This window comes from Euprymna scolopes, chromosome 4 (genome assembly GCF_053919585.1).
Source record: "Euprymna scolopes isolate OS-2025 chromosome 4, ASM5391958v1, whole genome shotgun sequence".
NCBI classification, from domain to species: Eukaryota; Metazoa; Mollusca; class Cephalopoda; order Sepiida; family Sepiolidae; genus Euprymna; species Euprymna scolopes.
This window is the reverse complement of record NC_136485.1, coordinates 50,058,784-50,202,962: the sequence shown is the minus strand read 5'-3', so window position 1 is coordinate 50,202,962 and position 144,179 is coordinate 50,058,784. Positions and strand designations below refer to the sequence as shown.

At 31.8% G+C, this 144,179-nt stretch overlaps 1 protein-coding gene and 1 pseudogene across 1 annotated transcript; one reads left to right on the top strand and one right to left on the bottom strand.

Moving 5' to 3' along the window:
* Positions 1-76,744: 76,744 nt before the first annotated feature.
* LOC145273646 (5S ribosomal RNA) lies at positions 76,745-76,863 on the top strand (annotated as a pseudogene).
* Positions 76,864-93,141: 16,278 nt separating this feature from the next.
* On the bottom strand, positions 93,142-138,906 carry LOC145270782 (uncharacterized). The gene is made up of 3 exons (XM_080126381.1): positions 138,424-138,906; positions 93,445-94,202; positions 93,142-93,293 (listed from the first exon to the last, which is right to left on the bottom strand). Exons 1-3 carry the CDS (start codon positions 138,904-138,906, stop codon positions 93,248-93,250), a joined length of 1,287 nt encoding a protein of 428 aa, XP_079982507.1. The 3' UTR covers positions 93,142-93,247.
* Positions 138,907-144,179: the final 5,273 nt, after the last annotated feature.

Genomic DNA, 144,179 nt, shown 5'->3' with positions numbered 1-144,179 from the left:
GGCTAGTGGTCCAGGTAGTTTGGTCAAGATAGATGGAATCATGAAGAAGGAGCAATATTTGGAGATACTCCAGAAAAACATTAGACAGGATGCGGAGAAGCTCCATTTAGGACCAAACTGGGTCTTTCAACAGGATAATGATCCAAAACATACTGCCAAAATAGTAAAGAAATGGTTTGAGGATAATCAAATTAATGTTTTAGAATGGCCTAGCCAGAGTCCCGACCTGAACCCTATCGAAAACCTCTGGCACATATTGAAAACTGAGGTTAAAAAGCGGAAACCTAGAAATTTGAGGGATTTGGAGAACTACTGCATTGAAGAATGGTCAAAAATCAGTGTTGATGCTTGTAAAAACCTTGTTGATAAATATCCAAAACGGTTACAGGCAGTTATTAAGAATAAAGGGCATGCTATTGACTATTAGTAAGAGAGGTATGAATAATTTTGAACTAGTGCCATTATTGTTTTTTCTTTGTATAATGTTTCAAACTTGCATAATTTATTTATTTGTTGAGTTTAAATTAAATGCTTATGCTTGATTTATTGTTTGAAATCCCTTTAATATTGTCTACCTTCTGGTTTGAGCAATAATCTTATAGACATCTCAAAGATCCGAGGGGTATGAATAATATCGGGCACAAGTGTATATATTCATCAACCTCCTCATTTTTTCTATCTATTTATTTACTATATGCATTTACGTACACATTTATTTTCCTTATTCCGGAGTTTGTAGATACCGGCCAGTCGCTCCCCTTAAATTGTATGTCAGGATGTAGGTATTTGTTCTTTAAGTGTTTATGATTTTGGATATGATTTTGCATATGTGTATAACTATGCACGCGTGTATGTGTGTGTTTGTAGATATATATATATATATATATATATATATATATTTATGTGGGTCATTGTATATGTATACATGAATATATTTGTATATGTGTGTATGTATTTACATGTATGTGTGCATTTGTGTGCCTGTATATATATATATATATATATATATATATATATATATATATATATATATGTTTTAATATATATATTTTTTAAATTTAACTTTTTGATTATTAACTTTCAATTTTTAATTTATTTACTTTCATATTTATATATATATATATATATATATATATATATATATATATATATATATATATATATGTATATATATAATAGACGCTCCATTTCATAAACTTAGCAATTTATTTGTTCTTCTGACTCGTGTTTTTTAATTCAATTCTTGGACTTTCACGTGGACATCTAAGTTGACCTAATTATTAACGCTAACTTTCGCGCTCTTTGTCTGGGTCAGTTTGACCTGCTTTTCAAATTTAAACTTTCGGCGCCTGCCCGTTTTTTTTTGTTTTTTTTAAACCTTAATTTACTTGATTCCTCCAACCGTGAAAGACGTGTGTTAAATATTCGAGTGCTGTTTCTTTTAATGAGTTGGAATTCATTCCATTTGCGATTTTTTCCAATGAACTCTGCCTTTTGGATCATTTTGGACCATTTGGAACTTACCCATTGGATTGGAATTTTTTTTTTAATTCGACCATTTTGGATTTTACCATTCTTGGTGTTTTTACCCTTCACCAGACTATCCATTCATGTGAAATATTTTTATAATTTTTCTTTTACCTCCTATTCCCTTTACCTCACCCTTTTTTTTATCAAGTAAATCTGGGAACTAAGCTACTTAAGCTTTTATGCGTTGTTTTATTATCATAGCATTTATATAGCTAAAATATCCCAAAATAAATCTTGTAATCCTAATCTTATTAATAGTTTCTCTTTTTCTATTTAATGATTTAATTCATCTATATTATTCACATATTATTAAAATAGTAAACGCATAAGTCTACATTTTTTGTATTGGGGAAGAGTATTATCCATTGAAGAGTCATGTATTAAACAGCTGTCCTGTTTTTAAATCTCCGAAACAGGTACACGCTAAGCAGCTGATGATCCCCGTTTTCTATTTACAACATTTTAGTTAAGGGTTTCTCTTTTAATACACATGTAGTTAAATTCTGTTTTAACATTAAATATTTTTTGCAAAATCGGCTAAGTCTATTTCTATTTAACTATTTTTGTAAAAGCATTTTTTTCTTCATCCTTATATAAATTAATTTTCTTTTGTCATTATACACATTTTAGACGTCGGATTATGAAGGTGCTAAGTCAGCGATAGGTTAAAGTTAATATATTTTCTTCCTTACGGGAATTTAAACTGCATTCTTTATTTTTGCAATTTTTATTCACACCTTCTTTAGACTATGCCTAAAGGTATTTTTTATGTTGTTTGGGTTTGCGATGAGTTTTAAACGAATTAAATTATTTAGACAAAAGTACATTTTACCTAAAGCCGTGTTGGGGGCAAGTTTCCATCCGACAGATGAGATCCACCAAAATCCGCTTAGATTCAGCCACTTTGATGAGTCGTAGACGACGAGATACGTATCAGTGGGTAATTGTATTTTAAAAACAATATACATATATATATATATATATATATATATATATATATATATATATGTATATGCATATATATGAATATGCACATACATATATATGTATTTATATATACATATATATATGTGTATGTATATATATATAGATATATATGTATATATATATATATATATATATATATATATATATATATATATACATAGAACGAGAGAGGGAGAGAGAGAGAGGGGAGAGAGAGGTTTAATAAAGTATGCCGAAAACAATTAAACGACAGTGTCTTTTCAGAAATCCTGATATAGATGAAAGTCCTTATTCCGCGAATATTAAAAGTATTCCCTTTTTCTCCTAAGAGAGGAGGATTCACAAAAATGCCTAAAGAAGTTTCCCTGTGAATTATTTAAAGAAACTTTACATGAACAAAATTCATCCAAGCATGAAAGTGAAATAGTAATGAAACAGATGGAGAAGTGTAAAAAGAAAAATCATTTCATGTTATACACAAATAAATAAAAAATATATATGTATGTATGTATATGTATATATGTATATGTATGTATATATGCAAATATATGTATGTATATATGTATATATATATATATGTACGTAAATATATATATGCATATACATATGTGTATATATAGGTATATATGTGTATATATGTACATATGTACACATGAATATATGTATATATGTATATGCGTATATATGTATATATGTGTGTGTATGTATATATATATGTGTGTATATGAATGTGAACGTGTACATATGTGTATATATAAGTTTATATATATATATGTATATGCATATATGTGTGTATATATATGTGCATATATCTGTCTGTATATATGTGTATATATATATGTGTATATGTGTACATATGTATGCATGTATATATATGCGTGTATATATATATATATATATATATATATATATGCTGAAATAGTTTGTTATTTAGTAATTTGCATTATAATGTCAATCTATTTTCGATTGTTATATTGTACTTTATATATATTAGCGCTTTTAAAAGTAAAATAATTGTGTTTCATCTACTATAATGTTAAAACAAAACATAGCGCTCTAGCATTATTCCTTAGCAGATAAACCAAATGTGTACACCCACAAGCACCGCTAAAAATGTTATCTAGCATAAAACTTTTTATTTGACTATTCGCTGAAAATATATGCGATTTTTTTAGTGATTCCAGATTATATTCAATAGAAGTATTTTCAATATTGACCCCTTCCCTTCTATATTGCAGCTTAAAATAAAATCGTATGTAAGTTTCCAATACACTAAGTATGATTCCAAATCGGTAGATCAAATATTCAGTTTGAAGTTTGAAAGATACCTTTTGCAAGCACTTAAAAGATCATTTACACACAAACACACAGAAACACACACATACATACACGCATATGTATATATATATACATATATAAATATATATATATATATATATATATATATACGCATTTTTGCTATACGCTCGTCACTGAAAATAACATTAGACATAACCATTCCCAAAACAACATATTAAGGTGCCTACCCCATATATATACATCAACTTAACCGAATTACAAGAACCCCTGTCTCATTAGAACTTAACGACCAGCTGTATAATCTTTAACCTTAAACCTTAACACCCCCTATGTCGGTCAAACCACATTTACATTCCTAGACATCATATTAATAATATAACTATAAATATAGCAAGTCCTAATTCTGAATATCCCAGCCTTACTAATACCTTTACTACTAACATGTATATCCCCGATACATATAAATTTAACCAATATAAAAACAACTTAAGGAAATTAAAATGATCCCTAAACATATTTACACCTTCACCGCATTAAATTTACAGTCTTCATTATGCCTCCCCTTTCCTCCTATTATCTGTATCATTTTTGCGTTATTTCTTACTTTTTAATTTATTCTATTTCTATTTTTTGTGTATCTTTATTTTTATTTAGATCTCTATTTTTTTACAAGCTAATATAGCGTAACCTCTGTCTACATAGCAGGGCAACTCCATACATACCCCTAAATATTAGGCTAACGGCATGTATTGGAACATATTTTAAGATTCGTCTACCTAACCTCCCTTTATTAACTACACCCATTTATTCATCCTAACTTTACTTTATTTCCTTAATATAAATACACACATGTATGTGTATATATGTATATATGACCGTACATGTATGTATATATTCATGGGTATGTATGTATATATATATATACATATGGGTGTGTGCGTGTGTATATATATGTGTGTGAGTGTATACATATATATATATGCGAGTGTGTATGTATATGTACATGTTTGTGTATGTATGTATATGTACATCATTATTTACTGGAGATCTGTATCTTTACATATGTGTATCCATGTATGTGTATGTGTGTATATATATGTATGTATATGTGTATGGGTGTGTATGCATATATACGCATGTATGTTTGCATGTATGTTAGCATCTACATTGTGTATATAGGTATGTGCGTATGTGGTTGCGTGTATGTACCTGGATATATACATATATATATATATATATATATGTGTATATATATATATATATATATATATATATATATATATATATATATATATATATATATATATATGCGCGTGTATTGGCACATGTATTCACTCTTTACTGACTAAAAACCGCTTATTGAAATATAATGAACGAATGGGCTTATTGTGACTGCTACGAACATTCGGAAATTAACCCTTTACTTTCCAAACGCTTATGACACGTACATAAATCCTTTCTCTCTCTCTCACTCTCCCTCGCTCTATCTATGTATCTCTCTTCCCTCTCTCTTTTATCTATTTCATATACTCCAGTGTCTAGTTAAACAACTAAAAACAGCCAAATCTTAAAACACAAAGTTGATATTCAACCCCATATTCTCTCCTTACCCTTCCCTTTTAAATCCCTCTGCCCTTATATCACTATACCTCCGCCCACGCTTAGTTGACTTACCTAAACCCCCACACACTACAAGCTAATGTATTTTAAACTTCAAAACTTAACTATTGTCGATCTCCTCCCTCCCCTTTTCTCTTTTCTTCTTTCTTTTATTCTTCTCGTATTTCCTCTAAAATCGTTCTAAATTAATTAATTATAATTTTATGACCGCTGAGTTTTGAATGCACCAATAAGTTAACCTTCACATAGTCGTTCGCATATCCATGGTTGTATATTTAAACATCGTTTTGATTTTTTTAGTAGAAAAAGTATAGTTTTATTATCCATGCAAGAGAGAGCAAAAGGAAACTTAATAATTATATATAAACATATCGTTCAGCTAGAACTTTTTCATCCTAAATTCTACGCATTCATATACGATCGAGGTACTATGCATACAAAACATTTAAGTGTAGTATTTAAATGAAATCAAGAATGTAACGAGAATGCCCCAAAAATCATAATTTTATAATAGATGTTCTTGTTTTTCAAGCAATATAGAAATTACTAAACATTCATTAAGTTGATTAGTATACATCACCGTAAAACAAGATGGTCGGTTTCATAAATTTACAATTTAAAAATTAAGATTTTAATATCAATTGAAGTCTAATAAAAACTTAACTTCAAAAACATATAGTTTTGTGTTCAGAAAATATATATGACGGAAGTAATTAAGAAAAAAAGAAGAGCCAAGCAAGGATGAGTTCCAATCTATGGCCCCCTCTTCCGAAACTTTCACAAGAAAAAATATCACTAATTTCCCCCACTATTTTGATGTGCTTTAACCTACACGTAGATTCCATGAGAAACGCTTCTTTCTTAGAACTGACCGCCTATGGAATTGCCTTCCGTTGTCCTGTTTTCCAGCTGAATACAATATGGTTGTCTTCAAGTCTAACGTAAACAATATTTTGACGAGCGGTTCCTTATAAGTTAGCAAATTCACCGAATTTCCATTACTAACGATTACTATATTGTCAAATTTCTACTGTATACTCTTAACCCCTTATCCACGAGTGCCCTCTTGGTCTTGATAAGTGGTGATGCGTATGGAAAAAAACGGATGGGAACGATAGGCAGTTTAGTCGTTTATGACACACGTATAGAGACTGACTTTGCAAGCTCAAATCCAGTTCATTCAACAAACATCAGTCTTGCACCCTTCACTATGTGTATTTAGATATGAGGATAGTGCTGATAATTATTATTAATAATTAGATGTACAATGATTAGTCAAAATTGCAAAATATAAAAGAAGAAAGATGCTATCTTAAATTATAGGTTACAAAGAAGTCGAGATGAGAAGAACCACAAATACGAAAAAAGAGCAAAAAAAAAAACTCTCAAAGAAATAGAGCTTCACTCAAGTGCAATGCTTTGAATTACGTTTAATCCCATGAAAAATAAAAAATAAAGTGGTGTGTGACGAGGAGCAGTCAGTGGCATTTTACGTAAACACGTCATAAAGGCAGTTACATTGATCTTACAAACAGTTGTTGTGCTTAACATATAAACAGTTCCAGCAAGAATGTTAGATGTTTTCAGTCTAAAAGTTAGAAACACCTTCAAAGCAGTCATGCATCTTGCCACAATGATAAGCTGCCAGGAATTATTTTCTTTCAATTCCTTCTTTGTTTGACCAGTGCGCAGATGCTTGAAGTTCCGAGCATTTGCATCTTTGTTCACGAGGATGGACTATCCCTCGTCCAGAGTGATTACACTTTGATTCAACCCTTTGAAATGACAGTCGAGATGTGTTTTGTGAAATACTTCATATGCCGCATTGAAGAATTGGGAAGACTTCTGTTTTCCTGTTTTGCAATCAAAGAAATGTAAATTTCCTCCAGCCGAATGATGTTTGCTATTGCAATACATGTGATTCGATTAAAAAAAATACGTTTTAACATTCTCCTGTTCAAAAAGGCTCTATCACTATGATATTAATGAAGAATATAATTCATACGAATACATTTTATTTTGTACAAATATATATAGTGTTTGTAGGTATTTAATTATTATAGTAACAAATAATTATGACAGCCCCTTTAAGAAATTCGTTTCTTGTTGTTGAGCACTTTCAGTTGAATTAATGTCGGCCAATTTAGCTCTTTTGTATAGATCATCGTATAACGATTAGATCACTGTCTGACAGACGTAAAATGAACATTTAAAAGATTAAGATGTTTAAATTCAACGTTATTTCACGCGGTTGATGGTAGCCGAATAGATTACGTCTCCGCTAATCTAGCTAGAGATGTCGCGTGTTGCGGGGGTTCAGATCGGTCGGCTGGTATTATTCGTGACACCCTGCACTGCAGATTCCCGAAAGGATGAAACACTAGTGGCTGTAGGTATTTAATTTTTATAGTAAAAAATAATTTATATATATATATATATATATATATATATATATATATATATATATATATATATATATATATAATTCCAAGTTAATACTTTCGAAACACGAGTAACAAATAAAGTTGTTACGATGTTAATACAAAACTGCTCAATACCGATGTATGGAAAGATATATATTTAATTTCTTTTTCATGAGAGTTGATACGTCACTATACTTTCATAAACATGTTCTGGCCAGTAACTTACAAGTAATTAGAGCCTTCTTTAATCGATATTTTTTTTTTATGCAAATGATAAAATATCCAAACGTAATGAATCTTGATCAGAGATCTAACAATCACAAAAATAATCAGGATGTCACATCACTAAAAATTAGGCTTCTCATATACCATACGCATGCATTACTAAATAAAACAAATCTTCAAATGTATTTTGCTTATATATATATATATATATATATATATAGCAGCATTTGTTAATTTATTTGCTTTTTACCTTACACTACTGTATAATACTTTATAAGTATTCTAAAATAAAGGAAAAACGATATAAAACGGAAGATAATAAAAAAATATGTTTTAAGCGCACAAACTTACTTTGTTTTTTCTCCTTGATATTTGGAATCGTTTTAAAACTATTTTTTTCTAATATGAAACCCCGAAACAAAATAGTCGCCTTGATCTCTTTACATATGATTCAAACGTATTTTTACTAAAGTTATGCGTGATCAAATACTCGAATGAATTGTTTAGTGACGATTATTTATTATCGTGTTTAATTAGAAGTTTGAATCGTTTTACAAGACACAAACAAAACATAAATTACAGTATATAGTTTTACATTATTATGTATATATTCTAAAATTGATAATTACGATCACATTATATGTGTAAAAATTCATATAAGTATTCCCAGTGGTTGAAACCGTGTTAATAAAAGGAAGTTACACTCTATAAATATATATTGAAATGTAACTTTTTATAAATGAACGATAACAAAAAACGTGCAATAAATAACGGTTACCAATAGTCATATCATATAATTTTCTACGTATTTGTTTTGGTTTTTATGAATTAAAACTATCTTTTATTGTGTTAGATTCGCTAACAGACAATTCAAAAACGTTAAAATCCTTCCAAATATTTATTAAAACTGTGCAGATTATGAAAACGAAAAACTATTAGCCTGTGGCAAGCAGTAAAACATTGATTATGACAGGAATTTTATAATTTACTGTCTTTCATTATTAGACATCCTTCTTTGATTACAAATATAATCGCATATTTTTGGCGCGTGTGTTTGCGTGTAAACTAACGGACATAACTTTTAACATGAAATATTATATTGCTATATATCCCTAAAATAACTAGTTTCCTTACATTTTAAATTTAATATATATATATATATTTTTAACATGGTCCTCATATAAAATGAAAATGTTAAAGTTGAAACGAAGTAAAATACCGATTTTTATGTAAATCTTCTTTATTTGAACGTGTTTAATAAAATGATAACATTTAGATTAAAAAATGTGTATTAGCGTTTTTTTTTTATCTACCATCAAATGTGCAGACATTTTTGTCATATTTACATAAAGCCACAACGCAACTGTTGTCTCTCTCTCTATATATATATATATATTAATTTGACTGAATAAATTCCTCTCTCGAACAAATGGTTGCAACAACAAATTATTTATGTCTACACAAGTAGACTCTCTTTTATGCAATAAATGAACGACATTTGAGACATATTTAGCAGTTATAACAACATACTGCATTGTATACTAGCAATCCCCAAATCTTTTAAAGAAGTAGTTATTATATTTTTTCTTTTAAATCTAAATTCTTCATACATCCGCCAGTCAACATCGGGAACAGATATGCAAATTATACATATACCGCCATGTCTACCATTCGTAAGTGTTTTATAAACTAATACTAACTCCATTAAGTTTCCTCTTCCCCTTACAAAAGTTATAATTCTTCCCTTATACAGTTCGGCAATTTTCATTGGCCCCGCGTTCACAAATCACTATTTCGGAAATACAGTTTTTCTTATATAAACAAACACGCTAGTCAAAGACAAGCACGGCCGCTCTCTGTCCACCTTGCAATCATTTTATCTAAAACAAACAAATTGTTTTATAGCTTTTTTTTTTTTTTTACTAAGAATCATACTTCGTTTAAAATACTCGTGTTTATTACAATATTTTTCTGCATAAACAAACAAGATTGTAAGCACGCACTTGAATATTTTACAGACAGCGGAAATAATTAGTTTTTCTTTTGAATACATCACAAAGTAACATAAAATTGTGTTTTGTTTTATGTACATATTTTGTAAATATTGGTTTGTTTATTAAAAACTATTACATACTGTTAAATATTTCGTTTATATTCTTGTACGCGAGTATGTTACGAACGTAAAACATTCTTGTGTCTAATTTTCTACAATTTAGTTTTCGTATGTGTATATATTTATTGAAATATGTCTGTTAATTTTTTTTGTAATCCTAAAAAGCTTTTGTTTCTGTTGTCTAAAATTAAATTCTTAAAAGGTTTACATGGTTGCAAATTAAGTGTATTATATATATTTTTTATAATACAAACATAATTCTGTATATATTGTTTAAAATAAATAGTATTTGTTTAGTATTAAAAGAAAACGTTGTTTTTAATACTGTTTACATATTTATATGGTAACGTGCAGGCTACAACACGGATTTAGTTTGTTTTTAGCGATAGAGTGTTTGAAAGTAGTTTGCCAACTAAACACCAGTCTAAGCCACATAAATATTATAACTCGGGGAAGATTGACACGGCAACAGCCAATTCATAGTATTTGTCGTTGTGAATCGTGACAACGATCAAAAAAGATATATTTAAAGAAGTTTTGGACAAGCACTCCCCTGGTGTCCATTGCAATAACCTTTGTTAACATTAGGAGAATTGTGTTTGGGATATAACAACAACCACAAAAACAGCCGTACTTTAATATTTTCTGCGAAAGGGCATGCTACCACAGGGCAACGCCGGTAAACATACGGTGCCAGTAAAAACTACAGTGTATTGTATTTTACAAACATATATTGATTGTTTTAAAGAAATTCATAAACTGTTTTATGTTTGATAAAAAAAACATGTACATTTTTAAAAAAGAGTTAATAAATATATTAAAATATGTGTTAATTAATATTTGATAATATATTTAGTTTATTTTTAATGTAAAGAAATGACAATATTTATGTCTGATTTAAATAATTGTTTTGTAACAAAAATATATATATTCCCTTGAACCATTCACATAATTGATTAAAATAGTTTCCGTCACCAGTGTAACGTTCATGAAAAATACTTTATACTCACTATTAAATAGCTATCAATAATACATATGCCACAACGGTAACGATTAATTTTGCACACACACACACACAGAAACACCCACATATATATCTATATATATATATATATATATATATTTATATATATATATATATATATATAATTTAAAGGCGTTTAGAGCAGTAGTCTAAAGAGCAGAGTGTATTTAGATGTAATAGTAAAATTATTAATTTAATTAAAATACAAGAAAAGAACAGTGCTCGTGGTAATTCATATATATAATAAACTCGATAGGCAAATATACTAGACCTACTTTATTATTTAGTAATGGGATTGACAATTTAAAATTTCAATTAGAATTAAAAATTAAAAAATCTGTTTCATAAGAAAGAAACAACAACAAAGGTAATAATTTCTACGATCGTTTCGGAAAACAATGATTTTCACATATAGTATTTTTAAACAAAGTCTCCTCATCGGCAAACATATTGGGTGTGTTTTTTTTATATATGTAAAAGACACAATAAACGAACCTAGCATTTTTAAGTAAGGCAGATGTATCTGGAAAAAATAAAATAAAAAGGAAAATATTTACTTGATAAGCAAATATGGGTTGAGGATAAAAAATAAAAATAAAATAAAATTATAAATCTGCATTAAGTTTAAATATAAGGTCATAATAATATATTTTTAATAAAATTTAATAAAATTAAGAATCATATATGTATATATATACATATGCATATATATATATACATATACATATATATATATATATAAATTTATTTATTTACCTTTTAATTCTTCGCATTTTGAAAACCGTAATTATCATCAAAGCATTCATTTGGATGTTGATTGTAGCTTATAAACGCAAGAAATCTCGAATTTCCAGAAAAGAAGGTCAATGGAAAATTTTATATCGGTTAGAATATGTTTGTAAACGCTTTATTTAAAATTAAGCAAATATTTAAAAAACAAAGGGGGAGATAATCTTATTCTCTAATTAAATAATCAACGGGAGATAATTGACGTTTACTCTATTCATATTATAATCTCTTTCGAACTTATTGAATTTAGTATTTAACAATTTATTCATTTATTGAAATTAATAAATAAGTATAGGTTAAGGTAAAATATATATTTAAATAATATACAATGATTGTACATATATCAGATAAACTAATATTAATAATAATAATAATATTAGTGATAAAAAATTTTATTAATAAGGGTACCAAGTTGAAGTTAAATTTCAAGATTGAATATTAATAAGTAACATTTTAATGACTTATTGTGGTTTATATTGTGTAAATTTACACCAGCATTTATGACTGCATGCGGAAATACGTCCCTCTCTTGAATTTAGGTTCTATTTTTGATATTGCCATATTTTACAATCTTTAGGGTCTCTTGTGTACAAAGTGCACACAATCTATCTCCTTGTGTATATGCTTTATATTATCCTTTTATTTGCCATTTCAAATTAAACTAAATAGTATTATAGTATTGAGTCGACAAATATGCTTGGATAGAGTGGTTTAGTTCAACAGGAGGTGTTTTTTAAAGGAATGTTTTTTGGTTAAAATTCTATGCTTTATAAGTTCAGGTGTTGAACTAATGTACATTGTGGCTTGTTTAATGTAATCATTTTCAGGTAGATTAGGGGTCGCATTGGTATGTGGTGGTTTGGTCTGTATTTGATTGGTTGGTTGGTTAAAGTTGGTGTAGTTATTTAATCGGGTGGTTGGGTTATGGTTGCTGTTAAATTCATTTAAATTTGGAGTTTTTGATACTGTGCAGCTATAGACTACATTTTTTATTTTGCATGAGCCTTGTAGAGGGCATCTATTTTTTTTCTAAAGTTACAGCCTGCTATATTTTGTATATTTGTATTGTGTATCTTATTAATGTTTTATTGTTAGAACTGATTATTTTTTTAATGACGGTTAGGTATAGTTGAGTAAGACCCTTTGATTGTGTTCTTATTAAAGAGTTTACTGTATTTATGAGGGGCTTTAAAGTTTTTATCTAATATTTTAAAGAATTCTCTGGCTATGTTTGTCTCAATATTTTTGGAATATATATATATATATGTATATATATATGTATATGTATATATATATATACATACATATATATATATATATATACATTTATATGCATGTTTCGATAACTTCTGAGTTTACAGCATAATGGGAATAGGTATTAGAGGAAGTATGTCACTCGCGTGTCGTGAATACTCTAGATTTTTCTCGGAAAGGACAAGTTTCGTCGTATTTGATTCGTTATATACACCTGATAGAATAATCCAATTTCGCCGAAAGAGAGTTTAGGTATATAAATACGCGTCACGTGGTCTCTCTTTTTAGTTAACGTTTGGTATTCAGAAAGAAAGCAAGTACGTCTTCGTTATCAGAAGAGATTGCTTTTAAGCATCGCCGCAAGTTGGTTTTAAGCCTTAGCGTCTAATTGATAAATAATTCATATATATATATATATATATATATATATATATATATATATATATATATATATATATATATATATTATATATATATATATAATTTAAAAAACGCTAGTGTTCGAATATATGCTAAATTGGAAATTTTAGTCATTTATAACTCCTTTAATGCTTCACAGCTCACTCAGTGTTCGACCAAATTTAAAACAATTACAAGTATAGATCTTCTCTGGTATATTGTGAATTGCTTTGGGTTTTTTTTTTTACAATTTTCGTTAAGTAAAACAACAGTTATGACTAAGTTTCTGGTGTTCAAAAAACATGAAAATATATGAGGTGAGCGAAGCTTTTTATGACTAGTTTCCATAGCAACAACGCCGCTTAAGCGACTACTTCAGCAATTTATTAGAAAAGAGAAGTGACAAATGAAACGGAGGGGATGTAACCATTGAAAGAGACAATTGTAGGGATTTAATTGAAAGCAGACAACTTCCGTACATTGTTATTACATATGTATTCATACGGGGGGGGAGGTAGAGTAAAATTTAACAATGAACAAGTAAGTAAATTTGAAGTCTGGGAGAATCAGGGATTACAATAGAAAACTGCGAACAGAAAAAAGTAATATGGTGAAGATTAAACATTAAAAGTAAACGACTAGTTGCTTAAACTGGAAGAAAAAATGGCAAGATATTCTAATCAAAATTATACCTAATGAAAAATTAGCTCCAAAATATTGCAGCATTCAGCATTGGGTAAAATTTATTTCATAACCTGATATCACATCTTAATGCTGCAATATTTTAAGCTATAAATGTATTATATTTTTTACTAGTATATCTTGTCTCTTTCTTTTCCTTTTGAGCAACTAGTAATTTACTTTTCCATGTTTAAGGTCCATCATATTACTTTTATTACTTGCATTTTACTATTGTACTATATATACATACAAGGGGTGTGCAATAAGTAATGCGCCTGACCCACTTCTATTTGTCTGATCTAGCTGAATTTTTGCATATGCAATGATTTATATGTCCACGGGTAATGTGGCAAATTCAGATCTGAACTAATTTTGGTTTCTGTTTTCCAGGTGTTTGAACTGCGTCAGGTGGGGAATTGAACCTATTGAATATCCAGCAGTGATCCAGTTTTTGTATTTGAAAAGACACACCCCACAGGAGACTGTTGATGAAAAAAATATTATGGGGATGATGCCCCATCGGATGACCTTGTAAAACGCTGACATCGTGAATTCAAAGATGACCGGAAATGTGTGGAAACAGCTCCCAGACCAGGTCGCCCCTCATTCTAGCATTGGTGAGGCATCTGCCCGTCAATTGAGGTTGCCATTTTGGAAGATCGGTGCATTACCCTCCGCCAAATAGCCCAAGATTCCTACATTAATACAGAGTCTGTGGAAACTATCATTCATAACCATTTGCATATGAATAAGGTCTCTGCCATATCGATTCCCAGATTTCTCACACTATTTCAAAAGCGAAAACCCGTTGAGTGCTGGAGGATGAATTTGGAGATGTGCTAAGAAGATGAGTCAAAGTTTTTCAAAAGACTGATTACACAGGATGAAACCTGGATCGATCACTATGATCCAGAGACCAAAGCCCAGAATGCATTGGAAGCACTTGGACTCACCACCTACAAAGAAGGCAAGGTTGCAGCCCTCCGCTGGCAAGATCATGGTCACAGTCTTCTTGGACCATGACGGAGTAGTGATGACAGATTCCCTGGCAAAGGGTACCACAATTAGATGGGCCTATTATGCTTCACTTTTCAAGAAATTAAGGGAAGCTATCAAAATCAAGAGGCGGGACAAGATCAGCAAAGAAAACCTCCTTCTACAGGACAACGTTCTGGTCCACAACTTGCATGTTGGCAGATCAGCGAAAACCTCCCCCTCCTCCCTACTCTCCTTATCTTGCACCTCAGACTTTCACCTCTTCCTAGCCCTGAAGTTGTTTTTGGAAGGAAAGCGTTTCCAGATGATGCAGCCTTGATTTTTGAAGTCACATCGTGGTTGGAGGACCAACCTGGGGTGTTCTACAAAAACGGCCTCAGGAGCTGCAGCAAACGACGGGATAAATGCATAAGTCCGGGTGCTACATATGTAGAGAAAGACTAATAACTCTGGCAAGTTCTGTTGGTCTACTGCTATGGGAAGTGGGTCAGAGGCTTTACTTATTGCACGGCCCTCGTATATCGGAAATATGTATTCATATGTTTTTTTCGTGTGTGTGTGGGGGGTGCGTTCCTGTGCATTAAGGTCATGGCAGGATTTCAGATATTTTGTTTACTACAGAGAGCTAATTTGTTAGAAATATACATTATCAATGCGATTTTTCTACGTAGGACTTTTTCAAATCTTTTACATTGTTTTGTATTTCGTATATTTTAATAAAAATTCTAAAAAAAAAAAAAAAATTCTTTAATCTTTTTGAAAACTATATAACAATTATACTTTATAAGATTTCGCAATATTAATAACATTATATTCTTTAAAAATAGCTTTATGTTTCAAATTCCATCAAACTCTCTTATGGCTTCCCTTTGAAATGTCCTCATAAGATTTGTCAAAGTATTTGAGAGACATTGTACGTAAAATATAATTTAAACACACAGACTAATAACAGATATATTAGTTATCAGATGTTTAAGTTGCCTTTAATCTTTTATTAATGTTTATTATATATATATATATACATATATGTATGTATATATATGTATATATGCATACATGTATATAATTATATGTATACATATATATATATAGAGAGAGAGAGGGGGAGAGATAGAGAGAGGATAACATAGAGAGAGAATTGTTTGTATGTGAGATTATATGTATTTATATTTCTTTACATATAAAATAGTTTCTCTATCACTATCGGCTGTGCAACTATATAAACGTCTTAATATATACAACTGGACAAAGGAAAGACATATGCAATTTCAATAATAATTACACCAACACATATCTGATAAAAAAAAAAAAAAATTCTGATCAAAATGCAAAGGAAATCCAAACATCTTTACTTTATAAGGGATACATCCATATTTAATTTTTTTTTTTTTGGAGTGGCTTAAATACTAAATGAATGCCTAAAATCCACAGAGACAGAAGATATACCGGAAAAAGAAATCAAAAGAAATTACAAGAAACCACCTCGGATAATGATATCAAATTATTAATTAGGGTTAAATAAAACACTATCAGATTAGATGTCGCAACTAAAAGCCACATAAAACTTACAATGATAGATTAGAAATATATTAAATTTTGTTTCCGACAACTGTTTTTAAAAGCACACAGAGACAATTTGATGACTATGTCGTCGTTGTCCACCTTAAACACTCGCTTGTGCAAATGTTAGTATACTAACTCGTCGGACATCAAATACACAATTCCGGTTTTGTTTAGAAAATCTCGATTAAGAAGGAATTGTTCTTGAAATAATCAATTATAATAATATATTATTAAAACGCAACGTTTGTGTGATTATTAGTGCAATGGATAGGTGGCAAGCAAGGCAACCGGAACAGCGAAACTTAAGCTGCGTGACAGAAAACTATATGCACAAATGGTTGAAAAATTGGGCATAGTCATTGTTTTTTTATTAACATGCACTTTTCTAATAATTGTCATAAATTACACCATAGAATACGGGTATAATTTTCCAAAAACCTGCTAATTTTCATGTAGTTCCGTCTCATAGAACGAAAGATATGAGCATTTCAATATGCAACTTGGATACGAGTTATATATATATATATATATATATATATATATATATATATATATATATATATATATATATGTATATATATAAATAATGGGATGGAGGGGGAAATACAAAAGAAAGACAGAGAGTGAGAAACATATATATATAGATATACATACATATATCTAACTATACTCCTACGAATTTGTTTTTCGTGTCTGTGTATTGATATACACATTAAACCCCCTCCTTTCTATTTACTTAAAAAGAAAATGTGGGCCTTTTGAATTGCATTCCCTATTAAAAGCTCTAGCTAATGTGCATATTCTTTTAAACATTCGTTTTAATTAATTCCCTATTACTCTGTTCGGTGTTCTTATAGGATGATCATCTGTAGTAAACTATTGCGTGTACTTATATTCATGCAGATGCTCTACATGATTTATACTTGCATAATATTTGCGTAAAAAGCTTACAGTAAACACAAAATGGTTTCCATATATATTCATGTATACGTATATATTTTTATTTAATCTATCTATCTACATATCTATAAAAGTCAAACATACTGTCTGTGTATCTGTGTGTGTCTGTCTGTGTGTATATTTCCCTAAGCAATACCTCTGTCAATTTAAAGTCTTCAGACTCGATATTTGATATAGAGATTACTGAGATTTGGGAAAATCTGTTTGATCCGTTTGAGGCCAGAAATCTGGTTGTTAAAGGATCAAAGTTTAACGATCTTGGCTTTGAGAACTCTACCAAACTCCTCCGACAGTTTTCGGTCTAAACACTTGGAATTTTAAATATAGGTTCCTTAGGCATGGATCTAACGTAATTCCTCGATTTGAGCCCAGAACGATAAATTTTAAGAGGTCGTAAAAGGGGTCAAAGTTTTAAAAAATTGACCTCTACGGTCTTCACCAAATTACTCAGACAATTTCTGCTCTGAACATTTGAAATTTTACATAACGGGTATTAAGAGATAGGGCAAGATTTTTCAACGGCTTGTGTCTGATTTTTCAGTTATCAATATATAAATGTATGTATGTATGTATGTATGTATGTGTGTATGTATGTTAACATGTCTGCCTAAAACTTTCTATAGTCGCGACGGATTTTACCAAGATCATTATCGTTTTAATGTTGGACCGACGAATATCGAAAAATTGGCTTAAAACATTAATATCTTCACCTTAAAGTAGTCAATTTTTTACAGGGGGTCGCTTATTTCGCCGATATTTTTGAACGATATCTAATCATTTCGATTGTCTAGCATTAATTTAAACATAAGACACTTCAGATTTGGTGGTAGTTGTAACAGCAAATACGTCAGGTTATTTTCCCGTTCTTTTCCTCCTTCGAGCCTGCTTTCCTACTACCACTTTTTTTTTGAGTTAACATACATCTGCAAAACCCCGGGAAACGCCGGCCACCTATGCTAGTATATCTATAAAAATGAAGGTATCTGTGTGCCTGCTTGTATACATTTTCCTACGTAATAACTTTGTCAATTTTAAGTCTACAGACGGGAAATTTGACATACAGGTTACTGAGATTTGGGAAATCTTTGTTGTCCGTGTTCGGCCAGAAATTTGGCTGTTAAAGGGTCAAACTTCAACGATTTGTCTTTGGATAACACTATCCAACTCCTCCGACAATTTTTGGTCTAAACAAGTGAAATGTTAAATATATGTTCCATGGGCATGGATCTAACTTAATAACTTTATGTGAGCCCAAAACAATAAATGTTAAGGGGTCATATTAGGTGTAAAATAATTTTAAAAAATATTGATCTCTGCGGTCTGTACAACATTACTCAGACAATTTCTGGTCCATACATTTAAATTTTGCATAAAGGGTATTCAGAGATAGGGCTAGCTTTTTTATCGGTTAGGGTCGGAATGTTTAGTTACCAATATATAAATGTATGTATGTATTTATGTTTGCATGTCTGCCTTAAACATTCGACAGACGCGACAAATTTTAGAAATATCAGTATCGTTTTAAAGTCCGACCATTTGTATGAAAAATAACGAAAACTTGGCTAAAAATATTGATATCTTCACCTTCAAATAGACACTTTTCTACAGGGGGAATCGCTTTTTTCGCCGATATTTTTGAAAGATATCGTCGCTTCCGATTGTCTAGCCTTAATTTAATCACAAGTCACTTTAGGTTTGGTAGTTGTCGTAAGCGTAAAGACGTCAGGTTTTCCTCTTTCTTTTCCTCCTTCTCTGTACCGGTCCGAGACTGCCTTCCTACTACTTTTTATTTATTTTTCTCAACATACACATCTAAACAGCCAGGAAACGCCTGGCTGAAATGTTAGTATACACACAAATATATGTATATATATATATATATATATATATATATATATATATATATATATATATATATATATATATATATATATATAAATATATATATATATATATAGAGAGAGAGAGAGAGAGAGAAATAGAAAGAACACCTTTCTGACAAAATTAGCAGTTCTAAATCTCAGTGTCTATTTTTCACAATTTAACAAAGCAAGCCCTGTTGATAAACTCATAGCCCTAAACGAACTACTGATTTGCGTAGTCGGATATGTAAGATTTGCCCTGAAGTTGAACATTAAAGATAGCATCCACTATCTAGAGCATTTTTAGCACTTTTTACAGGAATAACTTTTTTTCAAACATCGTCTTTCTTTTTTTTTCATAGTTTGCATATGAATTACAAAATATCATATATTTTCCGAAAACTTCCGACCTGTATACATGTGCGTCTACAATTGACTACTCTTATTGAAAATGATCTAACATAACATCAAGGGATTACGTGATTTTAAATAATTCTCATATGTTATATCTGTTTTGTAAGGTTTTCATACAGAAAGCTAATTTCACAGTGTATAATTATTATTTGATAGTGAAATAACGCCCTTAATTTCCCAGGGTTGTAAAACAGTTAGCCTCAACGACCAATTATCCAATAGCCAAGTATCCATTTAATAAAGAACTGCACAAAGCAATTATTTTTCTGACAGGCTTCTGTGGATGGCTGTTATATTACTTTCCATAGCAGAAGGAGGAACAATCCTGCTACTCCATCAAGACAAAAAAGATAGGAGGAATTTCAATAATCTCCTAACAGACCTCAGTTCAACAGTCACTGTTATGATTGTGTTAAATATATTTACATTTCGTTACTACCAGCATTTATGCTTTTAATCAGAAACCTACAGCAGGGGTTACGTCCTTTTTGAAACGTCAAGACGAATTTGCTTCAGTTTATTTTCTAACAGACAAAAAATAAAATGAAAATAAAATCATATATTTCATCTGGGAATACGCCTTTTCAGCAAACAGTCTAATTATTTTAATAGGTCGGATTAATGTGACTTTAACTCGGGCGCAATAATCACGCCGACCCACACAGTTGGGATCTCATTAATTACAGAGCCACCAACATAATATACCATCAACGAAGTATTTCATAATTGTAAATATTTTATTTAAAAGATTTGTTTGTGATTACTATATCCTTAATTTCTAAGCAGTAAACATATATGAGCGATCATGGGGGCTAATCTATCCAATTACTAAAGAAAAGGAAGAGAAAAATAAAGTGAAGGAGAAAAAGGTTTATTATAATCCCCGTTGTCAGTCCAGGAAGAATGTGGAGGTCAATAGTGTTTAGTTTATCAACTGAAATAAGTGGAATCAGATTATATATTTATTTAATAAAATAAGTGAAAGTCACTAATTGTAATTAGATTTTATTAATCGTTGTATTTATGAATAACATAATTTTAAATTTCTTTTCGAGGTGAATTCAAAAGGGCTCGAAGGGAAAAAAGGGACAGACACAGAGACATCAATCGATGTACGAAGTGAAGTAGACAGAAGAGTTTCACTATACCCTCTACTAGTAACTTATAAATACCATTACCCAAAGCCATTGAAAATGGGAGGACCAGAGTCATCTCACCTGACTCGCTTGAGATATCTTTCTTATTGTTTTACAAAATAATAGACATATTATGTACTATGCGGATTGTCGACTGAAACCTAGCTTTTAAAACATGTGCAGGTTGCGTGCGCTAACGTGAAATAAAAAATGTTAGAGCGTTTACTTTTTTAAGAGGTCTTTTTTTAATACAAGAATGTTATGTTATATATAATTTACTTGAATAAAATCGTCTAATTTCTTTTAAATTTTCCACTGTAGCTAACAAAATAAGTGTCTTTGAAAGGGGGGGCATATTTAGTTTCTATGAGGTTTACACATTTTGTCACTAAATATTTTCTACACTAAAAGCAACAATCAAAAATATTTTTTTACGTTTCTCTCAAACCTCCAAAAGCTGTCAAAACCATCTTAGAACCAATATTAATTTCTAATAAAAAATCGCAAGCAACATTTACGAAATAAAATTGCTCCGGAGAAAGATCCAGAAACGAAAAATGTAATTAATTTGTGAACCCTTTCTTTTATTTTTCTTACAATCTTCAATGTACGTAAACTAAAAAAATAGTCCGATTAAGTTCATGTATTTATCTTTTATCTTGACTTTTTTGAAACAAGATGTTACAGATCTACGACATAAAAAGGATTTTTGAAAATTGTTAAGTCGAATTTTCCAGCCTTAAATAAGATTAATAAACATATTAAGATGTATTACACCATAAATATTTTCTTTGAACATACACACAGTTTCCCATCACAGTTCGAAATAATATAAAGTACCTTGAACTTACTCATAAATGAATAAGTAAATATGCTCATTTCTTTTTATAAAGAATTTCTCTTTTGAAATATATTTTTGGATCAGAAACATTTAAAGCAGTTTCGTTTGAAATCATTTTCTTTAATCATTCCCTTTTCAATGAAGCAGACATAGTTTTCAAACCTACGGATATATTTTCATATTTATTACGACAACCTTTTGTTTCCATCTAATTCCATTTGTAAGAAAAAAATATTGTTTTCATTTTTTTTTTTTAAATTTAATCGAAAGTTATTTTCTTCTAATTGTTTTTCATGGGATGAAGATGTTTTTTCTCTGTGGCTTATTATTTAAAACTACCACTTGTCACATTTATTGGAAACAAATTTTTTGAATATCAGTTTTCCTATAGGTTTTAAATATTCCTGTTTAATCGAAGGAGTGTGTTAAATCATGGAAGATAAATTTAATGTAATACATAGTTGCAATATATTCGTATAGTTTTATATAACATTTAAAACTCGTTAATTTCCTATTTGTTTTCATTTTTAACAGATTCCAAAATGTATGAGGGATTTTTGTCCGTGAGTATAATATGATTTCGTGGTAAGTTGTCGGATTTTACCGATATGACAAAGTTTGTGATCCGTTGTTAATTAAGAACGATATTTTGTTTTGTGATAACCTATAGCGTATCATGGTAACGGAAACAATATGTAACGTCATCAGTGTCAGTAGTTTGATTGCCCAGTGGCCACACTTAACGTACGGTGAACGGTAAACAAATTATAACAGGTTGGCGTCATCTAACAGTATGTGTATAGTTACTTACCAGTCCTTTTCAAAAACATAAACACATACGAGGAATTAGTGTGTAATGTTTCAAGGTTACCTCCTCTAATTGTGTTCTAGGCTGAGAAGTGTGACATACCGCGTGCGGATGTTTAAAGCAGTATTAAATACACGCAACACAATTTGTTCATTTAAAATTTGCAAATGTAAATCGTTTATTTTACAATAATATATGAAAAATATATATAATTAAAAAAATTAAGTTAATTAATTTTTTTAAAATTTAAACCTTTAAACATTAAACTTTTTAACTAACTTAATTTGGCTGTTCTTATCTAGTAATGGGGAAGATGGGTGCTTCCACCTTTTTAGGAGATACAAAAATATACGCGCCTACTCGACGAGAAAGAGAATGAGTAATTACAAATTGCCTTGTTCTCGCCTTTCTTATGTAGCCATCCGCGAGTGACCAAACCCAATGCTGGCAATGTGGGAGGGAAAAAAAGGGGTATGCAAACAACAGTGCCACATTCGAGTAATCAATTCATAGAAAATTTTCCTTACAAGTAATAATTTACTTAATCACTATGTTTATGAAATAACTTTTTTTTTAATAAAATATAAGCATTTATGACATAAGTAATAACTGATGGCTGAAAAATGTGTAATGTAATATTATAGATAAGATTCTAAGGGAAATTAAAATACATATCAAACAATTGGTTTTAATCACTTTATAACATGCCATGCATAATATTTGACATGTATTTGACTATAATGTATTATTTATTTTCATTAGGCACATATTAAAATAATGCACAGAAACTTTACATATAACCAAATTAACGATCTATGAAATAGGTTCTCATAAATTGTACAATAATATACTGGTAGTATGAGCACTGAACATGTTTCAGCTCTACCCTTTCACACCTACAATTATACGCATTTTATTTCTACACTTAAATCTCCCAATATACGTACCACAACGATGAAGCCCGTAATGCTAAAAATATTACCAATTCAGATATGTTTAATACAATCCGAACTATGGATAAGGTAAAATGCCAATCGATTACAGATTTATTGTAACGCATAATCCTTTCACAAACTTATCGCCCATCAATATCTGGAAGTTTTTCATTGACACTAAACTTTAAATTTATGAAATTGTAAAAGTGGTATTATAATTGTAACCTGTACAATTGAAGAATAATTATTTAGAGATTTTGAACTAAATCTTTACACACAATGTTATTTTACTTTACACCTAAGTAATAATATCTGTATCATTACATTTAATTTTTATTAGTCATTTGTAAGTGAATAATTTATCTGACGAGATAGTAATAAATTTGAGATTTTGCAGGTAGATCTTCCAATATATATGTAATCCTGCAAGTAAAATATGACTATTTTGTAATTCGCATGATAACTATTATACGAGCTATGATTTTGATTTTGGAGATAATTTTCAAAACCTTTCATTGGGTATTTCAAAATGATTTAGCAGGTTTTTTTAACGATGGAAGACCCAGCACAAAAAAGGACACTATATAATTTGTTACGCACTTTAAACCACCCTTATTATATAATTTTAAAATATGGCTACTCTTACACAGCGCTTTATCGAGTGCTGACCAAATTTTATAACAAAAGTAAAGTTCAACGAAGTGAACACAATCATCGTAATGATAGAAAAGCAACTAAAATTTCCTTGTAAGATTAAGTCGAGAAGTCAAAATCAACTCAGTCAATATAAAAACCTTTTAGCAGAAACATATAAGCAGGAGTATCATAAGCCGAGTATTCAATGAAGTGCTAACAGTGTTAAATATCTCTAACGGTTGTCAATATAAAAAAAAAGGTCAGTTGCTTAGCAAACGCCTATCATGAATGAGGTTGCAAACCGGCATTATAGTCTGTTAGCTATCACATTCTTGCTCTTCGAGAAAAAGCAGAAATTCTCGGTCTGTGTTGTTTTTGTGAAGCTGTGGGAATTAGTGAAAACCGTATTCCTTGCTAATTACATTAAAACTGGACTCAAAGTCAACGCGGTTTATTTTTTTAAGATTCTCATAAATGTTTACCTCCCTGCCTTCGGAAAAAAGTACGATGTAATAAAATAGAGTTTGTTCACTGCGCACAAAGCAAAACATTGCAAGGCGTACTTGAAGGAGAATATTCCTTTCTTCTTTCAACAATTACATTTGGTCGAGGCGCTCTACAGATCTGAATCTTGGCAATTATTGTTTTTTTGCGTGATTGAAAGTGAATGGAACAGAAATCAACACCAAATCTTTGCTTTGGAAGATGCCATACAAAGACTATTCTAAAACCTAGATGCTGATAAAGTTTAGAAAAGCTGTTAAAGGTTTCATCAGTGAATCTTTAAGAATTCTTATTGCAAATTCGATCAATATTACATAATTTGAAGGACACGTTTACCGGCTTTGCTGCGGTGGTAGCATGCATCCCTTAGGTGTACACATTTAAAATACGGTTTTTGTTGTTTTTGTTGTTGACCAACCGGTAACCTCCTCATGTTAAAACTTTTTTTTCAGAATAGACACCTCATTTTGTGCTTTGTAGTGGGATTGTTTCAAAATTCGTTGTAGGGTTCAGGATAATTTTTAGGGTTTATTTAAGGGAAAAGTTCAGTGCAAGGTATTTTTGTCGCCAAGACTGGAGTTCTAGTGGCAGAAAAAACTGACAAACCCTGTGCCCCTTAAAGAGAACTCAATTAATGTAGTCATCTGTACGTTACAAAATATACATGTAAACGGTATTTATGAAAGTGAATATTTTAAGTACGCTGTAAAAGTAAACATTTTAAACAGAACGGGTTACTTAAATAACTAACCGTAGTGTAATAAGAAGAAACAGGATATTTTTGTTTTAGACCTATTTGCGTTTCCCAAAAACTAATGGAAAAAATAATCCACGATTTTTATGTGAAAAAAAAAAATGAAAAAAATATCCAGATGTTAGGATCAAACGTGCAGCTAAGGTTGTAAAAGGGGTTGCGAAGAAACGAAACTTAAACTTACTACCTTACAAGTAACGTACGACTTTACGGCCTTCGGAATTACTTATACTAATAAAATGTCTCGAAATATCTTATACTACTCAACTAGGCCGTTGGTTTAATTTTCCAGTAGATAAACTTAACGATTTATCGATGTACATTGAACGAGTCACAAAGATATTGTTTAAGGAAAGTCTCACTTAGTGACTCGTTCAGTGGACATCAATAAGTCGCTAAGTTTATCTACTGTAAAAATAAACCCACGGCGTAGTTTTGTCGGAAAATGTTTATAAAAAATTATGTTTGGATATACAAGTAATCATTATATAAATAGTTAAAGTTAACCACGCCTTGGCGACTACCGCCCCACATTTAAATCACCTATCCCTTTATAAAAATATAACATAAATTAATCACAGTATATAAAATACTCACTCATACATCAATTCCAACTCAACGAACAACAAAATAAACTCATCCATAGATCGCCTCCAAACAGAAATATATGTATTTTAAACAAAATTTAAACAAACATAATTAAACTAGATCGAACTACGACAACAAACGTATTTAATTGACTTATCTCAACTAACCAAGTTACCTTAAAATGTACACTGAAAATTAAAGGAATACAACCTTAAAATGACTTACTTAAGTAACCCTCCAAACATTTCATATTTTCACTCCATAACTCGTCTCTATCTCCACCTCATCAAGTAACCCATCCCCACAGCAAAAACAGACCACCTACACCTTATCACGCCCCCCATTGAAAATCACAATACTATCCATTTCCCACTTGAATTTAAAATCAAGAGGTCAACCCTACTAAAACACCCTTCGCCGAATAAATTCAATTAATAACCTGTATGCTTGTCCAACATCTACCCCCTCTCTCTTTACCCTCTCTACTTAACCCCACTCTCCTTTTTCCCCAATCTAAAAGGCATGCCTCATCCACTATATACTAGAAAACGAACTATCCTTCTAAGAGGCCCACACCTAAAGCAAGCCTCTCTAACGTTACCGTTCCGAATATCATCTCCAGGATTATTTTGCTATCTTTGGTATGTTGATAACCACACTATTGATTCCGAGGTTCATTGCACACAACTCAATGGTCAGACTCTATTACTTACGGGATAATTACAATGGAATGGTATATCCACCCAATTTCGGATATACATTGTCATTACCGAGAAAGCATTCGGACTACAGCTACCAACACGCAACCAACGCATCATCGAATAAGGCGGCCATGTATACTTTTCGAAATATCAATAAGGAGCAGTACGCTTTCGCTATATGGGAATATCACTTTCTCCCATGGGCCTATATATATATATATATATATATATATATATATATATATATATATATATATATGTATATATATATATATATATATATACATATATATATATACATATATATATATATATATATGGATTTATAACCCCGAACGACATTGGACTCCTTCCGATAATGGACTACCCAGGTTGTATCAACTTCTCTGTTCATATAATCTTCTTAATATAATTATCCACAACCACTCAAAAAACTATTTTCAACAATTGTGCTGAAAAGCAAAATAGTGTCAATTCGCAGCGCAACATTTTGCTAACTGCATTTCATTTCCTCTGATGATATGAGCAATTGTTGCAAATCCATGGATTAATGAAATTAACATAACCCTTTCTACATATTCCTTTTGTCAAGCAATGAATACTTAAATCGAATATATGTCTCTATATCTTTTTTTTTTCAGAATTTAAAATAAAACCATAAAATGAAATGATAAAACAGAGCACCTGCAATATTTGTTTTCGGTCAGGATACCTATGTTCAAAGTAAAAGTATACTTTTATTTTTCAATGTGTGCAATATTAAATGTACTACGGTCGAACAAAAGAAACGCGTCCGTACTGCCTGCACTGAAGCGCACCGGTACTGCGAAAAACAAAAAAAGAAGCCTTATCATTTGTTTTATTTTTTAATATGTGCATAAAGATACCTCCAACGCCCATCATAGTTAAAACCCTCATGCATGTAACTGTAATGCATATAATACCATCATCCGGACTTTTTTTTTTACTTTTTAAAAGAAGTAGCTTTACGTAAACTGCTAATATTTTTACAATAGCCTTACGGCATGAAAATGAAAATGCGAGTCAAACATCGTGTTTGCATTATCGACGCCTCAAAATAACGTTTCTATGTAGTGGAGTTTATGACCCAGTAAACACACCAATGTTTTATAAATCTCGAAAAAATGAGATAATACTGATATTTTCTTTAATGCCCGATATTAAACCATCAGTAAATAAATAAATAGGTTTCGTTAAATATATTAGAGAAAATTTGTGTTAGGTGTTAACCACCCCATGTATTTAATGTTACCAAAAATTAGAAAACAATAAATATACTCCCATAAAATTGCAACATTTATTACTGCTGAAAAGATCAGATATTTAAAAAATTGTTATACATACATATGTATGTATATAAAATCCCGTTATTATTTTTCACTTACCCTGAAGTTGTAAACAACCTGGACATAAAATCAATATTATTATGTTAAAAAAATAAACGCTTTTCCTTGATTATTTTTTTCTTCGGTAATATAATTATTTGAATTACAAACTAAGAAACATAATTCAATAAAAATAATTATTTTAAAATATCGTTAAACTCGATTATAACCTGTAAAATATATGTACAGCTAGTTTGTTATCAAAACTGCGTAAGCATTAAAGTTTGGTTTACGTTTACCTGCCTATTATACTTTAAATGTGTTAACTTAAATCAAGTTATTATTAAACATGTAACTATGCGATTGTATTTTAATTTAGGCTTAACACGTTTTTTTTACAAATAAAACAAAGAAGTAATACAATAGAATGTTTTTGAAATTTAAGGTATTTAAAAATATGTGGTATGATTTGAATTTATCCTGTAAAACCAAATTCAAATTCGCGACCTACTAAAATATGTTAAAACACCTGTTTTTCTTTATTGTTGCATAAATGTTACGGTATTTCTAAATAGTGTTTTCAGGTTACATCAAGTTTCACGCGAATTAGTTTTATTTAATCGTAAGGTGGAAGAATAGTTGCAAAACACCAATTGCTCGCCAACATAACTACTTCATCACGGTACTAAAACGCATAGGTACAGAAAATTGTACTTTGTATTGTTCAACGCTTACATCCTAATTTAAAATAAAAATATCATTTTAAAACTTCATCTTGAATTGTTCTTGTAATGTTTCTTAAACAACATTGTTAATTTAATTAAGTGTTAATCACATTTTCATATGTGAATTAATAGCCTGCTTAAAGTTGGTTAAACATTTCTAGTTAAACAAATGTAAAAGCTTAGCGAATCGGAAACTTGATACAAAAACGAAAATATTCGGCCCTATTCATATTTTAGTAAAATCTAATTTCTATCTCGTTATCTGTAATACGAAAATAGAATATAATTATGAAATATTTTATGAGTGCCTTTCAATGTAAATGAAGTAAATAACTAACGAAATCAAAAAAAAATCGCAGTCCTTCTATGTTATATAGCATGACAAATAAGTAATAACTATTTTTTCCAAACAGAAGAGATTTGAAAACGATATTATTTATTGTATCCAAAAATGTCAATATATAAAATAAAACACCTTTATATAAAAGTCTGCGCAAGAAATAAAATTGTACTTATTGAAAGTTTGTGAGACATGTATAATATGAACAAACTTCAAAACTTAGCGGACCGGAAACTAGAAAACAAAAAGAAACACACTGTTTGTTCTCATGCGGCCCCATTTAATATTTTGGTATAAACGAATTACCATGGATTGATATTTCTTACGAAACATAAAATGAAATTATTAATTCTTTTTGTTTTATTGGGTCTCATTCACTGTAAATGCAGTGAATAAATAACAAATTAAATAAGCACTCGGATTTCTTGTTCAAAAACCACGACCAATAATTAACACATTGTTTCTTCTGAACATAAGATATTTTAAAACTTAACCGTTTATTGTATCCAAAAGTATCAACAGACTATAAACATTTATTTAAAAGTCTGAATAAGAAAATAAAATTTTAATGAAACAATTTCTTAATGAAAGAAACATAGTAGTTTTATATAGTAAAAAAATCTATAAATAATTAGAACGTTCGCATAGGTATACATTAAAGGATTGATAATGGTATTTTGTGAGAAGGATAAGGAAAATATTTTAGAAAACAAGGTAAGGAAATATTAATTCGTTCTTACTAAAGTAATAACAGGGGAAGTGGATATTTTCTGTTACGAGTAGAAAAAATAAGGAAATATCAATTCATTCTTACTAAAGTAATAACAGGGGAAGTGGATATTTTCTGTTAATAATAAAAAATATTGTTCCATTCATTTCTGTTTCGAAATTCAGGATTTTTTAATGAGGATATTTAATCTGAAACGGTTGCCTAATATATTCAGGGAAGCCATGTTTGTTTTAATCTCTAGAGTGTTCATTTTTGCATTAGGGTTCTTTCATGCCAGAATGAGTGAATATGCAGGTGTCAGTCAATGGAATTTTATGAAATGTGAAATCATTATTTTTGCGGATATAGAAAAGAAAGCTTATAGCATGAGTATACGAGCCAGAAAATTTGGTCGAAACCCCATATATTACCCTAATGCAGAACACCTCCTGCTGTCGAATGGTAGTGGGAGTAATACCTTTTTAGGGGGAAATAAAGATCTTTTTCACTTGTACATATGTGCGATCATGATGATATCACTGTTAGGTTAATTATAGGGCTTTAGTAACACGAAACAATCTGCCAAATATGTGGTCTCTAGTTTCATAACATAGTACCTAAAAATGTTGACATAATGAATTCGTAAGTGGCATCTGTGGTGGTGTAAACCTACGGTATGTTAGTCCGGATGAGAAAAAAACAAACTTTTATTATATATAGGGGGTATATTGAACATAAATGTCACAATTTTTATGTGGATTTATGTATATTTTCGTAATGGTCTTACTCATAAATGTATTATTTCTTAATCTACTTGTTCTTTTATTATTTCATAAAAAAGTTTTCTCACTATTTATATTCTACTTTCAAAATCGAAGCGTAAAATATAAAAAAAAACAACAGCACAGGCTAAATATTTTGACAATATATTGTTATAATTACCGATCACAATGTAAACCGGTTAAATATGAAATCATATTTCTATGTCGAGTTTAGGAATAAATTCATTATTAATAAGCAATATGATGTACGTAATTATCTTGAGATTTATATTAAAAACCTCGTTTAAATGAAGGAACTCAATCTCTAAATTTCAGTATTCCGTGTTTACTTTTCACGAAACGATAGATTTTGAATCATTTTATTATTATATTATTATGGCACCGTTATGTTTGTTTTCTTCTATAGTGTTATTATAATATTAAATACCATCCTAAATTTTATTTCCGCCTGAGAATATTGGAGAGAGTTCTTTAATAATATAACAACATTGCGGTAGTCATCAACAATTTATCAATGTGACAAGCAACAACGGTTTATTAAGAACATAACAACTTACTGAAATCTTATTAAGGACGTGATATCAAATATTTCTCATGTTAAAAGATTGCTATAGTGTATTTTATATTAATTTTACTTTTTATAACTACTATCATGCTTCTTTAACAGCGATTATTTCTCCTTCCTTTACCAAATATCTAATAATCGAAATGCGTGATATATATATATATATATGCCTGAACAGTTTGTACAAACACTTCTGAGTGCAAGATTAAAGTGAATATGTCATGTGAAAAGCAATGCTTATTCACACAGTCAACTGTAAAATATACATTATTTCATTTTCTTTTCAATTAATTGAAAGAACTGTTTCGGTCTTTTAGAAAAATACGTGGATTCTGTTTCTATTGATTAACGCATTGATTTATTAGCAGAGATGTGACGATAGAATATTCTTATCATTTCTGGACTCTCGAGTATATATCAGACACTGTTTGACACAGTTAATCAATCAAGAATTACATATATAAAAACATAAGATATTAACTGATTTACACGCGAGAATCAACATGATGAAATAGATATGATTTTTTACGTAGCCCTATTTATTAGTTCATCTTGTAAGATTTTACAATGGATATTGACGCTGTTCAACTGTTTCAATATATTATGAACTACTTATTGTAACTACTATTATTAGATTATAATATCAAGATGTGTTTCGTAGATATATTCTTGATTTTCGGTCCTGGATATGACCTTAAACTATATCCGATGATGAGACCCGAGCTTGTGGGCTTCGTGGAGTGCGGATATACCTTTTAATTTGCATTGCTCCCAGGTTCACTCTGACATGGAGTGGTATATTTGTTAGGGCCCCAACTATGGATTAAATAGAATCGACTTAAAAAAATTATATAATCTATTAAAAAAAAATGTTCTTCAAAATAACTGGATTAAACATTAAATAAACTCAGAAGGGCCCATATGCCGTAAAACAAACAATCAAACATCTTGATTTTTGCTAGATATCTTGGATTGATGTGTATATAATGTAAGTTAGATTTAGTTACACGAATCTATTCGGGATGAAGCAAAAACAAGTGCAGTTATATAGTATTGACAGTCAGTTTTGTTCTGCTAGTCCATAATGAATTTGAATAAAACCATCTGGGATGCTTCTCCCAGTTCTCTTAATCTCATGTTAAAATAATCTCAAAAATCATGAATCGAACCAACGCTCAGTTATATTATCAATGTTATTTTATACCGAGCTTTTGTTCTCGGGATTGAATATCTTCAATTCAGGTTTTAAGACGAACTACATAACACCACAGATTTAATATATAATTAGTAGATGCATTTACAAGTATTTAATGCAAAAATAATTATTCGTTTATTTTATAAAAAATATCTTAATATTGTCGCTAAGTATTCCATTAAAAATAAATCAAATTTGATATGCATATCCTAAAGTATATCTATTAAATCAACGATATGTACATTGTCTAATAGTTTTTATACTATATTGCACAGAAAATATATTTATCGTTTTGTCAACGCATTATATTTGGTTGAGTATAAAACATGTTTTGTTTTCTTTTTAAAAGAAATTCCCAGTTCATATTATCCTTCTGCAATAAGTAATTCCTCTCCACACATAACATAATAGAGCTCAAATATAAACAATATATACAGGGTTTCTTTAAGGAATTCCTAGTTTTTAAACATGTAACCATATGAATTGATTCTAATGAGCTGACATTTTGTAGAACAATAATGAACAAAAAATTATTACAGTGTCTTGAGAGGGGCATTGATGAAGTGAAATATATTGATAAAGGAGAAGTAGTGATAGTAAGATTTTAATCTCGATATCTCGTACATCTTGGTTATTTCATGATGCTTTATTTCTGAAGAAGTACACAGGAAATAAAAATACTCTTGGTACAAGTCCATTTATTTAGCTGTGCTGAAATAATAAAGTTATTATTTAACGAGCCATTCTTAACATATGAGGGGAGGGTGTTTTGTATCTCTTCTGTACTTTAACCTTACAATTGAATAAGTAACATATCATATAACATTTTAATTAAACTTGGGAATATGATTAAAAAATAGCGCGGATCAATTACTAATTCTAAAATTAATGTTTGTTTATCAAATGGTTTGTAGAAAAAATAATTTAACTTATGGTATTATTATTAAAAGCGCGGAAGACCACATTGTTTTCTATTACATTTCTGTGTCAGATCTAGATGCTTCCTCTTGCTATAACCATCATAATCAATTCCTCATCATTTTTAGACTTGTTTTTGATTGTGTTAAATTTTTATTTGGATTACACTCGTAATCTTTTGAATGGTTCTTAATTAAACATGTAATATGCATCATTTATTTATGAACACTTTTAACGAATTTAAAAATTATAAATTTGATGTGAGGTATTTTAAAATGTAACATTTATTAAGTGTATGTGTTCTTGTTTTTAAAACACGTCGCATTTAAAGAGAAATTTGGCTAATCGAAGTAGGCAGTGGAATGCATATGAATTAAGAGAGAGAGCTAAATGTTAGAGAACCCTATAGACTAATAAAGAGTAGGATATATATATATATATATATATATATATATATATACTTATATATATATATATATATATATATATATATATATATATATATATATATATATATACCTATATATAGATTATACTTGAACTGTATTTTCTTTTCAGGATGTTGTTTATTAAAGTAAGTAATGATCTATATTAATATCTAAAAATAGATAAAGGCTATTAGAAACTTTATTTTACTAGAGATGTAAGAGCCTTTTTATTGTATGTAGGGGATTTTAAAGCGCTGAGTGTTAATTTTGTATGTAGGGAATTTTATTTTTTATGTAGGGAATTTTAAAGCTGACTGTTAATTTTTTTACAAATCACATATGTAAAATCTGTTTGAGTAGGCTGGCTAAAAATGTCGTTTTATTAATACTTCCTCATTTTCATTTTTTTTTGCTGTCACTGCCGCGCTGTGTGTCTTTGTTTTATTTTTCAATTTTTGTATTTTAATTTTGGTGAATTTATTTGTCTTTGTCATATTTGGTTTGTGACAAATAAAAAAGCGAAAACATTATTACCTCTTCTCGCGTCTAGTCAAAATTAATAAACTTTCAAACACATTACAGAAATTAATCAGTAAAAAGGAAGTGCAGTAAAGAACAAACATGTTTCACATAAATACAATAGTTACAGACGCTGCGAACGCAAGATAAATTATTTTCTTAGTTTTATGTTGTAGCTCTTTGTTTAGTAATTATTTGCACAATAATTACTGTACAAACGATTACTGCTTCCAAAGGCAAGATAAGTGTTTTCTAGAATTATAAAAACACGTATTCATACGGAATTTTATTAATTAAAAAAAAATATTTAACGTGAATACGAGATGGAAGAGAAACAAAAATTCGACAATTTTTAAAATATTATCAAGCATCACCGTAAATCTGCTGAAAAAGCTTGCGGTATCAAGGATACCTTTTGCCTAGGAACCACGGTTGAACAAATACACATGAGCGTTTAAGGAATTTCCTAGCGGCGAGACGATTTTCGAAGAGATGTAATGCTAGGCCATCGAATTTTGAAAACGGTTAAACAAGAGCCTTAGTCGAAACCACTCAATGAACAACTCTTCAATAATTTGCTTCCGAATTAAACGTAACACATACAACGATTTCCAAGTTCTCCACAGTGATTTCAAAGACAACATCTGATGAATAGTTGCTTCACAGATTGAACAACAACTGAAATAAACATCGGTATGGAGGGTCATCGTCCTTACTCTTACGAGACAAGGATGACTCGTTTCTTTACCCGGTTGTGAAATGTCGACTAAAAGTTAGTTTTTACGACAAACGGTAACGTTCATCTCAATAGATTTACGCCAACAAAATTTCACGATATTTCCTGACGCCAGAGTTGCACCAAAAGAAGATCATACTGATTTGCTAGTCTGCGATCGGTCTCATCAATTACAGTTTTGTCTAATTCGCATGCAGGTAAAATACTTACAACAAACAGTTGGAATAAGCCAAAAACTTCGATAACAACACCCATCATTAGTCTACGGAAAATGTTTAATTTTTATCCAAACCAATACCCGATCGCACGTTTCAAAACTGAGTCGATATAAGTTCATCTGCAACAGTTTAACAAATAAATCTACGAAAGTCTGTCTCAGTTGCAATACTCTCCACGTCTCTCACCTACCGACTATCACGTTTTTAAGCATCTCGATAATTTCTGAATGTGTGATGCTTTAAAAAACGTAAGCGATGCCAAAAAACAATTCATCGATTCGTCGACACCAGAACAGACGATTTTTATGTTACAGTCATAAAGACGCTTGCTTTGTGTAAGGAAAACTGTGTAAATTTTGATGGTGCTTATTTCGATCAATACTTTTTTGGGTGATCCGAGATATATTCATCGGAATTTAAAAGGTAAAAACCAAAAAAAAATATATATATTCTTGTAAATCTGATACATATGATTGACATAACATAAAATCTCGTAATATATATGCTGTAATTTCCTGATTTTTTTTCAATAATCTTTTGCATTCAGCACAGGTTTATGTGATACTAGTTTTTAGTAAAAACTGTCTACGCTCGATTAATGTAATTGGACACGATTGGTATTGGGAATCTTTCGTATTTTAGATATTCTATTATCATGGGCTTATTATTATATACTCTTTTTGTTTCGACGGATATCGATTCTTTCAATGTTTGAATAAACAGGAGGACTAAAAAAACAGTTTTTTAATGCTTTTCTTTTTTAGCAGGAATTGTTAATCATGTTTTCGTAATAATGAGCAACTTGTAAAAACACCTGGTTGTTTTACGATAATTGAAATGGAATGATGGTCTATTACCTCATCATTACATTTAGTCAATATTAGGTCCATTTTAGATATTTTCGTGTATGAAAACAACAGTACAAAAATATATTCGCCCGAACATTGAGATGAGATATATTGTTTATTCAACACAGAAAATGCAACTAGCAATGTTTTAATAAACAGATATAAGTGTATAAAAACAACTGTACTTATGGCTTCCTTCAGGCTTGCCAGGCTATGGATACTCACTGTAAATGTGCCTGCGCATAAAATTCGTGTGGAAAGATTTGCGCAGTCTCCAACCATGCCTCTCCTGTGTCAGCATTGTTTTATACCAGTGGCAAGTTGAAGTACATGACGACTGGAAACAATGTCAAGATGAACTGATAGCACATACATCGCATAGAATTCCCCAAATAGTCACTCATCTGTTACTAACCAGGCTCAACGTTGCTTATCCGTCAGTGATCTGGCGAGAACCAGTGTGTCAACGTGATTAATCCAGGTGTACTACTTATGAACAAAACAGATGTGTAATATTCGAAGAATACTATGGAAATTACTATGGTATCTATCTCTAAAGTAAGGCATGTAATGAGTGATCATAGAATTGTAGGATATCACAAAATTATTGCCAACTGCAAGAAAACAATAAAATGCTGAAATATAATTTTAGAATCTACAGCAGCAAATAAATTAACAGGACGTGTAAGTTATATGTACAAAAATGGCAAAGCAGATTCGTTTTATTTGGTATTGTATGAGGAAATAAGTCATCTAACATCGCATATATATTATAGTAAGAAAATAAAATCGCATCAAATTCTTGTGATAATATATATCAAAGTAAAAACTGCAATGATTGACAAAGGGGTGTATCTACGATCACATATGTTGTATTCGTCATAGTTACTACATCATACAGTTTACAATGCTAGATACAAATACATATAGTAATGCTAAGATTTCTTGCCAAAATATTTTTCTTTTAAATTATCTTTACGGGTGACTACTAGTTTCGCATAAAGAACAGCCAAGCAAAGTTCGTGTTCTGTAAATTGATTAAACTCGTTATAACATTTGAACATAGACACGTATATTTTGTTATACTATCTGTGCTGTGTCTATTCTATAATGTGTACGAACGGTTTGAGAAGAAATAATCAACTTGCATGCAAATAGTTTATTTATTTTATAGGTTTTAAGATATCTAGGACGCGTACAGTCGTTTCTCCTGTATTTTAAGGAGTTTTTGCATATATTTTAAGAATTTGAAATGGGCTTTAATCAGTAATATATAACTCAAAAGAAAATATACGATTTCAATATCAGTCAATATATATATATATACATATATATATATATATATATATATATATATATATATATATATATATATATATATATATATATATATACAGGGTGTCGATAAAGTTCGTGTGCACTTATAAAATGTATAACTTTATTTATATTTGCGATAGATATAATCTGTAAAAAATGTTATAAAGTGTTATGTATCTCGTTTTAAGTATATTTATTGACTAATTTTTCGCCACAAAATTCGTAACAATTATTAGATAAGTAAAAAAATAAGTAAAAAAAAAATAGTTTCTTTTGTTTTTCAGTATCAATTTGATCCCATGGCTTTAATTGAGGAAAAAGTAAACTGTATCCTTTGGTTGGCTGAATTGACATCTACTGTTGTTGTACAAAGAAAGTTTAGAATTGAATACAATAAAAAAGTGCCACATAGGAACACCATTGCTAAATAAATAAAATAAATTAAAGAGCCAGGCTCTATCTATAATAAACCACGGTCTGGAAGGGCATGTGTCAGTGACGAAAGTGTTGCTTCCACAGAAAAATCCTTTACTGCAAGTCCAAGAAAGTCTGTAAGACGGGCATCATTGGAGCAGGGGCTGCCAAAGTCTACTGTGCATAAGATTGTGCGGGCAAAACTTCATATGAAAGCTTACAAAATTGAATTACATCAACAGTTGTTAGAAGAGAATTATTATGCACGGCTAACTTTCTGTCACCAGTTCAAAGAAAAGCTTTGATGATGAATTTGTGAGTAATTTAGTGTTTTCTGATGAATTAACAGTTTACATTAGTGCCAAGGTCGACAGGCATAATTGCCGAATTTGGGATACTGAAAACCAAAATTAACCTGTTAAACACGAAATAGACTCTCTTAAAGTTAATGTGTGCTGTGCTTTAGGAATACATCGAATCATAGGGCCATATTTTTTTGAAAATCGTGTTATTAAGTGGCAGCTACTTAGATATGTTACAGAATTACTTTATTCCACAACTTGAACAGTTAAACTTGAATGACGATACAGTGTTTCAACAAGATTGAGCTCCTTGTAACTTTGCTCGGCGTGTTAGACAGTTTTTAAATCAGGAATTTCATATCAGATGGATCGGAAGGGGATGGACCATTTCATTGGCTGCGACATTCTCCAGATTTGAATCCATTAGATTTGTTTTCATGGGTACATGTGAAAATAATTGTGTATTCAAAACAACCTAGTTCATTGGAATATTTGAAAGCTAGAATAACTAATGTGATTTAAGGCATTGCTTTAAATCAATTGGCAAATGTTTTTCGTAAACTGCAAAGTCGCATTACACTTTGTATTGATAATGATGGAGTGCATGAGGAAAGTTAAATAAAATTTCAATAAAAGATTACACAATATAGATTTACTTCTTTCATATTAATTTTACAGATTATTTTCTATTGAACATACAAATAATGTTATATTTTTTAAAGTGCACGCTAACTTTATGGACACACTGTATATATATATATACATATATATACATATATATATATATATACACCTATACATATAAAACCACATATATATGCATATATATATATATATATATACACATATATACAGATATATATACATATATATACATGTATATGTATGCATATATATACATATATATACATATATACACATATACATATACATACATATATATACATCTATATATGTATATATACATATATACATATATATGCATGCATATGGATATATATGAATATACAAGTGTATATATGTAAATATATGTGTATATATGTATACATATGAATATATATATGTAAATATATGTATATATGTATACATGAATATATCTACATGCATATATATATATCTATATATGTCAATATATGTATATATGTGTATATACATATATATATGCATATATTCATAGATATATGCATATATATACATAGATATATATACATATATATATACAAATATGCATCTATATATATACAAATATACATCTATATATATATATATACAAATATACATCTATATATACATACATATATACACACATATATATACATATATATGCATGCGCATATATACATATATATATACATATATATATATATATATATATATATATCTACATATATATATATATCTACATATATATACACATATATACATCTACATATATATACACATATATACATCAACATATATATATACATCTACATATATATGTACATATATATGCATACATATATATATAGGTATGCATATATATATGCATACATATATATATACATACATATATGTACATGTATATATATACATTTATATACATAAATATATATATATACATATATACACATACTTATATATATACATATATATACATATATCTACATATATATATATATGTATACATATATATGCACATATATAATCATATATATATGTGGGTGTGTGTGTGTGTGTGTGTGTGTGTGTGTGTGTGTGTGTGTGTGTGGCTTTACATGAATGCCATTACAAGGCTAAGATATTTATTTCTTACTCCACAATATGCAAAACGCTTAAGACGGATTCATTGAAACGAGTAAAAAATATTGCCTATTAATTCATTTTCTACATGGCCTTTTCCATTCGAAATATATTTTCGTCCGCAATAAACGATGTTTGTGTAGGAGACTCCAGGGATTGGCCCGTCTCATATAAAGGTCGTAAAACTTTATAATTCTTTTTAGGTTGGCGCGAAAACAATATCGTTTTCTCACATATGTTACTTTTATATTTGTTTTCTGAATTATGTCATTTACATACACTGCGTATACAATTATTAACAAGTTAACATTTTTTTAATATTTAAGGGACGAGTGCATAAACATCCAGGAAACTTGGAAAAAAAGTCTTACGATACTATGATGCTACTTTAGTTAAAAAATTAAAGTATTTAAAACAGTATTAGCGAAATCATAGCAAAATATCGGAATATATGTAGATTTCAGTGTGTCAATTTATTAACAATGTTCAGAAAAACACAATATACCCATGACTTGGTTACTGAAATAATATTCACATATTACATTAACTAGGGAAAATCCACAATAACTACATAGCAATGTCTACGTTGGAATAATTCGTAGGGCATATGCGATCTTTTTTGAATGACATGTAAAATACTTTGATCCAAAGAAATAGTCAAATTTGTGATTTCGTCAATAGGTATTCCTCGCAATACTTCTTGGAGAACATCCCACAACTCAGCTTTGCTCTTAAAGAGGAATCACTTCATAATACACCAAACGTTCTCAATTCGGTTCAAATCTGGTGAATTTGCCAGCCATTTCATCTTCCGTCGCCCAGAGAACCCAATTTGTTGCAAAATACTATTTTCCTTTATATAATGGCTCCTCTGAACGTCAACCTTTGCTTCTTAAGCTATTGTTTAAAGTGCTCCCTCAGAAAAGCTACGTAAGCATTTGACGTCATTTTTACGAATTCTTGCACTCTCTATGGGCCAACTAAATTGCCCCCGATAATCTAGCCCAAATTATTATCCCACTACCACCTTGTTGTCGCCTTAATCTAGGATGCATCCCTTGCTCCATCCAGCTTATCAAGAGTAGCACGCACTCCCTTCGTGAAGAAAACATGGGAAAGTCCGTTTTCCTGTTGTGCGCTGCTCCTTTCTATCGGTTTTGTCTGTGATGTTGCTTTAATGGAGGCTTCCTTAGGCTTAAGAGGATTTGCCTTTTTTTTTAGAAGGCGTCATCGAGTATTTTATGGGGCATTCTTTAATCCGGCTGGAGTAGAGAACGGTGTGAAACAACTCTAGATTTTCCCGTATCAGCTCTTTTAGGTACCTTTGTAGGATACTTGACAAAGGTCTTCACAGGTTTATGTTACTATCCTTTAATTTTCAATATTTCGAGGGTAGTTTTACCTTTTGCTAGCTGTTCTGTAATAAGACTCGTTTTAGAACCGCTCAATCTATCTTTAAGACCCATTTGATTGACGAAACAAACTGCCTTGTTAATAATTAGACACACCCAAATACCGTAGATTCAGCAATTACGATGGCAAGTTGTTTACACTGCGCGGAATAGTATGAAAGTTTCACATTACGCGGAGTTCAACATTACCAACGTGTCCTTGATTTTGATACGAAACTAGTGGTAAGTTGCTGAAACTGGTAAAAAAATGTTATGTCGTTAATAATTTGACACGCAGTGTATGCGTATATATATATATATATATATATATATATATATATATATATATATATATATATATATATAATTCGAAGCGCATGGTTTGCTCTATTACATCGTTTTGTTCGTTTCAGTTTTTTTTTTTTTTTTTTTTTTTTATTCAATTTTCACCCCAAACAAGGCACAGTGCCACTTTGAAGCAGGGGGCTACTATTAGGGAATTAATTAGCGGGGTCATTATGAAGGGAGAAGAGTAGAAAGATGTTTGTTAACATTACACTTGAACTTCTGCATATCATTGCAGTTGGGAAAGCAGAATCCCGGAAGGGAGTTCCAAAGACCCGCAGTTCTGGGGAAGAAACTATTGGAGTAAAAGGCTTTCTTGCACCTAGGGATCTCCACTGTAAAGGGATGAGACTTAGTAGCTTGTCGGGTTTGTCGGGGGTAGTTACGTCGGGGAGGTACAAGTGTTTGCAGTTCGTCAGAGCATTCACCATTAAAGTATTTGTAGAACAGGCAGAGGGATGCAACATCTCGTCGATGGGACAGAGGTTGAAGCCCAGATGACAGTTCAGGACCTATCAGGTTTGCGACTCTTTTTTGAACCCTGTCCAGGAGCGAGAGACAAGCAGCAGATGCACCAGCCCAGATGTGACAACAGTACTCCATACATGGGCGAATGGTTGCCTTATAGAGGTATAGGATACTGGCAGGCGTAAGTAGTTTTCTAGCACGGTAGAGGGAGCCAACCTTCCTTGCAGCAGCCTTGGCAATGCTCTCAATGTATCTATTCCAGTTCATATTCCCTGTAAACGTTAGGCCGAGGAGTTTAAAAGAAGTACTTTCAGGCAATGTGTTCTTGGCCATTGCTATTGGTGGTAGAGAAGGTTTCTTGTAGTTATTGAAGGAAACAAGCTTAGTCTTAGCAGCATTGAATGAGACCAACCATTTTTGTCCCCATTCCACTACGGATTGGAGGTCATCCTCTAGTGTTTCTGCCATTTTCTTGGATATGTGTTCATTTGTTTTCCCCTCATATCTGTTATAGAGAGTGGTGTCATCGGCAAATATACCCATCTCCGAAACAATATTATCAGGGGGGTCGTTTATGAATATCAGGAACAATAGAGGTCCAAGGATAGACCCCTGAGGCACTCCCGCATTTATGTCATATTGTTTGGATGTACGTCCGTCGAGGACAACTTTGATTTTTCTATTACTTAAGAAGGATTTAATTACGTTATGAATTCTTCCAGTGATTCCATATGATCTAATTTTCCTTAGAAGACCATCGTGCCATACCCTGTCAAAAGCCTTAGATATATCAAGGGCCACCGCTCTACCCTCCCCTGTTTTATCCAATGAACGGTATATACGTTCAGAAACTACAGTTAAGATATCTGCTGTTGAACGGGCTTGCCTGAATCCATATTGTTTGTCAGTCAAGAGTTTAGCAGCTGTTAGGTGCTGGACTAGGGCTTTATTAACTAAGGACTCAAATATTTTGGCGAAAAGCGGGAGGAGGCTAATGGGGCGATAATTTAGTGGGTCAGTTCTTTCACCAGAATTCTTGAAGACTGGTACCACAGAGGCGGTTTTCCAGCAGTCGGGAAAACAAGATTCGTTAAGGCATTTATTGTAAAGTTTGGACAGAACTGGAGCAACCTCGGCAGAGCATTTTTTTAATAGCACAGCCGGGATGAGATCTGGTCCACATGCTTTAGAGGTGTCTAGGTTTTTTATAATAGCATGTACCTGAGAAGGGGTGATTTTCAAGTCGTCAAGTGTGGCGTCTGTTCGCAGAGGAAAATCAGGGAGTGAGTGGTGTACCGAGTTCAGTGTGGAGTTTGAGGCAAACCGACTGGCAAGCAGATTAGCCTTGTCAGTTGCCGTGCAAGCAACCTCATGATTGTTTGTTAGTGGGGGAATAATTGACTGTCCATTATTAACTACGCTGTTGTAGATTTTCCAAAAATCCCGGGTTCCTAATTTCTGTGCTTCGATGCGCTTTCTGGTGGTTTCAGAGTAATCTGACTTAGCTGTGTCTATCACTCTCTTACAATTATTTCTAGCTTCTATAAACTTCTGTTTATTTGAGCTGGACTTATGTCGGTTGAATCTGCGGAACGCATGCTGCCTTTGACAAATGGCAGCTGCACAAGCAGAAGTAAACCATTGGGGGGAGTGGGGCTTGCTATAGTATTTCCGTGCGGGAACATGTGCTTCAATAGCAGTTTTGAACCATTCAGTTGTCTCATTTGCACACTGTTCCGCTGGAAGAGTAAAGATATTTTGCCATGGGGCATCTCTGATGAGCTCCCTGATGGCTTCCCAATCAGCCTTTTTGTAATACCTCGTTGTTTTGAGTAGTGGGTCTTCAGTTTTAGGGCGAGAATTTAGGCTGATTTCTACCATTATCACAGCGTGATCAGCATTCCCGAGTGGGCTATGGGCATTTGTTGTACAGTAATTGGGAACTGTTGTCAGAAAGAGATCTAGAAGTGAGGCATGTTGATCGTGCTGGTCTGGGAAACGTGTCGGAAATGTAACCATCTGAGATAGGGAATGAGATATAGAGAAGCTATATGTGGCGCTACCAGCTACGTCTGTGTGATTTGAGAATCCTAGCCAGTTACTGTGGTGGACATTGAAGTCACCAAATACATGTATTTGTGCGCTAGTATCGAGGGAGAGTGCTATATCTATGCTGTCTGAGACTTTGTTTATTAGGGTACAGTCTTGGTTTGAGGGAGAGCGGTAGAGAAAATATAAGTAGCTAATATTGTGTTGCATATTTAGTCTGAAGCACATAAAGGCCTGGCCCTCTGATTCTAGTTTTATTTCTCTAGTTAGGGGGAGGGTGTTTCGAATATAGACTCCAAGTCCATGCATATGTCTGTTCGAGTCCTTACGGTAGAGTGGGAGATAACCAGGCATGTTAAAGTGGTTAGAGGGTATGGAGGAGTGAAGGTTAGTTTCACTTAATGCTAAGATATCCGGGGTGTTTACAAGGAGAAATGACTCAACATCATCTAAGTTAGTTCTAAGCCCGCGGATATTAGTAAATGCAAGCCTCAAGGGAGGAGGCAGGTTGGTTTTCTTTGAGTTTGGTCCTGGTTTAAACGTAACTTTTGCTTGAGCTGTCATTTCATTTTATTTTATTTAAAAGTTTCAGTTAGGGTGGATGAGTGAGGGGGTGCTGGACAAGTAGTTGTGCAGAATACCAGACATGCAATACAAGTAGACCATCAGCTGTCCTCACCCACAGGATTGTGGCCTCGGGAAAGCCCACCGGGGATGAGTGCAGGGTCCCTTTCCATGCGCGACATGGCACTACAAACATCCCGATATTTTACAACTGTTGATGGAGCAGCCGCTCTAAGCGCTACCAAAGAGTTAGGGCTCCTGTACTATCAGTCGGAAACAGCAGCCAGGAACTGTCAATCCGGTACCCTCAATCCATTAGGCAAAGCCAGCCCAGTCCAACTGCACTGACATATATGGCACTGAAGCACCCCACTGTGTCCAGTTTAGGGGGATGGGATGTGGCAGGAGTGGGGAAAAGCGGCGTTCATTACCCTAGTCAGGAAACAAGGTCAACCACTGGGTGATTCAAGCGAGTCCCTGTGATAGTACCTCTACGCCTGGCCAATAGGCAAAGAAGGAGTATGAAAGCCGAGCGATAGACAGAGTCTATCTCCTCCTTAAGCAGTTTAGGTTTGCCAACCGGTGATTTGTTTGAGTCACCAGCTCTAGGAAGGTTGTCGTCCAGGACTGAAGAGGCCTCCCTCCCCTAGGTTTAGTTTCAGAGTTTTCCTTCTCCTAGACGGATGGCCTGGGAAGACCTACGGGTCCATCAGCTCCGAGGGGGTTCGTCCCGCGCCTGGGTCCTAATCCAGGTATTTCTGCGACCCCGCATGGGTAGTTAATATTTATTGGTTATTTAGGTTAATATCTCCTGGAAAATCGGGCATTTAGGTTAGCTTCTACAGAAGATTTTCACTCCTCAAGTGTGGTTTAAAAAGGGCATTATTATGCTGTCCATTTTCATTTATACTGAGAGAGGGCATACGTAAAAATTCATGCAGTGGAAGCAGTTAAATTTGCTACAGTATTGGATCGAGAGAGTCGAGTTGATGTATGGTTAGATATAGTTTTGTAAGTTTAGAAATGTATGGTTAGATATGGTTTAGTAGGTTTAGGAATGTATGGTTAGATATGGTTTAGTAGGTTTAGGAATTAGGATAAAGTGCTAGAGTATGATCTACTTTCTATTAGAAATTCTGATTTGGTGCCCAAACCGGACATTTAGTAAGACTGAAAGATTAGATATGTTCAGTATAGAGACAAGAGAACATTTGAAATGGAGTACAGTTATACCTGATAGATATAGGTTATTGCATATTCTGTAAGTATAGTAAAAGTATAGATGGATGGATAAGTAGTATTGTATACGAATGCATGGAATTTTAGACAATTTGAGTAAGTTGCCTTTAGACTACAACTAAGGAGAATGACTTCGCCTTTCTCTTAATATCCGGAAGTTTTTATTTCAATGAGTACCGGTTTAGTTTGTGTAATAATTATTGCAATACTATCTCTTAATAAAGAGATATTAACGGTTACTGTTCATTATAGATTACTTTAAGTCAATGTATTGGACTAAGGCTAGTAAGTATTTACTTAGAAGCTTGGTTATGGGTTGGGAGTTATAATCGGGAGCATGCCTAGGAAATTTTAGGTGTTAATGGGTATCGATTTGCGAGTTTGTTAAGGTCAAGGGCGGAGAGCAAGGACCCATCTAAGTTACGGGAGACGGATTTGTTTAGTGTCAACTTAGGAAGTAGAGCAGATTTGATTTGTTAGTGATCAGGAGAAAGAGAATTTAAGTAAAAAATAATAAGGTTTGTCATGCAAAACAGACAAGGCAGTCATCTTGGAGGTAAAGTATCTATAGGAGGTACTTGCTTAGTATACAAGCAGCAGTATTTTGTAGTTTGGAGAGGAATTTTAGGTACAATAGTTTCATGACTTATTGCACAAGTCCGTAGTCAAGGTGAGGGACGATGTACTTCTAATATTGAAACTGGGTTTTTCTAATTTTAAAAGTAGTTGACTAGAGTGTTATTAGGTGTTCTACTTTGCTTAGGGATAGAATAAAGATTTAAGGTAATATTCAGGGTGATATAAGCAGTTTCATGAGGATTGGATATATGATCACTGGATGTTGAACTGCTCAGGAGGATTCTTGTATCAATTAAGAAGGATGTCTTGGTGATATAAGATTTGAGAAATTAAGAGTCTGGGGATACAGAGAGCTTTGAGCCGATGAGGATTCAGTATAGGCGATTGTATATAGGTAACAAAGGTGGTTTAGTTTAGTACGCACGTATTGTACATATTAAGTATACTGCTTCAGTTCAATCCTCTAACGCAAAGGAAAATCCGTTTGCATTCCGGTTTGCAATTTTGTCAAGAGGGGAAATTTAAAAACAGCTTATCTAATTGTTGATGATATCAGTTTATAGACAATAGTATAGACTGATAAATTGTTGTGTAAGGCATAAGAGCCCCTCATCTTCAGATGAGATGATGGATCACGAGCATAAGTTCGGAGCAGGGATCCGGAAAGGAAATGGACGTGTACAAGCAAGGGGGGGTCACTGATGTTTATAACTTTTTTTTTTTTTCTTAAAAAAAAAAAAAAAAAAAAAAAAAAAAATTTTTAATTTTTTTTTTTCGATGGCTGATTATATTAAGTATCGTACTTAAATAAAGTTTTCATGTCCTCTAAATAACTTAGCATAATTTCTTTTTTTACCGAGTTTGTCTTTACTATAGCATTGACTTATTAATTAAGTGACATGGCATTGTAAGCGGCGAAATAGTCTATTTAAGTGAAGAAAAGTTATCGGTTACAATATGCCTGAAAATGGAAAGAATATTAGCTTTAAATTATATGCGAACAGTTAGGAATTTTTACTTAGCTTTGGTTTTTTTTTTCTTGGATACTCGAGGCTAAAAAGCATGGTGGTCGTTTGTTTCACTTGGCCTCATACGGTCAAATGGCACTTGTGGTACCAAGATGCTATCTAATTAGGGAGACGGTGTGGGCTGATTTAGAGGGAGGGGGGGTCACTTAGTGAAAAGTGTTCCAGTTGGCGGCGCGACATATTTCTTTACATGTGTATCGTTTTTAGGGGTATTAATGTTAACAATTGAATACGCGTTTCAAACAAATATGATGGAAATAAAATATTAATAGATATAACGTAAAAGTAATGGCATAAGTAACGTACAAGGTGAAAAGCGGAAAAAACTGAAAAGGAAATGTGCAGTTGAAAAGTACAGCTTTAGGAAAGAATTTAAATAATAAACTTACGGTGCGTAAGGATTCGTTGAAATAAGTTTTAACCGTCGTGAAGGAAAACCAACAATAAATTGAGAATCATAGAGTTTTAGGTTTAATTCAATAAATCTAATTATTTATAGGTTTTTTTTTAATATATGCAATAATTGAACATGCAATAAGTCTAGATTTATAACACGGTGGAAATGATATTTAAATAAGGTTTTCATGTCCTCTAAATAACTTAGCATAATTTCTTTTTTTACCGAGTTTGTCTTTACTATAGCATTGACTTATTAATTAAGTGACATGGCATTGTAAGCGGCGAAATAGTCTATTTAAGTGAAGAAAAGTTATCGGTTACAATATGCCTGAAAATGGAAAGAATATTAGCTTTAAATTATATGCGAACAGTTAGGAATTTTTACTTAGCTTTGGTTTTTTTTTTCTTGGATACTCGAGGCTAAAAAGCATGGTGGTCGTTTGTTTCACTTGGCCTCATACGGTCAAATGGCACTTGTGGTACCAAGATGCTATCTAATTAGGGAGACGGTGTGGGCTGATTTAGAGGGAGGGGGGTCACTTAGTGAAAAGTGTTCCAGTTGGCGGCGCGACATATTTCTTTACATGTGTATCGTTTTTAGGGGTATTAATGTTAACAATTGAATACGCGTTTCAAACAAATATGATGGAAATAAAATATTAATAGATATAACGTAAAAGTAATGGCATAAGTAACGTACAAGGTGAAAAGCGGAAAAAACTGAAAAGGAAATGTGCAGTTGAAAAGTACAGCTTTAGGAAAGAATTTAAATAATAAACTTACGGTGCGTAAGGATTCGTTGAAATAAGTTTTAACCGTCGTGAAGGAAAACCAACAATAAATTGAGAATCATAGAGTTTTAGGTTTAATTCAATAAATCTAATTATTTATAGGTTTTTTTTTAATATATGCAATAATTGAACATGCAATAAGTCTAGATTTATAACACGGTGGAAATGATATTTAAATAAGGTTTTCATGTCCTCTAAATAACTTAGCATAATTTCTTTTTTTACCGAGTTTGTCTTTACTATAGCATTGACTTATTAATTAAGTGACATGGCATTGTAAGCGGCGAAATAGTCTATTTAAGTGAAGAAAAGTTATCGGTTACAATATGCCTGAAAATGGAAAGAATATTAGCTTTAAATTATATGCGAACAGTTAGGAATTTTTACTTAGCTTTGGTTTTTTTTTTCTTGGATACTCGAGGCTAAAAAGCATGGTGGTCGTTTGTTTCACTTGGCCTCATACGGTCAAATGGCACTTGTGGTACCAAGATGCTATCTAATTAGGGAGACGGTGTGGGCTGATTTAGAGGGAGGGGGGGTCACTTAGTGAAAAGTGTTCCAGTTGGCGGCGCGACATATTTCTTTACATGTGTATCGTTTTTAGGGGTATTAATGTTAACAATTGAATACGCGTTTCAAACAAATATGATGGAAATAAAATATTAATAGATATAACGTAAAAGTAATGGCATAAGTAACGTACAAGGTGAAAAGCGGAAAAAACTGAAAAGGAAATGTGCAGTTGAAAAGTACAGCTTTAGGAAAGAATTTAAATAATAAACTTACGGTGCGTAAGGATTCGTTGAAATAAGTTTTAACCGTCGTGAAGGAAAACCAACAATAAATTGAGAATCATAGAGTTTTAGGTTTAATTCAATAAATCTAATTATTTATAGGTTTTTTTTTTAATATATGCAATAATTGAACATGCAATAAGTCTAGATTTATAACACGGTGGAAATGATATTTAAATAAGGTTTTCATGTCCTCTAAATAACTTAGCATAATTTCTTTTTTTACCGAGTTTGTCTTTACTATAGCATTGACTTATTAATTAAGTGACATGGCATTGTAAGCGGCGAAATAGTCTATTTAAGTGAAGAAAAGTTATCGGTTACAATATGCCTGAAAATGGAAAGAATATTAGCTTTAAATTATATGCGAACAGTTAGGAATTTTTACTTAGCTTTGGTTTTTTTTTTCTTGGATACTCGAGGCTAAAAAGCATGGTGGTCGTTTGTTTCACTTGGCCTCATACGGTCAAATGGCACTTGTGGTACCAAGATGCTATCTAATTAGGGAGACGGTGTGGGCTGATTTAGAGGGAGGGGGGTCACTTAGTGAAAAGTGTTCCAGTTGGCGGCGCGACATATTTCTTTACATGTGTATCGTTTTTAGGGGTATTAATGTTAACAATTGAATACGCGTTTCAAACAAATATGATGGAAATAAAATATTAATAGATATAACGTAAAAGTAATGGCATAAGTAACGTACAAGGTGAAAAGCGGAAAAAACTGAAAAGGAAATGTGCAGTTGAAAAGTACAGCTTTAGGAAAGAATTTAAATAATAAACTTACGGTGCGTAAGGATTCGTTGAAATAAGTTTTAACCGTCGTGAAGGAAAACCAACAATAAATTGAGAATCATAGAGTTTTAGGTTTAATTCAATAAATCTAATTATTTATAGGTTTTTTTTTAATATATGCAATAATTGAACATGCAATAAGTCTAGATTTATAACACGGTGGAAATGATATTTAAATAAGGTTTTCATGTCCTCTAAATAACTTAGCATAATTTCTTTTTTTACCGAGTTTGTCTTTACTATAGCATTGACTTATTAATTAAGTGACATGGCATTGTAAGCGGCGAAATAGTCTATTTAAGTGAAGAAAAGTTATCGGTTACAATATGCCTGAAAATGGAAAGAATATTAGCTTTAAATTATATGCGAACAGTTAGGAATTTTTACTTAGCTTTGGTTTTTTTTTTCTTGGATACTCGAGGCTAAAAAGCATGGTGGTCGTTTGTTTCACTTGGCCTCATACGGTCAAATGGCACTTGTGGTACCAAGATGCTATCTAATTAGGGAGACGGTGTGGGCTGATTTAGAGGGAGGGGGGTCACTTAGTGAAAAGTGTTCCAGTTGGCGGCGCGACATATTTCTTTACATGTGTATCGTTTTTAGGGGTATTAATGTTAACAATTGAATACGCGTTTCAAACAAATATGATGGAAATAAAATATTAATAGATATAACGTAAAAGTAATGGCATAAGTAACGTACAAGGTGAAAAGCGGAAAAAACTGAAAAGGAAATGTGCAGTTGAAAAGTACAGCTTTAGGAAAGAATTTAAATAATAAACTTACGGGTCGTAAGGATTCGTTGAAATAAGTTTTAACCGTCGTGAAGGAAAACCAACAATAAATTGAGAATCATAGAGTTTTAGGTTTAATTCAATAAATCTAATTATTTATAGGTTTTTTTTTAATATATGCAATAATTGAACATGCAATAAGTCTAGATTTATAACACGGTGGAAATGATATTTAAATAAGGTTTTCATGTCCTCTAAATAACTTAGCATAATTTCTTTTTTTACCGAGTTTGTCTTTACTATAGCATTGACTTATTAATTAAGTGACATGGCATTGTAAGCGGCGAAATAGTCTATTTAAGTGAAGAAAAGTTATCGGTTACAATATGCCTGAAAATGGAAAGAATATTAGCTTTAAATTATATGCGAACAGTTAGGAATTTTTACTTAGCTTTGGTTTTTTTTTTCTTGGATACTCGAGGCTAAAAAGCATGGTGGTCGTTTGTTTCACTTGGCCTCATACGGTCAAATGGCACTTGTGGTACCAAGATGCTATCTAATTAGGGAGACGGTGTGGGCTGATTTAGAGGGAGGGGGGGTCACTTAGTGAAAAGTGTTCCAGTTGGCGGCGCGACATATTTCTTTACATGTGTATCGTTTTTAGGGGTATTAATGTTAACAATTGAATACGCGTTTCAAACAAATATGATGGAAATAAAATATTAATAGATATAACGTAAAAGTAATGGCATAAGTAACGTACAAGGTGAAAAGCGGAAAAAACTGAAAAGGAAATGTGCAGTTGAAAAGTACAGCTTTAGGAAAGAATTTAAATAATAAACTTACGGTGCGTAAGGATTCGTTGAAATAAGTTTTAACCGTCGTGAAGGAAAACCAACAATAAATTGAGAATCATAGAGTTTTAGGTTTAATTCAATAAATCTAATTATTTATAGGTTTTTTTTTTAATATATGCAATAATTGAACATGCAATAAGTCTAGATTTATAACACGGTGGAAATGATATTTAAATAAGGTTTTCATGTCCTCTAAATAACTTAGCATAATTTCTTTTTTTACCGAGTTTGTCTTTACTATAGCATTGACTTATTAATTAAGTGACATGGCATTGTAAGCGGCGAAATAGTCTATTTAAGTGAAGAAAAGTTATCGGTTACAATATGCCTGAAAATGGAAAGAATATTAGCTTTAAATTATATGCGAACAGTTAGGAATTTTTACTTAGCTTTGGTTTTTTTTTTCTTGGATACTCGAGGCTAAAAAGCATGGTGGTCGTTTGTTTCACTTGGCCTCATACGGTCAAATGGCACTTGTGGTACCAAGATGCTATCTAATTAGGGAGACGGTGTGGGCTGATTTAGAGGGAGGGGGGGTCACTTAGTGAAAAGTGTTCCAGTTGGCGGCGCGACATATTTCTTTACATGTGTATCGTTTTTAGGGGTATTAATGTTAACAATTGAATACGCGTTTCAAACAAATATGATGGAAATAAAATATTAATAGATATAACGTAAAAGTAATGGCATAAGTAACGTACAAGGTGAAAAGCGGAAAAAACTGAAAAGGAAATGTGCAGTTGAAAAGTACAGCTTTAGGAAAGAATTTAAATAATAAACTTACGGTGCGTAAGGATTCGTTGAAATAAGTTTTAACCGTCGTGAAGGAAAACCAACAATAAATTGAGAATCATAGAGTTTTAGGTTTAATTCAATAAATCTAATTATTTATAGGTTTTTTTTTAATATATGCAATAATTGAACATGCAATAAGTCTAGATTTATAACACGGTGGAAATGATATTTAAATAAGGTTTTCATGTCCTCTAAATAACTTAGCATAATTTCTTTTTTTACCGAGTTTGTCTTTACTATAGCATTGACTTATTAATTAAGTGACATGGCATTGTAAGCGGCGAAATAGTCTATTTAAGTGAAGAAAAGTTATCGGTTACAATATGCCTGAAAATGGAAAGAATATTAGCTTTAAATTATATGCGAACAGTTAGGAATTTTTACTTAGCTTTGGTTTTTTTTTTCTTGGATACTCGAGGCTAAAAAGCATGGTGGTCGTTTGTTTCACTTGGCCTCATACGGTCAAATGGCACTTGTGGTACCAAGATGCTATCTAATTAGGGAGACGGTGTGGGCTGATTTAGAGGGAGGGGGGGTCACTTAGTGAAAAGTGTTCCAGTTGGCGGCGCGACATATTTCTTTACATGTGTATCGTTTTTAGGGGTATTAATGTTAACAATTGAATACGCGTTTCAAACAAATATGATGGAAATAAAATATTAATAGATATAACGTAAAAGTAATGGCATAAGTAACGTACAAGGTGAAAAGCGGAAAAAACTGAAAAGGAAATGTGCAGTTGAAAAGTACAGCTTTAGGAAAGAATTTAAATAATAAACTTACGGTGCGTAAGGATTCGTTGAAATAAGTTTTAACCGTCGTGAAGGAAAACCAACAATAAATTGAGAATCATAGAGTTTTAGGTTTAATTCAATAAATCTAATTATTTATAGGTTTTTTTTTAATATATGCAATAATTGAACATGCAATAAGTCTAGATTTATAACACGGTGGAAATGATATTTAAATAAGGTTTTCATGTCCTCTAAATAACTTAGCATAATTTCTTTTTTTACCGAGTTTGTCTTTACTATAGCATTGACTTATTAATTAAGTGACATGGCATTGTAAGCGGCGAAATAGTCTATTTAAGTGAAGAAAAGTTATCGGTTACAATATGCCTGAAAATGGAAAGAATATTAGCTTTAAATTATATGCGAACAGTTAGGAATTTTTACTTAGCTTTGGTTTTTTTTTTCTTGGATACTCGAGGCTAAAAAGCATGGTGGTCGTTTGTTTCACTTGGCCTCATACGGTCAAATGGCCTCAGTTCTCAATCCCTTCATTCATTTCCGCAGATTTTCGACAGCATGAAGGCACGATATTATTTTGTAAGTTCAAACTAGGCTGAAAAGCTGTCGAGACAGTTAAAGATATTAATATTGCTTTTGACCCAGGAACAATTAACGGACATGTAAATAGGCGGGTTCAACAAATCAATCTGCATAAATTATCCCCCAAAAGTTGATCCTAAGATAAACTGAAAACCTTTATGTAGACGCCGTACAATCAATGGCAACACTCAAAAGGCTGAACATGCCCAGTTTTTATCTGATTTTGCATTAACTGATCTTGAGCATATAATTAAATGGGGAATTAACTAGCTGGTTAATTTTAACGTGTATTAAACTAAGTCATCTTTTTATAATTTAAATGTTCTGATTCTCCTCTGGCATCAATTAAAATAAATTTCCCTCTCTTGAGAAACCATATTTTGAGACGGGTATGTTTTGTTCTCGTGAACTGAAAGTGGACACGTATATTATATCCGATGGCCAAGTCCCTGGGAAAATTGTTGGTCCATTCCGCGGCTTCTGTTGATATATCATAGCTGATGCAAGTCTTCTACCTGTATAAGAGGCAAGTAGGTCCAAGGATGGAGTACTCTTGCCATATATTAAGAGGTGCATTGACCGAGTGCAAAACGACATTATTAGCCTCGTTGGGGATGCGTTTTTCGCTTCCCAGCAACCGGTTTCCCACAGGAGATTTGTTGGAAAACTATCTCTGTTTCTCGATATTTTCATGGCTAGCGAACGCCTGAGCTTCAATATATGGCCCCTATTTCCTTTTCGAACAACACTCGTCTAGTGGATACCATTATAAATAATTCTAAATAATTTTCCTTACACTTTATATGTGCATAAACCTAAACGTAGATTACACGTTCCCCTGTTTTCCAGCTGATTAAAATATGTTTGACTTCAGCACGAGCGTAAACAATTTTTTCTATGAGGCATACCCTCCAAAAATGCAATATACCAATTTTCCACTACTAACAACTTTCTACGTTTTTTTTCCCCATTGAGTACTTTACACCCTTATCCACGAATGATCCCCGAGCGTTAATAAGAACGATTTCTTTGTAAAATACAAATTCGGCCCAACCAATACGTTGGAAAACAATTTCTGAGCCTTCACCTGCATATTTAAAAAATCCAAACTATGTTTTCCTTTTGTACGTAATTGTGGAACATTTAGAACGTTTTAAATATGAAAATTCCTATGGATATAAATAATAGGATGTGTAATGCATATATATATATATATATATATATATATATATATATATATATATATATATATATACATATATACATATATATATGTATATATGTGCATATCTATATGTATATATATGTATATGTATATATATGTATATATATATATGTATATATATGTATATATGTGCATATATATGTATATATGCATATATATATGCATATATATGTGTATATGTATATATATGTGCATATGTATATGTAAATACATGTGCATATGTATATGCATATGTGTGCATATGTATATGTATATATGTGCATATGTATATATGTGCATATGCATATGTATATATATATGTACATATGTATATGCATATACATGTGCATATGTATATGTATATACATGTGCATATGTATATGTATATACATATACATATGCATATGTATATGTATATACATGTGCACATGTATATGTATATATATATATGTGTGGCAGGTCATGTCATATGCTACTGGTGCCATGTAACCCAGTACTACCTGGCTCATGGTCGGATCAACGGCGACTGAACTGGTCCCCCACCAGACTTGTTTAGTAAAGATGGTGGCTAGTCTCCCTGAATGATCAAAAACAAAACCTTCCAAAGGGCGAATGAACCCTTTTTCGGGGTTAACGGCCAACTAGCACCATGTGTGCTTGTGGGTTGGGGTGGAGAGTGTTCCCATAAGCCATGGTGAAGGCAACCTTTCTAGGAGAAGCAAATCTCTGATATAAAAAAAAAACATAAAGCGGGAGACCAGTACCCGCATTTAGCTGGTCTACAGTTTAACTTTTTGCTGGCAATCTTGCTCTCGCTTGTTGCTGGATCTCAACATTTTTAACCGAGAAAGAGAGGGAGAGAGGCTGTCGTGTCGTACAAAGCCAAGACTCTGTCACATCACCTGTGTATAGATACTCCCTCAGTAATTTGTCTATAAAAATGGTCCTGTGGCGATGGAAAATTTATGACGCATGGAGGTGTGAAATGCCCGAAACATTTAATAATTGATCTCAATGACCGTTTTCAGTATCATGCATGCGTGAGCGTGTGAATTCACCAGTAGGACTAAGAAAAAAAAGTCATTGCTGGGCTCATGGACATTAAGTGTATGAGGGAGTGGCACTCGTCTGACAAGACGTTTGCAATCATCATCTATGTGCATATTAATATGTATATATATGTGCATATGTATATGTATACATATATATATATGTATATATGTATATATATATATATATGTACATATGTATATATATATATGTACATATGTATATATATGTACATATGTATATGTATATATGTATGTGTATGTATATATAAGTGCATATGTATATATGTATATATATGTATGTATATATGTGTATGCATATATGTGTATGTATATATATGTATACATATGTATATATATGTATATGCCTATATATATATGTATATATGTGTATATGTATATGTATATATATATGTATATGTATATGTATATATGGGTATATATGTATATATATATATATATGTATATATTTATGTGTATATGTATGTGTATATGTATATGTGTATATGTGTGCACATATGTATATATACATGTGTATATATATATATGTGCATATATGTATATGTATGTGTATATATATGAAGATATATGTATGTATGTATATATATTTTTATATATATATATATGTATATATTATTATATATATGTCTATGTATATATATATATGTATATGTATATATGTGTATATATGTAGATGTATATATGTGTATATATATGCATCTATAGATGTATATGTAAATATATGTATATATATATGCATATATAGATGTATATATATGCATATGTGTATACATGTAGATGTATATGTATGTATACATGTATATACATGTACATATGTATGTATATATATGCATACATACATATGCATATATGTATATATTTATACATATATATGCAAACATATATATGTATATATATATATATATATATATATAAATGTAAAAACGTAGAATTTCTCAATAGACATAAAGATTGTCATAATGTTTACAATTTAATGAATCCAAACGATGAATAAAAATAACAACATATCCAACACGTGAAACAAGCAGCCATTGATCTCGGTGGTAAACTTTGAATTGAGAGGAATGTTTAATAGTCAGGGCTAAACTTAAAATTACTTTTAGCAAAAAAAGGCGTTTCAATTGAATCAAAGTTCCTAACCGTATTGATATTTCCAAATTGAATTATCAAGTCGTACGATGTATTGTATTCTGCTTTAAACCAGGGCGATTTCTCAGATGGTGCTTGGGAGACAGTAAGTGATACAATATACTAAAACGGTGGGGAAGGTCTTGCATTGAAGGTTCCCAGATATCGATATTGGTTTTCTCATAATTCCAATCAAATTAACCTTCACATTGATAGACAGCAGAAAGCTTATTTAAAACTCCTTAACTCTTCACATCTGAAAAAGCGAGCTTAAGCTGCCCACTTCTCTTCTGTGCGGAGTGAGCTTCAGTGTTGTGTGCGACAAATAAAACACAAATGGTGGTCTAACCTCTTCAGCGAGATAAAGACTGCCTACGATCATAGAGATGTCAAGACATTTTACGTTTTGCTTCATCAGGCTTATTATTCGAAATCTTCTTCAAATACATCACTGCTGGTGAAGGATGGGAAAACCTAGCTGAAAACCTCAGATCAAATTATGCATCGATTGCATGGACACTTTCATGATCTTTTTTATAACCCATCCAATGTTGATGTTGCTGCAATAGAAAGTATCCCTCTATGTTCATTTTGATAATGTAAGTATGGCAGTCTGATCCGGTTGCTCAAGATTGGGTAGACGTATCCTTTTACGTTGTACAACGGAAAGGATCGAAGGTTTCTTTGTGGAAAGTATCGAGGTATATCGCTGTTGAGTGCGGTTGCGAAGGTATATTAACGGCTCTTGCTTAACCGGTTGGAAAAGTATATATGTCCTGATATACTTGCGGAACCCCAGTCTGGTGTTAGAGGTTTCAGATGAAGTGTGGATATGGTGCTTTCTGCTAGACCGCTTTAGGAAAAAATGTATTGCACCTCTTTGCCAGTTATTTGTGGACTTAACCAAGCCGTTTGATACAGTAAACCGTGAGGTTGTCTGGAAAGTGCTGGGAAAATTTGGCTGTACACCTGCTTTTACATACAAGTTCAAGCAACTTCATCGTAGTATGAAAGGTCCTGTCAACTTCAACGTTAGGCGTGTGGAAGAATCCCCCATTGATAATGATGTGAAGCAAGGCCATATAGCTGTACCAACTTTGTTTTCACTCTATTTGACTGCTGTTGTCTGATATGATTTCCACGATTACGATCTGGGTGTTTATATTAGATTCCGAAGAAAATAAAAGGTGCTCAACCCCATAGGATTTCAAGCCAAAGCATTTGTTCGTGATAGACTTGTTAGGAAACTGTTGAAATGCTTATGATGCTGACCCGGTAACACACGATCCAGTATATATGCAACTAGTGATATATCTTTTACAAATTATTTACCTGCTTCGAATAGACATAATTAAAAAATAAACTCATGTACCCTCCCGCTGCTGATAATATGTACGTGGAATCTGATATCTTGGTCTGTGGAAAGTGCCTTGAAGTCGGAACAACTTGTCTACCTTGGGAGTACCTTATCAAATGATGGCACTATGATGCGGAAATAAGACAGATCATCAGCCAGGCATAAGATGTTTTAAAAGGTTACAAGATAGAGTCAAGTGTGACGGTGATCTAACTCTGACAACTAAAATTTCAGTATATCAAGCATGTGTAGAACCATCCCTACGCTACGCGTCTGAAACTTTGACCTTGTACCTGTCACATATACAATTGCTCGGGAGGTTTCATAAGCAATGCCTTTGACTCATTCTTGGTTTAAAGTGGGTTAGATGGGTTCCTTCTCTCTCTCTCTCTCTCTCCCTCTCTCTCTCTCTATATATATATATATATATATATATATATATATATATATATATATATATACCTTATATAAGACATCATACCAGTATTGCTACCATTATTGTTAAGAAACACAGGTCTTGGGCGGGACAGCTGTTCTATGCTGAGCTCTTTCTTGGAAAATGCCCCAGCACAAACCCAAAAAACGTTTTCGTGATGGCATAAAGGTGAGTCTGACAAGCCTTCATATTCCTGTTGACAGTTGGGAGTTCCTAGCGCAAGAACGGGAGCAGTAGAGGGCACTGATATACAGGGACGCAGAACATTTAAAGCAGCCAAAATAGACCAATCGAAGCTCAAGAGAGCATGCAGGAAATGCCAAATCTCACCGCCAAACAATGGAGATCTTTGGATCTGTAAGGTGTGTGATGGGGCCATGTTGTCTAAGGCAGGTTTTGTTCATCACAGGAAAGTGCTTCCGCTGGTGTTTGATCATCCTAATCAGTGAAAGTTTTCAGTGTCATGTCTGCTTCAGGGTGTGCGAGTCAATGGAGGGGCTGGAAAGTCATCTTCGGGTACATGGACTTTTAGTGACTGAGGAAGTGATTCTCGTCTGAAAAAAACGTTGCATATATATATATATATATATATATATATATATATATACACATACATATGAATACATATATATATATATAAATATATATATATATATTTATATACATATAAATACTTTTGCAAGCAAAATCCGCTCCCGAATTTGGAAAAAAACTCCTCTCTAATACGAAGGAAGTATTTCTTCAAAACTCCGAGGATTAAGGACTATCCGCTTATTGAGTGTTCCCTTTTTAAAATTAAATGTGTTTTTAACTCTTTTTGAAACTGTTTTTAACATGTTTTATTTACAACTTGTTCTTACACACACACGCCGATACGCACACCCACACGCACTCACACACACACACACACACACACATATATATATATATATATATATATATATATATACAAATATCTGGATACATCTCTCTCCACCTCTTTCTCTTCTATCTCTCACCCTCTTTCTCTCTCTCACCCTCTTCTCTCTCTCTACCTTTTTCTCTTCTCTCTCTCACCCTCTTCTCTCTCCCTACCTCTTTCTCTTATCTCTCTTTATAACCCTCTTCTCTGTCTCACCCTCTTCTCTCTCTCTCTTACCCTCTTCTCTCTCTCACTCTCTCTACCTCTTTCTCTTCTCTCTCTCACTCTCTTTCTCTCTCTGGCTCACCCTTTTTCTTTGCTCTCTCACCCTCTTCTCTCTCTCTACCTCTTTCTCTTCTCTCTGTCACCCTCTTTATCTGATCTCTCTCACACTCTTCTCTCTTTCTCTCTCTCTACCTCTTTCTCTTCTATCTCTAACCCTCTTCTCTCTCTCACCCTCTTCTCTCTCTACCTCTTTTTCTTATCTCTCTCACTACCTCTCTCTCTTACCCTCTTCTCTCTCTCTTACTCTCTTATCTCTCTCTCGATTTCTTTGTCTTCTCTCTCTCTAACCCTTTTATCTCTCTCACCCTGTTCTCTCTCTCTCACCCTGTTCTCTCTCTCTACCTCTTCTCTCTCACCCTCTTGTCTCTCTCTCGTCCTCTTCTCTCTCTCTCTACGTCTTTCTCTTATCTCTCTCACCCTCTTCTGTCTCTCTCACCCTCTTCTCTCTCTCTTTCTCTCTCTCTCTCTTACCCGCTTGAGAGTTGAAAAGTGCACAGTAGTCAAATTCGGGAAGGAGGTTTGAACCGCTATAACAGGAGAATGAGTTATTCAGCGACTCCAACCTATTTTGTTATATATATATATATATATATATATATATATATATATATATATATATATATATATATATACATATGTATATATATAAATATATATATATATATATATACTTTGTACACACTATATATTACCACTTATCAAGGCCCTTAGGCTACTCGAGTGTAAGCGTTGATAAGTGCACTGTAGTCAAATTCGGAAAAGTAGATGGAACCGCTTTAACGGGAGGATGAGTTATTAAGCGACGGCAACCTATTTTGTTATATATATATTCATACATATATACATATTTATTAAAAAATATATATTACCACTTATCAAGGCCCATATACCACTCGATGATGAGAGGTGAAATTTGCACGGTAGTCAAATTCGGGAAAGAGGATGGAACTGCTTTAACAGGAAGATGAGTTATTCAGCGACTCCCACCTATTTTGTTATATATATATATATATATATATATATATATATATATACATATATATATATATATATATATAGATTTTGTACAAACTCTATATTACCACTTATAGGGCCATAGGCCACTCGAGGATGAGAGGTGAAATTTGCACAGTAGTTAACTTTGGGAAAGAGGATTGAACCGCTTGAACTGGAGGATGAATTATTCAGCGACTCACACCTGTTTTGTTATATATGTATATATATATATATATATATATATATATATATATATATATATATATATATATATATATTAAAAATTACATATTACAACTTATCAAGGCCTATAAACCACTCGCGGATGCGAGTTGAAAAGTGCACAGTAGTCAAATTCGGGAAAGAGGATGGAACCGCTTTCACAAAAGGATGAGTTATTCAGCGACTCCAACCTATTTTGTTGTATATATATATATATATATATATATATATATATATATATATATATATATATATATATATATATATATATATGTATATATATATGTATATGGTATATATATATATATATTTTAAAACAATATATTACCACTTATCAAGGCCCATAGGCCACTCGAGGATGAGAGTTGAAAAGTGGGCAGTAGTCAAATTCGGGAAAGAGGATCGAACCGCTTTAACGGGTGGATGAGTTATTCACGACTCCAACCTATTTTGTTATATACATATATATATATATATATATATATATATATATATATATTGTAAAAACTGTATATTACCACTTATAAAGGCACATAGGCCACTCGAGGATGAGAGTTGAAAAGTGCACAGTAGTCAAATTCGGGAAAAGGATTGGACCGCTTTAACGGGAGGATGAGTTATTCAGCGACTCCAACCAATTTGGTTATATATATATATATATTTTGTAAAAAATATATATGACCACTTATCAAGGCCCAGAGGCCACTTGAGGATAAGAGTTGAAAAGTGCACAGTAGTCAAATTCGGGAAATTTGTTATATACCTATTTTTTTGTGAGTTAGGCATTTCCACTTATCAAGGCCCAGATACAACTCGAGGATAAGAGTGAAAATATGCACCGTAGTAAATTGGACAATAAGGCGCAGAGGCCACCCGAGGATAAGGGTTGAAAATTTCAGTAGTCAATTGGACAACATAGTAATCGTTAGTAATGGAAAGTCGGGAAATTTGTTATATATATATATTTATATTTTGTTATATAGGCATTACCACTTATCAAGGCCCAGAGGCCACTAGCGGATAAGGGTTGAAACGTGCAGTAGTCAATTGGACAAAATATAGTAATCGTTAGTAATGGAAATTCAGTAAATTTTGTATATATATATATATATATTAATATTTTGTTAAATACGCATTACTACTTATCAAAGCCCACAGGCCACTCGAGGATAAGGATTGAAAAGTGCACAGTAGTAATCCAAACTGATGACTGAACATCAATTTCATATTTTCTTCACTAAAATATTACTGTGCTTGATGTCATCAAGTGGAGCGGATCATTTTTTTTTGTTTCATTTGTTCACACATTTTTCCAATTTATATATATTTCGTCTAAGATTCTTAGCCTATGTCATTGCATACCAAGCTGTTTATTAAAAGTTAAGGTTCACTGTAAACACATATGTACCACCAAAATAAAAACGCTTCATATAATGTCTTGATATTCAATTCAGTTTCTCACATGACATCTTATGAAGTCAGTAGAAATGTTACAGACTTCTGAATCTCAAACACTTTCAATACTGTGCACTGATATTTTCTTTTTTGGAATATAAGCAAATTCATGATTTTTTTTACAAACGTTAACAAATTTCACATTGTGTAGCAATGTACTGAAACAATTATAAAAAAAAATATTTGTTTTTATTTTGGATGATGCAGGGCATCCGAAGAGAGATTTTTCTAACAAAATGAAAGTATAATTTTTAGCAATAGGTATCTAGGAAAAGGCCACAACATATGTTATATATTCCAAATTTACACAACCTGGCAAATACTGGTACACGCTAGCAAACTTAGATTTGCAATTACAGAATATGATTCTAATTTTTTCCTTTGCTCTTTATTCTAACATTACACTAAGTTTACTGTTTTATTTCGCTACGGTTGATATTGTGTAGAACAATAAGGAAATCATAGTGAACAATGCATTCAACAAAATTTCACACACATTTCTAGATACCTATATCTAATAAGTTCAAAAGAAAGGACACACTTAGGGAGGTATTTTGGTGGTCAAGTCACTAAATAGAGATTAGCTGGTTTCCCGGCATAGCCCAGGATGCAATAAAGATTGACTGAAATACATGTTCTAGCTGGTTTCTAGGCGTTGCCAGGGATGTAATATAGACACATTATGTTGTATATTACCTGTTCTTTTCTCCCTAAGGTAAAACAATTTCATATACATGCTGTAAATTACCTATGCTAGGGATAAAACATGAACAATACCAGTCCTAGTGTAGATAAAACAAATAATACATAGAGATGAAAGATTCCTCTCCCCTAAGAATAAAACATATGTTCAATATCTGCTTTTGTTTTTTCATTGTTTATACGGTCCCGAGCAACGCCGGGTATCCCTGCTAGTATTACATATAACATATTAAGTTATAAAAATAACAATTGGTTATTTTATTGTATATACTATGACAATATATACTCGCAGATCATAGATAAATTTTCTAATATTAACTGATAATAATTAATAAGAGATAAGGCATAATATAATGTGGTATAATATTATAGGTGTGTATTGCTGATCATTACGCCGCCAGGAATAAACCAACGCAGCTTTATAAACAAATCGATCTAAAGGAGTCAGATTGTAGAACTAATCCCTACACCTTCTGTCAAGGGAGTTATCGTTTAATCATCTTTAACCTAATCCTTACTTATCCATCTTCGTGAATTCTCATTGCACAATTTCAAAGTAAGCCTACACCGTGTACACTTTGACAGGGCAATTCCCTTGCTAATACGATCATTGCTTTGTAGGATTTATAGGCGACAGAAAACATATTAGTAAGCACGGATATAAGCAATGACCTAGGGAAAATACACACTAAGGAAGAAAGTAAAATATACGTTGTTGGCGATTAAATGATGCAATTCTGACATAGTAAAGGAATGCTAATAAACATAATCAATATTTACTCCAAATCTCTGAATTATTCTCGACCAATCGGCCTGGCACATTTATGCGAATGTCATTGGAAACGCATTTAAAATGCATAGTTCCTAGTTTGTAAATATTTTATCCGATATCATAAGAGGCACGAAACTAATTTCACGTATGAAAATATTTAAATAGAAATGCAGGTAATAGGATAGAGAAGGCGTGAAAGTAAGCGAAAGAAATACACTAGTAAAATGATATTCAGATAGTAGCGACAAGTTTAGTGAATGGAATTTCAACTTTTGGGTTGATTCAGATTCGCCGAAATTTACTTGATGAACGCGTTATATTGGATTTTTATAACAAAATATGTTTAATATTGTCTGATCGAAATATCGAATATGACCGTTTGAGGAGCGATGTTGCTCGACATTGGGGGGATTGAGATACCGCTAAACCCTGACTAAGGCCGGGTAAATATGCTGAGATTGTCTGTTGAACGCTAATTCAATCCTTGGCGGCGGCAGGTGACCTATCAAAAGAGATGAGTATTGTACTTGACGAAAAGCAGACATAAATGTTATTTTTTGAAAAACCCAATGTCAGCATAATGTAGAAACGAGACCATGCACTTGATGGCCTGAGGAGCGCTCAGATGTACATGGTTTATGAGTAGAGAAAACTGGCAGGATTTGAACCCTTGTGGTTGTGTGAATAGATTTCATTTTTGTTCCAGGTTTGTGAAACTGCGGACGGATTGTGGAAGTGCACAGGCAAATGTATCTGGGGTTCTCCCAGAGAGGGGACTGGCTATGGTTGGTTAAGCAGATCGCCAACCCCACACTTGACTTTAGTATAAGAGCACACACGGGCTGAATTAGACATATTGAAGTCAAATCACAAGAAAGACACACGCTCACAGAACGCACGAGATCCCCCTCTATCTACCCTGACCGCCACCCAGTGGATGAAGAATAAGACTTTGTGAAACTTAAATGTTTTGTTGAACTGACGATGTACATATGGAAAAAAAAAAACTGTAACTTTTGTGAAATTCCTTTTTCGTAGTAGGAAAATATTACTCTGTGTTTCTTGTGAATTTTCGTGAATTTTATCCAGCCACTTTTGTAAGTTTGCTTATAAAAATACAATCGCAGAGCGCGGCATATTATATGACACTGCTCTACTCGATTTTCTGTCTCTAGTACAATAAATGTACGCATTACTAAACAAGGCATATGCAATTTATTTTATCCAAAATTCGATCGGTTTATACTTATATATATATATATATATATATATATATATATATATATATATATATATATATATATATATATATATATATATATACTTAATACAAATTAATAATTAAAGAGCAAACTTATTGTAGGTGTTTATCCAAACTGCTTTGTGCATGATATTACATAATTCTTTTAAACTAAATTGACACTAAACCAGACCTATCGTTCTTTACTAGTTTACCACCGTCATATATATGAAATAGATTCAGTTTAGAATTCGAAGAAATATGGGTTGAATGCGGCTAAGAATGATTTAAAGAAAACAACCAGAATACTCAAGTAATTTAAAATTTCTGAGATGATTAAATTTATAGAGCTTAAAGTTTTTCCTCCTAGAAACGAATAGAATGATTATTGAAAGAAGGATGCAGGGAAAATTAAAAATAGCATTCATACAACAGTTAAAAATGTGCGTGTTCTTGCTCGAAACTCCGTGTATTATTTGGTAAGAGTAGTTAGCGCCAGAGGTTTGCATAGGACTGCCCTGCCTTTTATCTTATAGTGTAAATTGTTAGACCAGAAAATTTGCCATTCAATTATATATATATATATATATATATATATATATATATATATATAAATATATATATATATATGCGTGTGTTGTGTGTGTGTTTTATAGGGTTGCTATATAGTCCCCGTGCTCGTGGAAGTGATCAATATATATATATATATATATATATATATATATATATATATATATATATATATATATATATATATATATATATATATACATATATATTATACAGTTTTTATTCTGTCTTATATATAATAATTACTTTAATGGATATATACAAACACGATTCATTCATCTTTTCAGGAATCATCAGTGGAGTGCGCTACAATTACCATCGGTTGGGAGAATAGAAACTGGTCACTAAGTTATAACAGCCTCTATTATCTAGGAACAAAGGCACACACGGTATACTTTTACTGCGAGAAATATATATATATATATATATATATATATATATATATATATATATATATATATATATATATATATATATATAACTACTTAATTAACTCACATAAAATTATAATACGAAAGTATAGATGTATGCGTAAACTTTAAGTATTTACTTCAAAATGCTCAATACATAGGTAAAGTTATTTAGTAATTTATAAAATATATATGACGATTAAGCTACACTGAATATTCCGCGTTTCATCAACTCTAGGAATCTTCAAGCTTATGCCTGAAGTGTCCTAAAGTGGATGAAACGCGGAATATTCATTGTAGCTTACTCGCCATATATATTTTATAAATTACTATATATATATATATATATATATATATATATATATATATATGTGTGTGTGTGTGTGTGTGTGTATATATGTATATATATATATATATATATATATATATATATATATATATATATATATATATATATATATTACCCACGTCTGTGAGCCAGAAGACCTCTTCAGATGAACAAAACAGTTTCTAATATACCACATTCAAAAATATTATTCATGCCATTAGAATGAAAATATGTCAGGATATATCTAATATGGTAATAAAAGCAATAAATGTATTTATGAGGGACTCCATATTAATTTAAAACTGAGAGTTTGCCACTTGTTTTTACTTAGCAGTAAACAGCATAAAATAACACAAAAATGTTCGACTATATATAAAAATATAATCCTTGGAAGAAATTGTCCTTGCGTTTACATTTTACCTCGGAGTTTTGGTCTAATAATAATAACCATTGTAACAATCATACATTATACATACACACATACATATATACAGTTATACATATATATATATGTATGTGTGTATATATAAATATATATATATATATATATACACACATTTATCTGTATGCGTTGCACATATGAGAGTAAGATTGTTATCGATTATTCTTTACTCTCTTAGAATAATTTACCTTATAAACTAATTACTACCACCTAACTGGCATTTGTAGTTTAATCGAGTTAGTTTTATTTTATTACGGTTATTGTCTGTTGTATACGCTTGGCCAATAGAATGACTTCCTCAATATTTTCATCATGGTCTAAACTAAACAGGATGTAATTCTGAAATAGCCAGCCTAAAATCAACTTCACAGGATATGTGAAAGTCACAATTGTCTGTTTAATGCTATGATTTGATCATCATAAATACTAACTCAGTTGTTAACAAAAATCTATATATTCTATAATCTTGAGTGTGAATAGATATTTAAATATAATACATTGTATGGATTTTAACTATGCCAGTTTGGTACTTTTTGATCGAAATCATTTTGGCAAATTTTGTGTTTGTTACTTTGTGATCTCCATTCCTAATATCTTAATAATTCTCCCAAGTTATTTAATACTTATTAGATAGCTAGATAATCAATTAATTAGATAAACAGACAGAATAAACGTTTTATGAGATGGTAAGACCATACCGAGTATACTTACATATAAAAGTAAGCAAGTAACTTGACTTATTTAATTCTGTTAACATTTTTGTTCATTATCATCTATTATGTATGTTTAGAGGATTTTTTTCCTATCGCCTAATAAAATAACTTTAGTTTTCCAAAGGTTTAATCATTTTCCAATCCTAGCTTTTGTGTAATTATTGCTATTTTAAAACGTATGTACTTGCACATCTACCATATTTTCATAGATACGTTGTTATCAAAATGCTACTCATTGGGCATTATTCGCCTTCGTTCAATAAATTATACAAAAATGTTTGTTTTATTATTGAATACATATTATAATCATATCGTATGAATGCAAATATTCTTATATTAATATACTTTAAATACGTAGTGATAAGGATCAAGCAAAGCTGGAATATATATATATATATATATATATATATATATATATATATATATATAACTACTTCATTTACTCACACAAATTTAATATACGAAAGTATAGATTTATGCGTAAACTTTAAGTATTTACTTCAAAAGTGCTCAATACGTAGGTAGAGCGTGTTAGTAATTCATAAAATATATATGGCGATTAAGCTACACTGAATATTCTGCGTTTCATCCACTATAGGATTCGTCAGGCTTATGCGCAGAAGCCTGACGAATCCTATAGTGGATGAAACGCAGAATATTCAGTGTAGCTTAATCGCCATATATATTTTATAAATTACTATATATGTATATATATATATATATATATGTATATGTATATATATATATATATATATATATATATATTATTAGTATCATTATATGTGTGAAAATCGTTCATTTGTCCACTCTTTATCATGGCAGATTTACATTACTTCAGGTGGAAAATATATCTATACTTCGCACGAAATTAGAGGATAAATATATTTGATTCCATGCATCAAATTGAAATGTTATTGAAAGTAACGCACTACTACGTACGATGACAACGTTATGTTAGAAGCAGATTAGTATGTTCATTATATATATGAACATGTTTTTAGAATTGAGATTTATTGTACTCATAATGGCAATCTATTCATAATTAATGGGTTATTAGACAAGACTAAGTTTATTGACACTCTCTCCAAAGTATGTTATATAAACCAATTTTTATAGAATTTTATTTACACCTTTTACTTAGTTTAACTTCTTAAGATCAGTAGTACATGCTATTTTTCTTATCTTGGAGGAAGAAACGCTTGTATAATTCCGTCGGCAGGTTATATGCGCTTATTATTTATTACTAAAGGCAATACCTATTTCGTCTCTCGTATATAACTTTGTACTTGTGCGAGTTTCATTGTTTTTAAATGAGTATGTGTGCCACTGTTGTAGAATCACAATTTTCGAATCTATGTCCCTTTTTCAAATAGACTTATATCTCAACACCCCACATGACAAATTTCCAAAGCGCGTGCATGTATTCAGTAATCTGAAGTATAGCTTTTTGCCTATATATTCAACAATATATATATTAAAAGGATGAGAGATTTAGAATCGCTACAGAGAAAAACAGCAGATAATGTAATATATTATCGACTTTTGTCGTGTGTCATTACGCTTTCGGTTTTTAAATGTTCATTTTTCACAAAGTAAATATTGGTAAAAATGTATATTATATATATTTTAATGCTCAGGATATCTAAACATTTATAAATGTTGGGGTTTTGTGTAATAGTATTCATATTAAAAACTATTTTTTCATTTATTTTTTTTTAAATCCAACTTTGTTTTTTTTTATACGTCGTTGAATTGCATTCATCGGCAAAAGATCTACTTTATTTGCATATTTTTAAACATTCATCTTAGTTAATTTACAATTAGATTGTGTTAGGTGTTCTTATGGGATGATCCTCTTTAGTTAACTATTACGTTTAATAATCTTCATGCAAATATTTGCCAAGATTTATTTTATTTGCTAAGTAAACAATTACGAATCTATGAGGCAAAATTTGCATAATATTAAATTAAAATAAAGCTGGCAATCTAATCTATTAATTTATTCATTTTTAAAAAAAAATAGAATGGACCCTCTACTCTTTCTGTTTTCTTTGCGTTTTTACCTTTTTTCCAAAACTTTTTTTAAAAGGACAACTCGTTTTCTTGATTGCATATCGCATTGTCAATGGTGATACGGAGTTATAGATTGAATTTCCATAAAGGGGATCGCCCATAAAAACGTAGGTAACTAAGGCAATTGGTGGGGAACCTTGATTTTTTAACGATGGATAATCTTAGATTTAGCGTTCTGCTATTAAACCATGTCTTCAGCTTGACAATATAATTGTATTTGATTCTAAACAAAAAATAAAAAAATGTATGTATATGTTTAAGATTTTCACCATGCTACTTCAAAAAGTGGCGGCTGTGTGCGAAACCGTTTATGAACTAATGAAAATAGAAAGATATGCAGCCTTCCGAAACAGCAACTGTACAGCAGAAATAATTTCAAAATAATAATGTTTATAAATATGTTTACAGCGAGAATTGGGGGGGACACATCTCATTGCACTACATTTTTTATAGATTTATATGCATGTAACACTTACATTTATGAGTAACGAAGAAGAAGAAGAAGAAGAAGAAGAAGAAGAAGAAGAAGAAGAAGGAGAATGAGAAGCGAATGTCTTTGGAAAATAATAAATAAAAGTACTAGTTTTTTAGCAATATGACAAACCATTTCTCAAAACAACTACTTTGTAAAAGTATTTTACTGGTCGTAACCTTTAAGAAAATAATTTACCTTAGATAAATTTCTTCTATACGTAATATTTTCTAGTATGAGTTATCTTTATAGCAAATCAATCGTGCCCACATTACTGCAATGGTTTTCAAAATAGGTCAATAGTTTCTCTCATCATTATATATTAACAAACATGTGTTCGAAAATTCAGATTCCTACAGAAATGTGTTCTTCGTGCCAAGTGATACTAAGAGTAATGCATTTGGAAATAAATGTAATTGACGAACAATGTAAGCTAGAAATATATAATATTCTAAATTCTAGAAATATATCCGAGAACATGATTTGAATCAGTTATAGCATGAAACATTTATGTGTTGTTAAACAAACACTCACAATAATTGAGAATAGTAGTGTATTTAATATTAAACTAAATTAATTTGTTTGTGTTATATACAAACAAGATATCTAATGGGGATCAGCTTTAGATTATTGCAAATTTTAGGATGAAATATTATGTTAGAAGGCGATTAGAACTAAATAAGACCATTCGGTAAACACATAACGGTATTATCAAAAGTAAGAATTAAAGAAAGAGGAAGTAATTGAACCACATTTTTTACATGGGAATAACTACTTATCAAGGTCAGAGGTCAATCGAGGATAAGAGTGAATAGTGTACAGTAGTCAATTGGACAATATAGTAATCGCTAGTAATGGAAATTCGGTAAATTTGTTAACTTAAGTGGAACGGCTCATAAAGAAGTACTTTAAGTTGGACTTGAAGACAATAAGATTATAGTTTGCTGGAAGGCAGGAAAACAGAAGACAGTTCCATGACGTGCAGTTATAAGAAAAAAGCTTTTGCCATGGTATCTACGTTTAGGTTTAGGATCAGATAAAGGGCGTGGGGAATTATTGATGGTGTTTTCAGCTAGACAAGCGTTTCTTGTGAAAGTTTGGCGAAGGGGGGCATAGGTTGAAGCTCAGTCGAGGACTTGCTAGAAAAATAATAAATAAGACGTGGCAAATTAGCAACATCGCTTTTGTGAGTAGAGGTTTAAGGGAAGAGAAAAGGGCATCTCCTACGAGGCTACGAAGTCTATTTTGAACTTTATCAAGTTTTTTTTTAAATTTGACTCCTATGATAACCTCTAACATTAATTATTTGGGGACCAAATAAAATTATTAAGTTAGACCCATGCCCAAAGAAACTATATCTTAAATTTCAAGAGTTTAGACACGAAACTGTCGGAGGAGGTTGGTAGAGTTCTCAAAGGTCAAATCGTGTAACTTTGACCCCTTAACAGCCAAATTTCTGGCCGATAATTGATCGCAAAGACTTTCCCAAATCGCAGTAACCTGTCTATCAAATTTCGAGTCTGTAGACTTAAAATCGAGAGAGCTATTGCGTAGGGAAATGTACACACATACACACAGACACACAGATACATAGACGCGTTCACTGTAATAGATATGTAGATTGATTCCGTGTAATTATATTCATGCAGATATTCTACATGATTTATACTTGCATAATATTTGCGTAACAAGTTTACAGTAAGCACAACATTTTACCATATATATTTATGTATGCATAGACATTTTTGTTTAATCTATCCATCTATATTTCTATAAAAGTTAATGTGGCTGTGTATTTGTGTGTCTGTGGGTATGTGTGTGCACATTTCCTTACGCAATAACTCTCGCAATTTTTTGTCTTCAGGCTCGAAATTTGATATACAGGTTCTGAGATTTGGGAAAATCTTTGTGATTGGTTTTCAGCCAGAAATGTGGCTGTTAACGGGTAAAAGTTCAAAGATATTACCTTTTAAAAGTCTACCAAACTCTTCTGCCAATTTTGGGTCTAACCCCTTTAAATTTTAGATATAGGTTCCTTGGACATTGATCTAACTTAATAATTTGATTTGAGCCCCAAACAAAGAATGTTTTTTTTGCTCAACATACACATCCAAACATGCTTGGCTGAAATGTCAGTATATATATATATATATATATATATATATATATATATATATATATATATATATATATATATATATATATATATATACTAGCAATCGGTGCTCGGCGTTGCCCAGGTGTTTTGAAGTGTATGCTGAGGGAAAAAAGGTTAATTTTTTTAAACTTTGACCCCTATTATGACCTCTTAACATTTATTGTTTAGGGATCAAGTAAAGTTAATAAGTTAGATCCATGTCCAAGGAATCTATATATAAAATATCACGTGTTCAGACCTTAAATTGTAGGAGAAGTTTGGTAGAGTTCTCAAATGTCTAATTGTCGAATATTGACCACTTAATCGCCAAATTTCTGTCGAAAACCTATCACATCGATTTTCCCAAATCTCAGTACCCTGTATATCAAATTTCGAATCTGTAGGCTTAAAATTGACAGAGTTTTAGCGTAGGGAAATGCACACAGACGCACAGACACACACAGACACACACATACACTCTCACTTATACATATATATATATATATATATATATATATATATATATATATATATATATATATATATATAAAAACATAAACATCATATATATAAGGATAATAGTACGCCATATATATAATAAAAGACCATTATTTACTGTAGTGAAAGGAAAACTCGGGGGAACTTTACCCGGAAATAAATCTATATTTTTTCGTGTGTAATGATAGTCTGGTACTTATACAGTTTTGTGACGACATTAAAATTGGAAATTTTGAAAAAAAAATTTTATTGTGCGTAACTGTGATAGACTGAAGTTTTCCGAAAAAAAATTTCACTTCATTTGATCAAGTAGTTTTTTTTTTTACAGCGAAAAACAATGATTTATCACGGCTACGTCAACGTGGCCATTTTGGAAATGTTATTGCAGGCCCAGGAATTCCTCAAGGGCAGGTAACTGCCGTACATAGCAGAATACCTCAATTTACGGCCAATCTAGCCCTTTTTGTTCCCCCACCAGAATGAGATTTTTTTTTTTTTTTTTGCGAAGACAGATGCCATTTTTGGGCTGTTTTTTTTTTAATTTGTAACAGAAGTAAATAAACGATGTTTCGAAGTTATCCATGCGTGTCCAACTGATCATGTTTCGAAAATAATCTTGTATAAAAATTCTTCAATTCTTTGCATTCCTCAATTTCTTTGCATATTCAATAGTATTCTTATTTAAAAAAAAAAACGCAAAAAAATTGCAGATTTAAAAAAAAAAAAAGAAAAAAAACGTAAAAAAATTGCAGATGTGTTGTGCGCATCTCAATATGGCGAGAAAAAAAGGCTAGATTGAGAAATTTGGCCTAAAATGGAGGTATTCTGCTAGGTACATTTCCAAAATGGCCACGTTGACGTCGTCGTGATAAATAATTGTTTTTGGCTGTAAGAAGAAAACTACTTGATCAAATGTAGTGAGTTTTTTTTTTCGGGGAACTTCAGTCCATAACAGTTACGTACAATAACATTTTTTTCAATATTTCCATTTTTTAATGTCGTCACTAAACTGTATAAGTATCGATAGTCTTATCAACACCCCTTTTTTCTATTTATTTATAAAGAAAATACAACTTTATACAAATTCCCTATTAGTTTTTTTTCGGTTCTCTTATACGATGATCATCTTTATTTAACCATTACGTGTAATTATATTCATACAGATAATCTATATGATTTATATTTGCGTAATATTTGCGTAGAAATGAAGAAAATCAAATTTACTGTGTATTTATCGTGTTGCCATAACAACGTGACGTAGCCAAGGACGGTAGTGGGCGTGAGTGTGTGTGCGTGTGAGCGCGTGTTTTCGTGCTGTATTGTTTCGTATCTTATCAACTTCTTCGAATCTATGTGTACAGTAATACAAACCCGTTTTTCGAGCTGAATAAATGTGTTACATTGAATAAAAACACGAAAAAGATATCCAGTTTGGTAGAAAAGTAACTTATCTTGCCTTTGATAACATTTATTTGTTATATACAAACCCGAAATGAAAAGACCACGAGGGAACGCGCGTTTTACATAAAAATAAGTATTTTTAAATTTTATCTTTCTAGCTTTAAAAAAAGTTTAAAAATTTTATCAGCCGGCATAATTTATTTTTAAATATTGAAAAATTTAAGGAAAATTAATTTTTGCTAGATTTTCAAAACATTGTTTTCGTGTTGTGTACGTGTCTGCGGCTAGCAGAATGGCGGCCGTGGATGTCGTAGGTTGGATTGTAAGATTGTGTAAGATTCGTATTTTTTTTAATTTGTAAATAAACAAGTTAGAAAAAAATTAAACCCTTCCAAGATGGACAATAAATAAAGCCATAATATTTTATGGTAAAATTAAGAGCCTACGAACCATAGTTTTTTAGGAGATGTGATTATTGGATTAACCAATCAGAAATCGTCTGTGGCACACACATCTCTGTTTTTATATATATATATATATATATATATATATATATATATATATATATATATATATATATATATATATATATAGTCATCTACACACTATACTGTTTCCAGGTATTACAACTCCTTAGTACGGTATTCTAGCAAAATTTCTTAGCGATGCATCGGGCCTACAACCTTCCTGGTGATAGTTTTCGGCTCTAAACGCAGGGCTATTGATCGGTGCTCGCAAAAAATTATAGAATGCGTATTACATAAACCCTTGTCCATCGCTTAACAGTACTCGCGCTGCCAATTTGTTTACAGACACACGGATAGCAGTGTTCGCTTAATCTCTAAATAAGCAGCGGGTGAAATACATAAACGATAGTGCTCAACAAAATGAGGTGGGGACTAATATAGTAATCAACAGATGGTGTTGTTTCGTTGAATTACACTCATTAGTGCGGCTTGACTAGCAGTTTTCTTAGCCGTGGATCGAACGTACAGCCATCGCGTTAACAGTCGGCAACTCTAACAGGCATAGCTATATTTACTTATGCATTAATACAAACAAGTATATAGAGATTCTATTATATATATTATTGTATAAAGAGGATTTAGTTCATATTAAAACGCAAATATGAAAAAAATAATCGTCTACATTGCAGTTTACATTCAAATACGTTAAGATTTACATGAACTGGAAACAATTGGTGGAGTGCGAAATAAACAGGCGAATGATTCTTCGACTTACCTGTAAAGTATTTCTGTTAGTTGGTGTGAATTACTCCGATGGAAACAAATTTGATTGAATAATAACAAAAATAATATTTTAAATGATTATCAATAAAAACCAGTGTCCATTATAGGAAAAGTTCACGAGTTTATTTTGTGATTACTTGTTCATTTTATGTTACTGGGCAGGCATTTGAAAATGTTTATTGAAATTGTATTGCAAAACCTAAATATGTACTAATTGAAGATGTATGATGAATTCATACTAATTATGATTATTTAATGTTAGTTGTAATAATAATATATGTATATATATTCATTTCATTATAATATTTATCAAATGAAGTCTGTTATTTCAGTAATCGTACATTCTATTAAATTATTATATACAGCATAATCACGTGGACACACCGGTTCCCGTCAGATCACCGAAGTTAAGCAAAGTTGAGCCTGGTCATTACTAAAATGGGTTACCAATTTAGGAAGTCCAGGTGTTGTATTTAGGAGGACGTCGACACCTCCCTGCAAAAAAGGGCAAAAACCTAACATCGTCATCTACCGTAGTGGGGAAATACATGCGATTAAGGCCCGCTTCTGGATTGCATATTCCCATGAAATTTCCTCCTTCGGTGAAAGCCGGTTAAACCCTGAATAGGGTTGGTGCTGAGTGCACACACAACTATTAATTGTTTTCAAATTTTATTCATGAAAATTATAATATTTTAACTGATCTCGAAAAGAACTTAACATAATTCACAGTTGATTATTATGTATAAAAATCAAACATAACCATGTAATAAGACTTTTAGATATTTATAGGTAAACATGTGGCCCGAATATTCACAAGAATCTATTAGCCGATTTAATACCAGTGACACATTACGTATTCAGGGGAAGTGGACTAGATTTTAATCGTCTAGACACCTCATTAGAACAAATTTATCGGAATAATTCTAAGTGACATATAAAGGCAATAAATAAATCTAGTGTGGCGTTTAATACGTTGGTGGTTTTTCGAGAATTATAAATGGAAATAATTATGCCAACATTATTTCTAAAAATAACTTGTAAATAGCAGATAAAAAGCAATGATTTTTTTATTCCTCATTAATATCATGCACTCTCAAAACATTTTAAAAATTTAGTGTTTAACAAATTTATTCACCAGTTTAATGCAATTAACTGTACAGGATTATATGTACGCGAAAGAATTTACAATGTGATGGTAAGTAAAATCTTCACGTACAGTGATAAGTATGTAAACTCACAACAAAGAAAAACTTCACTCATATGCATACATACATGCCTACAAACATACGCACTTATATTTACATACATATATGTAAATATATACATACATATATGTAAATATATACATACATATATGCAAATATATATACATACATATATGCAAATATATATATAATTATATATATATATATATATAAATTTGAAGTGGTTGTGCACTAATATCCATATTAAAACCGTTCTTTTATCTACTTGGTATATGTGTGTCGTCGATTAGCATTCATCTGCAAAAGATCAAGCTAGTGTGCATATTCTTTTAATCATTCACTTTTAATTAAGTCCTTATTCATTTCTTTCGGTTTTCTTATGCGATGATCAGCTTTACTTTACTATGACGTGTAACTATATTCATGCAGATATTCTACATTATTTATTCTTGTGAAATATTTCTGTAAAAAGTGTATTATACACACAAACATAGTTGTAATATATTTATGTATGTGTACATGTATTTGTTTAGAAAGTTTGCCTACGAAAATTTATCGGTCAGTTTTTGGTCTACATGAATAAACCTTCATATATAGGTATTTGAACTTGTATATAAGTATGCGAAACTTTATATATTGGTTTTTATCCGGGCGCAAAGTGTGAAAATAATAAAAAGAATGTCCGAGGTGAAGTTAGAACGGTTGTATGGCGAATATGCATGCATAATCCGATAGCTACCGGTTCATGATTTAATGCTAAACCTTGCAGAAAAACATGTCTTCATAGCTAACTCATTAACGTCAAAAGGAAATGTAAATCGTAAGCGAAAAGTTTTGTTTTACATTTTCGGTGGTGGCACACGATTCATTCTTTTTTATACTTTTAAAATCATAACTATATACCATGTCTAATATAATCAATATAAAACAAACACTAGATGTAAGTTGGTGCAGAGATTAACCATGAAATTCTTTAAGTACTGTCAACATTAAACTGAAATTAACAGGAAATAATAAGCATACACCAAGAACAGTGTATACCACGTAAAATCTTTGTTTGAGCGGGTAAATAATGTGTACAGATAAATATCGATAAGTTGATATGCGAAAAGTTCATTGGAACTGGCCGGCATATGTTTACTTTTATCTGTGTACGCTTAAATGAAACGCATTTGTTAATTTTATAAAAAAAAATATGTAGATTTTGTTATATTAACCTCAGTAAGAGCATATATAGAGAACGCGCCTGTAACTCTGAATGGTTTTGCTTCGATTATAGCTGATGCTACCATATTGTTTTATGATTTTAAGATTTTCCATCATGTGTTTTATTAATAAATGCAAATATCGGCATAATTTTGAATATATTAAAATGTATTTTATGGCAAGCGGAATTTAAGTAGTTATTCACATGCTTGAGAAATTAAGCTCGTTTTTCTTTTTTCTTACAATATTTGTAGGCGATAAATGTTATTTAACAAATATGTTTTGCAAGAAATCCCTGATAAACACAGACAAAATTTAATATTAAATTAATACCCTTCTTATGTAAAGCTTCCACGAAAGGAGACGAATTATAAGAACAGTTTGGATAGATAAGCTTAATTGTTAGATTCTGAAGTTGCTCTTTTTTGTTTATTTCTCCAAGTAATACGTAACTATTGCTCTAGATACTTTAATTTTAAATATTTATAGTCTAACCTAACTTTAATAATGCTATTTTTCTTTCAAGTAAATTATTGTTCCTGTTTTATATTAAACTATAAAAATGAAAATAATACAAAAATTAAATATTTCCTTTTCTCTAAATAGCTTTTCCTTACTTTAAATAACTTAACTCTTTTTCTATAAACATTTTTTCTTATTCTTTTTGTTAATAAACACCACAAACACATCTCTATATATAATTTATATTTCATTCATTAAGCGATTAGATGAACAAATAAAAATTTAAATGCAACATTTTACAGTTATTAAATACTGTCTTTTTTTTCATTGAGAGAAATGTCCTTGCACATTTAGTGAATTTCAATATTTGAAGAAATTTATGATAAAACTAAATGGAAATTAGATTTAAAAAATAAAAATCTGGGTAAGTAATAAAAAGTAATTTTTGAGAAATTTAATATTATATCAATGACACTTTATAATAATTAGTTTATCTGAGAAAATACACATATATCGGTATTTATTTATATCAACAACAACTCAGCATTCGCATACGGACTCTCGATTTTTATAAGGTTTAGTGCATGCTGAAAACAAATATTACGGTAAAATTTGTGTGGATAATAATTTACCAGATATGAACACATTTCTTTTCGGATGTATAATATAATGTAATCCCTGGCAGCCATTTTTTCACAACCACGGAATTTGTAATGCGCATGTGTAACGACTCTCGGAATAAATACACACGAACCTCTCTATGTAAAAACGGGTTTTAAGATTGAACATCGAAAACCTCGCAATGCTTAGAACAGTTTTCAGAATATACATCCGATTTTATATAGTAAGGGTAAAAATATTACCCTTGCCGTCTGTTTCAGTTACACACATGTACATTACTAACTAATCGGTAAGGAAGTAAAAAATGGCTGTCAGATATTAAATGAGATTTTCTGTTGGATATCAAAAGTAAGCATCTCTGGAAATCGACGTATTTTTCCCAAATTCAATTGTGATATTTATTGTCAGCATGCATTAAAAACTATCAGGTCGATATTTACAATTCTTTAACTGTCTCGAGACTTAATCAATAAATGAAAAGTTGAGAAGAAGGCAACCATTCAAACATAAACAGCAATTCTCCTGCCTATTATTTATAAACGAAATTCCAAAAAAAAACATCTGAATTTACTCAAAAACAATAAGTTTTAACAAGTTCATTTTATTCCAGCCCGTGTCGGAAGATATATCAAGCGGCAGTAGCCAATCTCTGCAATATTTTTGATATTATCATATTCCTTTTACACGATATTTCAAAACCATCCTACACCAGAACTATACATTCTAAAAGTGTTATTATTATATCACTATAAATAAGCTTTGGAATGGAAAACAAGAATGTAGGTATAACAAACATTATAATCTGCAATAATGGTGTATATATCAAACAATATGTTGTTGGGAACCGAACATTTGATACGGTCCCAAATATTTTCTTTCCATGTAAAATTTGATATCGAAAGCCGGTACTTTTTTAATAGTTCGTGGTAACTACGCTTTTAGTTTTAGATTTGAGTTAAACAATATTCTTGGTGTATGATCTATTAATATGAGGTCACATTTATTTGATGATCAGTCTAAAGTAATTGTTTACAATTACCAACTCTTAATTGGTACTGGTTCAATAACATACAATAGAGATCTCCAGTTGCACAAATATTCATGTCGCTAGAAGATAAATTTCATTGGTGACCTGATGACTAAGATTTTCCCTGATGTACCTAGAAATGTTTGGCAAAGTTGGATTTCTTCAAGAAACAGTAATCGTTAATAAAATTTTTTGATGTGATTAATTATAATTTTGTGCATGAGTCATCATTCCGTTAATTATGTTATTATAAAAGATAAGGAAGCACAATTTCCTGTCGAATTAAATAAAATCGCATGGAATGCCTCATCATCATCATAGTAAAAATCTCCGGTTATGTCATTAAGAAATTTTAATCCACGTAAACTGTGTAATTGCATGGGATATAAATTAAATCTTTGAAATCTAATTTTGTGGGAGCCATTATAATAATTGGAAATTGAAAACGTGAAAACGTGTTAATACTCCGGATTCCCCTCATTCGTGCTGATAGGTAATTTCAATTCAACCGTGTACAATTCCCGATAAAAGTTAAGTTTTGCTTTGTCTAGAAGAAAATCTCAGAGGCAAAAGTTCAACGTTCTTGCACTTAAGCTTATGATATTCTCAGGCCTAGTTTTGTGTCCGTTGGTAACGCATAGAAAACCCTAGAAAACTTAACATTTAAAAACCTGTTAGGTGTCACGCTCAACATTTTGTTGATGTAGACGTTCTTAAAAATTAATACTAAAGGTTCATTACCAACTGTACGTAGCTTATGATGAAAGTTGAAAAAGAATCCATTATGAATTATTGTTGTTTAGTTTAATCAAGGAAAATTAAAAGGATGAGGAAAAAATATTAAAATATATCAAATAAAAACGTATAACGCTGGTACACATCCGAGTGGAATGATCAATGTGAAATCAGCATTAATCAATATCTGGGAAGCTTGCAGTATATATATATATATATATATATATATATATATATATATATATATATATATATGTATATGTATATATATATATATATTTAAATTATATTTATATAATTATATATATATAATTATGTATATATAATTATACATATAATTATATCTATAATTATATACAGATACATATACATATATATAATGTAATATATTGATAAATGCATATAGAATAATATATATATATATATATATATATATAGGACAACAAGAGTATGAAATGTACGCACAAAACTATATATTGGAAGATATAGAATGGATCATTTATTGAATAATGGAATACAGACAGACTTGGGGAGATAGAAGGCACTCTTTATGAAAGGGCATTTCGAAGCCTAATGCTTCTCATCAAAAGAGAACAGAAGGTGCTAGGAAGCATGGGGAGGATGCGCCCTCTATCTTTGTTCAATAGCGACGAAAAAGATTAAGAGATATTATGAAATGTTGGGGGAAACTTTTTTGAATTCTAAATAAATAAGGAGAAGCTTGTTATATATAGTATGATATATAAGATTGTATATGGTCTTTAACGTAGTATTGAGATCAAGGGGTACGTGTATTAGGGTTAAATTGTTGGGACGCGGTAATTTATTTATTTTAACGGTCTGTGTGGTGTCTATTTAAATTAGTGGAATTGGATTTTCTTTTTTCCTCTTACACATTTATCTATCTATCTATCTATCTATCTATATATATATATATATATATATATGTATATATATATATATATATATATATATATATATATATATTTTTTTTTTTTAATTACATTTTCACCCCAAACAAGGCAAATTGCCACTTTGGTGTAGGGGGCTACTATCAGGGGCAACAACTACTGGGGTACTATGTAGGGATTTGGGTAGCAAGGTGTCGGTTCACGTTACACTTGAACTTCTGCACGTCAGTACTGTTGGGGAAGCAGGGACCTGGGATGGAATTCCAGAGTCTAGCGGTTCTGGGGAAGAAACTATTGGAGTAAAAAGATCTTTTACATCTAGGGATCTCTACAGTGTGGGGGTGGGATTTAGTAGCCTGTCGGGTTTGTCGAGGGTGCACATGTCGTGGGGGCACAAGTGATTGCAGTTCGTAAGAGCATTCATCACTAAAATACTTGTAGAAAAGGCAGAGGGATGCAACATTTCGTCGATGGGACATAGGCTGAAGCCTAGATGCCAGTTCAGGGCCTATCAGGTTTGCGACTCTCTTTTGAACCTTGTCAAGGAGCGAGAGACTAGTAGCAGATGCACCAGCCCAGATGTGGCAGCAATACTCCATACATGGGCGAATAGTGGCCTTATAGAGGTACAGGATACTTTCGGGTGTTAGTAGATTTCTAGCACGGTAGAGAGAGCCCACCTTTCTTGCAGCGGCCCTGGCAATGACTTCAATGTAATTGTTCCAATTCATGTTTCCTGTGAAGGTTAGACCAAGGAGTTTGAAAGATGGACTCTCAGATAAAGTCGTTGGCCATTGCTATGGGTGGTAGAGAGGATTTCTTGTAATTATTGAATGAAACTAGTTTAGTCTTGGCAGCATTGAACGCGAACAGCCACTTTTGTCCCCATTCCACTACAGATTGGAGGTCTTCCTCTAGTGTTTCTGCCATTTCTTTAGAAATGTGTTCATTCGTCTTCCTGTCGTGCCTGCCATAGAGTGTAGTGTCATCAGCATATATACCCATCCCAGAGGCAATGTTGTCGGGGAGGTCATTTATGAATATCAGGAACAATAGAGGCCCAAGGGTAGAACCCTGGGGCACCCCCGCATTTATATCATATTGTTATATATAATAATATATGTAATATATATATATGTAATATATATATATATATATATATATATATGTAATATATATATATGTAATATATATATAATATATAAATATATATATGTAATATATACATATATGTAATATATATATATATATGTATATATATGTATATATATATATATATATATATATATATATATATATATATATATATATATATATATATATATATATATATATATATATTAGACAATCTAACATTGATTTGGGAACCAAAGAAAACTTCTAAACCTTTTAAAAAAAATATACTGTTTTCCGCCACATATTTTATGATATATTTGTCGTTAGTATTTTTACACTACAATTATTCATTATGCAGAATAAATAAATTAATAACTCCAGATCAAGCATAAAAAATAATAGAATGTAAAAAACAAATTGATGAGGTAGTGCCCGGTTAAACTCCCGTAATACTAAATAATAAAACAACAACAACAACAACAACAATAATAATAATAATAATAATAATAATAATAATAATAATAGTAATAATAATAATAATAATAATAATAATACTAATAATAATAATAATAATAATAATAATAGTAATAATAATAATAATAATAATAATAATAATAATAATAATAATAGTGGCGAATATTATTCTGAATGTCGTTTCATTAGGCATGTTGTCCTTGTGATGACATAAGCGCTCCTGCGTAACATCGTGTGTAACAAGAGATAAACTGCTGTTTTTTTTTTTTATCTTGTATATTTTTTAACTTAAGAGTCTACATCCGGTATGGCGAAATGTATTTGCCAAATAAATGCGAAGGAAATGACAGTTATTTTATCTAAAGAAACAACAGCTGCGCAGAGAATGAAAGAGGGCTGGCGTCAATTTTCTGTCTCTGATTGCATTCTTCATTTATTTGTTTGTCTTAGTTTATGGTGCTATCAGCTGCATGTCTGTACACACGCACACTTGCACACATTCACATATGCTATATCCATGTGTGCGTTTGTATCTGAATGTGTGTGTATATAAAAATATGCATATATATATATATATGTGTGTGTATATATGTATATGTTTATATACTTCTATATACATATATATATATGGACGCATATTTTTATATACGCACGCACACACACACACACACACACACACACACACATATATATATATATATATATATTTCGAACAATATTTACATATTGCAAAGACGCACTGGTGGTTTCATTGCGCTCAACGTAATGCAACCACTGGTACCACTTTGAAATATGTATATATAGTTTTGAAATAAATATTGTATCTGTCCCTCTCACAACCACGATCGAGCACTGTATTTAATTTTTTTCATTGCCTCCTTACACGCTTTATATATATATATATATATATATATATATATATATATATATATATATACATATATATATATATATATATATATATATATATATATATATATATATAACGTGGGGGTATCTGTGTGGACTTGTTTCTGTGTGTATGTATGTGTGACTGTTATGCAGAAAAGTCTTGGGTTTCCTCATGTTTATTTAGTATTATTCCGGTGTAGAAATAGAAATATATACATTTTTTTATGTTCCTCTTAAAACGTTTATCAGGTGTTTTTTTTTTTTATATCCAAGCGGTTGTATTGTCTAAACTATAATTGGAATACATTACTTTGATTAGTTTTGAATGAAATCTTGTTAATAGATAATTTGTGCTGACTATTATACTTTTCACATCCATCTCTTTTAATAATAATTTGCTTAATATTAGAATAATATGATTTAATGCTTTATTTATATATTTGTTCTTTATTAATATATATATACATATATATATATATATATATATATATATATATATATATATATATATATATATATATATATATGGGTGTGTGTTAGTCTATTCCAAATTTTATTTGCAAGATTAGATAAGCATTATGCGATTATGTTACATTCTTCACACGTATGACTTTTATCCTATTCTCTTACATAATATGTTTCTCGTTGAAACACTTGATCTTTCATAGATAAAATTTATTTTCAACAAATTAACTTTAACTGTTATATCCATTTCCCTTTATTATCCAGGTGTTTATGTTTTACGATTTATAATGTTATCTGAAATTTTGAACATTCTTAAGAATTTTGTAGGAACATTTAAAGGAATTTATATGTTTTTTCTTAGTCGATCTATATAACAATTTTTTTTGCTTTCTAACTTTTTGATGATAGTTTTATGTTTTGTTCTATATATGCATTCGTTCTTTTACCCCTATTTGAATGAAAAAGGTTAGGAAATATTCAATGCTATTAAAATAGTTGTAATTTATTTACATCGTTTTCCGCCTAGAATTTTCCACGTGTAAGTTATCAGCTACGGATCTACTAGTTGTAAAGTGCGTTTGAAGGTCAACGTTGTTTTGTATTAATGCAGTCCTACACATTTCGTCCAGCCTGGCTTATATATTATGAATCTTTAGACTTTAAACATTCATACCATTCCGAAGATTTTATGACTCAGTATGCGTGCATTTCATTCTGCCCCCGTGTTCTGCATTTTACCATATTTTCTCAGGATTTTCTTGAGTATTTCCTAGGCAATATCCTTTTCTGTTTCTTGTTTCGATTTGCTGTAACTGTTCGTTGATGTCTTTTAGCCGCTGGATATTTCGTAGCCGATATTCGCAGTAGAGTTTTGTTTGTGCCGGAATCAATTGTTCTGTTTCCGTTCTTCCGTGGTTTACATGTTTATAAAATTGGTTTTCATTGTTTTCAGAATCCTGTATCTTTTGTGTTTGCCCATTTTGTATATGTATCCTCCAATTTTTTTTTTTTTTGTTGCTACCGACTTTTTCTCTAGATGTTTTGTTGTGCTTATTGTTCAAATCGTTTCTGTGAAGGATATTATAACTTTTCCGACGTTTTTTGTTCTCTTACGTCACGTACGTGGTTTAGGCTTTTTCTAAAGTATGTTACTATGATAATATTATCATTATTATCAATAATCATGATAATAATAATATAATAATATAAAAACAACGTAAGCATAAAATCGGCAATAGCAACAATCATGCACATAATTAGAAAAATTGTTATACTACTACTACTACTAATAATAATAATAATTATAAGTAGTAGCAACAGTAATAGAAGTAGTAGTAGTAGTAATAGTATTTACGTTTTTGTCTGACTGTTAGTATTGCCAATTTAATACTGCTAGCCAGACCCAAACAAATGACCATAGGCTAATTAATCAGTCTTACAGCATTTTTGAAAGATCAGGAGGTTGCAACAAACCAGCCTTTTGACGTATTCCAGCATTGTAATTGACCTCAATTGCCCTATATCAATTTTAAAATTGTTTTGCCACACTCCTTAAGACTACTATCACAAAAGATACAACGTCTACCGTCTTAAATTTCGACAATCTTTTTCTCGACCTTTTCAAGTTTTGCTACTTTTGGAAATTGCTTTTTCCTGATTCACGTTAGCTCGTACTGATCATTGACTTGGGTTATTTTTTACTAATAATACTAAAGGATGTGTTCATGTTCTAATCGCATTGTCACATGCGGTATTTATATCACACAATAGGTATACATTATCACTTTCAACAAAAATATCTGGGGAAAATTCGCAATTGTTTTTCTTTGGATTACAACCTTAAATTTTTTTTAACTGTATTACGATACACAATATTGTAATGCGGTCGCTTATTATTATTATTATTATTATTATTATTATTATTATTATTATTATTTTTTTTTATTATTATTATTATTATTTTTATTATTATTATAATTATTATTATTATTATTATTATTACCATTATTATTACTATTATAATTACTGTTATTATTATTATTCTTATTATTCTTATTCTTATTATTACTATTATTATTATTACTATTATTATTACTACTATTATTATACTTATTCTTACAATTATTATTACTATTATAATTACGATTATTATTACTAGTATAATTACTATTATTATTATTACTATTATTCTTAATATTATTATTATTACTATTATTATTTTTACCATTATTATTACTATTACTGTTATTATTATAATTATAATTATTATTATTTTATTATTATTATTATTATTAATATTATGAGCTCAGAAGGAGGTCTTACATATGGCATCAATGATTAATCATTAAACACAATCGGTGGCGTTGCCTAGCGGCTGAGTGACAAACAAGTCTCCCAAGATTTCCAGCGGGAGTTGGTCTCCACTGGAAGAGCCAGTTCTCTTTGTACTTTTTCCAGCGCAGGTCTGGTAAGTGCTCTATCATCAGCCTTTCTATACTTCTTGACAATTTTAGGGCAGTTGTCATCACTCTCTTGTGGTGGCACGATAATGGGCCAATGCGAGGAGATCGGATTGATAAGAGGATACAGCATTCATAGATATGCAGCTTTAATGTTTTTGGTTTCATTTAAGGCTTATTGAATTTTTCCTTCTGCATTAGTTGTTCTGGCCCGCGCATGTGGCTCATGAGTATTTGTCTCTGCATTCCAAGGTGTTTCTAAATATGTTAGCTGTTTTCATTATTGGTATTCGCGTTGTCTTTTTAGCTCTGTTTTACATTTTACCCATTTTTTTTTTCAAATTTCCCTGATGTTCTGTCATCATCGCCTCTCTTACCAGTTCTGCGTATTTGTTCTCAATTTTTTCTATTTCTTCCTCTGTTTGTGATTTGTTTATTTTTACAGTGTTTATAATTGTCATACTTATTTTTTCATTGTTCTGTATTTTCTTGTTTTATTTGTGTCATTCTCACAGTCTTCTACACAACTAGTCCCCTCCCGCCGTTACTACTACTACTACTGCTACTATTATTATTATTATTATTATTATTATTATTATTATTATTATTATTATTATGAACAATCGAATATTTAAATGCTCGTATTTTTTTTAGATCAACTTTTGAGTTTAAGACGTTGTTCTTGCTCATTATTGCAGGCTTTGTGAATCACTTCAAATTTTTATAGCGCACATGAGCATCGATATTACAAACTACAATTACGGAAATATCTAATTCCGTAGCCCCCATTCTAGCGACGTTTGGCACATTTCCAAGTCAAGTATGAAATGCAGTACTAACCTACATAATTTTAGAGTGTTGTTACTTATCTGTCAGTGTCTCATGATCTACAGATGTTTGACATTCTTCTTGAAACTGAGGCCTCACTAACGTTGGATTGCTTTCTCATTCTATATCATGCCTATCAAATTCAATTCTCGAATGACTGTGAGGTATTCAGGAATAATGCTGTTTCCATCAGTAATATAAAATTAACGTGATGTTTATCATGAATGCAGAAATACGCGGCATTACAGGAAACACTCCATTTTCTTAGAGAGTAGAAAGATTAAATTGTCACATTGAAAAACAAAGACATATTATTGTTGCGTAGGGGTCATATTCAGAGAGACATATATCTGTTACATTTTAAAGAGTGACGGGGACTTGTAATACAATTAGATGAGGGGGGATAGATAGACGAGAAGAGACATTTATACAGTTTACAGTCGTCGGTTATTATAACATATTTCTTCTTAACACATATATAAGGATAGGGATGATTTATCAGTTCTTTTATCACAGGAGGGGGCATTCATTGCTTCTTGATAAAAAGGGAGACACATTACTTAAGATGATGGAGAGACACATTACTTAAAGATGGGGTTTATATAATGTTCATTATCAAGATGAGTGTGTGAACAAAGTTCATATAAATACAATTTCACATTACCTTCCTTTGTTGAGAATGACAAAACACAATACGCAGTTCAAAATGATGATCTTTCTTTCTTTCTTTGATCGCTCAATGAAGATATTCAGAAATTCACAGACATTACATGATTACAACTTCTAACCCTTCGCTCCCAAAGGGGGATTCGTTCGACGCGACTCTCTCTCTCTCCTGTCTTGGACTCTGTTTAAAACTAGCGCTATATTAAGTATTCATTTCTCAGCCATGACGTCATCGCATGTCCAAAAACGTGATTGATCGATCCCTTGGCATGAACATTACTCACCTGTCTCGTTCGCCTTATGTCCAAGAACGTGCTCGAATCAAGTGGTCCTGAACTTACACGCACTTTTCACACATGTCTGCAAACAATAACTCTCTAACCTATTTTGGGCCTAACCTATTTTTCAATATGTTTAAATTTGATATTGTTCATTTTTCTAAATGATCTTGTTTCGATTCAATTTTCATAAACAAAATTGAATCATCAAATTCCTTTTCAAACAAACATACCTGCTATTACATAATAACTAAACAATGGGAATTATTTCCTGAATCTTAATTCTAAACCTAGATTTCCAGGTCCGAATTCTCGGTCTATCCTACCTCATTTTTACTTACAAGAAAAGGGGGCATGTTCTTGTAAAATTCATTCCGTTATATATAAACCGATTTTCCTTTTTTGCTGAAAACTATCTACTAGTTGAACATTTCTGTGAACACCCCACGAGCAATAGTAGCCTTCTATCATGTAAAAAAGTACACTATGTTCAACGAGCAAGAGTGAAGATTCGCAGAGCTAAAATTTATACTATCTAACCATCCAGGTCATAAAAACAGTACAATTGCCTGAATCCTCAATATGCAAATCGGAACGGCCCAATGCTTGAGAGCACAGCTCAACAAAGTGTCCGGCTACGGTTATATCTGTAGAGTGATTTCAATTAACGCCAACTTAAGGTCACATCACATCTTTGAAATCATGTAGCCGATGGCAGATCCTGTGTGTGCAAGCAGATCTCGGCGTCAGGTCTCAAATTAAAGGATACCCAGCTTTGGCTTCAGAAGCAGTGATAAATTTTATATTGTCTCTTACTGAGACCGTTTTCCTCTGAGCTGACCCCCTCGATGTATTGCAATTAATTTCTAAACACTACAGTTTTTTTAATATTGTTTCCCTCTCTTGAACACAATGTTATTTACTTGAATAGGACATAAGTAAAATGTCGATTTGTATTATTTAGGCTTATAAAATATCTTAACCATGTTCTACACATATATGTGTACTGTCGTAGTGCCTTTCAAACCCATACTCAAAGAGATTAGTAAGTTACAGTTTTCTCGTTTTCAAAAGTAAAATAAAAATCAAAACAACTATACAGCCATAGTCTTCTGATAATTTGCGTGGAAGATAAAATTCAGGTTTTGTGAAAAAACTCGTTTTAATCATAGATTACGTTTTTCACTGTCATATTTAACTCTTTTAATCCGCATGTTGTATTCCAGAATTTATTTAACTGTTCTTAATTATACCGTCCGTATGTTTCTTGGCTGCATCTGGTTCAAACTGAATATTATTAGTTAAAAGATGTTTTGTAATCGTATTTTGAGATAACTGTTTCTCCTAACAATGCAATAACCGTAGATACTTACTGACTTTTAACAGCAATTTTCACCAAGTGTCTTCAAGTGTTTTTCCCCAAGTGTCACCAACTGTTTTCTACAAGTGTTTTGTTTTTTTATTAAAATTATTAATCCAATTATCGAGAAAAAATAAGAAATATATCGAGATTTGGGGAAATGTAGTCTGATAAGTGTTTACGGAGCGAATGATCGGCGGGGACATATTCCCATCTAATAAAACCTTTATGAAGAAAGAAGTACCCAATAATTGATAAGATTGTTAGTTCTCCAGACGACGCAGAATGATGAGCATACGATAATCATTTCATAGAAGCAATTCTTCTATGCTTCATTGTTTCACTTGAGTAGGACTTGTTAAACTTTTTTCCGAAGTTAATGACGTTTTCCATTTTCCACTCGTGTAAATCAACCTAAAATTGAAATATTATCTAAGAAAGAGATTTGATGATTATGAACAAGAACGAGATTGATTACAATCGTATCAGATACAATATTTTATATTGACACATAGAGCATTAGTTTATTTACTTTAAACCTTGTAAAATACAGCACATCGTTAACTACTGTATACCATTAATATTGGATTTTTGGGTTAAACCCCTAAAAGGGGAACTTATATTCGTATACCATACTAAATTACCGACAAAATAAACTGAGGCATACATCAAATAATTAATACATTTATCTGATTGTAGGATGTCGTATAGGATTTATTAAATACATTTTAGTATATGAGGAAACAACACGCGGCATGTGTGTTACTATTAAGATGGCACTTGTTAAGCTGCAATTCAAAAGTGCATTAAAATCGCTTACTTATTTTAAATAGATAACACATTCAGCATTCAATTAAATATTTGGTAAATATAATAAGCCGGATTTTCCAAAAGTTTACACAGAATAAGAGGATTACGTATAGACAATTGTCTGCTTGTGAATAAGATGTCAAATATTCACATTTATTTATATATAAAGCGTGATAACATATATATATATATATATTTATATATTTATATACATACTTATATACATATATATATATATATATATATATATATATATATATATATATATATATATATGATTAGTTTTTTTGGAAAAAGAATTCCAGCAGAGTGCTCAATTAAAAGGAAAATCCAAATTTTAAGAGCGTACTTATATTTTGTGTACAGAAAGTTGTTAGTTGAGACAGGTCATTGGTACCGTCGGTTTCAAGCCCGATAATAAGGCCCGTTTAAGGTATCCTTATCGAGCTCTCTTCAGCCAATATTCGTCTATCTTATAACCGGAAGTGTGAAGTATATATACTAGGGTAGGTCGATTTTCAACTTTTTGGGGAAAATGTAAAAGGTTGAAGCAGAGAAAGTTGCACAAACATATGGGGAGTACAAATATAAAAAAACTAAGTTTCTAACATCAGGCATCGGATGCTAATTTGATTTTAAAGATCGTCTATTTTGAGACACGGAAAAAAATCCTTATCTGTGAAAGATTTGTATGAAATTATTTAGCATTTTGCAGTTTCAATCATAACAATTTGTTTTATATATTTAAATAAACTATATTATGACTGATGTGCTAAATATTAAACAAAATTATAATTGCCCCCCCCCCTTGAGGTGGCGGCAATTACAAAATTATATAAATGCTGCATTTTACTTTGTTTTATAACTGCAAAATTCAATTCTTTTTACTATCAGTGAAAAAAAGAAGTTTTTATTCTGTCTGAAAAAAGTCTAAATAAAACCTAAAACAAATTATTTACCTATCTCTAGGCAGTTATCTATGCTTGTATAAAAACACAAAACAATTGGCAAGTAAAAAGCTATTTTTTTTACCATGATATAAAAATTCTCCCTATAGGATCCTTTTGAAGCAAAAAATGGCCTCATTTCATGGCATAAAATCTTAGCAATTATATGTCTATGTCTTGCTTCAAGTCCATAGACTGATTGGCAGGTTTCTGATGTCAATTTTACAGCCCTTTCCACACTTTGTGAATGTGCAGGCAAATCAGGTAACTCTGGCTTTCAGTCACTCATCAATAATTCCTGAAGGTCATCATCTGATAATTCTTCAGTTAGTGCTGGCTCTGAAACTCTACTTTGAAAAAGGTCTATCAAATTTGACCAATGTAAAGCGTCAAAATTTATTGTTGATATTTTTTTAAACGCTTTTTCACTGGTTCCTCACTCCTGAAAAAGAAAAGAGAAGTCAAATAATTTTGACTTGAACAAATGAACACAACTTTTATTTCAATTAATTTTTTTTTTAATTTAATAATTGAAAATGGATGTATAAATCGAAATAAACAATTTGATCAGTTTTATATGAATGTTTACTTACCTAATGGTTAAAATTCTTCTTATAGTTTCTTCTCTCACTTCCATTTCATCTGATTTTAACATAGAGAACAGAATATTCTCTGGCAAAAGGGCAAAAGCATTAAACTGAAGATTGCTTAAAGCAATTTCCTGAATTTCTTGAGGCTGCTTTTTTATTTGCCCAATCATTTTAAAAATATACATTTGCAAGTTATGAAATTTATTATCCAGTTTAATTTCAAACCAGTTAACTGCATAAACCTCTACAATAAAACTAATCAGCTGGTGCATTTTTCTGGTCAATTCAGATGGATAAATTTTACGGGTCCACATACACATTAATCGGATTGCCAGAGTAAGCCATCTTGCCTGATTTAAAGGTCCGATCCTCCATGCTGCATACTGAGGGTCTACTTTACCCCTTGAAATACCAACAGCATACTCTAAAAGTAGTCTTTGGTCACCAGTGAGATCATTTTCTGTTAGTTCAGAATACCTGCCCTCTAGAGGACTACTCACTGGTAAAAAATCAACTTGGGGTAAATGATGGTAATTGTTGGCACATAATTTTCCGAGTTGACCCGTAAATGATGTTTGGCTTCGTGCACTTCCATCAAGGGATTTAAATAATGCCCTAAAAGGAAGCTCATTCTGGTGTAGAGAACAGCCAATGGTATGTATTTTTCTATGAAGCTTGTTTTCTAGTGAGGAAACTAGTCCGGATTTGCATCCAGTATTGGTGCTTGTGTTGTCTAAAAGGACAGCTTTAAAGTATTGACACTCTCATACTGTTCTAGAACTTTGTGAACTTCATCCGCCAGAACAGCACCAGTTGCTCCAACAGTAGGGATCACTCTATGTGTAAGATACTCCCCCTTACTTCCACAACCCATCTCCTTTGTTAATGTCAAGTGATGCTCTTGTCCTTTAGCTTTTCTTCGATTTTTGTTTCCTTTTTCATCGACAGTTTCCATGTAAAATAAAGTGTCTTTGTCGTGCTTCCCATCAACACCAATGCAGACAAGATTTCTAATTTTTTTATTATGTTTTTGATAGGCATTGTTTTTTGATCTTTCTTTTTCTCTGTCAATTTTGGACTTATCAAGAAAAAATGTTTTTAAATCAATATTTGATTTCTTTTTTGCATTTAATATTTTTGTCATGACAACTTGCAATTGGCAGGTCACACGAACAAGATGAAATGTCAAATAATTTGTCAAGTTTATTGACCAGCAGACTTTTGGCATATGCGGATAAAACGTTTCTATTTATTTGCTTAGCTATTTTAAAGCAGGTGTCCTGCAATTTATGCAGAATCCATTTGTCAGTTAATAGTGGCAAACTGGGATTTACTGCCTTCCAAATATCTTTAACATCAGTTGCCATTAATTTTGAAAGGGCAAATTTATTTAACTTTGGGTGAGAATTCTCCATGTAATAGCCATATTTAATAACCTGACGGAAAGTAGGGGGTTCTGTTGTATTTAATGGAGAAGGTGGGCCCGCAAATTTTGTAGAATCAGTACTACGTGTAGAAATAGTTCGTTTCCGACTCATGGTTAGAAAAATATCTGCAAAATAATATTTTATGATATTGTAAGAAATTAAACAATGGAAATTATGAATTAAATTTAAAATTTGGAAAAATTGGTAAATATCAAAAAATAAATAATAATGGTTTTACTTACCGAATAGTATGAAAACAAGTCAAATCACACCGAAATAGCCTTGCGAAGAAAAATGTTTTTTTTTTTTTTTTTTTTTTTTTTAAATAAAGAATTATTAAATTAAATAACACAAAGGTTTAAAATAAATTAATAAATAATTAAGGTTTGATAAGATATAAAATGCAAAATGTAATAATTTCTAAATTTGAATTAAGCTCCAATTAACAAAGTAAACAAACGTGTGAACACGAAAATGAAACCGATTACTTGGCGGTGTAGACGTAAATATTAACCGGATAAAATAAAGCCCCGGTTTATTAGTTGTTTACTTCATTTTAAATGAAATATTTTGCAGGGTGTCTTTTTATATCGACACTCAATTAATTTTCTAAAAATAAAATAGATATTACAAAAAAAAAAAAAAACGTATTGTTTATACTCCCTTCGTATTTTTTCTTCAAAACCGGCATTAATATGACATGCTTATTCTTTGATTTAACACCGGCACCCGGCGACATAGACGCAACATATTGAGTTTTTCAATGTTTAAATTCATTTTAGCAAAAAACGATGGAGTTTTAGAAAAAAATATTTTGTGTTGTTATTCTCAATGTTATTTAACATCTTTCTCTGCATAGACCTAGTCATAATGCCAAAATCGACCTACCCTAATATATACCTCGCGAGTCCACGTTCAAATCTCGTTTTGTTTAATCCCCCCCTTTTTTTTTTTTTATCTATCTATATCTATATCTATATCTATATCTATATATATATATATATATATATATATATATATATATATATATATATATATCGGGTAATGTAATACCTAATTTTCAACTTTGAATTATTTAAATTTAAGATCTAATTTCGAAAAAATGTTTTTTTTAATATATGAATCGATTTTAATTTGAACCCCATTTAATTTTAAAATCTCTTTCCTTATGTATAAAAACTTTAAAATCTGTATTGGTATCGGTTAAAAACTTAAAAATTCGTTTAATTATATCGAACATTTAAAAATTTCCAAAAATACGTTTAAAGTTTTAAAAAATATATTTTTAATTATATCGAATCACGTTTAAAAATTTCGTAGATTAAAAATGTAGTACTTCTCTACGCAGAGAAGTACTACATCCTCCGGTCCATTCATGACCCAAAAATAAAATGTTTAAATGTGAGGAGTGAAGCTTTGAAAAGTTGCATACATAGAAGGAAGGGTCTCCTAATAAATTGGATCAATGAAAAGAACAACACTTAGATGTTCTTTTTATATATATATATATATATATATATAAGGAAAAAAAATTGTAAATACATAAATAATTAGTCGGTAAACTTGGATTTTAATCGCAATTATATTATAGATTTTTAATTAATGTCATATATATATATATATAATATTTTATAAATGTAATTTATAATCTATTTCGAATTTAAAACTATAGAAAAATATAATAATGTTAATAAACTAGGGAAATCACTTAGGATAGATAAATACTCACTTCCCCAAACCTTGAAAGATTTGGGTTTTTAAAAAATAATTTTTAAACGTATTTCGAAATTTTTAAACGTGATTCGATATAATTAAAAATATATTTTTTAAAACTTTAAACGTATTTTTGGAAATTTTTAAATGTTCGATATAATTAAACGAATTTTTAAGTTTTTAACCGATACCAATACAGATTTTAAAGTTTTTATACATAAGGAAAGAGATTTTAAAATTAAATGGGGTTCAAATTAAAATCGATTCATATATTAAAAAAAACATTTTTTCGAAATTAGATCTTAAATTTAAATAATTCAAAGTTGAAAATTAGGTATTACATTACCCGATATATATATATATATATATATATATATATATATATATATATATATATATATATATATATATATAGATATAGATATAGATAGATAAAAAAAAAAAAAGGGGGGGGATTAAACAAAACGAGATTTGAACGTGGACTCGCGAGGTATATATACTTCACACTTCCGGTTATAAGATAGACGAATATAGGCTGAAGAGAGCTCGATAAGGATACCTTAAACGGGCCTTATTATCGGGCTTGAAACCGACGGTACCAATGACCTGTCTCAACTAACAACTTTCTGTACACAAAATATATATATATATATATATATATATATATATATATATATATATATATATATATATATTCATTTCGTCTTCAACTTTATATTAATTTTTGTATTCTCATAGAGTGCTAATCTTACATTACGTAAGCCGGGTCGTGTATGTGTATAAATATATATATATATATATATATATATATATATATATATTTGTTATATATATACATATATGTATATACATATATATATATATATATATATATATATATATATATTACAGTTGTAAAATAAAAGCATGAAAGGAAATATAGTTTTGCTGAACAATGGAAAAGAAAATTTCATGATATTCTAGTATAAATATAATAACATTATTACCTAAAATATTGCAGAATTAGGAATTGCTTATATAAAGTTAACTTGAATTTAAAAAAAGTGAATGTAATGCTACAATATTCATAGTAATATATTCATTATATTTTTTTATTGAAATATTATGTTCTTTCCTTTTCAATGTATAGGCTTTACTCTCCATGCTCATATTTTTTATTGTAATCCTGTATTTTTCCAGGGTTCCAGTAAAGTAAGTTCTTCGCGTTTAATTTTCGCCTCATCAGTTTACCCCCATCAACATTATACATACATATATATATATATATATATATATATATACATATATATATATATATAGTGTGTGTGTGTGTGTGTGTGTGTTAAACCATGTATGGTCCCGTCTGCTTTCAGTCCCCTTATTTCACTTGTTACTTCTCTTTAGCTTAAACGGTTAAGTAGTAGCAACACTAGTCGCTGAAGAAACTTGGTTGCTATATAATCCAGTCATACAAAAACGTGTCTCACTTTCTTACAATTATTTTTTTTGGATTTTGAAAACCAGTAAATCCATCATGATTATTGTTTTACTGAACAAAAATTGACGTTTTTTCACAATAAAGCTGTGAAAGCTACATATATATATATATATATATATATATATATATATATATATATATATATATATATATATATATATATATATATATATATACACCGAAATAATTGTTAGAAATTTAGTCGACAAATGAGTGAACGGTGAAGTTTTAAGGTAATTCTAAATGAATAAAACTGTCATTGAACCATATATTCACAAACTACCATGCTTAAAAAATATGTTTTCTAAATATCCTTCGATTATATTTGTTTTTTTTAATTGATACCGATTTTATTTTAATAAATTCTTTCTATCAAAAAAGTTGACACAGATGTAAGCTATTTTAAAATTTTATAACTTAGGACACTTACTGGAGAATTGTACGTATGTTAAGAGCATTTCATTCGATAGTAACAACACATTGTTCTCTCATATACTTATGCTAAAATCTAAATTTTCAGTAGACAATCAGCTACAAGAAGATAAAATAGTAAAACTAATACATTAGTTCCTCGAATACACTCTTAATCCCTGCGCATTGGTAAAATCTTTATTTAATATTAGTAATCTCAACAAGGAAGAAAGTATGACAAATACTCATAAGCGAAGTAAGGCTGGGACAAATAATTGTACACTTCCTATCTATGCATCGACGCGCAGGCGGGTCTTATCATGAAGAGTAAATTGGTGTGGATTAATGAAAAATAGTTAAAAGCAGGCAAATGGATATAATCTGATGTGAGAATATATCATTGTTGTGTTTACGTTTTCTTTATATATTGCATTGTAATTTTTATTACACTTAACAATTGGCAATATCATATCAAATATGCTTTTTACTGACCACGAGAATTGGCTTTTTTTTTTAAATATGTAGCTTGCTTATAGCAATACATGTACATACTTCTATAAATTTCCTTTACGTGTACTGATATTAATATTGAATAACTTGTTTCTATTTATCCCAAAAGAAAAAAAAACACACACTTTATAATAAATGGGAAGTAGAATTGTATCCATTAGCAAAAAGTCTAGCAAATGTGTATATTGTTTTAACATTCATTAAGTACATTCCCTATCAATTTGTCTGTTATCTTTATGTAATGGTAATATTTAGTTTACTAATATATATAATTATATTCCTGCAGATGTGCTACATGATTTTTACTTGAGCAATATTTGCGTAAAAATGTTATACTAAACAGATAACTATTTCTGTATAAATCAATGTATGGGAATATATATATATATATATATATATATATATATATATATATATACACATATATACATATATATATGTATATATATATGTATATATATATGTATATATACATATATATGTATTATATATATATAAATATATATATATATAAATATATATATGCATATTTGTTAAAACATATTGCTTAAAACTCTCCCTGCCATTTTTTTAGAAAAATATACTCAAAGCTTGAATATGTTTTTAAAAATCTGCCAGCTAAGGTCGAACGACGGCATTAGAAATATGAATGCGTTACGTAATAGCTATTAGTACACGTTTATATGCATATTTGCGTATATATATATATATATATATATGTATATTTATATATAATTGTGTCAATAACTTAATTGCAGATTAGTTAAATAGCAATATTTCTCTACATATACGTCACAAAAAAGTGAACATTGTACCATAAATGGCTGCTTGAAGATTAGTTATTCCCAAAAATGTTATTCAAATTCAGGCGATATTCACGAAGTTATGGCATTTTATTTGTTATCTAAGACACTTTAGAGCAGATCTCTTACAAAGCCAAAAATCAGGCGAATAAAGGTTATCGAAAGGTAATCATAGTTGCTGAACTCGCAGAAGGTTTGTCCATCAAAAATGTTGCCAAGAAGATGGAATAGTATTTGAAAACCTAAGCTGCATTCTTTAACGACACGAATTAAATTCAGAAAAATAAGGGCTTCAAGATAAACCTTTTAGATCATTTTATTCGGTAAACCCGTATGGGCGACAACCGAAACACACACAGCACTAGTTCTTTCGTTTTTGCAAAAGCTGGAATGTCTCAAAGATCAATACCTGCTACAATACGTTCACTGAGATTGCAAGGAACATCAAACCTCTTCTAACACCTCAATTGAGCTAACAACATAGGGAAAAACGAATTGCTCGTACACAGATTAATGAAAATTGATTACCAACAGGTTCTAATTAGGGATGAGGTCCATGCTACTCTTGATGGTCCAGATACATGAACAAAAGTTTTAAAGCAGAACGGAACTCCGACCTTTTACAGAGTTTATCGCAAACAATGAGGATGAGGCTTCATGTTTTGGCCGAAAGTTATTGGGGATAAGTTGGGTGGACATTCTGAGCGCCAAAGAGTGCAAAGCTTACCAGCAATGTGTACACGGTTTTTTTTTGGGGGGGGATAATCATTTGCCACGTTGCTTTTCGATAAGTTTTATACATGAAAATGCATCATACTATTCTTCTTGGTGCGACTGAATCCTCTCTTGAATCTATGGGATCTACTGAGGGATTTCTCGTAACCATACCATCGTGTTCTCTAGACCTTAACACAAGTGACTATCTCTGGTCAATATCAAAAACAAGAGTTTATGAAGAAGGAGATAAATTTACTTAAAAGGATGCCTTGTGGAGGAACACAGTTGATGTTGCTAGAGTCATAACTCGTTTTCAGGTAAAACTATTTACTTCCTCGGAGGACAAGATGTTCTTTTAATTAGTTAAAGAATGGTAGCTATGTCGATAAATAATTTATTTATATAGGGCCCATAGCTCCGATATGATTTTTTATTATATTTTAGATAAAACTATAATAGAAAGTAAAGTTTGCAAGATAAGACATTGTATATTTGCCCAAAAACATTTGAAGATACCTGCAATAAAGCGATAGACAACAGAAACTCTTCGATAAAGAATAACATGCCATAACTTCGTGAATATCCCATGTATTTGAATCACATTTTAGGAGATAACAAACCTTAAATAAGATCGATTAATGATATAATTTACATTTTTTGACGTAATTTCTGTGAAATATTTATATATTGCTAATCTGCAATAAACGATTGACCCAGTATATATATATATATATATATATATATATATATATGTATATATATATATATATGGTTATGTATACATGTAAATATATGGTTATATATATATATATATATATATATATATATATATATATATATATATATATGGTTATATATATGGTTATATATATATATGGTTATATATATATGATTATATATATGGTTAAAGATATATGTATATATACATATACATATATATGGATGTATATTTATATATGTATATATGTATGAATGAGTAACTTGAGATAATATATTTTGAGTATGTCTGACAGTTTTTCAAAGTATTTTGCAGAGATATACAAAAAGTGAAGTTATTTGAACATTAAATGGAAAGTTAAATATTTACATGAAAAACAGGTGAAAATAGAAAGTTGGCATTTGGCAAACGTAAATAATGCGGTATTTTTTTAGTTTATGATAAGCATTTAAGGTTAAATATTTATCCGAGTGAGATATAAGTTCTAAAAAAGAAATTACAATAGGTCAGGCAGCCAAAATCGGAAATCGGAAGGCGATGGATATGTAAACTTGGGAGCTGAAACAGACAGATCCAATGGTGTTATAAGATAAATTTGTAGGCAGTGCAATCAATATAGCATGAATCCAAAAAGTTATCAAGTGTAACTGATAGCAAGTTAAAATGGTTTTCTTTTGTAGCGGTCTACTAGAATGACGACGAGTGGCGAAAAAAAGGAGTATAAATAGTAAAAGATATGTCTCTTAATAGGTGTGCTGCAGAAACCTTATGTTCTTTCATCGTTTTGTTAAACATTTTTACAACGCCCATGTACACGCGTGCACGCACACACATGAATTAACACATTTATATTTGATACAAAATTACAATATTGGACAATGTAACACATGAACAAGTAAGATGTACATTATATTAGCATTATGCTTTATGAAAAACCAACTTAATTATTTTGTAAATCTGGAGTGTTCTTATGTTTAACTTTTTTTGTTAAGATAAAAACAAACACAAACAATAAAATTAACAATTTAACGGGGTATCTATTTTGTGTATAATAATGTATTGGGATCTGACGCTTATGCATTGTATACATTTTTGCATTGTATACATTTTTGCATTTGTAGAAGAGTCGCATATTACATTTGTCCTTTCATCTCGTATAATTATGTGTAGTTGAGAAACAAATGCAGTAAATAAGTTACATTGGATTTTTAAACTCGTGAGCAGCATTTAGAATGAGTGTTTAAACTCTTTGAAGATAATATTTTTTTCGATTTATTTAAAGATAACCCTGGTAATGGGTTATTTTGTTTTCTTCTTCGCCCATAGTATAGATTTTATAGTAAAAGGGAATATGAATGCGTCATTTTGTACATCTAATACGAGTCCTGAATGACTGGTAGTGAGTACTGAGCGAGAAAATCTATTTGAAATTTCCCGCACATACTCGAACTTAAGAAAGACTATCTTCTTTAATAACAAAAGGAGACATTATATTTTGTATACAACAATAAGCGAGGTAAAATGAGCATAATTTCTCGGTAAAAGATCAAGGAGGCTGAAATCAAGCAAGTTGAAATGGTAGTCCCAAATAAGAAAAATGGGATTAATTTTACACACATACAGATAAGCTAATTTTATCAGTAAAAATAACAAGCTATTCTATTAAGTCACACAACGATTTCTGCAGGCGAGATGTTTTGTATTTTATAGCATTGAACGGGATAATTTTATCACCCGTTAATTTACGACATAGAAAGCGGTAGTTTAGGATTTAAATGTAAGGATACTATCAGTACGAGTCAATAGATGCTAATGAGAGATTTGTTGTCTTTTTCAAAAAACGATTATAGTTAGGAGAGTTCTGGTAATTTTCGGTGCTCTTTATATGGGTTATTGATAGTACAGAATTTGGAAGCCCCATCGGATCCGTATGATCAGGAGGTGCCTTGTGTAATTTGGGGTTGACCACGTGAAACAAAAGAAAGTATGGGATTTCAGTGTCTATCCTCAAACGTAGATATGCGTATGGATGATTTATTGTAATTGGTGAGATCGATATGCAATACACATACGTGAGTTTACCCGAGAGTGGTTTATAACAATAGGAGGGCAGGCATTTAATATATAAAATATATGTTATTGAATTGTGCCCTGATGTTAAAATGGGGCTCTTATTTTGTATGTAAAAAAAGCTGATTATAGAGCTGATATTAAAGAAGAATCAATTTTCCACAAGAATATGCCAGAAAATTGTAGTGAAATGGCAGGCCAAATGAAATATGCCGTTGAAAACTGGCCAAATTTAACAAAATATTAAACCATTTCTAGGCCAGGTATCGTATGTAAAACTTTAAAAAAAGTAACATAGAATTCTTTATTATTTTTAGAAAATGGAGAACCAAACATTTTTAAAACTTATGATAACTACTATACATGTACACTTGGCGTTGGTGATTCACGTATATATGCAGTAAATATTTAGTGTTAAATAGTTAGAACAGAGAAGTGAAATAACATTAAATAGCAGTAAAATATTAAATAAAAAGTTATAATAGCAAAAGGTATAATTGAATTAGCTTGTCCATTCATAATTTGAGAATCAGTATCGGAAACATAATCAGACAGATACAATGAAGTCCCAAGAAAGATTATCGGATAGTGTCAGTAAACCTAACACTCATTCGAAAATAAATGGTGCGTACAAACGTAGATAAAGAAGTGATCGAGATGTTGCTTTTTACATAAAAGTTAGAAATATATTTGCTTTCAGAGTTCAAGTCGAGTGTTAACCGCCAGCAAACAACAAATAAAACTGTAAATAGTTTAGTTTGATATATACGCTACACACACAATATATTTATTGTTCGGTGGATTGAATCGTTTATGGATGTGTGCCCTGCAAACACACTCGCACACACTCACAAACGTATTGTGAGTTATACGTGATATACCATATGATAACACTAAACAATTTGATTTATACATTTGAAAACACGCATCGGTGTTTGTCCAACAATTGTATACATGAGGACCGATGTTTTTTTTTTTTTTTCATCATACACTTTATTACCACAAATTACGAATTAGGCCACCCATGAAAAAAAAACGAATAAAACTTAGAATAGTTTATTAATTTGAAATGAAAGATATATTATAAAAATTGACATAGAGTGGTCATTTTCTATATTGAAGGCATTACAACACTTTAACAAGGAGAAGAAAGGGTTAAACTATTTTTCAATAGTTCCCATGTTATTATAAAAAAGATTTGCGTATACATAGCTTACTGTAGACGCTACACTTGTTCCATGTTGCAGATACCGTCAGCGATTTCGACGAGGATTACTGAACGAATTACGCGGATACTACAGGAACGTTTCAACTTTTATTCTGATTTGATTAGAAGACAGACGCTTTTTTTAATAAGTGATTCGTGATCATGGAATATATAAGTAGGAAAATAAATGTGCTTACAATTCAAAAAAATGTGTCCGATTTGAGCATAGTTTGGTTTTCACTATCTTGTTTTTTGTAGTTTTGTACCCTATATATACATTGAATACATTTTATAGAAAGCACAAAAGAAAACTTAATTAGACAGTAATTTGATAAATAACTACTAACAAAAACTAGTTTGCGCAATACTACATGGGGTTTAATTTGTAAATGTATCCTTCGAAATCGTAGATATGCAAACACATTTTTTAATAAAATAAACATCAGAATCAATTCTGATATTTATTAACATGACGATGATAAAACCTGTTCCATACAAGCAAAAAGTAATTATTCTTAATCTATGTAATAAAGTAATTCTCTTATTTCAAACGTAGAGGTGTATTTTTTGATAATGAAAATGATTACATAGTTTTATGGTTGTCTTCTTGTAATCCGCGACTACTGAAATCAAAACAGTTGTATGATTCACAAAAAATGTATTATCAAAGGTTGAAGACTTCAGCCTTATTACTTAGGGGAAATAACTATCATCAATTCTTGTACTGACTTCAATTCACACAGAATCAGAACTTGAGGAGAATGAAACCAACGGCCTTAAAGAACAGAAACTGTAAATTTAGATGAGATTTACTAAGCCTCGTGAATTGAGTGTGAAGCCGCGAAGGTTTTACGCTATAAACTTACACCAGAGAATAGAGACAAATAGTTTATAGCTTGATATTATATAGTTTTTACGGTCAGACACATACGATAAACAGATAAATTTTGTTAGAATGATAAACTTTCATTTTAGAGATCGAATGCCCGGGTGGCTTTTGACAACTATCAGTATAGAGAATATATCAGTTGCGCTAATAGAAATGATTGCTGCCATGAGATCGTAAAATACCGAATAATACGGAAAGATCGAGATAAACAAGTCAAGAATCATATCAAAGATCATGCTGGTCTATTTCAAAGTAACTCGACAGTTACTGCTAGATTACACAGTCTTGCTGCTGCAGTCAGTAAAGTATACATTGACTCAACAGAAAGAGCGGAGATAATAGTTAGGACAGTACAAATGATCATTACTAGAATGTGCACAAAGACGACGAATTAAGTAGCACCGAAACGGCTTAGTGTTATAATCATTTTACTAATCAGATTCTAAAACAGATATGACTACTTAAACAGTAGATCGCGCATAAATGAGGCCGATATATGCATTTTTACCCATCCACATGCAGCAGGGTTTGACTTTGGAACTGATGAGGGTAATTTAAAAACACGTTGATACAAGGTTTAATTTAATAATTCAAAACAAAATGTTTATTTATTTTTTTTTATTTTAATTAATATTTAATAAATTTATACAGTTTTTATTGGCATCACGTGTCGTTGGAAATTAAGATTTTATTTTATGAACTGGAAATCTAACAGTTTTAAATTTGTCTGAATTTTCGTTTTCTCCTTGAGTTTTAAATATTGCTTTTCTTTTTCGGATTATCGTTGTATCTTCTAAAACGAGGATATTTTGGCTTACAAGCAAGGAAGCCGTTTCTGTTGAAGTAAATCTTTGGAAATAATTATGTCTCCTCAGCGTAAGTTGCGTTTAAAGACTTTTAGTCTGCAATACCAAGTAAGTCTTATAGTCTTCACACAAAGAAAAAACGAAGTTTTCTATTTTTAGCTCTTCAAACTTTTCTTTACAAGCTTGTTAAAAAAATAATTTCGTCACTGAGTAGATATCCAAAAAGGGGAATTTTAAGAACATAATTATGCAATTATTAAGGGCGCAAATTGATCCTTAGCAAAGTTGAAGGAATGTTTTAAAGACTAAAGGCAGCAACAAGTACTTCGCTAACGTAGGTTAGACGAGAAATAGTTATTTCAACGAGAGTAATAAGACGAGAAATTGCAACCCCAAAGAAGAGACACGAGGAAGTATTTTAACATGTGTAATAAGACAGAACATAGTAATGACAGCACTGCATTTTCTCTAAAACATCATGTGGAATTCGATCGATACATTTAACAAGCTCTCCGAGCAGAATATGACAATTGACGCTTTTTTTTATAAGAGATACATGAACTTATTTACCTTTTACTGCCAATAGTGGATCTATGCCAAAAAATCCACCTACTTTTACAGAAGCTCGGGGCCACACACCACCGTAAGTTTGCTGACACTCTTTTATACAAAAGACGAGAAAGCTAGGATACTCCGAAGAGGAACCAGCTCTTTTCTAACGTCTTCAGCCCGAATACGACGCCTTTTTACAAACGATAAAGTAATTCAAACACGACGACGAGGACTATGTCATTTTCGTGTCTATTGTTTACAAATACTGTAAAGATTTTTGGCAAGCTTAATTATCAGCAGGTAATTTCAAATGTTTGGTTTTTCTCAGGATTCTGTCTCAGCAAAAAATAAAATAAAATAAAAATGCATACATTAAAAATGTTAAAAAGTCTGATCTTGGTACTGACTGTGGAGAAAAATATTGATAGGCAAATACATTAGAGAGCTTTGCTATCTGTTGTGGGAACACGCACACCCTCAAAAACGATAAGATAGACTTGTCCATTAGGCATATAACAAGCAACTCTAGACCGCTCAATGAAAGCTGTACCGGATGTCGTACAGAGACGACTCACCACGGACTTACTAACCTTTTGTGTACCACTAACTCTTGCTTGATATAAATGTTCTTCTTATTCTCACCAAGTCGTCGTGCTACTACTTTCACTCTTTTACGGCTCCACTACAATGGCGACAAGTACGTAAAAAAATTAAAGAGCTCACGCGCAAAACGTTCCACTTTCAAACGTACGAAATGGTTAATTGCAAACTTTCTAAGTTTCAACACAAAACCACAAATATGAACCGACGGAAAATTGCAGTGTAAAAAAAGACTACAACACGTTAATTTATCTACTCTAAAAATTGTAAGTAGAATTTCTTTTTCCGTGCCTTGCTAAAAAAAGTAATCTTGTTTTAAGTTGTTGTAGAACGTGTTTACCCAATTGTTTATGGGCTTTATGTTGGAAGATGTTTTTCTTCTCTGACTAAAATTTTGGAATATGAAGACTTATTTAATGACAAAGCGGTTACTTCTGAGGGACTAGTTGTTTGTTTTTACTGTGGCGAGAGGAAGAAAAGAAAAAGAGACGGAAAAATATTCGTGTTACTTGCTGGAAAACCATTTTGTGGTTTCGATGATTAAAAAAAAAAAAAGGTTTCCTCCCCATTGATTTTTTTTACTACGGCACGCACGCTTACTGAAAAGAAATTACACCTTCTTTTTTTTCTTTCACCTGTCAATTTTTAAAGCACTTTTAGTATAAATAATCTTTTCGTTGTTGCCTAATTTTTGCTCGCCAGCGGAGTGAGAAAAAATACTGCTCGTGCAGCAATATCAATTACTAAAAAGAAGAACCCGGAAAAATCTGTTTATTAAACCATAACTTTGTTGAACACAAGTCGACCTGCATATTGTATATTGTATGTGTTCTATTGTGTATTTTGTATTGCATATTTTATATTGTATGTTGTATATTGTATGTTGGATATTGTATAGGGTATACTGTATAGAGTATATTGTACGATCTTTCACTCTACAGCAAAAGAAAAGATATGTCTCTATTTCCGAACTATTGGCATATCTGAGACAAAAGGAACACGTATCAACCAGTAAATAAGTGTATGCTAACTTAATCCATAGTTTTACATTTTTGTTACAGCTACTGAAGAGTACACTAGTCACTAAATTATAAAAGGTTTCCCTTGCTGTGACTTCCGTTTAAGTTATAAATTCCCTTAAAAATATAGAATTTTCTTTTTTTTCGAGAAAATAAAATAAAAAGAGAGACAATGGAACATGTGAAAACGACGCTAACACGTCAAATTGAATTTCAAATGGATCACGAAAGCATGGCTGATTATAGACTACAGGAGGCAAAAGAAAAATCGTCAAAATGAAAAGAAGAGCTGATAGCAGACCCTTTGCACTACAAGCTGAACGGAAAGAGAGAACTGAAACACTACTCCAGATGATAATTAATAGGCATCAGGGTACAGAGAGCGATACAGCGTTTCCCCAGAATGTGACCCTAAGTACAATAAATAATTCTACATATTGTCCTGAAACAAATCCAACGTTTGAAACGGATTAAGACGGTATGAAGATCTGTACAATATGGACTGTGAAATTTGGCCAGACCATAAAAAAGTGTCGATGATTTCAAGTGTCTCATATTTTTCCAGGTTTAAACTTCGACAAGAGATTGAAATCCGGATTGAGATCCGTCGAAGAGTTTTGTCAAATCTGGAAAGTGCACAGGGTTTAACAGTATAAAAACTGGACAGGATATCCAAAGGAGCATTAGTGTCAAGAATGGCTCAAAGAAAATCGAAGAAGCTGATAGTGCATACATACAGAACATACAGAGGAGGTACTCTCCACGAAACAAAACGAAAACTGGACGCTATCTTCTACTCAGACCGAAAGGAAAATTTAGCAGAAACCTTCAACCCCTTGTTGTCGCAGGGGAAACTTGCATTGGTCAAAGGATTGCACCTTTCGCACCAAACAATGCTATAATAGCAAATGGCCATGCCAAAAAATATCCCTAATTCTTTCCAGAAACGTGTGCTCTATCCTAATTATAATCTGAGGTAATCTCGTAAGCATCAGACAAGCGCAAACACTGTGCCAAACACGTGCAATTAAGTTTTCGTTTTGCGACCAAAGATGTCACCCCCAAATATTTCCTCCTGTATCAGAAAACACGCTATGTGATATAAAAATATATGCACGTGATATTGCCAAGCTAATCAAAAACCTTGATTCCAGTAAAGCAACCGGGCCGGCCGGTATTCCATCATAGTACCTAAAAAACTTCAATCAGAACCAGAGCCCATATTTACAACACTGTTTAAACGTTGTCTGAATGAGAATTGCTTCCCATAACTCCCGAAAATCTCATCAGTTCGCCCTGTATTTAAGAATCCAGGTGATCGGTCACCTCCCTCTCTCTCTCTCTCTCTCTCTCTCTCTCTCTCTCTCTCTCTCTCTCTCAGTATAGGGTAATAATTTCCTGTGCGTCATCATTAAGTTGCTAGAATCAGTGTTAAATATCGAAATGATCCAAAATCTCAGCAAAAATAAGTTTCTTAGAGACAGATAATATGGTTTCCGTTCTGCTAGATCTACAGCAGGTTATTACAGTTATGTCCTATGGGATTAGCGAATCTCTCGACGGAGGAAACCTTTCCAGGGCAATTGATAGCGTATGGCATAAATGTATACTTTACAAGCTAGCTGGAGATGTATTCATAAGAGTAATAGTTAATGGTCAGAAATCAGAAGCCCACAATATTAATTGTCGAGTACCGCAGGGATCAATTTTGGGCCCGATTTAGATTAATGATCTTTCATATCCCATCTTTAAATCAGTCGTAGACATTTATGCGTTGACACTATAATCTATGGTAGCACATCCAAGATGGTAAACGACCAAGTTCTCTCTCCTCTGATCTTGAGCATATGCTACAATGAGAAAAGGAGTGGCTGGTTACGTTTAATGCATTTAAAACGAAGCTTCTATATTTATATCATCACCGGTTCGATCCTCATCTATCCTTAATTGAAATAAATTGCTCTGGTCTTGAGAAGGCCTCATGTTTTAACAATCTTCTGGTCTTGAGTTTACTTCTGATCTGAAATTAGACATGTACATTAAATCTGTTACTAAAGCCGCTGAAATATGGCGGGATCCTTCTATTGATCCAGTAGATATCTCACTGTTAATGCAATTCTATATCTATATTAGTGCAAAGTCCATCCAAGGATGGAGTGGTGTTGCAATACATGGAAATGTGCTGCTAGAAAGTTATTATCTTGCCTAGATAGGGTTAAAAATATACTTCGTAGCCTCATAGGAGATGACCTTTTTCTTTATTTTTAATCTCCATCTCACCAATGAGATGTAGTGTGTTAGTATTTGCTTTATCGTTATTTTCATGCCAATGTTCGATTTAGTTTCAATGTATTGTCACCCTTCGCTAAACTTTCACAAGATCACTCATCTAGCTGAAAACACTATGAATAATTTCGCCTACTCTTTATATGTGCCTAAATCTAAACGTAGATTCCATGAGCAAAGCTTATTTCTAAGAACTGTACTACTGTAGAACGGTATTTCGTTTTTCTGCTTTTCAGCTGACAACAATTTGGTTTTCTTCAAGACTAATGTAAATATTTTTTGTATAGCCATTCCCTTTAAGTTAATAATTAACTGAATTTCCAGTATTGATAATTACCATATTGCCCCATTTACTACTGTACACTCTTGAACTATTATTCCCGAGTGCCTCCGGGTCCTTGATAAGTGGAGATGCCTATGCAAATATATATATATATATATATAATGTATAAAATACAAAATGTAGCAATTATATAAGAGATAGACAAAGAAGATAGTATATATTACTATGATAAACCAAGTACTGAGAGAATATAACGACCTATAATGTGCTAATAATTATAATGAAGGTGGGTATTGATTATATATATATATATATATATATATATATATATATATATATATATATATATATATATATATATATATATATATATATATTGGTTCACGCAACCTTTAGAGGCATAGAGAAACACACACACACACACACAAACACACACATATATATATATATATATATATATATATATATATAGAGAGAGAGAGAGAGATGGATATATAGATATGTGAAATATGAAGATATATGCACTCGTCAACTGCCATATATACCTAAGTTCATATAGATAATGCGGATATGTATATTTGTATATAAATGAATAAATAAATCATGCATGTATATATACAAATATATACATATATATATATGTACATATCACACGAACACAAGAACATATATATATGTGCATATATAAATAGATACATATATATGCATATGTACATATCACACGAACACAAGAGAATATATATATATATATATATATATATATATATATATATATATATACGCCGACACACATCCACACAACACTTGTCAAAAATATACGCAACTTTTTCCTAGTTCCCATATGCACTTACATATCTGAATAACTGCAACTTTATCTACGTATACATATCCACACATGAAGGAAAGAGCTCATATCATTTATAAGTTGGATAAAAAAATAAAATACAAAAAAAAGCAAATATATAATACTACTTAAAGACATTAAGAACACATAAATATTTAAAGACATTAAGAACACATAAATGATAAAATACAATAGAAACTAGTGTTATTGTAATGATCCTAACACTTCTACTACAAATAACTGCAGCACTTACTACTACTACTACTACTACTACTATAGGTACTACTACAACGAATAATAATATTCATACTTCAATAATATATTTCTTTAGAAACAGCTGTAAAAGATTAGTAAATATATATATATATATATATACATATATAAGGTAAAACAGTCGCCATATATATATATATATATATATATATATATATGTATACACACGCACATATATATGCATATATATATATATATATAATGTTGAGAGTTACAGAGTCATATGGAGCATATAGATGGAAATAATATTAAATAGTAATGATAATACAGTAGAACTCTGACTAGATACAATTAGGTAATTTACATTTCTTTTAACTCCTTCTTAGTCTTCTTTTCTGGCCAGGATATGTTAATAATTCTTCTCCAGACAAAATTTGAAGCTGTCTGATTACCTGGTGTTTCTGTTTGTCAAACACTCACAAGCTTATAATATAACAGACCATATATACGTTCAGCGAATTCTTTACTTAGTGTTAATCTTAATGTCTATGTTTGGTCATGATTGATGACACTCTCCTGAAGTTACTTTGGCTGAAGCTTCCGCCAGATGTTATCCAGTGTTTTCGATATTTGAATTTATCAACTTCTTTAACTATTACATTGCGACAGTTTTGCCTGCAGGCTGGAGATTGAATGTTCTTGAATACTATCATGTGTTTTTTTATTTTTGAAATGTAAGACACAAGTGCTTTATTTTAATTGCATCCCCTACAGTATCCAACATATGTTGGCGAGTCTCTTTAAATTGTGATATTAAATGGTTTGTCTGTATACCTTAGACAGTAAATGTTGAGTTCACCCAAACTTATTGTTTTGGTGTCCTCAATGCTTCTCAGTACGTTTTCGCTGTGGAGGTTGTATAATTCTGCTGACAAAACACACGCTTGGCACACTCCTCTTTGATTTGTTTTTTCTTCACTATATTCTCTATCTATTCGATCCGTCGCCTTTTGTCTCCAGTAGATGTTGCTGAAAAATTCTGAGGTCTTTCCCACCAGTGTCTAGTATATTTTGCATTTTGAATAGGTCTTCATATCTTATTTTATCAAAGACTTATGAGAAAGTAATAAAACACAGGGAGAAGTATACCTGTATCTCTATAAATATTTCTGTCAGAATTATAAAAGTGAATATAGCATTTTCTGTACCCTTTTCTGCGAAAAAGTTCACTTATAATTGTTATATTTTGACCGTCTTTTGTTTCGCAGTTCAGTATGCGCTTCAATCAGGCTAATAGTTCTGTTACATTTTCAGTAAGTTTTTCCACGGTTTCTTGGGGATGGTGAATAATGTTGAGTTAAGTTGAACTTCAGACATCTTTCCAGTTTCATAGAGTCGATTAGGAAGAACATGTAGCTTATTAATTCCTATTTTATAAAGTGTTTCATACGTTTCCACTGGTATAGAGTCTGGGTCAAAAGTCTTTCATTGCTCATTTACATTCAAGTGTCTGAAAATGTATATTGTCGGTAATAAAACAATATTCAAACTTAATATGTCAACTTATATGAAATAAATAACGTGTCCAGTAATAACATTAACCGAAAACAAGAAAGAATTTCACATTATTTTCTTGAAAGGAATATTTATGATCAGCCAAACTCCCACGCCTAAAAATCACTTTGATTACTATCTCGTTAAGTGATGATATATATCGACAGATTTGAGATTATGTGACGCTATAGAAAAGATACAAATCCTCAAGTTCATCATTCAACGAAAAGTGAACACCTCCTTCATTAACATTCATTGTTATTATTAACCAGACCTGCACGATTGGTTTTATATCTGGTGAAAAATGGCATCAAATTTTCTCTGCTAATGCCTAATGCCGCAAGTTAAGATGTAGCATTGGATGGGTAGGATGCCGCATTGTCTTGCATAAAATCAATTTGCGGAATTTTGACACCTTATGGCACTCGGAATTATCCATGTATTTCATCGCAGATTATTTCAGCCCAAAACATGACACCCCCATGTTGACAACGGCATCGATGAAAGGCAAAGAATCAGGATGACTCCAAACTTTGATTTATTTCCTTAGAAGTTATTGATCTTACTCTGAGTTTACTAACTATATTTTTGTTCTTTCAATTTCCTGATATTACTCATTAAGCCATGCCTCGTTTGCCTCACCCAATATCTTCTTTGTCAATGAATATATACTTGGTGAGGGTCATTATTTGTTATTTCTTTCTAGCCTATTTTCTACCGGATTGGTTTATAATCCATTTATTGTGCTCTTTCTTAAGTTTCAGCGTTTGACATTAACTTTCTACATCTGAGACCCTCTCCACGCTCGGAAATCGGTTCTCAAGTACCACTCTCCTTAAGGTCACTGCCTATCTTTAACAATTTGAAATTTTAATATAGTTTATGTTTTGTTTCATAAGGTGTGTCAAATTCAAGTTGAATGTGCACACAACACGGATGTGGTCACTACAAAAGGTTGCTCGCTGCATAGATTTTATTGATTTGATTGCATATCGAAAGAAAGATAGGATATTTATGTAATCGATCTGGTTGTGCTGTCTATCGCTTGACTCATCCACGTCAATATTTCTCTTGGCTGACTTTCATACTATGTGTTTTTTGCAACACAACCATTTTCCATTAACCATTCTACCACTTATTATTGCCTTTTTTTTTAATTTCACCGAGTCATTGTTAGCCAACAGTCTTTCCAATCTGTTTAAATTTTCCATAATAAACTTGAAATATATTATTTCCATTCTATTACAGTTTTTCCCATTTTATTTTAATAAAAGGTTTCTATTTCCACATCGTCCTGATGTTATTATGAAGCATGCATCTTTAAAATGTTGATGTCAAAATGTTTGGCACTGTAAATCACTGCTATCGTTCTGTCTGATATTGGCCCGTAATTCTTAAATGCTTGACAATTATTATGCAGATGCCACTTTGATTTTGTTTACCACCAGTTTCAAGCATTTCTAATCATCTGACGTAAAAAGTTTAACTCCTTTTGTTTTTCATCTGAGCAAGTCTAAAGATTTGAATATTCATTCCCTTCCTTTTACTTTACTTATATGTGTAGGTTTCTTACCTTTCACGATGCTTTCTTCTTTGTTTTGTTATTTGCTAGTTTTCTGAGAGAAGTGTGATGAAAATAATGTAATACTTGTCTCTCACACTAATACTTACCAAGCGAGGCAATCTTATTTAGAATACTATTCACGCTGTTTCTAGAATAATGAGTTTGACGTATAAGCATACGTTTTTTTTTCAGTTCTACATACAGTAGGCTGCAGTTTATTTTTTTCCTAACAGTGCCTGTTCGAGGCGATTGTCCTGATATTGTATCCAGAGATATGGTTTGCTCATCACAACGGAATGCAAGACTATGCACCGAATTATTTCTGTTCGATTCCATAATCTATCAGTTACCTGCTTTCCATGACGTCACCTTACCCTGATTGGTGGGCTTAAATGGGTTCTCTAACATGCCTACGGTTCTCCCATTAAGTAGAGGAGGCAATGAAGGGCGATTCATTTACTTTGACAGTAGGGCTTCTCCGCTACCTCTTGTATTAGGTTAATTGACCTAACTGAAATTAAATAATCAAGAATATAAATAAAGTGGATGGCAATATAGATGCGATAATATACAAGTTTTCACTTATTTTCATACATACGTCCATGCATAGGCATATATATATATATATATATATATATATATATATATATATATATATATATATATATATATGTGTGTGGAGTGGAGTGGTTATATTTAAATTCTGAAAAAAACAGCATATAGACACATATATTCGAATTAAGAATTTATTGGTTGACAAAAGGAATATATAGAAGGGGGTATGTTGATTCCTTAATCTATGGATTTTCAATAAAGGTTCACATCCTCAGTAGAAATGAAATGCGGTTAACTAAATGTTCAGCTGTGAATAGACACTTACTTTGCTTTTCAGCACAAATATTGAAAATAGTTTTTTAGGTGGTGAATGATAATTATATGGGAATAATTATAGGAAAAGAGTATGTATAAATCCAGGAAGGCAGAATGTTGGTCCAGGGGAGAAGGCAGTAGTCCCATATAACAAAAAAGTGTGGTTGCTCCTTTTTGATTTTCCGAAAGGAATACGTTGCAGTCGTATTCGTTTATGCGTTGAGTGTGTTTTGGTATATGTAACCCAAAATATTTTTTAGGTGTTGACACAGTGTATCAGATGTTTGATGGATATACCATTCCATTGTATATATCCCGGTGGATAATAGAATTTGAGCATTGAATTATGTATACAATAGGCATCGAACCCAATGATATGGGTAGCAGAATAATCCGGGAGATGATGTTCAGAACGATGCATTGGATGACTTGCTTCTGGTGAGAATCTCGGTGAAGTATTGGTCGGCTTTCTTGTTGATCGTGGGTGAGGAAAGCCTTTTAGATTAGGGAAAGAGGAGGTGGGGTGAAGTAGAGGGGGTTAAGAGAGAAGGGGAGTGTTAAGAATTGGCGAACATGCAGGTGCTTAATGGAATTTCTTTGGGGGAGGGTGAGTTGTATTTTAGTATCCAGTGTTGATCTCCTAATTTTTGGATATTCTGGTGATTTTAAATGGGATTATGTATGAAATGTGGTTGGCGTGCTGTCTTTACTGAACGGATGGTGAGTGGGTGAGGTGGAGAAGGGAACGAGGCATGGCCTAAAGTTTTGGAATGTTTGGAAGATTATTTATTTAAGTGAGATTAAGGTTGGGTGCTTTTAATTTTGAGGGTATATTTAAAAGTAACTTGATAAACTGAGATGCAGTTTGTTCATTACGCTTGTGGTCGTAGTGTTATCTGGTCTAATTAAATGTATTTAAGATGTGTATATTTCTGTTGTGAGGGGATCTATGGATGAGGGTGCTTTGCTGTTCGTTGGGTTGGAATCGATGTTTAAGTGAATGCTTTATATACTCTGGTTAATTAGCTATTTTAATAATGGGGGTACTTGATACAACTTTGGGACTGGGTGTGAGGTTGTCCAAACGTGGTTGATTTTAACTATTTATATAATAATAAACTGTATACCAATCCGTCAAACCTAAACACAGGCGCGGATATAAGCACATACACACCCACAGACATACATACATACGCATATTTACACATACACACATACATGTACACATATATATATATAGCATACACATACGCAGACACACTGATCCATACAATGACTCCACACATACACACTTAAATACACACGCATATATGCAGATCATAAAGCATACACGCATGCATACATATAAAAATCACGCATACACAGGTAACGACGTATAGATCAAGGCATGCGTGCTAACCGCATTTCATTTCCTCTGATGACATTAAACTTTGTTGAAAATCCATGGATTAAGGAAATCAACATAACCCCTTCTATATGTTTTTTTTTCAAACAATAAATTCTTAATTCGAATATATGTGTATATATGCTGTTTTTTATTTCAAAATTGTAATACAACCACTAAACTTCTATGCTTACATACTGAACTTCTCCTTTTTGGCTAGGATTACCCTAAAAGTATTTATTCACGTAATATCTATCAGGATCTTACAACTGATTTCTAATCAGTGTCTTATCTCGATTATATATATATATATATATATATACATATATATATATATATATATAAAAACTGGCGTTGTTGTTGTAGATATGTCAGATAGATTGTCATTAGATTGCTATATTGTATACCATCGGGTAAAGACTCCTACGATTTGCCGGACACTGTGTGAGGAGCAAGCATGAGTTGGTGAGTGATATATTTCTATGGACTCCACGACACTGATGCGCAAGCAAAGAACGATCAAGATCAATGTATGGCCAGCAAATAGCACTACCCGCCAACGGTGGACCTGAAGATCTTAGGCAGTTGATGGGAGACAGAAAATTCTGGAGAGAAAGAGTCACATTTTTCCGGGCAAGGAGCCTAGCCTGTTTTTATGGTGTTGTTGTAGATTATTTTGTCTTTTGCCCAAACATTAAAACCTTATTCAGACTTATTAATAAAAAAGTGAGTACATTTGGCTCCAATTGAAATTCGGGATTTTTTTTTGTTATGAATAAACATTACTTGTTAGTAATTTCTTTGAAAGTTTTAAGAATTCGAAAATCAATTGAGCAAAGTAAAATAAAGAACTTTGTTTTTTTAACGTTTACTCTATTATTAAGGGTCAGTTATGCAAAATTATTTGTAATATTGTTCCATACTCATTCTAACGTAGAAAATAAGGTGTTTTATTCTTCTGAGAATTTTTTAAAGCAGCATATTTTTTTAACATATTTTTTATAAGTGTGTGTTTTGACGGGTTAAGATGCATATCCCCCATTATTGTTATGAATTACTGAATTTTTAAAGTTAAAATTAAATAGCGGAAAGATTAGCAATATTGCAATAAATGTTTAGCTAATTATAACGTATCAAAATAATATAATTACTAAACTAAGTAGCGAAAGGCTGACATTATTTCTATAATAAGTAGTAATTTTGTTCCAAGCTTATCGACCATTTATAAAGTAATATTAATCCTGCCATTGTTCTCTATTAATTTTTAAATTAAATAGTGAAACCCCGTTCATTTTTAGCTATGCTGATTCACTTGCCACTAATTTTCTTTCATTAGCGACGGTTGTAATCGCGTGTGATGCTTTGCTTGTCAATAGTTTACTACTAGCAGTTAATAACCGAATACTAATAGGTATGAATCACTGAAATATTAAAATATTACGTTTAGCTAACTTGGAAATAAAAACAAGCAAATTAATGTGGCGGCCACGGACGAAACTTACCGTAATGGAAATTATTCTTTAAAACTGAAATTTTTTTTAATTTTTTTTTAATTACATTTTCACCCCAAACAAGGCAAATTGCCAGTTTGGTGTAGGGGGCTACTATCAGGGGCAACAACTACTGGGGTACTATGTAGGGATTTGGGCAGCAAGGTGTCGGTTCACGTTACACTTGAACTTCTGCACGTCAGTACTGTTGGGGAAGCAGGAGCCTGGAATGGAATTCCAGAGTCTTGCGGTTCTGGGGAAGAAACTATTGGAGTAAAAAGATCTTTTACATCTAGGGATCTCTACAGTGTGGAGGTGGGATCTAGTAGCCTGTCGGGTTTGTCGAGGGTGCTCGCGTCGTGGGGACACAAGTGATTGCAGTTCGTCAGAGCATTCACCACTAAAATACTTGTAGAAAAGGCAGAGGGATGCACAATTTCGTCGATGGGACAGAGGATGAAGCTTAGATGCCAGTTCAGGGCCTATCAGGTTTGCGACTCTCTTTTGAACCTTGTCAAGGAGCGAGAGACTAGTAGCAGATGCACCAGCCCAGATGTGGCAGCAATACTCCATACATGGGCGAATGGTGGCCTTATAGAGGTACAGGATACTTTCGGGTGTTAGTAGTTTTCTAGCACGGTAGAGAGAGCCCACCTTTCTGGCAGCGGCCATGGCAATGCCTTCAATGTAATTGTTCCAACTCATGTTTCCTGTGAACGTTAGGCCAAGGAGTTTGAAAGATGGACTCTCAGATAAAGAGTCGTTAGCCATTGCTATGGGTGGTAGAGAGGGTTTCTTGTAATTATTGAATGAAACTAGTTTAGTCTTGGCAGCATTGAACGCGACCAACCACTTTTGTCCCCATTCCACTACAGATTGGAGGTCGTCCTCTAGTGTTTCTGCCATTTCTTTAGAAATGTGTTCATTCGTCTTCCTGTCGTGTCTGCCATAGAGTGTAGTGTCATCAGCATATATACCCATCTCAGAGGCAATGTTGTCGGGGAGGTCATTTAGGTGTTAACAGTCCTCTGTTATAAGGATCGTTATATATAAATAGTGCCATTTTTTCTTCTGTAGACAGTTCGAACGTTTTCGACAGACTTCGGACAACAAATCAAATTTCAAGGGTATCCAATGAGGCCCAGCCACCAGAAGTTGATGGGGCATTTTATGAACAACTAAGCTTAAAGAGTGAAGAAAAGCAATGCGTAGTTATTGAAGAAACAGTTCTCGCATGAGCTGAACTCCGGACGCGTAATGATAACTTCAACTGTATCGTGATACAAAAAAATGGGAAAATGCAATAATTAAAAAATATATTATGTTGATATCCGATTAAGACGAAGGCATAGATAATTAGTCCGCCCCGTAGGCTATTTGACAATCGTAATTGTCTAGAATTATTTTGTCAAATATGACTAAGCACATATTAGATAAAATAGCATATATTTTCTGGGTGAGCCGTTAAGAGAAAAAGAAAGGAGCTCCGAGTAAATAAATGGTTAGCTTTACTGGTGTCTTTCAATTTGTACGGTTAAAGTTTACTGATTAATAACTATACAGATAAGTCATAGGACAATGAAACGGGTTATAATTACTAGTTTAATCGCAAGTTCAAATAGGAAGATTAAACAAGAATACAAGTATTTTTATAGTTTGCCTACAAATTTAACGATGAACAAGTAGAACTATAAATGTTAAACATATATCATATTGAGGGATAATGGGAAAACGTTCACAAAAACAAGTTACACACACATAATATATATGTATAAATTGATCACGAAACAGATTTTACATTATCACATTTTTTATACAACTTGTTAAAAAGCAATAAATAGACGTTATTATTAAATAAAGATATCCCGTGATTTTGGGACTCATGGCCAACAAACGTCAAAAATACGCAAAATCTGATTTGGTCTTGCAATCGTTGAATTGACTTTGTCTTATATTTTTAACATTTGACACTAGGTTATTGCATAACCAATCTGAAACACTGCTTCAGTGAAATATCTGAAAATCCAGGAAAAAAAAGAACCTCCTTATTTAGTTAATTTTACTTTTCAATATATTACAACGTTGCCTTAAAGTATTTTTAAGTATATGTTAGGATACTCTTAATATTACAAATAGAAATTAGAAAAAAATAATGAACACATTTCAGACAAAAACTTTAAAATGGAAATTTCTATAAGTATATACAAAATATTTTATTTTAATTTAATTATTTCTCTTTTGTTTGTGAACTGATGGATTTTATTTTTCTGTTTTTGTTTTCTTTTATTCCTTCAGACAGTTTTAATTAAAATATTGTAATTTTTTTGGAAGCGAAGATATGTAACACAGGATGTACGTGCACGTATGAAAATAAGCGTCAGTAGAAAGATGGGTCTCACGCGTATTTATTATAATTAGAGCAGGATAAAGGGCACCACGTGGTCGAAGAGAAAAATCGGTGACAATGGGCATTGGTGTGTAACCAGCTTGCAGTCGAAAGAAAGAAAAACGAGAAGAGGTTAGATTAACTGTAGCACCGAGATATACTTTTAGTGGTGTCAAAACGGGTGAATAACGGAAATAAATGTTTTTGGTAAAAAGAAAAATGCCGCCCCGGATTTTTTAAAAAATTGTATATGTTCGTCTATTTATGACGTTACCTTCCTCACAACAATAACTTACACGCTAATAAAGTGCACAATAACATATTTAACGCTTTCATTAAAGCAAGTAAATTCGGTTCTCAAAGACTTTGCAAACTCAATAGTACAGAACGTAAATGAAATATTCGAATATCTATGTATTAAATATATGAAATGAACTATTGTCACCAGAGGTTGCAGCAAAAACTATATAACTAAATCTTGTTATTTAAAGAATTACGAAAAAATAGCATTGAAAATCTTCTCAATAGCTATATGAAAGTAACAGCTTTGATTATTCATTATAGCAGTAGTCAACAGACTATAGCGGGGTTGAAGGGATCAGACCAGCAATGATGATAAAAATAAAACTTCCATACACAAATCGAGTGAGAGACAAAGCCTTACTAATTACTAGGGTTATGACAACAAAATATATTGTCATTGTTTTGATTCTCGTGTAGTATATCCGATACAGTTAGGCACAGTTAATCACTCTATATAATAACATATATGATACAAACGGATACATACTCGAAAGTCAAAACCATGGCAAGAATATGCTCTTATCCTAGCCTTTGTAATTACAGACCCATAGGCTTTCTCACTATCAACTACAAACAATCAGAGTGCAGAAAGCAGTGTTTATGCACTGAAAACCATTCGTAGATAAATAAGTGTATTCTTGCGGGCTGTAGGAAAAGGCAAGTTTTTAATTAGCAAAAACCATACGATGGTATCCCCAACAGGTTGTTACTAGAGTTTCCTGAGTTATATATGATTCACACAAACAAGCTGTAAGAATGGATGATGTCAAGCACAGAAAAAGGACCTTCCAAGAAGTTAACGTGTCTCTCATTTACTTTTCTGATTTGAGAGGGATCCATTAAACAAGCTATTCGATAAAAACGACAATGCTTACAATTTGAGCCAAAGCCGCCAGCAAGACTAGACAAAAAAGTAAACAAACTACACTTCATAGATTACCTTTAATTTGTTTTCATTTTTCTTCATTTGAAGATTGTAATGCTGGGGAAGCCAAACCAGCTGACAACATTGTCCCGCTTTTTATTGAAACCAACCGAGATCTCTTTTTAGTGTCCTCGTTGTTAACTTAAGTGCAATTGTCTGGATCTCTTTTGCACTTGGTTTACCAGGAATATTAGTAAGGTAGGACTTCAGCATCTTCTTCATAAACCCTGTAGCACCTATGATAACTGGTATGATTGATATCTCCCTAAGATTCCAGTTTCTTTTAATATCGTACATGAGATCTTGGTATTTGGTCTGTTTCTCTCGTTCAGCTCTGTTCAGACCGCCATCATTAGGAACACTCACTTCAATCAAGGTTGCTACTCTCACTGACTTATTCCATATAACTATGTCAGGTTTCACAACATTATTTCAAGGAAGGTGGCTGTAACACATAAGCTGATATAAGCTGACTCTTGCGGGTCGTACATAACTGCTCCAGATATATTGACTTTTCGTTGGTCAAATGTACCAATGGCTTCATAACAACTGGGAAGAAGGTTTCAACCAAAAACATACAAGAAGAAGAAGGTCTTAACAGCAGGCATACAACTTATTTAATATGTCAACACACAACATATAGAAGAGATGAAAAGTATTAATACTACTGCATACAATAGAATGATTCAATCCAGACTGGTAATATTTAAAAAAAGTGGCCTTGGACATATACGTCTTTAACGAAAAAGCTTTAAAACAGCGTAAACACTGAAAAATCGCTGCAATTGATCAACTACACCAGCATGTTATAACTATAGCTTAAATGCTGTTCCGTGGAAAAAAGACATAACAAGACTAAACATAAAACCGTGGACGTTGTACAAAATAACATACAGAAACCCGTGCTGCCAAGGCTATACCTCATCACAGAGGTGGGAGATGAAGATGCCATAGAAATTGGTCACGAGAATAGTTCCAATATCGTAAGAACTGTGCAATATTTGATGGGCACCCAAACTCCAGGTCTTAAATTTCTCATGAACATCACGAAGCTAGAGGCAGCAAAACACCACCATCACCAATTTGGGCAGGCTTTTGCAAAAAAATAAAATTACAAATCAGCTAGTATCAGGTAAGAACACTATAGCGAAAATACCTGAGAGTACTCGCAAAATATCACCAATAACCTGTATTGCGGAAAACCGGATTAACAGGTCTATAAATGCAAATAATTCTCCGCATTAATTCACGAAAATAATACGGATCAAATCGCTCTATAGACTAACCAAGATATTATTATCAGAAGAGTATTATAATGATTGCTAAAGATGATAAATTATGAACAAAGATAAGTGGTTTAAACCATAGCAACCAGTGCAGGCTTTTTCACAGAAAAGATGAGGTAGTAATTTACCTTATATCTTGCTGGTGGATGCTCTCGAGCTTCGAAACTGTAAGATACGACACAAAGTTGTGTGTCAATATCTCACCAGGATTATATGTACAATCGTGCATATCGATTAAAAAAGCAAGTCTTATTAACATATATATATATAAGAAAGAAAAGTTGGAAACGCCATTCACTTTCATTATGCAATTCATAAAGCTTGATACAGTAAAATGGAACATTATACACTCACATGGTGATGTGTAAAATAAAGGAGTGAAAAAAAAACGTCAGTGAAAATGACTGTCCTAAACAATTCTGGGTATAACAAATTTGAGATGGGAAAATCATGATATACCAAGCTTTTATGCATAACATATAATCTTAAGGAGATATATGTTATTTAAATAATTAAAGGAACATATGAATTAAAACACTACGGAAAATATAGTCGGGGAAACAAACGCGAGACCGATCCAAACAAATGCACTTAAAAATAAGCTTGTAATCTTTAAAATGCCATAGGTAGAATATTTAAGATTCGAGTAAATGTCCAGACACACATACAATACCCTATTCACAGCTAGAAAAAACTGATAGGAAAATTAAAACAACAAACATGCCCAGCTAGCCGTGCAGACGCGCAAATATATGAACATACACACATATACATAAGTCCTTAGATATATACGCGTACATGCAAATGCGTATATGTATATACATGTACACACATATATATATATATATATACATATATATATACATCTTACATATATAAAAATACATAAGCCTGACAAAAGATCAAGTTAAGCAAAGATATTATGCACCTACGAGCCTCTTTAGAGCAGAATCAAGGCTAAATACAGCATTAGCTACCCGGGTTTTGTAGCTTAAGAAAAAATACCAAATTTTCTCAAAAAGGGAGAAAAATAGAGCACAAACTAGCATACGCTCCGGAATTAATGTAATGCCTGCTCTGTAATGCAGAAAAAAAACATATCCACAAGGCAATTCATGACCTAAAAATAAGATGTTTAAATATATGGAGTGAATTGTTAAAAAATTGTATACACAGAAGGAAAGCACTCCTAATAAACTGGGCCAATGGAAAAGATAAAACAAAGATTTTGATTATATATATATATATATATATATATGTATATATATATATATATATATATATATATATATGAATATATATAAACATATATATATATATATATAAATATATATATATATATATATATATATATATCTTGTTTTTATCCTTCAGGGAGACTAGCCGCCCTCCTCACCAAACAAGTCTGGTGGAGGAACCAGTTTAGTCGCCGGTGACCCGACCATGTGGCAGGTAGTACTGGGTTACATCGTACCAATAGCATATGACATTACCTGACTTTCAAAGGGCGAATGAACCATTTTTCTGGGTCAACAGCCAACTAGCATCATGTGTGTATGTGTACTTATATATATATATATATATATATATATATATATATATATATATATATATATATATATATATATATATATTGCGCCGGTACAAGGAAATTACCAGGTTTGTGTCTGGGGGCGCGGTTATACCACTAAGAGAAGGACACTTTTACATCAAACCTGAGGGTTGTTGTCTGCTTGTTCTGTGGCAATTGGTTTGCACCGAGTAAGTTAATCAGCAGTTCCAAAAATTGTGGATGGTCCTACACGAGCCTTCACCACTTAAATCAAGTCCTTTGTGTGAGTTTCGGACAGCCTGTCATAATTTCATTATGAAAACCTCATTCTGTCCTGCAAGAAGTCCACTGGCGATGGAGTGAAAGCGACGTGGACAGGGAAAGGATATTACTGGAAGTCCTCAGCCGGATCTCTGCCCAGTGGCGTCTGATGGTAGATGACCGTTCTAGCACAAACCTGTGAGCAATTGTGCTGTTCGTGTCCTCCATAAGGGACAAAGCAGCCCTATTTAGGGATAGCACTGATTTCCCTGTGGCGGGGAGGGGGCGATAAAAGGAGCCCTTAAAAATTGCTTGCTCACCACTTAACTTGGCAGCCCGCTGCAGCTGTCTGATTTTCCAGTTTCGCTGTCAGAACAATAGAATACGAGAAAATACATCAACAAATAAACTCTCAATAGGGTGTTGGAATATCCGTACCCTCCAGGATAATAATACTGCACCCGAGCGCAAGACAGCCTTGTTTCTCTTGAGTTACAGAGGTATGATGTTGACATTGCTGTCTTATGTGAAACTCGCTTGCCTGGCAATTCTCAACTTCGAGAGAAAAAGGGTGGATATAACTTTTTTGGTCAGGAAAGGCAGAAAATGAACCCCTCCAATCAAGCGTTGGTTTTGCAGTTAAGTCCAAGATGGCAAAGTGCTTGTCGTATTTTCCTAAAGGCATATCTGATCGTGTGGCAACTCTTTCCCTAGAGTTAGAAGAAAACACCATGTTGACGCTAGTTAGTTGTTACGCCCCAACGTTAGCCAGTTCAGGTTAAGAGAAGGATGCCTTCTACGATACCCTCCGTGATGCCCTCTCGAGAGTTCGACACCATGATAAACTCGTTCTTGCTGGCGATTTCAATGCTCGTGTTGGTAGTGACCATCTGTCGTGGACCGGTGTACTTAGTAAGCATGGCATAGGCAAGGTAAATGCAAATGGTTTACGTCTTCTTACAATCCGTAGGGAGTTTGACCTCTCTATTACCAATACAATATTCCAACAACCTGTGCATCGGAGGACGACATGGATGCATCCTCGTTCAAAGGACTGGCATCTTATTGACTTCGTCATAACAAAGCGGAAGCACATGAGTGACTTCAAAATCACTCGCTATTTCCACGCTTCTTGCTATCTTTCGGATCACGCCCTTCTCAGAAGTAAACTGTCGTTGCATGTGCGAAGGCACAGAGTTAAAAAATCAACAGTCCCCAAACGCATTGATGTGCGGCCTCTTAAATCCAGGGAAAAGAGAACTGAGCTCTCCAATAAGCTCGATGAAAACCTGTAGGGTGTTGATGTAACTGATGATGTTGAATCTTCTTGGAAAGCATTGCGAGAAGCAACTGAAGCTGTAGCAGTATAAGTCCTTGGAATACCGAAAAGAAAACACCAGGATTGGTTTGATGAAAGTGACGATGAAGTTAAAGCACTGATTAACCAAATGCACTCATCTCACAAATCTTGGATTGAGGACAAAAACTCAACAGTGAAGCACACAGCCTATAAAAAGTATAAAGGTGAGGTACAGCGAGCTCTCCGAGCTATGAAAGAACAATGCTGGTACAATAAGGCAATAGCACTGCAGGGAGCTGCTGACAGCAAGAACACGAAAGCCTTCTATGATGGTCTGAAAGAGGTATTTGGTCCTCAGAAAAGTGGTGCTTCCCCATTAAGCACAGCCGATGGAGAGACATTGCTGACTGATAAATCAGATATTCTCAATCGTTGGAAGGAGCACTTTGAAACACCTCATCTGTCATTGACAGCGATGTTGTGTCCTCTATTCCTCAGAATCCAGCAATTCCAGAATTGTCATTGGAACCTGCTTATCAGGAGGTATGGGAATCCATCAAACAAATTGCTTCTGGCAAGTCCCCATCACCAAAGGATCCAATTCCGCCTGAAGTGTACAAGCATGGTGGGCACGTGCTGGTAAAAAAAGCTCCATGCTCTCTTTGTAAGGATATGGAAAGCAGGCCGAGTTCCACAGGACTACAAAGATGCCTGCATCAAACATCTCTACAAAAATAAGGGAGTCAAGAATGTTTGTGACAACCATCGGGGGGATATCTCTGCTTTCAATTGCAGGAAAGATTCTGGCTAGGCTATTTCTAAACCGAATCATAAATCGTCTCGTTGATAAGGTATATCCAGAGTCTCAGTGTGGGTTTCAGTCGGGTGGTCGCGGCACCATTGGCATGATATTTTCCTTACGTCAGGTGGCAGAAAAGGTCCGTGAGAAAAATCAGGAATTGTATATGGTGTTTGTTGACCTGACGAAGGCCTTCGACACTGTGAATCGCGATGCTCTTTGGCAAGTTTTAAGAAGGCTTGGTATTCCAAAAAGCATGCTGAACGTGATCATTTCCTTTCACGAGTGTTGTCTCAGATGGTATGATGTCTGATCCATTTGATGTTACGAATGGGACCAAACAGGGATGTGTAATGGCGCCAGTCCTTTTTGCGCTCTTCTTTTCACTAATGCTGAAACATGCATTTTATCATTTGGACACTGGTGTCAAGTTTCAATTTCGATCATCCGGTGGCTTATTTAACCATCAACGGTTTAAGGCCAATACTCTTCTTCGCATATTCTGTATATATATATATATATATATATATATATATATATATATATATATATATATATATATATATATATAGGTGTGTGTGTGGGCGTGAGTGCGTGCGTATATATATATATATATATATATATATATATATATATATATATATATATATATATCATTATGATTATTATTATTTTCATAATTTCGGCTTGTTATTCTTATCGCATTATTATTATTATTATTATCATTATTATTATTATTATTATTTTCTTATCATTATTATTTCTATAATAATTATATTAGCATCATAAGTATAATATCGCTCCAACGTCACGACTACTATTATTATGATTGTTATTATTTTCATTAATACATACATAATTATCGTTTCCCTTATTATTATCATTACCTCTGTGACCAGACGTTATCGGCCCCGGCAGATCACCGACTCCCAATGCCGTGTGTCCTGGATGTTTCGTTCACTGGGTTTCTTATGGCTGGGTCGTCATTTTCTCGCTGGCGACTGTCGAGGGGAACACGCGTGTGTTCAAAAAGTAGAAATATAATCATGCAACAAAGAAACGGAAAACACAAACGTAACTCTTTTACTTATATTGCCGGTTCGACTTGTGTGTCTTCTTCCCTTTTCAGTGACGTTATATTTGTCTGTTAGTCGCAATCCGTCTCTAGTTCTGTTTCGCAGTAAAATCTAAAAACTGTCCAACCGTTGCCGCAATCAACACCCATCCGTCGTGAACGGCATCTAGTTTTCAACTAATTATCTCCTCTCCGTTGGTATCCTATGTCGGCCACACCCCAGCTACCAGAATCTGCCCTTCCACATATAACCTGTAGGTTCTATTGCCATTGTCAAATCTAAAAGGCTCGATCTAAAAAAATACCTACAGATGCATTGTTTGCTACTTACTATTAATTTTGTTTTATTTTGGAGCATTTCCTATTTCTTTTTCTATTGCCCCTACTCTCAGCCCTTAGTAACTCAATTCTACCTCAGCCCCAATTTATAGTACCATCCCAGAATTAGCTTTACTATTAAGAATATTATTTTTTAAAATATAATTATTATTAATATTTTGTTTTTAACAAGATTATTATTATTTTGGTTCTATAAACATGACTATTGTTATTATGAGTGTTTCATTATTATGTATATTATTTTACCACAATTATTATTCTTATATAACTTCTTATTAATATCATTATTATCTTTTCCATTAAAAAATATTTCTTACATAATAAAGTATTATTATATTTAGGGTATTATTAATGTAAATGTTTATGTTATTATTTGTATATTTATTTATTATTCTATTTATATTATTATTGTTATTTATCATTTATTTATATTATTATTGTACTGTTTTTTTATTATTTATTTAATATTATACTTTATTGTTTCGTATTTTTTATTCTCCCTATATTACTAGTAGTATTTAAATATCAATGCTACTTTATCTTTAGTATTATCACTTACATTCTTTTCTTTACAATTAAGATTATACTTTGTTTTTTATATTATTATTATTATTAGTAGTAGTAGTAGCAGTATAATAATAATAGCAGTAGTATTAGTAATATTTTTTTTACTATCGTAACGTTCATTATTATTAATATCATGATTTTTACATCTTTAATTTTTCATCAATTGAAATTCTTACGCATTTTAATTTTTGATGTTTGATTTCTACTTTTTCTATCCTTATATATATATATATATGTATGTATATATATATATATATATATATATATATATATATATATTTAAAGTGATGATTGTGTAGTTCAACGAGAGAAAAATATATATTTAAAAGGGTGTAGCCATCAACAATTGTGTGTTTTTCAGCCTTTTATTATATTTTTATTTTAAACTATTTTTATAACGCGTTTCAAGCTTTGTTTTGCTATCTTCAGATATTTTCGTTAAAAGTTTTTTTTTTATGAGAATTTGAAATGTTTTTTTTTTACATCTGCTGATACTAAATGTGTTTTTCAGCGTGATGAAGCCTCAGACATTCTGTCTCCAACAGTAAGGTGGGTAGTGTCTAGTCACCGTTGAGTTCAAATAGGGACTTTTGGTTCAATTGGTGAAGGTTTTTATGTGTTTTATGACTTTTTTCCCCTATGTATAGTACACACTCACACACAATTGCATACGCATACATACGTGTACACATACATATACATACTTAGATGCAGGCACGGAGGCATACATACATATACACACGCATATACACAGATGTTTATGTAGGAGCAGACATATGTACGCACCAACCTACACACTCACACACGTACTGACACACATCCACCCACTTATATATCACACATCACACCCATATTGGTTATTTTTGTTTTTCCCAATCGAACCACGCATGCATACATGTACTTAATTTTTCAAACATAAGTAGACGTACACACATATAAGTAAGATGGAGAATAGGCATATACACACACCCACACGCATGATAACACACATACACATACATGCATATACACATACATATATATATACATACATACATATACACTTGTGTATGTACATACATGCTCACATATACGTATGCAGGAACACACATACACACACACATGCATACATATGAAGACATATGCAGGGGCTCACGCATACACATACATCTGTATACACACAAACATGAATGCATTTACCCACCCATACATAAGCATACGTATATATATATATATATGTACATATATATACATGTATATATATGTATATATATATACATACACACACATATATACAAGTGCATCTATATCCATCCAGTCCACCTATACATATATGGTCACACGCATCCAACATCACACCACACATACACATTCATACACCCATACCTTACATATATATGGGTTTAAGTTTTCTTTCTTTCCTAATCCAAGCACACATGTATGCATGTAGTCAGTCACACAAATATAAGTGCACGTACACCTACAAACACTACGGAGGATAGATAGCAAATGATATATATACACATACACGCATACATACTCACACACACACGCACGCACACACAAACACACACACACATATATATATACACATATGTGTGTACATACACATACACACGTATCATTTCTAATTGTTTGTTTAGTTTAGTGATATTATACTGGATAGGGCTGTGCGCGTCCGTGAAAGTGTGCGCATGCTTTATTGTGCTTGTTTTGTTTCGTGCGTGAGGGTGCAAACCTACCTAAGTATTTGCTCATTTAATTTAAACAAAACTGCGTATAATTTATATATATATATATATATATATATATATATATATATATATATATATATATATATATATATATATTATGTCAAGTCCTTTCCTTACCTTGATAGCTAGGTGAACAAGGGCGATTCTCAGGATGATGAAATTTTCCACAAGATTGCTTATATATATATATATATATATATATATATATATATATATATATATATAGTATTCGGAATGCAGTAACCATTCATATACCAATAGATTTTAAGTCAGAAGGAGATGACTACAATTATAAGCTTTAAAATTACCATATTTTTTTTAATTGAACATTCATAGATCGTTTTAAGAACATCAAAACATCAAAGAATTTGTTAATACCAACAGATAGGGTATTTTATCAAAGAATGGGTTGATTCCTGTGAACATTTACAACAGATATAGGGTTTGAATTAATCCGAATGCTTTGAAACACTTGTGACGAGCGATGTAATACACAATATGTTGCAATAAATCTTATATTCAATGTCTTGATTTTGTTAAAACAATATATATATATGTATATATATATGTATATATATATTTATATATATATGTATATATATATTTATATATATTTGTATGGGTATATATGTATATTCATTTATATATATGCATATATGCATATATATTAATATATATATGTATATATATATGTGTATATATATGTATACATGTATATATGTATATATATATATATGTATATATATTTATATATATGTATTTATGTATATTTACAGCTGATTTACTATAGATGTACTTTTTACTATCCACTTAGTTTGTCATATGTTGGATAATATCGTTTCGGCTGAAAACTTACACAACAGACACTGGTTTGAAGCCGAATGTCGCCAAGTCAATTAGAAGCTGTCATCTTGTTTTCATTTTACACAGCTTTCGATTTCATTCTGCCATCAACCTTGGATTGAAAAGAGAAAATAGAGTAATAAAAGAAAATCCGCTGAATTAACCCTATTCTCAGCATGACATTTAAGTTTCCTTGTGGCTTTCTACATACAAGGCGCACTTTTTCTAAAAAAAAGTGGAATAAAAAGCAGAAAACAACACAACCTCAGTGCATATATCTTTACCATTATCATCTTATAAAAAACGTATCCTCTGCAAAGCAAGATAAAACCGATCTTCATGTTCTTATTTCTGTATTCAAATTACCTGTTGAAGGCGATTCACATTGAAACAAAACAAAACAAATAAAAATACGTGTATGAATAATGAAAATTAATAAATAAAACAGTGTTATTTTTTTAGTATTACGTTTCAGTAGAGTCGGACGATATTTGGTAGGCGTATAGAAATGATGTACACAACAAATACTATATATATATATATATATATATATATATATATATATATATATATATATATATATATATATATAGGACATTTTTGAAGTAAATATAATCCTTAAAATATAAACCTGAACATTATTCTTTTAATGATTTCATCATACTTCTATGACATTCCTATTAATACTCGATGTCAAAGATATTTAAAAATATGTAATTCTGGAATAAAATGGTGTTTGAAAACCAGCATGCTAACATCCTTAGCATTCATTCTTATTCAGAAATCTTAAACTAATGGAGAAAATAATGTGTGGATTAAAATACTTTATTTACAGGAATTAGAACTTTCGCATAATTATTTTTTAAGAACCATTTTAATAGCAAGAAAAAATTACACTATACTATCACATTTACAGAACACGTGCACGAACATTCATAAAAATCGATCACCTGAGTGACACTTGTTGATATTACAAAATCTAGCATAGGTGGGTTTACTCAATTATTTTTATTTTGCATTATTAATTGTGATTCGTCAAATTATTTATCTTGTAATAGAGTCTGCGTTATGGTAATTGAAAACCATTTGCTTTATTTGTAAAATCGAAAAATATCGACAATTTTGAATTCAGTTTGGGTTATTTATTATACTAATGAATTCAGCTAAACCATACCACAGTCTACACAGACCAACGTATGAGCAAGTCACTAAGCGAAACATTTGCTAAACGACACTTTTCAAAAAATTGCGTTCAAAGTTCCTGCGATTACAGTGAATAGTGTTTAGTCTATTAAAAACGTAAAGCACCACGTTTATCCTGAAAAAAAGTAAACACTATATTACCTTGAAAAATACATATCATATACGTACCACATAACTAAATCAGTGTAGCATTATTTTAGATATTAAGATAATGCTGCTCCGAAATGTTATTTACATTACAAACGCCAAAATGAATATTAGAACTAAACATATTTTTATAATAATTATAAGCTTCTGTATTAATTTGAATTTAAAATCCGCGGCATAAAACATACCCGAAGAAACTTTGTCACCCGAATGTTCGAGATAGCGAGCTATCAGGCAAGTATTAAATGAGAAACGAATGAATATCTCGCTATTACAGTTTTCTTGGGGTATAAAATGGTCATACTTATACACACACATTGTTCACCTAATATCCTTAAGGTAGAAGTATATTTAAATGAAAATGTTAGTAATATAAGTGCAATAAAATATATTTACAAGAATATCAGTGTTTATAAGAAACATAAGTTTATTGCGCGAGTAAATATTTCATGGTTTTGTGTAGTATTAAAAGTATATATTTAGTCTCAATTAAAATTAATAGAAGGTATCCGTTAATTTTATCGTATGACGAGAAATATCTCTACTCGAGGTAATCTACAAGTATATGTTGTCGGGATTATTTCACCAACAAGAACAGTGGGATATAAGAAAATGCAGTAAGGGCTTTCAACGAAATGGTGACGTTGCTTACAAGCAGTCTTTCTCACAGGCAGATAGGGTTTCAGTGTTATTCCCAGTTTTAACTAGGTTATTAATATAAAAATTAGACTTAAATGCTTCTGAACACTCATCCAAAAAAAATTGTCAACATGGAAATTTAACACATAATTCAAAATAAAAAGTGTTGCATTGAAACCAAATATTATGGTTTTGTAACGGTAGCAATGCAAGTTTTCACCTTCCTTTAAAAAGAAACAAAATCGATTCCTATATTTTTTCGGATTCCAATCGTATCATCAGGAATGCATTTCTGATGCCGGTCAACAAGACATATTTGTTCGTTCTGAAACGGATTATCAGGTCTAGCATAATAGTAATCAAATTACGCCTTGATATGATGCTTCGTTTAATGACACATAACCCTTTTGCTTATGAGAACAATTAAAAACTGGTATTATCTTTGTAGTCGTCTGGTCAGTTAATTTTAATACAGGTCTATGGGGAATCCATCTATAGTCTTTTAAATTTTTAGGGGGTACAATTATTTCTTCAATGATGTCATTGTCTTCTTGCAGTTGAAAAACTTAAAGGTATTGGTCATACAATTTTTTTCTTCTCAAGATCCTTTGTTACTTTATCCAGAATCCGTAGAGATGCACTATAATTAGAAGGAACATATTTCATTTTGTCCTCATACCACTGAAAACGCACATGATATGAACCATCTTTAAATGTAATGGACAATTTAAATTTTTCACCTTCTCTTCATCCGAGGTGGAGAACTTTTCGTCAGTAGGTAATCCGATTGGCTCGAGATTAAACATGATCTCCAACCCTCGCTCAACGTTACTGTCTTTGAACCAATTATTTAGAGGGTCTGGGTAACATTCCTCTGTGTGAATAACATAGTTTATTCCGGAAGTTTTAAGTTGTGGCGTTCTAGCCAAACCATCTGCATAACTTACTTTTGTTTCTTTTGGTTTCTTGATCTGGCGTTCAAAGAGAAAAGAGTTAACATTTCCGAAGGGGATCAATCCTTTTTGGGTTTCAAAAGCAGCCGCATACATAGAAAGAATCACCTTTAGGGGGTATCGGTACTGGATTGCGTCAATCCCTAGCAACCTATCTATAGTCAATAAAGTTTTTTTTGTCATAAAAATGAGCGGCCAGTCTACAGTTCTTCAGATTCCTGGGGAGGCTTTCCAGATTATAAGACAAATTAAATTTTGTCGCAAGAATTAGAAGGGTATGCGTTTTGTTAGTGAACAACTTTAAATGAAAAAAAGATTTCTTTAAACATTTTAGGACTTGTTCCTAAAAAAGTGTGTACATCAATAGTGCTATCCTTTGTTAAGGAGAGGCAATTCAGTTCTTTTTAAAATTGAATAGTCCAGGTAAGTCCTCTGACTGTCGGTGTCTAACAAGCCTTTAACTTTTACTTCCTTATCCCCTTTTTCACAATAATTACAATTATATGAGACAGGAAAGGGGTATAACAGAATTTAATGCGTAGGCATGTATCAATATATATATATACAGTAGCGTCCAAAAGTTAAGGGCTAGTAGTTTCAAGACAAGTTTAAGTACTTTTTAAGAAAAACCGTTCATTTAAAATACTTAATATGCATATATACTTATAGATATACTCATCACTCTTGTCTCGCCTAAATTTCATAAGCATCCGTATGATATTTTTGAAGTTATGACCAATAACACACAAGTTTGTCCAAATTCTCGTGGTCCAAAAGTTAAGGGCTAGGTGGTATAATCATTAATTATTATAACAGTAAGGTACTGTATAGGTGGACAGGAGTTATCGCCCCTGAACATACTTTACATAAGTGGAGTTTCCAACGGGTAAGAGTTATCGCCCCTGGCTCATAACTTTACATTTGTGGACTTCGCTCTCCTATAAAAAGAGAGAGAAACGTCCATCTTCATTCTGAAGTCGACACACGTCGTTTCGCTGTCAGGCAGGTACTATGAATAATCCTACTTCAAATTTTTACTAAAGAACATTACAATTATTGTAATTGGGTAAAAGAAATGAGTGGTTGTATCGCACTAGTACAACATGGCAGCAAAACAACGTCGTCCCGTTTCTGTCGAAGAAAAACAGCTTATTATTCATCTTCATAGTAATGGCAAGAACACTTCTGAGATTGTGGACACCGTAGGAAGATCTCCTAGTGTAGTAAAGCGTATTGTGGCACATTCCAAGAAGTCAGGATCAGTGGCAGCTGCTCCAAAATCTGGTAGACCTCGAATCACAACTGCTTGACAGGATCGTCTTATTGTCAAAATGTCACTTAAAGACAGATTTAACACTGCTGCTAAAATATCTCGAGAACTAAAGCAAAGGTCTATTGTTCAAGCGTCTCGGCAAACTGTTACACGCCGGTTGCACGCTTCTGGATTGCAATCTCGAGTGCCAGCAAGGAAGCCTCTTATCTCCAAAACGAATCAGAAACTCCGCTTCGCTTTTGCCCAAGAACACGTTGTGTGGACTACCGAAAACTGGTCCCGTGTGCACTTTAGTGATGAATCGAAGTTTAACGTTATCGGATCTGATGGCAACACGTATGTCCGGTGGAGAACTGGTGAGAGATTGGAGGTTAAGTGCGTGAAAAAAAACTGTGAAATTTGGAGGATGAAGTGTAATGGTTTGGGGCGTTATGTCAGCTGCCGGCTGTGGACCACTGATTCGTCTGCAAGATGGAATAAATGCAGAAGTTTTTAAGCAGATTCTACGGCAGCATGCAGTTCCTAGTCTTCGGTCGTCGCTCTATCAACCTGCAATTTTCATGCAGGATAACGCTCCTTGTCACACTGCTAAGAAAGTAAAAACATTTTTAGGCGAGGAAGAAGTTGAAACAATGCGTTGGCCCCCTCAGAGTCCAGATCTTAAACCTATTGAGAATATCTGGAAAATAGTTGTTGAACGTGCTCAACTTCAGTGCCCAAAAAATCAAGAAAAACTCTGGCAGTGCTTACATGCTGAATAGAGTGCGATAACGCCAGCGTTTTGCAAGAAGTTAGTGGATTCCTGTGCCAAGATGTGTCAATAAGTAATAAATAGCAAGGGTTTGTTTACCAAATACTAGTTAGTTTGTAATTTCAGCAATTCACAGCAAGGATAAAAGCCGCAATCGTGTTAGCCCTTAACTTTTGGACACACAAATTTTGAACAATTTTATTTAAAATGGTAGTTATTTAAAAAATACTTAGTGTAGGCAAACGAAAGTATGACTCATTGAAGATATACATGTTATCTATATAATTGTGAATAATGTTTTGTTGTTCATGTGTATTTGTTTCAAATATATGGTTAAACTTGCTGAGGTTTTACTAGCCCTTAACTTTTGGACGCTACTGTATATATTACTGGTAACAGAATAACACATGGTAGTCACGTGCCCTTTAAATATACAACGATGACAACACACTTTTCATGATCTCTTCAATGAACACATATTTCCTAAGTGAGATTTTTTAATAAAAAGAAAGCAGAGGCGTAGCTCTCGACACCTGTATATTTTGGCTTCGTGGGTTGTATAATTATTACAGTTTTCAGACAAATGTTCACTCGATTTACAAAAATCACATTTGGTCTCTGTTATACGTTTTGTGTTGAAGGTCTCGAGAGATGAGGATTCAGTTGGTGTCTTAAACTTAGGTTGCGGCTAGGTTTCACCATCATCTTAGCAGGTAGTTTTGCAACAAGCACTTGTTTGACTTATTTTGGGGTCTCCTTCAACAGCACAGAGAATGAGGGGTAGTAACTGCCAGGAATTCGCAGAAGTTCTACTTTTATTGCTGGTGGGATCTTCGCAAACAAAATTGTATGAATCCCTTTATTCCCTCATATCAGCCTGGGTCTTCACAATAAAATTGTTCAATTCCTCCGTATTCCCAGGAGTATCCAATTGAAAGTCCAGCATCCCCTCTATAATTTCGCCTCTTTTTTCTTCCTCGTTCACACATTGGTCCTTTAAAAGCTTCAGGGACATCAGGTAACTTTAGCAGAGGGAGAAAGGTGATCTATCAGTTGGAGAGATCTGCTCTTTAATGAACATCTTAAGAAATACAGTTTTTCCGTGTCCGATGGACCTGGCACAATTTTATCAGAGGGAGAAAGGTGATCTATCAGTTGGAGAGCTCTGCTCTCTAATGAACATCTTAAGAAATACAGTTTTTTCCGTGTCCGATGGACCTGGCAAATTTTCAAATTTTACCAAAAAGTCCTTAAAACTCCTTTTGTATTTTTTAAAGTGTTTTTCGTTGAAGTGGGGTCCCTTCAACTTTATTTTAAAAGGCTCCGCCGAAAGTGATGATTGGGCTGCCAATATGGAAGGTGGAGATCTCTTATTATCAGGGGTCACCGGGTTCTCTTGATTAGGAATCATGTCAATATCTCCATCCAACGAGGTGACCGCTGTAAGTAAACTTAGCCTTCGTCTAACATCGTATTTAAAGCGAAAGGAGGCAGTACTTAAGCTGGCCAGGGTCTCTGCATCTCCTTCTTTTGCATAAATCTCCTCCATACCAAATGAGACGGCTTCCAGCTCTCCCATATATTCCTCAATGTCCCTCTTGAAACGAGATTGCACTTCATCAGGACACTTTCCCTTTTCTAATCCTTCTAGAGTAGTCAGTACATTTCTTGGCAGAAGTTTCCGTTTAAGATCAAGCTCCTCCATAGAGACTGAATCCTCCATGTTACAATTCAGGCAAAAGACAGCAAATACTAGAATAATTAAATTCTAGAACAGGGTAATAAAGTTTCGTTGCAATTTTGTCGGGATTATTTCACCAACAAGAAGAGGCGGGGATAAGAAAAGGCAGTAAGAGGTTGCAACAAAATGGTTCCGTTACTTACAAGCAGTCTTTTCTTTCCTTGTAAAGGTAAAAATTAACATGTAACATTTTCCGAACAACAATAACGAGGTAATCAGTCTAAGAGACGCCAACCGACTAGCAAGCTAGGTAACTAGGTTCTTAACTAATCACTAACCCGTAGTGAGACAACTCCTTTTATACATACGAACTCTCAGTGGGAAGAATTCCAACGTAATTTCCAACGAGATTAGAATGTCTATTTAACGTAGTAGGAAATAGACACCCAGTTTCTCAGTAACGGCAAACAGCAGTTCAGTGTCTTTTCTTCCCTACGACCCACTCCCAGTAAGTCAAATCAATTTCAATTCTTACAATACAAACTTTTGTAATGTTATATGCAGTACGATGTTATAGGGTCCGTTTTTAATTTATAAATAAGCAGCGTATGTTTCGAACTGTAACAAACAAATTGTACAGCTCCTGGCCTTCTCCTGTGAGTTGGCTTCTAAGTGAAACTGTTATGGAAGAAGGGGCAAAGACGCTAACATGCGCTTTAAACCAGTTACTGATAAAGAGGCAACTCTGATTCAAAACATCCACGGTTTGGCATGATTACATCATCAGATATTAAGGAAGTAAAAGCTGATATGGAATTATTCTGGTCTAAGGCAGCTGTATTGATTACTTTCATCAAAGACAACAGATGAGGTTCGATTAGAGCCAGGGTGTACCGCCTCAATCTCTATATTGGTTATTTGGTTTCGTGGAAAAGAAAAGTTTATAAGTGTGCAAATGTTATACTCCCATATGACCTTACCAAGGATTTATAGCTCCAATTTATCATCAGTGTTTTCCTAGGAAGAAACTATTCAACAACAATAGCATAACTAACTGTGGTAGGCCGTGAAGGGAACACTACTATGAGAAACGATTAAAATGCGTACACACGTTTCATATTGAGAGGGTACACATTTTCAGTAGCATACAATTCATCTTCAACAAAAAAGAAAATGTAATGTTTCTTACGGAGAGTGTGAAACATCGGTTTACAAGGGGATAAATCACGTATATATAAAGTAATAAGTAACTGAGTCTAGATGTTGTCTTTTGTTTATTATTTGAAATCGAGATGCATCACGTTCGATTATATTTGTTCGCAATATTTCGTTCCAAAACAAAAAGATATTTACAAATATTATGAGAATAATATGTCTTTGTAATTTTAGTTGTAACATATTTTTTTTTAAATATTCAGAAAATTTTACACTCGATAATAACATCGAACCAATCGATACTGGCCAAACAGTTTGTTTAGCTCTTACATAATATATTAAAGGTGCTGTCGCAAGACAAACACATATATAAAACCAACATTCCCGTACACACACACTTACAGGCACTTATATATATATATATATATATATATATATATATATATATATATATATAGATGTATGTGTGTGTGTATATTTGAGCGTATGTCACTTTTTTGAAACGAATGATTAACCATCCTTATTTCTATACAGATTATTATAATTATATTCTCGCAAATAATTGGTTATTTCTCAACAAACCGACGTTCCTATTATCAACCATATTAATGCATCATTGTCCTTATTTGAATACACATATACACACACGTGTATATACATATATATATATATATATATATATATATATATATATATATATATATAATGTATTGCTATAATCAATTCAAGAGTATATGAAGCGGGTTCATATAATAACGCTTAAAAACAAATACATTAGAACCCCGGAATACAGCATTATCTTTTTTAACAAATTGATTACAGTATATAATGACCACGTATACAATAATATAACGTTATAAATTACGTCGGAACCAGATGCCGGAAAAACCGTATCCTCATCAAGAACTGGAAAAAAAAAGTATCTTTGTAGCACCGAATCTCGGGGTTCTACTCCATAAATATTTATAGTCATAGCTGTATATACATATATGTGCACGATTCGCGAAACTGGTGAGGCAATTTCCGAATATAAGTATTACTCAGAGCGATCTCATAACACGGAACCTGTCTTCCTTTTTAGTACGTGTTCATATTACAAATACATTTTTCACCTACGATGATCTTAGTTATCTATTACTACAAATCAAAAAAAAAATCCATCTTACTGAAGCGAAACGTACACATTTCTCTCCCTCTCACTCTATCTCTCTCACCTTCTGTGTCTCTCAGTTTGTCTCTCTCTTTCCTCTCTCTTTATATATATATATATATATGTATATATATATATATATATATATATATATATATATATATATACACACACACGTATTTTTTGTTGTTGATTTTTTTAAAACGATATTGAGTTTAGCGTCTTTACCTTGAACATCGGATGTTTTTTTTCTGTTTTTTTTTTTGTTGTTTTTTTTGTCGAAATTGCCCATTTTTTATTTTGGACGCAAACATATAATATTTATATTTTTTTATTTTTAACACAGTATATATATATATATATATATATATATATATATATATATATATATATATATATATATATATATATATATATATAAATATACATATATATATATATATATATATAAATGTAATTCTTTATTCGTTAGTTATCAATGAAACGATATTTCTACGTTACCAATTTAATTGAAAATTCCAGACACTCTCTCCTTAGGGTCGAGGAATGTTTTATATTATTAAAATGAATTAGTATTATAAATTATTATTTAAATAAAACAAAAAAATATTTTTCGTAAGTCCTTTTTGCGAGACTGCTTCGTTTTATTTTCGGTAACTTCCGTTTCAACGACTCTCGGATTACAAAATTTAAATCGAAAGCAAAAAAAAAAAAAACTTCCCCTATTCGTAAAATTGTAATTCATGTGTAAATATCCAAATTTTTTAAATTTAAAACTCCTTCATTTATCTTAAGGCTTTTCACCTATTAAACATGACGTTTTAAGTGTTTATTTTTTTCATGGCATTTTTTACATAATTGTTTTTTTTAATTTTTACTAAAAAAATCAGAAATTTGCTTTTTATGGTTAACGTCTTGACCGAGCGTATTATAAACACCATAACATTTCCATGTAAAAGACGACTCTTTGATTAAACACTCCCCACAGACTTCGAAAGCCGTTCATAACATGGGGAGGTTGGGGGATGTTTACTCGGAAAACCCTTTTAAACTTGGTGAGATTGGAGTGTTTATAACACGCTGGGGCAAGTCGTAAAATCAACGAGGTTGCTATAATTAATTGTAAAAATTGCTTAACATTTTCTTATTAAAAAATAAATGACATTTTCTACAAACATTTTATAAGAAATACAAATGGACGGCAGGATTTTTTTTGTCTGTTTATGTTTCTACATATTAAATTTTACCGTACTTCTAGCGTTCCCCAACTGAACGCTGAGAAAATAATTACACAACACTTGGAATTTAATTCATTGTGGATTTTTTCAAATAGTCATTTGCAAAATAAATATTTAAAATAAAATAGCACTTATGCACTCATGTTGGCAAGAGTGGAGTTTAAGTGGGAAAATAATCTCGCACCCATTATTACATAAAATGATACACACTTCCTAATCACCGTTATGTTAATATCCCAACAAAACAAGCAATGGTATCGGTATTTCAGAAGTTCAGTTTTAAATAAGCAGACTTTCATTTTTTTTTAAATGAACAATATTAAAATTACTTGTTAATAAAAACGAATAAAGACTTTTTTTACAGAATATATGCAGAAAGAAATTTTGGAAACCGTAAAACTGAATTTTACATGAAAACAATGGAATCTGTTTTCCTCGTATTTTAATTTTATTATACCCCAAAATTACGAAAATCGATGAGGTAGAAAAGTAGTTATTAAAGAAAATGAAAATACAATTTCAAAGAAACGATCGTATTAGCTTATGTCAGGCTCAAAAGTTTTCAAAAGGGAGGTAATTTTACATGTCGATATAACATATTGGCTGCAATTTTTCTCCTGCTTCCACGATTATATTTCTTTTGTTTAATAACTCAGTCATATTCATGGAATTTCGACTGCATAATTTTGAAACCAACATTGTAATTTATTGTGATTGAAAAAAAACAGTAGACACTATTACTTTTCTCTGAAAACTTTCTTTATTGACTACAAAATGTTGTGCTGATAGTGTAGACGCGCCCCCTCCCTATTTTAAAAAAAGTTTTAGATAATCTAAGTAGAACATTTTTAATTTTAAGCAATGAAAACCTGTATTTTTGTTGAATTTTCACCAATGTAAACATATTTTTTCGTATTTTTATGGTTAATTTTTAACAATATAAATAGAACACTGATGCTTATTCATTTTTGGTACCGCGCTATTTTAAAAAAATCAGCTTAAATTCAAGATTCAAGATATCTTGTTTGTTATTAAATTGTTAGGTGGAAGCACAAAATAGTTACAATGCAAACCCTCACTCCCTATGTTAAAGAAAATATTTCGAAATACTAACCTTATTATTTCAGCATGGTCCCATAAATAAATCAGTACTGATTTTTTTTTTATTATTTTACATGTAAAATTTTTACATGGTTTCAAGCTGTACGCTTTCCTTTAAAATTACGAGTTTTAAAGGTTTTTGGGTATGATGAAAACGAATATTGCATTTAAACTATCTGCAAATAGGTAGTTAAATGTAATATTAAACGATACCTTTTTTAAATTTATTTGATGAGAATGGTGGCCAAAGTTTTTAACTTTCATTTTACACAACAGAAATAGATTTAAAAAAATAATTTTGAAAGATATACAGTTCACGAAGCTTTATAAATTTTAATTTTAAAGAAACAATGTAAACTTCTTTACATTTTAATTTGGAAAGAAAGAAAAATTAACAAATCCTAATTTTTATCAGCAAATGGAAAATAATTCAAAGGAAATACACGGGAAAATTAATAAACTTTAATAGAGTACGCGGGTTTAAACTACTCATGGAATTTAAAAATAATCAGGTGATTCAATATTGAATTTAAAAAATCACGTTGGTAAAATTATGGCCAACGTTATTTATATTGTTAACATTTAAACTTAAAAAGTCTTCATAGTTTTTAATTAGATAAAATGTTCAATTTATATTGCTTTTAATTAAAATAAAAAAGGGTATCGATAGT

What these genes read in the sequence shown, in the direction of transcription:
- LOC145270782 (XM_080126381.1), bottom strand. Translation starts at nt 138,906, where the DNA reads ATGGAGGATTCAGTCTCTATGGAGGAGCTTGATCTTAAACGGAAACTT. An exon ending in GGAGTTTTAAGGACTTTTTG is followed by an intron (nt 94,203 to 138,423) that starts GTAAAATTTGAA and finishes ACAGTATGAGAG; the next exon opens with TGTCAATACTTTAAAGCTGT. An exon ending in AGAAGAATTTTAACCATTAG is followed by an intron (nt 93,294 to 93,444) that starts GTAAGTAAACAT and finishes TTTCTTTTTCAG; the next exon opens with GAGTGAGGAACCAGTGAAAA.